Genomic DNA, 119,800 nt, shown 5'->3' with positions numbered 1-119,800 from the left:
AAACCACATTGTTACAACTGGCCAGGGCAAACAGGACCAAGTCTATATCTGAATTAGTGCTCAAACCTGGACCAAACAAGCACAAGTGTGAACGCACAGGCACATCCAGGGGGAGGCAACTACATTAGCCCTCCACAGTCCTGTAATATGTGTAATGTATTTTCAAATCTGTGAAGTTTTATAGTTTTTTGTTTTTAGTATTGTTATGCACACAGGCTACTAAAAGTTTAGCTCTGGCTTTCTGGAAAGTTTTATAATATGTCTATAATAAAAATGTTTAAAGCCCATATGAATTGTTTTCCTTCCTTCTATTGCCATTACTGTGTATCTGAGTTATTGTTGGTGTTAATGTGATGATGGTTTCGACCCTGGACTGGCGCAGTTGGAATTGTAGTTGTAGTGGTTTGTCCCTGGTGGAGCGCCGTACTTCCTCCACTTGAGGAGTGTTTGGCGGAGCAGGAGCCTCTCGTCATTACAGGCTGCAGACGACAGCAGGAACACAGAGCACAGAGCACGGGCAGCTGGGAGCAGAAGTTTACTGCAGCGTGTATTTGGCCTTTTGTGCTCACATTTGTGTTTAACCGCGTCCGTTCGAGCGCAGCGCCGAAGTTGAAACGTCGGGAGTTTACAGCTTTATTACGGTGTTGGCCAAAGGAGGCGAGCCTCGTTGCCCGTGTTTTCCGCAGAAGGTTTGACAGTGCGACTGTCAACAGAGAAAATGGATGAACCAGGAAACTTTTATTCTGGAAGATACAGTTTAGCTTGTTAGCCATCATCATTTTTGCTTAACCCGTTAATTGTGCGCAACCGACTCAAAATTAAATTTCGATTACTTTCATCTCTCTTCTCCATCTACCGCGATAGATCTAAGTCGTGTTTAAGTTTGACAGCTGCCGTTAAGGTACCGTGTGTATGTTGGTACTGTGTGTACGTTGATAATGTGTGTATGTTGGTTATGTGTGTATGTTGGCTACAGCTGAAAGCCGTGTGGTCGGGTGTAGTCTGGATGTTTGGGTAATGCTTAAACCTCGCAGGCGGTTCTGGTGCGGACGGGTCCAGGCGCCATCACACAGACATTGCGTTGTTCTTGAGGGCAGCCTTTGCGCCACTTAACCATAGTTATCATTTTGCCACCGTAAACGGGGATGGCACGGTGGTAGATGCAGCATTTGGTAGTTTTGTCATTTCGTTTTCGGTGAAAATGTCTTGTGACGTTACAAAGCAGCGGAGACGCGACGACTTGTCAAAATGATCCAACGCAGCAAAGCAGGGCTCCATTGAATAGTGTTCAGACTGGGGCTAATGTGCTATTGGTGACGCACATATAGACAGTTACTTAAAGTTAAATGCATTTGAAATTGCAGGTATTTGCTGGTGATAAGCTTGAAAGGTTGGTCCAGACTTTAGGTGATCTAAGCAGCTGGGTGCGCCTGTGCCACTTGATTCTGCAATGTGTGTTTGCTAATCTAAGCGCCTGTGGTCGTGTCTCACATATTCCCACGGCCTTTAGTGGAATTTTATCTCTAAAGGAGGCTTTTCTTTTCGCGTCTGATAAAGTGACCAAACGCTGATCTGCTAGTTGCAAATAAGTAGGTTACTTCGCAAACGCATTAAGTTTTGCCAGAATGTCTGAAAACGCCCCCACACGAAGCCTGGATGACATAGACCTCACTGCTCTCAGGGTGAGTATTATTATTATTACACAGTTACACCAGAGGAAAGACAGTGCTGTTAGCAAATGTAAACCTTTGTGTTGGACACACACTATCCAATATGAAATGAATGGAATATCTCACTACCTACACAAAATCATATTGTAAAATATGATGTGATACCCTTCAAGGCTACTCTATAGCATATAGTGTAACTGTGTACACAGGCTAAAGATGATAACATCAGGTAATACAAGAATCCACGCAATGGCACACAACCTACTTAAACCTGCTGCATTATTGCTACATTCAATCCTTGCTCAATGCATAAGAAATGAAAACACTTTCATTGTTGTAAGAGATTTATGTTACGTTAAATCCTCTGATCGTTACCCCTTGACCTAAATTGCTTGAATATTACTTTTATTGAATGTAAAAACAGCAATACTATTAATTAATGCGCTATCATACAGATCCAGATAAATTCCACAAGCAACAAATTCAACACAGATTTGCAGATTATCAGCTTTCTCTGGAACTTGTGAGAAAGTCTTGTCTTGTGACTTTATTTCTGTACAGATTGGTTGGGAGCATTATGTAACTGAAAGAATTACAAAGCCTCTTTCATACAATACATTTGTCTTATTGTGAAACCATTAGTTATATTGTTATATCTATTAGTAGTGGTATTTGCTACAACAGTTTTACTCTGGTAGCGATTCCACTGGCAGCTGGTTAGCCACAGAGAGCACAGATGTTGGATGAGCTTCCTGTGTCCACCATGACATGACACCAGAGCAGGAAACGTATGGTCCACTTCCTCTCACTTTGGCTAGGTGTCTTTAGGATTTGAGCCTGGGCTATGTTGTTCTTCAGTGGACAATAATTTGGAGGAATTCCTGCCCCGTATTCCTGTGGTTTAAACGGTTACTTATTAACAAAACAAAAGGTTGGGATCTCCTGCTACATCTTACTGCCCTGTTTTTCTCAGTTTACCTGGTTGCTGTTTCATATGTGTTTAGTTAAGCTGGTGGTGCTAGTTCTCCAAGCAGCTGTACCCTTCCTCTTGACTTCAGTCTTTTCAACCCACACCTTTTGCTTTGGACGTGGGTGAATTTGCCGCCTCTGCCTCAACACCCACTCTCACTGTATATTATTGTTCCTTATACTACTCTGCCACTCTGTTTCACGTCATAGCTCCCTTCGTTGTTCTAAAGCCTAGTTTATGTTATCCTACATTTGTTTTATTTGCGTACATCTGCTAAATCTTAAACTACAATGAATCTGGTTTCCCTGTTGAAGGCTAAAACCCATCATTGGAAGCAGATGAAAGCCGGATAAGTCATGCTGTACATTTTAAACCAAAGCAGCAGTCTCACCGCCCACACATCTTCTTAAAGCCATATTGAAATGGCGTGGAAGTGGAATGGCTTGTCGTTTTCCCTTTTTCTCTGGGGAGGAAATTTCATACTTAAAGGGACAATTAAAGGTTAATTGACATCCTGTTCAAAACTGCAGAACTGATAGTGACATTTCACTGAAGAGGATTGTCATTTAAATGTTTTTTATTTTTGAAACATTGCTACATGACATTTTAGAACCTAACATGCATTTCTCTGAGTCTTAATCGCTCAAATATTTACAATTGAGTACAGTGATGTGGGCGGGAATAAGGGGTAGGTGAAAGCACAGCACTCAAGCCTCAGTTGCAGGACAACACAGGATCACTGAAACATGCAGGAGTCAATCAAAATACAACATTGAGTAAGTTAATTAATTATGACACGATCTGGTGCCACAAGAAAAACAAATATCCCTTGTGCTATGTGGAAAATGATCTCCTAAGAAGAAAATGTATTGAGAAGCTGTAGTTTTTATTTTAAAGTAAAAAATAAATAGTAATAAATGTAAGGCCAAAATGTATTACCGTATGTAAAAATCTCATCTTGTCTCATTCTCGTGGAACCATCTCGTGTCTCGTCTTGTGGGAATTCTGTCCGCCCCACCCCAACATCAACCCTAACCCTTTTGTTATTATCCGTGAATTTCTTAATTCAACATAAATTTCTTCTTAAGAACTGATGCAATGATGATTTGAGATGAGTTTTTGGGGTTATTTTATTCTTATTTAGATTTTTGATTTGACCAAGGTCATTGTCATCATTGGTGGCTCCTCTTGGATGGTCGCTCCATATAGCCTTGTTTCCATTGTTTTGCTATGGAGTGGATTGGTACCTGAAAGTGTTACCTTTTGTGAACTATACCAGGCCATTTGAGGGGTCTTGAGCATAGGTACTACCTCTCAAAAGCTTTCCACTCAGGGTCCCTTAAGCCAAGGAGGACCTACACACCGCAGCAAGTTGTTTGGATAAGAGGGAGAATGTGTTAATCTGATGTGTTGCTTTGATTCCATTGAGCATTTATTTTAGCCAAAATATAAACATTGATTGTGCTTCCTTTCAAAAGCCCAAAAGGGGAATACGACCAATAGTCGGACCTCTGATTCAGGAGGAGCAGAGTGGTGTTCGTCCTGGTCGTGGAACACTGGACCAGCTCTATACCCTCCATCGGGTGCTCGAGGGTTCATGAGAGTTTGCCCAACCAGTCCACATGTGCTTGTGGATCTGGAAAAGGCTCGCTTTTGACTGTGTCCCTCAGGGTGTCCTTTGGTGGGTTCTGCGGGAGTACGGGGTCCGGGGCCCTTTGCTCAGGGCTGTCCGGTCCCTGTATGACCGGAGCAAGAGCTGTGTTTGCATTCCCAGCAGTAAGTGAAACCTGTTCTAAGTGCGTGTTGGACTCCGCCAGGGCTGCCCTTTGTCACCATAGTTTTTATGGACAGAATTTCTAGGTGCAGCCTAGTCTTGGAGGGTGTCCAGTTCGAGGACCACAGGATCTCATCTCTGCTGCTTGCAGACGATGTTGTCCTGATGGCTCCATCAAACCCGGACCTACAACATGCACTGGGACAGTTTGCGGCCGAGTGTGAAGCGGCTGGGATGAGAATCGGCACCTCCAAATTCGAGGCCATGGTTCTCAACTGGAAAAAGGTGGTTTGCCCTCTCCAGGTGGGTGGGGAGTCCTGGTTGACCCTCTCGTTCACTGGGATGAACTCCCAACACGTGGCGGCTAAGCTGTGGGGCTATAAGCAAGCCCACACCAGTCCACTGCCTCTCCCCGTGGGCAACACCAGAGATGTGGAGCGTCCAGCCCCTCTCGAGGAGACCAACTATATCTAGTCGGAACCACTCAACCTCCCGCACAAGCTCAGGCTCTGGGGGGGAACCCCCGCGAGGTGACATTTTCATGTCCCCACAGTTAGTTTCTGTGTCCGGAGATCTGGTCGTCGATGTCCCTGCCGTCAACTGCCGCCCAGAACACTCTGCACCCGCCCCTTAGGGATCCTCCTGCAGGTGGTGGGTCCACGTGAGGACGGCCCCAAGTCGCTCATTCGGTAACGCAAATCCGGGCGATGTAACTGGCCTTGGTTTTTCTCGATTCATAAAGGGCTTCTGAACCGCTCTTGGTCTGACTCGTCACCTAGGACCTGTTTGCCTTGGGAGATCCTACCAGGGGCTTAAAGCCCCCGACAACATAGCTCCCGGGATCATTCGGGCGCTCAAACCCCTCCACCACGTTAAGGTGTCGGTTCAAGGAGGGGTGGTCAGATAACATTGCTCATAAATTTGAGAGTATACAGCACTCAAGTTTTGTGCAGAAATCTGTTTCTTTTAATGTGTTATTTTGATCTTTGGTTGTTTAGCATGAACGTTTTTGCTTTCATATTTCACCTAATCTCAATTCAATTCAATGTATTTTTGTAACGCCCAAAATCATCAATCTCGGAGGGCTAGACAACCGCTAATCTGTCTGTGTTTGTCACAGTTTACACTTTACTAACGCAAGCTCTTTATATCATAACCATTGCCCTTTATGTAGCTTGGCTTAGCTCGACAATATCTCTCGAAGTTTGTTTATTCACACATACAGACAAAACATAATTTCTTGGTTTATCTGCAAGTCACATTCTGTAACTGATGAATCTTCCTGTTGTTTTTCTCAGGATCCAGCTGGAATCTTTGAGCTAGTCGAGGTCGTTGGCAATGGGACCTACGGACAGGTGTACAAGGTCAGTTACCGGTACTGTGCATATATGTGTTTGTAGTCCTTCAAGGTTTGTCTAGCTAACGTTACAGTACAAGTCATGTTAAAAGATGTACATATGTACATAAGACAAAACATGTGCTGCTGATTTTAAAGCTAAATCCAAGATTGTGCTGCAGACGGATACTCTTGTGTTTTGTGCACTTTGTTTTTCGCGTCAGCTCGAACTGTCTTGCTCAGTCTTCATTTTGCCCCGTACACTGAGGGAACTATATTATGATAGATCCATGCGCTTAGGCACGCGGAAACGTGGGCACAAACCGCATGCGGCTGCAGGTGAGTGATAGGTGCGTTTTATGATTGATACGTGGCAGGACAAATGATTTATCCACGCCACGAGGAAATATGATTAAAAAAATTGCTGAAAAAAAAAACGTCCATACCACCTTTAAGGGCAATGGGGCAAAGGCGGGGGGGTTGAACCTAAATTTCGTCTTTTTGTTGCTTTGAAGCTTCAATACATCGTTGTGGCAGTAATTGTTTTGAAATGCTAAAAAACTCTCTCGGCAACGAGCATTAGGCCAACATTAGTGCGGGCACGGGAGTGCGTACGGGGGAGCACGACGCGCCATGTTCGCCCATGCTGGGATCACAGCGCGCCGTGGCCCGTGCGGGGATCACAGCGCGCCGTGGCCCGTGCGGGGATCACAGCGCGCCGTGGCCCGTGCGGGGATCACAGCGCGCCGTGGCCCGTGCGGGGATCACAGCGCGCCGTGGCCCGTGCGGGGATCACAGCGCGCCGTGGCCCGTGCGGGGATCACAGCGCGCCGCGGCCCGTGCGGGGCTCACAGCGCGCCGCGGCCCGTGCGGGGATCACAGCGCGCCGCGGCCCGTGCGGGGATCACAGCGCGCCGCGGCCCGTGCGGGGATCACAGCGCGCCGCGGCCCGTGCGGGGATCACAGCGCGCCGCGGCCCGTGCGGGGATCACAGCGCGCCGCGGCCCGTGCGGGGATCACAGCGCGCCGCGGCCCGTGCGGGGATCACAGCGCGCCGTGGCCCGTGCGGGGATCACAGCGCGCCGTTGCCCGTGTGGGGATCACAGCGCGCCGCGGCCCGTGCGGGGCTCACAGCGCGCCGTTGCCCGTGTTACCTCGTGTGAGAGGCCCGTGTGAGAGAGCACCCGCCCCGCTCACTGCGCTGGCCACGGCGCGCCGTGGACCATGTGGATTGAGTAAACAAACATGTGCGACAGGTGACATTATTTGGAGAGTTCATAACTTCTACTGATAAACATACCAAAGGATGTTAAGGGATGTTCACTAGAGGTGAGCAGGGTCTATCAAGCTACTATCGTTAATCAACACGTAAAATTTTATGTGAAGCCAGTCTTAAGTCTTTTGAGGGGGGGGGAAGTCTTTTTCAGCTTCAAACCATTTTGAGAAGATCCTTTAGTTTAAATGTGTAAAAGATGTTTTTTTTAAAAATATAGGGTTCTTCTGATTTCTTATCCGGCCAAACCGATCGGACATCTGATGTGCTGAACCAGTGTAGCACTTGTGCTCTGTTAACTTGACTGCAAACACACCAAATAGGAGCCTTTTTTTAGTTTATTACACTGGATAATACAAACGCTAAGCATCGCTTAGCTTCTATTTATAAATTGATAAATTTGTTATCAGAAAACCCATGAAAGAATGCCATTCATGACATGCCTTTAATGACAACATTTTACATTGACCATATAAACACATATTTTAAATGCACATTTACAACCAAATTAAGTAAACACGCTTTATTTCCTTTTTTTGGTAATGGTAATACTATGAGTTAGAAGAGAAAATCAAAAACGCAAAGACTTGTTGGTGCCTGTTTCAGAAAACGGTACAGAAAACAAAACAAAAAGATCAGCTTTTAAGAGGCATTAGTTAACCTGAACTACATGTTCATTCATTAATTTTCTACGACTTCGCGGTTGACTGGAGTCTATCCCAGTGACTTTGAGCCTTTGGCGGGGTACACCCTGGACAGGGGCCAGCTTGTTGCAGGGTTAACATCATGTGTATAACATTTGAAATTTTTATATTGAATCATCACAGCCAAAATTGCTATATGGAAAATTCCCTTTTTGACATAAAAAAAAATAAACAAAAACTCAGTAATGTCAAATAGCCGCCCCTATATTTTGCATCACCAGCCATCACTGTTTTACACCCATGAAGAGCTCTTAAACATCAGAACAACAACAACTCCTACGAATCTTGTCCCAGTTTCTTTAGCATCTGCTGCAGATTTAGCACTTTTTTGGCCAAAAGAGTGAGATGCTGCGGACGAGGAATGTGAGCCAGTCCTCAGATCGTCTTGCCCCACCTCAAGTCCTTCACCTCCCCCTGCTGGACCCCCTGTAGTTCGCCTACAGAGCCAGCAGGTCTGTGGACGACGCCATCAACCTGGCACTCCACCTCATCTTGCAGCATCTGGACTCTCCAGGAACCTATGCCAGGATCCTGTTTGTGGACTTCAGCTCTGCATTCAACCTCATCCATCCTCCCTGCTCTGCTCTAGGACAAGCTCTCCCAGCTCAACGTGCCTGACTCCACCTGCAGGTGGATCACTGACTTCCTGACGGATCGGAAGCAGTGCGTGCGGCTGGAGAAGAATGTCTCAGCTGTGTACTTTCTCCTCTGCTCTCTGTACACAAACATTGTTAACAGCCTGGAGCTCCACGCCCAGAGGACAGTGGAGATTAGGGCTTTGTTCAAAATATCGATACAGCGATATATTGTCACGGACTCCATATCGATATGCGTATCGATACTGAGTCACAGTATCGATATTTTTTTATTTGAATTTTTTAATTTATTTTTTTTAAATCAGATTTTTGTGGCCCGTAGGCTTTAAACGAGGTGAAATAGTACTTTTGATCTGCTGTTTGTGCTGCGCTCCTCTCTCGAGAAGGAGCTGTGGACCTGATCAGAAGCTGATCTGTGCAGAAGATGCTGCTGCAGCATGTTCAGACCATCATTTACTAGAATGTGTTCCTAATATTTCTATTTGGATCAGTTGGTTGGATGTATGAAGTTATTAGAGCAGAATGGATTTATAAATAAGTGCTTTGTGGATAAACATGACATTTCATACATTTTCTTATTCAGAGTAAAAACATTAACCATTTGGTACATTTTTAATAATAATAATAATAATAATAACTTTTATTTATATAGCGCTTTTCAGTGACCCAAAGACGCTGAACATAATAAAAAAAAGGGGGGGTATTTACAGACAGGGGGGGACAACACGTACAGTACACATTAATATACAGATAAAATGAACAAGACAGAAGAAGTAGAGAGAAAAAGATGGGGATGTAACAGGGGGTAGAAGAGTAGGCAATGGGGTAGAGGAGGCTAGGGGTAGGGGAGGTCAAAGAAAGGTCATATGTTTTTAGGCGGGATTTGAATGTTGTGAGTGAGGGAGAGTGGCGGACAGGTTGGGGGAGGGAGGGTGCTGTTCGGGAGAATGCTCTGTCGCCAAAAGTTTTGAGTCGGGATGTTGGTGCAGTCAGGGTGAGAGAGGAGGAGGATCAGAGAGCTCGGGAGGGGCGGTGGGGGATGAGGAGGTCAGACAGGTAGGGGGGGGCAAGGTGGTGAAGAGCTTTGAAGGTGAGGAGGAGTATATTTAAGACTCTTTTTTTCAAAAATGTATCGGGATACGTATCGTAATGAGGGAATTGTATCGGAATATACAAGTATTGGGATACGTATCGTATCGTGACCCCTGTATCGGGATACGTATCGTATCGCAAGGGTTTTGGCAATACCAAGCCCTAGTGGAGATGATTGTGGACTTTAGGAAAGTCACTGCCTAACAGACTCCCCCAGAGCCGCCGTGGATTCCTTCCGCTTCCTCTGCACCACCATCACCCTGGATCTGAAGTAGGAACCCACCATCAGCTCCCTCATCAAGAAGGCCCAGCAGAGGATGTACTTCCTGCGGCAGCTGAGGAAAGCCAAGCTGCCAGCGCAGATGATTGTACAGTTCTATCATTGAGTCCATCCTCGCCTCCTCCATCACCGTGTGGTACGCTGGAGCCACAGCCAGGGACAAACAGAGACTAGAGCGCATTTTGCGCTCTGCTGAGAAGGTGATCGGCTGCAGACTTCCATCTCTGCAGGACCTGCACGTCTCCAGGGCACGGATCACAGCAAACCCCTTTCACCCTGGATATGGACTATTTGAGCCACTCCCTTCAGGCAGGAGGTTTTCGTCTGGATGGAACATAACCTCCCGCCACAAGAACAGTTTCTTTCCCTCTGCTGTGTTGAACACTTAACACCTGCCACTTTAACAATTATTCAAACCAATAATCATTCATTGCATTGCTTATATTTTGCACTATTATGACCAACTGTAAATTGTGTATATATTCAGACCAAGGCTATTTTATTTTATCTGTGAATTTGGAATTTATGCTTGATATATTTTTATGCACAATATATTTTGCTACTATTATTATTAATTGTTGTATGTTGCACTTTAAACTTTAATGCCAAAGGAAATTCCTGGTCATGATTCCTGTTCATTGACAATGGCAATAAAACCCCTTTCTGATTCTGATTCTAAAATTGAAATCAATGTTTGTTTGTTTCAGGGACGTCACGTGAAAACTGGGCAGCTGGCAGCCATCAAGGTGATGGATGTTACAGAGGAGGAGGAAGAAGAGATTAAAGCAGAAATCAACATGCTAAAGAAGTACAGCCACCATCGCAACATAGCCACTTATTATGGCGCTTTTGTCAAGAAAAGTCCACCTGGCCACGATGATCAACTCTGGGTGTGCCAGATTATTTTCAATACTATATGATTGTATTGCTTTGGTTATTCAATTTATTGTACTTGCATTATGGCTTTATTTCAGTTGGTGATGGAGTTTTGTGGAGCAGGATCGGTGACGGATCTTGTAAAAAATACAAAAGGAAGCACCTTAAAGGAGGACTGGATTGCTTATATCTGTAGAGAAATCTTAAGGGTACATAGTTGTCTTCTGAAATTGACATTTTATATCTATTAGTCAAGATGGACCACCTAAAGTCTCCCTTTTCTGAGCAGGGCCTCTCCCACCTCCATGCTCATAAAGTGATCCATAGGGATATCAAAGGGCAGAACGTGCTGCTGACGGAAAACGCAGAAGTCAAACTTGGTAAAAACAGTTTGTTTTTTGTGTGTTTGAAGCATCCATTACTGGTGTTTTACTACCATCTAATTTCTCCCCTTTTTGTTTGATCTGTTTAGTTGATTTTGGAGTAAGTGCTCAATTAGACAGGACGGTTGGTCGAAGGAACACTTTTATTGGGACTCCTTATTGGATGGCACCAGAGGTCATAGCCTGTGATGAGAACCCAGACTCCACCTATGACTACAGGGTAACCTGCTTTACGTTGTTTCTGTAGATATGACTGCATAATGATGTAGAGATGTCCTTATTGTAGAGTACTGGAGTAAATCTCATTGTGTATGCTATATTGTATGTTTTTCAGAGTGACATTTGGTCCTTGGGAATCACAGCCATTGAGATGGCAGAGGGAGCACCACGTAAGTAGTTTTACTTTGTGACAAATACAAATGTGCTTATAGAATCTCCAAATACATTTGAGAAATAGCATGAATGGATGTGTCTGTCATGTGCAGCCCGCTTGTCTGTGTTGTCAGATGGTGCTGACTCACTGTAATCAAGGTGTAGTCGTGAGATGGCAGCCAGCCTGTGGAGGCTGTTCTGTCTGGTCCTAAATGCACTGTCAAACCTTAGTAAGACGTAATGATTTGAGTTTGTATATTGAGTTGTATATTTTAAATTATATTATTATGCGTTTTACGCCTGGTTTAGTTGGGAAACCCTTGTTCCAGTCTTCAACTGAAACTATGTTTTGTTTCAATTGACAATGTGTTGAACAGAGAGTTTTAAGTTGTAAATTAGTCATTCACAGTCCTCAAGACCAGGCTGCGTTGTGACTGCAGCCTGGACTACTCTGTTTTGATGTGCTAACAGTGCTGTAATAAATTATGCAGCATGTACACTTACTCTCCATCAGCATTATTGCTTTCCACTTGAGACAAAGTGAAATACTATAAAAAGGTGATACTAAATTATAGGTTTTTGTGCTTTCAAACTTTTTTCTTGTTTTACACAATCTGAGTTGTGGCATGACGCATTGACCCTCTTGTAAACTTGTCTCAGCGAAACTTGCTGCTGATTCAGTCAGCTGATTGCTTACTGCACATTCCCCCCAAGCGGATAATTTTTACTTCATATTAACTCTCATTAATCCTTTTTCCATGCACCCACACTAAGGCCGTTTTCACACTGCCCCGGTGATCTCTTAATTTAGTTTTGTTTCTCTTGGGTCGGTTGTGTTCACATGCACCGCTCGTCATTCACAAACGCACAATGTGCCATGTGAAACATAATCAGCTGTCCGCCACACTTATTTCCATGACAATGAAAACGGCTGCGTGGATGCACACTCGCTCACTCTCCCCAGTGCTGTAGGTGGTGGTCATTTGATAAATGCACTGTAAGAGTGATGTGCGATAGTTGAGAAGAGACAAAGCTATCTGAGGGGGGTAGAGGCTTTACTTGCTGTGCAGAGGCAGAAATGATAAAAAGTGAATCCAATTTACCTTGTCAGGTGCAGGTTGCAAACCGCAGCTCTTCAGCGTCCATTCCTGCCAATATACAAGGTCAAAGTGCTTTTTGAGAAAATTCTAAGGGATTTTGCTCATGTTTAGGTCGGCCCAGGTTTGGCCGCTTTCACACCACACGCACCAGAATGCGAGAGAAGCTGCTCCGAGACACTTAGTTTTAATGTGAGTGTGTTCACACTGGGACAATTGCACCGTTTTCGGAACAAACGTTCCTTTACGTCGACCTAACTTGCAGTGTGAAAACGACCTAAGATGCACAATGTAGGCTAATGTCAAAACACTTATACAGAAGCCACAAATGGAGTAAGGAGAAGGGAAACTGTCAATTGAATTGAACTGGCCATAAGGCGATATTTAATATTTTCAAGGGTCAATTGTGAGTGGCATCAGGAAGGGTAATTTACAGATTGACGTTCTGTCATGATGAAATCATGGTTGCTGCTTATCCAAAACTATTGTTTTGTTGGACTTTTTATGTGAAACTGTAGCTAACCGGTCAGGTTTAGCTACCTACGCTGGGAAAGCGGTGACTCACTGTCCTTGTTCTTGTATTCACTTCAACAGTAAGCCCCAGGCTCCAGGAGAGATTGGATAACAGCAGCTGTAGACATGTTTGAGAATACACTGTTTGTAACTGTGGCTTGTATTATTTACTGGCCATTATATGAACACACATTCATGTTACTCACATTCATGTCACTGGCTTATGGCTTTATGCTAGCATTCTTTGCACCCCCCTCATACCACAATTTCCTTTTATTTCTTCAGCTTTGTGTGACATGCACCCAATGAGAGCTCTCTTCTTGATTCCCCGGAACCCCCCTCCTAAACTTAAGTCAAAGAAGTGGTAAGTTATTTGTTGTTGCATTGTCTGCCGAACAAGTATGTGTGTAATCCTATCTGTTGGTATAATTCTCAGTCTAAATATGGAAAAAAAAACTTTTCAAGGCCACAATGTTTGCACAGAAAAAACCCACATAGCTATATTGTTATACACTAGGAATCAATAACCTTTTTGAATTAATTGTTTTATGTTGCCAATGCAAGTTCCTAGTTTTTGAATCCTATTCATTGACAATGGCAATAAACTCCTTTCTGTTTCTTATTCTGAAAAGTAGTTGATCTGATGTACATTTGTATGTCATTTCCGACACTGTGTACGGTACTTCATTTTAAATGTGTTGTATTTGGAATGAAAAGTTTGTTTTTAGGGTAATGTTTTTGTAACTTTTGTACACTGCCATTTTCTGTTTTCACCCTGTTTTTTGCTCCCTGTGCCTTCCCCTATCCAGTGATCTAAAATTAAATAGTATATTCCTTAGTGTTCAGAATTTATTATTTTAATTCCAGTCTGGAACTGAATCCTAACTCTACCATTTCCGAAGGGTGTTATTGATAAAATAACAGAGAGTACTGAGAAATAGAGGGTAATTCTGTAGAATCAACGAGCCAAGCACTAAACCCTATAAGTCTCAAGTAAGTATTTTGAGCATTTCTGAGAGATGTCTTCCGCATTTGTGCAACATTAAAGCAGCTGTGACTGCTATCTGTATCCGTATGTGCTGTATGGTCCAGACCCACATTTAAACTCAAATGATGTGGAACTGGTTTGCCAGACAAACTAAGGGGTGCGTACCGGCTGAATACTAAACACAGAACTTGATGACTATTACCGAAATAAAATCATCTTTTGATTATTTAGTTTTTCTTCAAAACATTGTTACATCTTCTCTTTTCCCAACACCATTCACATGCACAGGTCAAAGAAATTCATTGACTTCATTGAAGGCTGTTTGGTGAAGACTTATCCCAGCCGACCATCCACGGAGCAGCTGCTTAAACACTCTTTTATCAGGGACCAGCCCACTGAGCGGCAAGTCCGAATTCAACTCAAAGACCACATTGACCGGACACGGAAGAAAAGGGGGGAAAAAGGTAAGCTTGGATTAAAAGTGTTTGACAATATTTGGTGATATTAAAACTTTTATGTTTATTGTGTTGCAAAGAGGAGACAGAGTACGAGTATAGCGGTAGTGATGAAGAGGATGAAAATCGAGGAGATGACAGAGAATCCAGGTAATTACTGTACTTAATTGTCTAGGATGAGCAATATTGGATTTATATACAATTTTGTTTTTGTTTTCAGTTCAATACTGAATGTGCCTGGGGAGTCGACACTGAGGCGAGACTTCCAGCGTCTGCAGCAGGAGAATAAGGAGCGGTCCGAGGCCCTGAAGAGGCAACAGGCCCAACTTGCAGCTCAGCGCAGGGACCCAGAGGAGCACAAACGACAGCTACTGCACGACCGACAGAAGCGCATCGAGGAGCAGAAAGAGCAGCGTCGCCGTCTCGAAGAGGTAACCACAATGTTTTTATCTGGACCAATTAATCAATTAAAATAAAATAATAAACATGCTACGAACAACGTTTGACGCTAAACTCCGCTTGCTAGATCAAAGTGCATTTTTAAAGTTTGTTACAGCTTGTGGGAAGAAGATTTTGGCTACTTAGTTTGCTGGTCTAATATTGAGAGTGTCTTTTATTTCCTAGTTTGGTTTATGAAAGAAAAGAACATCTTAAATGGTTTTGTTAAAATACTTGAAATCAGTGGTGCAGAGCAAAGATATCTGTCACTCTGGAACAGTTACATCATCAGAAAAGCAGGTCAGATAATTTACCTAAACCAGAGGCACATCTTAACTTCAGGGTTTAAACTAATGCCCTGAGGTTGGCATTATCAGATGCCCCCCCCTAACCCTTGCACAAATAAGTGTTTCTTACAATGCTTCAAGTACCAGTTGACACAGCAATCAACATATTCCTTACTTGAATTAGGGTTTTATCCCTTTCTGGTTGCTGTAATAATTTAGTTTTTGCTGTGGGAAATTCACTTATTTATTTTCATTTATTTTTTCAATGTAATTGCTCAAAATGTACGTTGGTACTGTGGTTTTGTGATTTGCAGACATTTGCAAGACTGTTAATATTCATATTGTGATATGTATATTTCCATTGTGTAATGTTTTTTTCGTGTCACCCATTTGCACACACAGCAACAGAGAAAGGAACGAGAAATGGTGAGGCAGCAAGATAAAGGTGCCCATCGAAGAATTGACGATATGAGACGGGAGGAAGACAGGAGGATGGCAGAGAGAGAGCAGGTAACCAATCACAACTGTGCTAGCACTCCCACTAACGAATCAGAGCAGAGAGTGGCCGTGTCATTCAGCAGCACATTCTGCTGGTGAAATTCCATGAGTGGGTTGCCATAGCAGCAAGGGTCTAAATTAGTATTTATTCAGTTTTTTTGTGGGTGAGCTTGTGTCTCTCCTGCTTGTATCCCTTCTACTCTGAGCAAAGGTCTACCAGCAGATTATAAATAATAAAGTAATGCTCTGTCTACTATTCTATTCTTAGTTTACATTTGAAAAGTTGTTAGTGGGAACAACGTATTTCAAACAATACGGATGAGTTGCAGCAGCTGAAAGCTACAGGCAGAGAACAAGGCTGCGAAGAACAAGATTTTGGATTTGGAGTCCAGATCCCGCAGAAACAATATAAGGCTCCTGGGAGTCCCATAGAGTGATTGAATGGGAAGGCTGTAAAAGTTAAAGGAGGCCTCCAGTACAAAGACAAGAAGGTGTTTCTCGCAAGAATTACCATACAAAATCCATTTGAAACGGGTTAAGTTTCATCACGTCTGAGGAATTAAAGAAGAGACAATTAAGGGATGGCTTTTCATTTCCAGCAATCTTGGTCACGTTTGAAGCTAGAAAACACAGGCTCAAAACACCAGCAGCCTCAGAAAAAACACAGAAAACGGCAACAAGAGATGGATCCATCAACATGGGGTATGTGAGGTCAAGTAATGGTCACATTATAAGACATGTACGTTGTTTTGAAGGGACTATAAATTAGGTATTATTATAACCAATAAATGTATCAAAACAACGTCCACTTCAACCCTCTGACTGAAATATTTAAGGCTTACAAATCTGAACTTTCAAGTGGAACAATGTCTAAATTATATAAAAGTATTAACAATTAGGATAGACACTCTACTAATTACATTAAAAACAAATGGGAATGAGGTCATTTTATTTTGACTGAAGAAGAATGGGAAAATATATGTACATCTCAATGGAGAACCACAAAATAAACATGTTTGGAAGGAATTTGGTTGGAAAAATGTCACGTTTCTTCATAACACCATATCAAAGGGCTTTAACTGTTGGAGAAACTGGCAGCCTGGAAGCAAACTATTATTTAATTTTTCTGACTGAAATCATTAACGTGGGGTTTTTGACATCACCATCCCACTCGACTTCAGAATGATGTACTTGCCCTTTGAAATCCTGCCATGGACACAAATTACACCAACTATCAAGAACTGACTATATTGGACATCCGCAGAATGGATCAAATTACTTTTAAACTTGATTTTGAAGATGGACTAATGTGTTAGACTGTGGACTAAATGGGACATTTGCTTTAATTTATATGTGCCATAATTTCTTTTTTTTATGGATATCTAATGGTTTTGATTTTTGTTAACTGTTCACTCTCTTGTTTTGTTTGTTTGTTTTTATGCACGTTCATATTTTATTTTAAAAAAAGAACATTTGTTGGCGATGGCACTAAAAAGTTATCGTTATGTGTTTCGTTTGATCTATTGTTATAAAGATTATGATTTACTGTGTTTCTCACAGATTTCAGTTGTATTTAGAATATTTTTTTAATGGAAATAGCAGCACATTCTTTTTGTGGGGAAAACATGGCGATTTATTATTTTAAAATATTTATTTTAGTAGTTTATTGCTTTGTAACACGGTTAATGCACATGCTCCTAATACTGTACTATTCATGGCTTGTTTTGTACCTAATGGCCCCCGTTTCCTTTGCAGGAATTTATCAGACACAAGTTAGAGGAGGAGCAGCGGCAGTTAGAAATCCTCCAGCAGCAGTTACTTCAGGAGCAGGCACTACTTATGGTAACTGCCCTATCTCCATATTTTGTGTCTCCAGTTTTAAGCCAAGATTCCTTTAGTTTGTTCACATGACTACTGGAACTGATTGAAACATCTGGACTCTGGGCTACCTTTTAAATCCGGGGTCTGAGAGTGGTGGGTGTGTTTCAAGCCCTAAAATGCTCCTTGTGACGTATGAATGCAGGTAGACCAAACTATAGGGCATAGGGACTAAAACAGTTTGGGAATGCTGTACTAGACAAAAACATGTGTGCATCTAACACGAACATATGAGGAAAAAATATACTATACAGTATAGTAGTGTCTCAAGACCGGTCTTGGAATATACTGTGTAGATTTACTGCAGATAAATGTGTGACCACTACGTAAACCTCTTTTCTCAAGTTTAACTTTGAATAGAGTTTTATTAGGCTTTTAACTTAAAACTTAAACCTCTTTAAAGAGTAACCTGGTTTACTTGAAATATTTCAGACTACTTCATTTTAGATGGTTCCTGTGAAATATGAGTGCTTATGTTTTTGTAATAGTCCAATGAGTAAAATCGAAATATATTAAGTGTTAAATAATCACTTAAAATGGAAGGAAATTAACCCTAAGCTGCAATCTGACACATTCACATGGTGTGAAAACCCATCAAATCACTTGTTTGAGCAAATTCATACCTAGTTTTAAAGTTGTTGACTGTTTTTACCTGTAGGAGTACAAGCGTAAGCAGCTGGAGGAGCAGCGTCAGTCAGAGCGGCTGCAGAGGCAGCTGCAGCAGGAGCATGCCTATCTTGTGTCTCTTCAGCAACAGCAACAGGAGAAGAAGCCCCAGCTCTATCACTACAACAAAAATCTAGAGCCAAATAACAAGCCATCATGGGCACGCGAGGTACTCATTGTACTCTATGCTGAACAATGTAAATACACTGATGCCACCATCTCATGAATGACTGTTTTACACTAGGTTGAGGAGCGAAGTAAACTCAACAGACAAGGCTCACCTAAGATCTGCACCACTGTCTCTGACACTGCCATCCAGTCTCGCTCTGACTCCATTAGCCAATCAGGGGTCCAGTCTGCTCAGACCCCCCCCATGCAGAGGCCTGTTGAACCCCAAGGGGGGCAGGGCAAGGTTAGTGCTATTAAGTCTGTAAACCTTTTGCTGCTTAAGCCTAAAGTCTCAATCAGCTTTGATTGGTATTTTCTGGCTATATTCTGTACTTACAGTTTTGTCTTTTTTTTTCTTCTTTCTCCAACATTTGTGACGGCGTTCTTGGCTTTTGCTTGATTTCCCCACCATCCTTCACTCTGTTGCTTACATATGGCTGCTGGTTTTTCTTGGTGCTGCTGCAGTTCCAGATGGCTCATTTGGTGCCTTTAAAACCCTATGCTGCTCCTGTACCTCGCTCCCAGTCCCTCTGTGACCAGCCCACTAAGAACATGTCTGCCTTCCCCACCCAGGACCCCTCCCTCACCCCCACACCCCGCCCCACTCACTCTAGAGAATTGGTGCGACAAAACTCAGACCCCACTTCTGAGATCCCTGCACCACAGGTGCACCAAATAAGAGAAGAGAGGGGCCCCTGGATCCGCTTACCCGACGTGGAGCTGCCTCCCAAAGTATGTTCTTTCATCAAAACAAAACTGTGTTACAAATTAATCTCTAGTTATTAATTCTTCATACTCTAGATACAGTTTTAAATATTACCTTGAACAAGGCAGTTAAATTTCAGATGTTTGTATTGCCTCATTCAGATTCCCCAAAGAACCGCATCAATTGCCACAGCTCTCAACACTAACTTGACATCTGGCATTAGACATCCAATAAGAGCCAGGTATATATATATATATATATATTTATATCTATATTTACATTTTTTTTCTTGTATTTGATCACTTAAATGGATAGAAAACTGGAAATAAAATAATAATTGGACTTGTTTATGTTAGCAACCCTGATCTCAGTCGCAATGACCGCTGGGAGAGAGGCGACAGTATGAGTGTCATTTCCAATTTGCCCCAAACTGGTTCCCTGGAGAGGCACCGCATCCTGAGTACGTCTCCTTGCACTTATTTTTCTGTCTCAAAACAGAAAACACATTTAACAACTAACTCCTGTTTTTTCCAGGTTCCTCAAAAATTGATTCACCAATTCTGTCGCATGACAGTCGCCATAAACCTGGAGAGTCCCGCACATCCTCGCGCCCTGGACGGCCTGCTGTAAGTGGTCACCTTATCCCCTTATGTATGTACTGGTATGTATGATACAGTACACTCTACTGGGGTGCTCATTAAAATGTGTTTATGAAAAATATAATCTAACTTTATTTTAACAGCAATTTTAACTTAATATATTCTTTGCACTTGTTAATTTTTTGACCATACAGAGTTACAAGAGGGCTATAGGAGAGGTTAGTATTGCTCATTGCTGTGTAATCATGTGTTCAGTCTTAATGCATGGTCATGTCCACTGTAATGGCATACACATGATCAAACGCATGCGATACCCAACTTTGTATTCAGTAAAAAACACTAGTTGTATTGATGTCTCCTTTAACACACTCAGATTTGTGTGTCATGTGTTTGCGTTTTTATTTTAACTAACTTTTTTATTTAAAGTTCCTTTTTATATAATTGCCAAAATGTGTTCTGTGATTGTACATTTGTACTCTCAGGATCATGGCCTCTATGCCAAGGAGCGAGCTGAGGAGCCGCCTAGACCTCCAGTAAAGGCCAATGTTTATCCGTCATCCTCAGAGAGCAGTGAGAGCAGTGAGGAGAGCGAGGGTGGGGAGGGACCAGAGGAGGAGGAGAGCCCCACAGATCGGTATCAACACATCACACGTTTAGTTTTATCCAATATACATAATCAATTAATTAACATATTGTTATTTTATTGTAGTCACAGAGATGCAGACACAGATTCAGTCAACACCATGGTGGTCCATGAAGATGAAGGTGAAGAGGGAGAGCAGGCTCGAGGCTTCGGGGATCAGACCATGCTGGTGCAGAGGGTGAGTCATCTCGAAGCACAAAGGAGCGCCTAACTTTTCAATTCTCTTTTTTCATTCACATTAGTCGTCTTCAGCTCTGCAATTGCCTATGATTAGGTCAGTGGTTCCCAAACTTAGGGTCGCCGTATAAGATATAAAAGCATATTCAAATTAATAAACAAAGTACAAACAAGGTTTCTGGTTAAAATAACACATTTTATTCTTAATTTCCCCCCTTAATGTCTCCAAAACAGCAACATTTCACTTCACCAGTCCAAGTTGTTCTGTTAGAATATATAAAGGACTAATTAACTTGTCATCAGACTGTGTTTGTAAACAGTCACAGTAACTACGATTTAATGTGTGTTTTATTTCACATAACTTAAAATAAGAAACTGTAGTCATTTTACAGCATTTGCTCCATGTGCCATTCACTTCTGCCTCAGTGTCTTCGACCCGTGATTGCAGACTTTGTTTCATAATCATGGCCCTCTCGCACTAAATAAAACTACGCTCGTAAGTTTAAAATACGACGCTCTCTCCTATTGCTTTAGTTGCTGCAGGTCCGCACAGAAACATGTATGAAACATGTGTATAACGTGTATGTGTGAAACATGTGTGAAGCATGTGTATGTGTGAAGCATGTGTGAAACATGTGTGAAGCATGTGTGAAGCATGTGTGAAACATGTGTGAAACATGTGTATGTGTGAAACATGTTAAACACCATAAGTCATTCCATGTGCTCCACACACCTCAGATTAATAATTTCAGCCCTAATAGCTGATTGACCTTTTACTATTTTGTGTCTTGAAGACCCCAGAGAAGCGAAGCCATAATGGTTACACTAACTTACCAGACGTGGTGCAGCCCTCCCATTCCCCCACCGACTCTGCCTCCCACTCCTCCCCTGGGAAGGATTCCGTCTATGATGTAAGTTAAATACAAGATATGTTAGGATACCACAGTGGCGTCCGGTGACTTTTATGGATGGGGAAGCAGACTTTGGGTGTTCATTCATATTTAGTGGATAAAATCTTTACGCAAAAATGGAAAAAACAGGCTAATTACACCAATCAATTCATTACACAAATTAGCGCTCTATGTGTATTTATAACTAACGTCTGGTCATTATAAACGTGAACAGAGCCTGAGCTACAAACACAAACTTGCCTCTAAAAGATATTCAAGTCAAGAAACTTGGCGCTGCTGTTGCTTGACGTCTCCGCTGCACATGCTCAGTTTGGCACAACCTGCAAACATCCAAGATTCCCACACAGGTTTATTCAGCGTAATTTTGAGGCTGCGTTTTCCTCGTAGCGCATGTGCCAGCCTCTAAAAGAAGATGCTGTTCACTCAGGTTGTAAAAGCTCATGTTAAAGAGCGGAGCATTAACAGGCCTCTGAACACAGTCATAGAATGAATAGGGGTGGGAGAAGAACCAACCGCACGCCACTGGGATACCATTATATCTTTACCAACTCGCTTGCTCAAACACATTTTTTCATGGCTAACCATATTTTCTACTTTCAGTACCAGTCTAGAGGATTGGTGAAGGCTACTGGAAAGTCCTCCTTCACAACATTTGTAGATCTTGGCATGTACCAGTCCCCGGGCCAAGGAGACAACATATCACTAAGTGGTTTGTATTAAGATCCACACCTCTGTGGCCTTTTGCTGGAATCAGGTTGAACTTACTTAGAGTTTTGGAGTCACTTCTAAGAAAACCAAACCAACGCAAACTGAGTAACTTAAGGTTCTATTTAATGCCTTCTGACCACCAGAGGCGTTCACGGCCTGACCTGATTTTCTAAAAGGCACACACCTGGTTGGCGGCGCCAGGTGCTACAGTGGGTATTCGTATTCAAAATGCTCGAGACACTGGTCTGCAGGGCCTGTATGGCGCCAATGCTGCTGGACGATGGGCATGATTTATGCCCCTTGTGCTTGGGCGTGGAGCATTTGAGGCAAGGCCTCACTACGGATGCTTGGCCCAGTTGTGTCATGATGCCTCATTCGACCTTGAGAGCTTGTCTTGAGTCGAGGTCAGATCGTTTACCCGCCACTCAAACCTCTAGTTTAAAGCGCCCTGCCTCCTCGGTTCCACCCTCCACAGAGGGGAAGCATCGGGACAACACAAAGTTGTCTGCCCGTATGGTCCACCTCACATCTGAGTTGGCCAGATTAAAGCATTTTCCATTTTAAAGCATTGATCCAAGATGGCGCCTGTGTTCGGCCACGCCACTGCTCGACTCCTGTTGTGCCGCTTATTTGTGACGATCGTTACATCGTATGCAGTTTTATCAGCCCAGACATTAGTCTGTTGTGTGTCTGCTGTGCGTTTTTATGACCGTGGCGCACTTTTCCGCATCAAAGCGACGATGGAGTCGCTTTTCGACACATGGGACAGGTACAAACAAGCCTTTCCGCCACCCCTTGTTTGTCCACCCAACTCACCTGACGTTTTGCTGCTGTCCCGAGGCCCGGGGAAGAGGAGGAAGCAGAGGAGACGAGGCACAAGGTCTGGTGTGCAAGTCAAGCGCAGACGAGCCTTGTGTTCGGAGCACACGAGCCTGGGCTTTGGGAGACGTGCTCGGTGCTTGCGCCTGGTCCCGCTCCTCGATGTTTGCGGCTGTTCGCCGCCTGCCCGTGTCATCGCGGCTGCTTTCCTGGAGCCTGCCCGTGTCATCGCGGCTGCTTTCCCGCTGCCTGCACGGGCCGTCGCGGCTGCTTTCCCGGAGCCTGCACGGGTCATTGCGGCTGTTTTCCCGCTGCCTGCACGGGCCATCGGGGCCGCACCGGTCCTGGAGCCTGCGCGGGATGTGGCGGCTGTTTTCCTGGAGCCCGCGCACCGCTGGAATTATGAGCGCTGGGGTCCACCGTCCGCTTCCTTGTTTTCGTCAGCTTACCGGCGAAACAGATGGGAATCACGTGACCGTAAGGCGTGCCTTCGACAGGTCCCGCTGCGCTCAGCTGAACCGATGGACGTGACGTCATCCACGGTCCGGCTCGGCTTGTTGAATGCCTGTTCAATTGCCAACAAAGCGTTTTCCTTGAATGAACTTTTTACAAGACAAAACCTTGATTTCATGTGTCTTACGGAGACATGGCAGAGAGAGGGTGAGTTTATTCATCTAAATGAACTCTGCCCACCTGGCTGCTCCGTTTCTGCGATGCCTCGCCCTGGTCGACGTGGAGGAGGTCTGGCAGTTGTGTCCCAGAACCGTTACATGTGTAAAGTCATCGACTCGCACACTTTCACTTCCTTTGAATCACAGATGATTAAGGTTGGTTCTTCAAGTCCTTTTTACTGTGTTTTAGTCTACCGGCCCCCTGGTCCTGCTGCTGTCTTTTTAAAGGACTTTAGTGACAATTTATCTTCTATTATAAAGCTGGAAAATGTTTTAATTCTTGGGGATTTTAACATTTGGGTCGATGGCTCATCATGCCCTGCAAAGGATCTTTTAACCTTGACCGAAACATTTAACTTTGAGCAGCATGTTTCAGGTCCCACTCACCAAAAGGGACACACTTTAGACCTGGTGTTTTCACTTGGCCAGAGTGTTGCTAACCTCTGTGTGGAGGATGTCCATATGAGTGATCATAGCTGTGTTTTATTTGAATTGAACTTTTCTCCTGAGCCGGTGCCCTCAAACATCAGGTCTCAGAGGCACATTATCACTGCAAATACAGCCGTCCAATTTTCCGCTATGTTTGATCCTCATTTGTTTATGAATTGTCTTGATGTGGGCAGTTTAATTAATTCATTTAACAGCCAATGTTTATCCAATTTAGATCAGGTGGCACCTGTAAAATCCACTCTGTCAACACAGAAAAAAGCTTGTCCTTGGATAAATGAAGATATCCTAAACCTAAAGAGACTATGTCGGAAAACTGAGCGTCTGTGGAAAACCTCTAGTCTTGAGGTCCATAGGTTACACCTCAGAGATCTTGTGTCATCTTACAATGAAATGATGGAAAGTTCCAGAGCTGATTTCTTCCGCCAGCTAATAACATCCAACAAGAAAACCCCCAAAGTGTTGTTTGACACTATAAATTCTATTGTTTGTCCTACCGCTGCAGTGACTCCTGTTTCCTGCAAAGCTGACAGCAATGAATTCCTCAGGTTCTTTATCGATAAGATCAACATGATCAAAGACCAAATCCCACTTCTTTTGTGTGATAAACCTGTTTCTGTGGAGCCTGTTTCCCAAATCTGGTCTTCTTTTAAGCCTGTCACTCTAGAAGACATCTCAGCTCTGGTGACCAAGATGAAACCCTCCTCTTGTACATCAGATGCCCTTCCCTGCAGGCTCTTCCTCAAAGTGTTTGATGTTATTGGCCCCTGGGTTACCAAAATGGTAAATCTCTCTCTTTCTACTGGTGCGTTTCCTGGTCTATTTAAACATGCCATAGTTGAGCCTTTACTGAAAAAAGCAAACTTGGACTCGACAGACCCCAAAGGTTTCAGACCCATAATCAAAGCTACCGTTCATGTCCAAGATCCTTGAGAAGGTGGTCTCTGAACAATTGTCCGATTTCCTTGATCAGTCAAACCTTCACGACTCTTTTCAATCTGGTTTCCGCAAACATCATTCTACGGAAACCGCATTGTTGAAAGTGTCCAGTGACATTATGATGTCTGCTGATTCTGGAAAATGCACGGTTTTAGTTCTGTTGGATCTGTCTGCAGCCTTTGACACTGTCGACCATCATATCCTGTTGAACAGACTGAGTGACCTGATTGGACTATCGGGGTCAGTTCTTCATTGGTTTTCCTCATATTTATCCGGTCGGAGCTTTAGTGTTGCTGCAAACCAAATAATGTCCGACTCAGCTGATCTGTTGTGTGGAGTTCCTCAGGGCTCCGTCTTGGGTCCCGTCTTATTTCTGCTTTATATAATTCCCCTGGGAATGATCATTAAAGAGTTTAGTGATGTGTCCTATCACCTGTTCGCTGACGATATTCAGCTATATTGCTCTTTTAAACCTTCTGAGATCCAGAAGCTGAACTCCTTGGTCAGTTGTTTAGTGCAAATAAAACAATGGCTGAGTCAAAACTCTGCAGCTAAATGCTGACAAAACAGAAACTCTGATTATTGCCCCTGATGATGCCATTCCAGGGATAAACCAGTACTTGGGTGTTTTAGGCCAGACTGCTAAACCAAGTCTTAGAAACTTGGGTGTTGTCTTTGACAAAGACATGTCTTTAGAGCACCACTCCAAGCTGTTGACGAGGAACTGTTTCTTTCAGTTGAGGAAAATCTCTAAGCTCAGGAAAATGGTGTCTCAAAATGACCTGGAACTTATAATTCATGCATTTGTGTCTTCACGTTTAGACTATTGTAATAGCTTGTTTTCCTGTCTTAACAAGAAGGAACTCTCTCGTCTGCAGCTGGTCCAGAACTCTGCAGCGAGGATCTTGACCCGCACAAATAGAAGGGCCCACATTTCACCCATTCTTAAAGCCCTTCACTGGCTGCCGGTCTCGTACCGGATACAGTTAACAATTTAACTTTTTAGAGATTTAAATGGTCAGGTCCCATCGTACATCAGCGATCTGATTAAACCGTACGCTCCCTCTCGCTCACTAAGGTCCTTGGACCAGAAACTGTTGCTGGTGCCTCGCACCCGTTTTCGGACCAGAGGAGACAGATCCTTCCAGGCTGTTGCCCCCAGACTCTGGAACGATCTTCCGTTCTCCCTACGGTCACTGGACTCAGTTACTGCTTTTAAGGTGTCAGCTTAAAACCTTTTTATTTAGTCAAGCCTTTTAAATGCACTTGTTTTACAGACTGATTTTACTGTATATTGTTGTATATGTATTGTTCACTGTAAGTTTTTTGTGTTTTTATTGTTTTATTCTGTGTTTTGTGAAGCACTTTGTGACCTCTGTCTGTGAAAGGTGCTATATAAATAAAATTGACTTACTTACTTACTTACTTATTTTCCTGCATGGGATGCAGCATCCATGCATGAGGATGACATATCGGTGGCTTCATCCGATATGCATTTTCAGAATAATGCCCTGGATTTGGAGTCCCGAGCCTCCGATGCAGGCTCCCATTCATCCACAGTCTGGACAGGGATGACGACGTGGCCCTCTTGGCCCTCTCTGTTGTTCGTTTTGCACTTAGCAACTTGCAATTGGACATACCACAAGTGACTGAGGCTACTACTAGGGCCTTTTAAAGTGCCAACGGACTGTCCCCTCCTCCCCTCACAGGAGTACGTCAGGGAGCTGTACGCTTGCTGGACTGATAAGAGAGCATTATTGCGCTTGACGTCAGATGGGAGGGCCTTGGCATCCATGCAAGATGGACGCTAAGCTCAGCCTACGCAGCACCCTCCCAGGCCCCCCAAGGGCAAGGGGCGCCTCCATCGGTCGGACACTTTACTCAGGGGAGTTGAAATACTGGGCTGGGTTTTGTGCTCTCTCTTCCGGGGTTACCACCTTCAATTCCTCCATCAGTGGCTTTGGGTTTCACTGGGGCCTGAACCAGGCCAAGTCAAGTGGGCCGTAATCCACAACCTGGCCATGGCCCTGGCACTTACTTACACTTAGGAGATCACTATTTTGCTGGACAACGGTGTGATAGTGCCTGTGTACCCCTTGCAGAACACAGGGGGGCTATCACTCCCGGTATTTCCTGGTGCCAAAGAAGACGATTTAGGCAATTTACGCCCTGTGCTGGACCTTCAAGGTCTCTAAAACCCTGTTATTTCACATGTTGAAAGCCACGGAGATGTTGCAGGCAATACGAGTGGTTCACTTCCATAGACTTCAAGGATGCCCATTTTCATGTCCCAATTTCATCGGGCCACCAACCGAGGGATTTCACCAGATGCGTTGCTGCAGTTCTGGAGGCACGTGGTTTAAACATTCTGCCTGACCTGGAAGACTGGCTGGTCCGTGCTCCCACTTACAGCCAGGCTTTTCAAGACACCCAAACTGTCCTTGATCACATCAGACGGTTGGGTATGCGGGTCAAACTGGCAAAGAGAAACTTTGACCCTTCCCAGGAGACTGTTTTTAGTCCCTCAACTCTGCGAGTTGGCAGCATTATGGACATACTTCCCAGTTTTTGGGAAGGTCAGGTTCACGTGACTGTCATTAGATTCTCGACCTGCGCATGCGCAAGAGATGATCATTCAGTCCTTAAGGCACTGCCTCTGGCGGTCATCCGGGATTCATAGAACCCTAGTTACATTCGTAACGTTCATTCTCGTGTTGCTTGAGGCTGGATGTAAACTTTCCCAGTGAAACCCAAAGCCACTGATGAAGCAGCCGCTGAAGCCCAGATCAGGCAGAAACTGGCACAGCTCAGCCAATAGGGGTCAGTCTAGAGGGAAGGGGGCGGGGCTATCTCAGAGGCACAGGTGCAAGTGATTTAAGCAGCAAAAAAAGTGTTAAATTAGTTCACACAAATGCATGAATTTAAACTAAATTGAAATACCTGAAACATCTGGTTTTGCCCCAGGTTAGAAATAAAAAAGTTAACTTGTTTAATTTGCAATATGTAAGATAATTGGAACTTAATGAGTTCTTTCAATCGAATGAATGTTAGGAACCTGTTACTATGGTGATTTACACTAAACTAAACTAAACTTCTTTTCAATGACGCAAGACTCTTGAGTTTGCTCAAACTAAACCTGACTTGCTTCTAGCAACGGGCCTCTGATGTTGAACTGTGTTTGGATACAAACTATTGGCTGTGTTTAGGCTCTAGGTTTGAACAGCTGAAGATGGAAGTGAGGAAAGGATCCATGGTCAATGTAAATCCCACCAACACTCGCCCACCTACTGACACTCCAGAGATCCGGAAATACAAGAAAAGATTCAACTCTGAGATTTTGTGTGCTGCTCTTTGGGGTGAGAGTCATGTATTTACAAAAAATTTCTGCCTGTATTTTTAAGTACCTCTATCCCTCCAAATGTAAGTGTTATGGTTGTGTAGTGATATAGATACTATTCATGTGTTGTTTCAGGGGTGAACCTGCTGGTTGGCACAGAAAATGGACTGAAGTTGTTGGACCGTAGTGGACAGGGCAAGGTTTATCCTTTAATCAACTCCCGCAGGTTCCAGCAGATGGACGTCTTGGAGGGCCTCAACCTGCTCATCACTATATCAGGTCTTTTACAATTGGCCATGGCTCTACAAATATTTAAATAGTTTATTCTTGAAGTAGATTATATTTGGTTTTGTTGGCTGGACAATGTGTTATGCTGTGCTAATAATATCATCCAATATTAAAGACTTTTCAAATAAAGGTATTAGTCCAATATGGAAATAAATCTTGAATATATCTAGTACTGTACTGTACCGTTTTCCCCTAAACTGTACAAGTCTATTTCCATCTGTAATCGCCAGTTTTTCTTCAGTATATTACATGTTTCTTTTTAAACAGACCAGTGAGTTGAAATGGAAATGGAAAATGCAACAAATTATAACGTACTAGATAGGTGGTCACCAACCCATCGATCTTAATCTACTGGTTGATCTCCGAGGCAGTGGGAGTCGATCTCGAAGCCCTATTTATGTGAAGTTTAGTTTATTTATGTGAAGTTTAGTTTATTTATGTGAAGTTTATTGTCTGGTGTAAAAGTGACTGGCTAAATTTGCTGAACGCGACCCCATTGAGGAGCCACAAAATGCACAAGCTCGAAGGAAAGAGGAGGAAGGAGAGAATGAGGAGTGAGGGGAGGAGACCGGTACTGCCATACTGTAATCCTACCTGTTCATACTGTTTTTGTTGTCCTTAGCAATTTGGAGAGGGGCTTGAGATTTTGTAACCGAGCGTTACCATGGGTATCCCCAATAACCAATATAATAATTAGAAGAGCTATATGTGTTGATAAATACTAATCAACTAAATGGCTAACTGTATAATAGGGACACATTTTCATATCCCCATTTATTTTACTATAAAGGGCCTACTGTATGCTTGAATTGAATTTTATATAGAAACACAAATTATTTTAAAAGTATATATGATAGAAAGCTACACAATTGGAAAAATATCTAATTGCAATTTTTCTAACAATATGATTATAATTAGATTTGCGATTTATGTTTTAATAATGGGATTCTTTTAAAAGTTGCACACATTTAAATGCAAATTGTCAGTTCATAGGTCAATTTCAGTCTTTTTGTCAAACTACTAAGAATTAGACAGGATATTTTGTCGTTTGTGGAATAAATTTGACACTTCAAAAATAGCTGCCTTTGCGATTTGTTAATTGTGTCCATTCAAATATCGATTTGATTGTGATTAATCTTGCAGCCCTAATGGGTAGATCATTGGCCTTTGCTCAGTCTAACTTTGCTCAAAATTGATTTTAGGAATATTGACATCTGCAAAATATTATCGGTATGGCCTGAAATAAAACCGTATTGAACAATCTCTTACCTTGGGTTTCTAAATACAGATGAAACACTATTTCATCTGTACTATGTTTTTTAAGGCAAGAAAAACAAAGTCCGTGTGTACTACCTGGCCTGGCTGAGAAATAAGATCCTACACAATGATCCCGAGGTGGAGAAGAAACAAGGCTGGACTACCGTGGGCGAGATGGAGGGTTGTGTGCACTACAAAGTTGGTGAGTCCTAGTCACTTCTTCATTTTATAGTATCTCTTTAAGTGTGTGTGATTTTAAATGTCTGATTTCATGGTGATTCTTTCTAGTGAAATATGAGAGAATAAAATTCCTGGTCATTGCTTTGAAGAATGCTGTAGAGGTATACGCTTGGGCTCCAAAGCCTTATCACAAATTTATGGCCTTTAAGGTAAGCATCTCTGTATGGGCTCAATTAGTAGTAGTAAGTTTTGGTCACTCTAATTCAGATTTCTTGTGTGAACCAGTCTTTTTCTGACTTGCCACACCGACCGGTCCTGGTGGATCTGACTGTGGAGGAGGGCCAGAGGCTCAAAGTCATTTATGGCTCTTGTGCCGGTTTCCATGCCATTGATGTAGACTCTGGAAACAACTATGACATTTACATACCTGTTCACGTGGGTTTAAAAACAACAATTTCATTATCCAACTCGTTTCACATATAGAATAGAATGCATCTTAATGTAAATTGATGTACATTTTTGTCACAGATTCAGAGCCAAGTTACCCCACATGCAATTGTGTTCCTGCCCAGCTCTGACGGGATGGAGATGTTGCTCTGTTATGAGGATGAAGGGGTTTATGTGAACACATATGGGCGCATCATCAAGGACGTGGTCCTGCAATGGGGTGAAATGCCCACCTCTGTTGGTACGAAGAAACTATGTTGTGCAACAGAATAGACCAAATCTACTGGGGCCATTTTTCAAATTATTAACGTTGGCCTTTATTGCAGCCCACATCTGCTCAAATCAGATCATGGGTTGGGGAGAGAAGGCTATTGAGATCCGGTCTGTGGAGACTGGCCACCTGGATGGTGTGTTCATGCACAAAAGGGCTCAGAGACTCAAGTTTCTTTGTGAGAGGAATGATAAGGTATGTGAACAACAGTCTCTTTGTTTATAACTTTCACAACCCAGTATCTCAAACCAAACACTGGGGATATCAGACATTACTGCTTCAGTGTAGTAGAAAATATACTACTGTTTGATTCAGTACTGTGCTTCACCATAATGGACATCTCTTGGTAATATACTGATACATGTCCCTCATCTGTTTTAGGTGTTCTTTGCGTCAGTGCGGTCTGGAGGCAGCAGTCAGGTGTACTTCATGACATTGAACAGAAACTGCATCATGAACTGGTGAAGCCACAGCTGGTGGTCAGTGAACACAGCAGGTTTTTGGAAAGGCCCCTAAACCTTCTGCTTGCGCATGCACACAAATCCTAATTTTCTCCAACTCGTTTTATCTACAGATGATTACTTTCACAGCAGACGCTACAATCTGTAAATCCATTCCAGGCTACAGTCCTAAATACTGTTTATACCAACATGCTGACAACAACATTGTGAAAACTTACCAATGTTCTACAAATGTTAAAACCTACTTTTACTGTGTATATTCTTGTCTTTACTTTAAATGGTAAAAATGTGTTCAGTCGTAACTTACGATCCTGTGAATTTGTTAAATCATTCCTGGTGATTGTGTACTTTTGAAGGCATTAATATCCAAACATCTGTAAATACAAAGCAGCTCTTAACATTGTAACATTGTCGTTTGCCTTCAGTGCCACACGATGTGGATGTGGTGTAATGACCCTGTCCTCAGTTTAACTCAGCAGATACTTTTAATTAGGACATACCAAGGTTTTCAGTCCAAATATTTAGTTCTAAAATATGTTTTTCTTTTCTTTTCAATCTCAAGGGCTTACTCTTAATTACCACAAGTAAAGCCTATAGTAAATAAATACAACACTAGTTCAGTACTGTAGTGAGTACTGTGAATCCTTGAATTGCCTTGATTGAAAATAATCTATGATGTGACAGCAGATTGTTTCCTAAGATTATTGTTTTCTACATAGAAACATATCCATGTGGTGGTTCTTTTAATAATGTAAGCCTACTGGCATTGCATTGCTATTGCTTTGCAATACATTCTTGCTGCGTTTTAGTTTGAGAGGGGGCACATTACTAACAATGCAGTGTTTGAGGGATTGATGTAGAGACTGCAGAGTGACGAGAACCTAGAGAATATTATTGAAACAACAGATTCACAAACGTCTTCACTGTAATATATATGATATTGTTTATCTTTGCCTTGATCAAACACTACATATAGCCCTGCATTGTGACTTCAAACCCATAGACTCATGAAGGACTACAGGATTTAAAGAAGAGAATTTACTTTCTGCCAAAGTTCAGTTTTAATCTGGTGGAGCTTTCAATGTCTTAAATATTGTGTTATTTTAACATAGTCATCTCTATTATGGCATTTGACAAAATTCATGTTTTGCAACAGGCTTGGATATATATACTAATGTCATTAATTTGGACAATCAAAGTCATATTTTTTTTTTGCGTGCACCTTGGGTCCTTCTTTGCTGTTAACGAGTTGATTCAATGACGGCTGAATTTATAGTTTATGTGTCACCATGGATAAGTGACCATATATTCAAGCCTAAAATAACACATTTTGGGGAGAAGCTATTATATTTTATGAAGTGTAAGTAAATGTAACTGAGGAAGATGCATACTTTATTTTAAGATTAGTCAGAAATATTATATGGAGATTGATAGCACTTTGACATCTACAAAGACATTAGACTGGAGCAGATGCTTTGTTTTTGAACCTATACCTGTGCCACGGCCTACATTTACATCTTAAATCTCACCACAATTCACCTGGAGCTCTGGTAGTCTTGCTTTTCTGGTCCTTCTATCAATCAGCCATGTTTACAGTCAAAGCAGTGCCTTGAGTAGATGGTTTGAAGATTAGCAAAATGCCCCACCTACTGTTGTCTGTTAAAACACTATTCGCATGAAGAGCGGTGTTTAAAATTTCTCTTATAAAAAAAAAAGAAGAAAACATGTGCCAGTTAAGTACACTTAATCAAACCTCCAGAAACAATTGGCAGCCCTTATAAATTTTAATGTAAACTTGTAAAAAGAAAAAATGCAATAAAAATCATTCATTTTTGTGTCTTACATAGAAGGGTCTCATGGTGACGGCTGAAGCCAGCACAAGGAAAAGCCATATAGATCAATCATGCCTATCAATTCAGTCTTAGTACATGCACAGGTTAAAGTTAAAGATGTTAGTAGTTGGAAAAGTAGCTTGATATATTTTATAAACTACCGTATGTAAAACTCTATATTAATATTGTAAGTGAATGTACCTGTGTTTTATTTGTATTGGCATATACCTACTCTGTTGATTAAAGCACAATGTATTTTGATGCAGCAAGATCAAAGTCAAGATGTGAAGCTTTTTGTTCCCCTAAATGTCAAATGGACTGTACGTGAGGAAGACTAATATCGGACTGTGCTGTTTCTTGATGAAGTTGTAATTTACACAGTGACCATTCAACCGCACAGTGTGTGTGATATGATTCAGATGCTGTTACTTACTCTTTCATGAGGCTGATGAGTAGAAAAGGGGCCCGATGACAGCTGGTCACCTAAAAATAATAAAAGGGCAACTCCCTTTTCATTTACACTATTTTATTTGTGGATGCATGGTTTCTCAAAATCTTCAGTAATTTTTACTTTTACTTCAAAACACATATACTTAAATTTCACTTCAGATATTCAGGGCCAAATGCAGTACCAAATGATGTCTCATGTGAACATCTTCTAAAGAGCAGTATCTCTGTTAGTTGCAGAGTATTATGCTACATCTCTGAACCAAATGAGTCGTATTTTATTTTGTAGGTGACACATTCACTATTTAATTACATTAAAATAGAGAGAGTTCTAGCAGTTGATGTGCATTTGATACATTTAACACCATGGCATTGATCTGTGAACAATAAACAGGAAGAGCGTATCAAGGTTTGACGTTGTCAGGAGAACTTTTTAAAAGCAATACATTATTTGAAATCTAATGAAACCACGGCTGCCCATTTTAGTGACTTGTACAGTTACAGTTTAGTGTTTTTTGGCAGAATGAATGTTGGCTGGTTTGTCTATTGCTGCTTTCCCTGTAAGCAGCCAATCTCAAATACTACTTTGACTTACAAGTACTTTGCAGTGGTCTGCAGACATTTGCAGAAAATACATAGAAATAGATCTAGAACAAAATTGATTAGATGCTTTGAAAAGTGCACAGTTCAGTTACGTCAATTACTTTTAGGAGTGTACTATATTCTTTATTGTTGTAAATCACGACATCAAATTCCATATCTTACACTGGGTCAAACCTCTAATGTACAGAAATTATTTGACACCAAATATTTGGCAAAAAACAAACTCGTAAAACCCTGTCATACACACTTCAATAATCATTTTAATCACAAAATGAAGACATCGGCCTGTGGCTGTTGCTTGCAAATGCGTATCTCCAGACATTTAAGTTATTCAATTATCTTGTTAGGCATATACATTTTTAAAGATGTCCTTGCAATGTTTTAGTGTGTGTGGGGGTGTCTGTTAATTGTGAGAGGTTAAATCCAGATTGTATTTCATAGACTTAATAAACTTTTAAAAGCCTCTATTGAATGAATAATACTTTGAAAAAAAATAAAAAGAATATTGATCATGTTTCCATTTGTAATGTGTTTCTTTGAATTTAGTATCAGATTAAATACTAAGGAACTTTTAGAGCCATAAAGGTAAGTTGTCCTTTCTCTCCGAGTTAAGTTGGTTTTAATCCTTTATTGTTTCCCCACCAGATGTGGAGTATAAGCACTTCATGAACAAATCCAAAATGAATCTTGTTCAAAAAATCCCAAAATCTGAACCTGTATTTTAAGCAGGCTATATATAAATGTATTACTATTCCTATCATTCTCATGATTCATGTTGCTACTTGCCTCATATTACAATCAAGTTAAACCAATCATCAAACGTGTGAAATTGTCATTTTTGAACTTTTAAGTTGAAATCAAATTAAAATGAATACATATTCTGTAATTTCGGTAAACTTGTTCAATGGTATCAATGGCCCTCCATCTGAAAAATGTTCTACACTGCGTAATCTAATTTGTGGCCATATCTGCTCTTTACTATTTGTAAAAAGGATTTTTTTTGGCCCGTAGGCTTTATTAGACAGGACACTTAAGCGTGAAATGGGGATGAGAGAGAAGGACATGCAGTAAACCACCAGAGCCAGGATCTACACAGCAGCCGTCTGCACCTGGGGCCTTGACCTCCACCATATCTGCTTTTCAGTAAGTCGGGCCTGGTTAGCACTAACACCAGGTGCCACAATGGGACAGCAGTGGCTCGTTTGCAAACTTATGTTATGTGTTTGGACAAGATAGTTTAGCCATATGGCCTAGTATGAATCTGGAGAGAGAGTATTTGCACCGATGGTGCGGATTGGCAGTCTCGCCCCAGGGCAGATGTGCCTACTGAAGTATCTTAGCACTGGAGTATGGAGTGAATGAATAATGCACTTAAAAGTGCATTAACAATGTATTTATGTTTACATTTTGGCTCATGTAACCCTTCCTCACATTTGGTTCAATTACATTTAAAAAATAGTGTCATGTGCAGTGGAGCAATGTATTATAATTTATAATTTAAATGGATATACCTGCTGTCTCCAGGTGATCGGGTGCTCGAAAACAACTCCTGATAATTTTCTTCTCTCCTTGGTCAGGTGTCTTGCAGGGAGCACAGATCATTTCTATGGTCATTTCTGTTATGATGCTCACTGTAACATTCTGAAGTTTAGAAATCTCTCTGTAGCTATGTAGACGATTTCAGCTGTTGTCTTTGAGTTCCATGCCTTTTGGATCCTCCCTTTCTTCAAGCTTTCAATGTTTTTTCCACATGTCATTTCACATTTCTGCTCATAACATAATTTATGAAAATCTGTGGGTTGATATCTATTCATCTTAGTTTTTTTTTTTTTATTGTTACCTAGCACCTAACCCCAAAATATAACTTGTCAACAGCAAGAAAAGGAAGCACCAAACTGGCAGGACAGTCTGTATTTTATTAATAGTATGTACAATTTTACCATCATAACATCCAGATATCACATACTGACTTGTAGGCCTACTCTTTTCACTTTCAATCATGTCTTGTGATCAAATCTTTGACTTGTGTCTGAGGCACAAAGGGATAAAATGAAGAAAGAAAAAACAAACATCCCAAAGAGACGTACCTGGGTGTTTTGGATATTCATAAAAACATGACCCAAATGAACATAAAAGTTTATATTTGTCCTAAACTCGATACAGTTGCTTTAGCCTGCCTGTCGGTGATTATCCTCAAAGATTCACATGATCAAATTTTTTTCTTACGAGACAAAAAGAGAACAGAAAAAATGACTGATGTGCATTTTAGACTTCACTGTAAACAAATAAAAAATTGTCCCAAAAAGTCTTCCCTAAATTTAGGGAAGACTGTAGGGTTTATGTGTTTGAAGGCTTTGCGCAAACGTGGGACAGTTTTTGGTTGCTTTTTTAGACATTTAAAAATCTGAAATATTTGCTTTTGAGGTGCACATAGCGGGAAGTAGTGTGGGCTGTGTACTGCCTAGTTGTTTCTCTTTTTTAATATATTTTATGTACAGTACAACCCTGGACACTGCCTGTTAGGCTGGACCAATGGCAATTAGAGGTGCAATTTGTGTCCCAGTGTGAACAGTGTGTTTTAGGGTGTGTGTTTTTGTAATTGTTTCAGTTCCAAATCTTTAGGAAGCTATCCCAAGAGCCGGTGCTCACTGCCATCCCGTCGTCCGTCACGCCTAGACAGCTCACTCGATTGTCATGGCCCGCCAGGACTCCTGTGGGATAGGACCAATCAATGGTTATCATTTAATATCCAAAGTATTGTCCAATACGCATAGACAAGTGCAAATCTTTTCTGATGAATTCAAACATAATACTCATGTAATACTTCAATATACTATGGATAATTATGACAATAATACCTGGGAAATAATTAATTGTATTTACATAACATAAATGAATGAATGTGGGAAAAGTGGTAATTGACATCATATGTTCCACTTCATTTTGCACCTAGAGCAAAGCGTAATAAGAATACAAAAAATATTTTTCATCATTAGATGACAGACGTCATATCACCTCGTCTTTGTTCAGGCTCACCTGTCACTCAAAACACCCCTCACTCCCCCCTCCAAAATTTAGGAGAAATAATTTGCAGAATATCCATGTAGTTGCTTATACTTCTACACTCTATAATATACTGTACACAGACAGCAGCAGTAGTGTTAGTAGCAGCTATTTATGTTATGTGAGAACAGGGTCTGACAAGGGTTTGTAATTTTACAAACTGACTTTATCTTTTAAGTCTTTTATCTGAATGATTGCTATATATTTTGTCATTTCTGAGCTTGTGATGAAATCATCTCTCCTCTTGAGCAGTTATCCTTATGTTTCATCTCCAAACTCCCTGCTCTCCCACACAAAGGTAAATGACTGACTTTGAAGCAGCAGCACTCACCTGCTCTGTCCCCCTTCATGGCATCCCAGATGTTGCAGTTGAAGTCGTCATATCCGGCTAGAAGCAGGCGTCCCGAGCGGGAGAAAGCCACTGAGGTGATGCCACAGATGATGTTGTCATGGCAATACAGGCCTAGCTCCTGGTCTGCGCGAAGGTCAAACAGCCTGCAGGTGGCGTCGTCCGACCCTGTGGCCACTGCACTGCCATTGGGAAAGAACTGAGAAACAAAATTGAGAAGACTTTACTCCATATGAAGGATAAAATGATCTTTCATAAAGCCTAAACTAGACAAATGTGTAATCCATCCACGGTGTGTGAACCCTGCACTCACACAAATAGCATTGATGTCAGATTCATGTCCAGTGAAGGTCTGACGGCACATGCTGTCCCTGATGTCCCAGAGTTTAACTGACGCGTCGCAGGCTCCTGATACAAAGGTACGCAGGTCTGGAGACAGGGACAGGCTCATGACATCCCCCGTGTGTCCCGAGAACACTGTGGTCTGCTGACTTGTCTCTATGTCCCACAGTGCACTGTAGACACGCTCAATTAGACGGGGTTGGATCAAACACATTGTATAACATTTCATTGTCGAGTTTAAACTAACCATGTGGTGTCTCCTGAACTTGTAATAATTTGATTGTCATCAATGAAACGGCAACATGAAAGGTAACCTGAAAGAGAAAAACAGAAATTATTTTTGGTTTATCTTCTATTCAATCAGGGTTGCCACGGCAAATCAATTGTATTGTGATCTGGCGGGTTTATTTGAGGAGCTTCTTGTCACTGCAGAAAACGCTTGGATTAGGTGAGTGATGGCCTCTACACTGACAAGAGCGAGGAGTGAAGCATGTTGGATATTTGTAAATTAAAATACACACAAAGCCTAAAATGGGAGCTTTAATGCGCAGTTCAGGACTCCTCACCTGTGTGCCCCGGCAGCTCCCGGCTCACCCGGACGTTGCCCTCTCGTGTTTTCAGGCAGTAGATGGAGCAGATGTTGTCGAGGCCTCCACATGCCACATAATTACCAGAGGGGGCATATGAACACGTCATGACCCACGAGGAGCGCAGAGGGATGGCATGGATCTTTTAACATAGGGAACATTTGTTATGTATAATTATGTAATATTGCAGAAAACGTGGCATGTGTTATAATCACCTTGTTAGTGGTGTAACTGTCCCAAACGATGAGCTTTCCATCTTGAGAGGCACTAACCAGCAGCCTGCCAAGAAAGAAGTAGATTACCTGTAAGTCTGTTTATAGGACCAAAGGCAAACTATTGAAATATGGCAGTGTCATGGCCGTGCGCGTTCTTGTTATCCTTTCCATTTCAAGCAGACATAATATATTTCTCTTCAGTTTGAGAATGTTTTAGTCCTTTTAATCCAGACTTTTTTTTCCCACAATTGTTGATTTATTTTCTGCCTCGTGGAAACAATTTATCTGTGAATCCCTCATCAGCTACATCAGCCCTAAAACGAACCAATAATGTATATTGTGCTATTGATGTCGTTACCTGGAGTCGGAGCCCCAGTGCATGGCGTAAATTTTAGCAAGGTGACCACGAAGAGTGCGTCTTGTTCTCATCTGGATTCGGCCAACGGGATCCAGGCTCGCGGTGATCTGACAAAAGTAATTGTTTATTCATGTGTACGTGAATATATATTTTCTCACAATATCAGTAAGTGATTTCAACGAAAGCTCACCTGTGTCAGAGTTGAATCGCCGCATGCTTTCCTGGCGTCCTGAAGCAAATACAAGTGAGGTGAACATGAGGTTGTGCAGAGTGTCGTTCTGATGAAAGATGAACTTACTCTTATCTGGTTGCGTAGCTGCTCTGCCTCCTGACGAAGTTGCTCCAACTCACTCATTTTGATTGATTCTAACAGTCACCTGTGAGGTGCAAAATGAAATAAAGTTAAGGGACTACTGTGTACACACAAAATACAGTGGATTACAATAGCATCCTGTGAATGGAGCGCACACTTTATAATCCCTTAATCCAGAGACTTCATCAAAAAATGGAAGTCAGTCAAGCAAAATAACAGTCTTAAAATAGTGTTTGGCCCTGTTTAATAAAAAATATGAAGAAAAAAAAAAAAAAACGACACATTTTAATCTCAATAAATTACTAAATCCACTCAGTGGCAAAAGCCATGTAATCTGTTTATGGCCTTGCCTTGTTAAAGTGAGGTGCATAATCTGCTATGACTAAGCTGCTCCAGAGTCGGAGAACAGTAGTTTTTACCTGCTACATTCACAAATCTGCCTGTTATTTGCTCAGATGTAGAATATTGTGCTAATTGGAATCAGAGATTGCACACATTAGGCTTTCAGAAGGAAGCATCACTTCCTGTTTTCAAATGGGAGTACAGTAACATATGCAAACCACATCCCAAACCGTGAGCTGGTTATTTGCATCCGAGTGGTTATTTAAATTCACAGTAAGACTTCACAATATACAGTTCACAGTGTGTGAAGAGCAATTAGCTACAGTAGGTCAGTGTTCCCTGGGGGAGCTGCGACCAGATGGATCACAGCGCGCTAATGGAGCCAAAAGGACTGAGCTGGGTCTTGGTCTCCGGGCTCAGCTGCTCATTTACCCAGAGAAGAGCTTCCTCATCCAGGCACAACTCACATGTGTGTCACCTGTGAACGTGGAGGAGGAGGAGAGGAGGTCTGACTCTTCAAACACAGTCACACTCACCTGGTATCCACTGACCACATGAGCATTAGCATGGACACAAATCTAAAATGAACAGTTTAATGGCATAATTTAGTGGGGACTTCGTACAGTGCAATGCATAGGCCCAAAGCACGTCAAATGAGCACGTTACTAACCAAATCCTGTAGGCCCTGCAGATTGGTACAGGTCAAATGACAAAGTGAAACTGCCCAGGCTGGAGCACACAGGCATCAGACCTGTGGGTTTTCCCTACCTCAACTGACCCAGGCCACACAGCAAATCCAAGACAAACCCAAGCCCAACATTTCAGTGACAACAACAACAACAACAACAACCACCACCACAACAACAAAAACAACAACAACAACAACAACAACAACAACAGAGTGCTGCTATCAAGAATGACCCCGCCCCATTAGAAGCCCATCTTATCTGTGACTTAATGAACATGGCACGGCTCCATCTGCGGCCGGAGGAGAGAGCGCAGCAGCAGCACAGCCCTCTCCGGCAGTGGAGATGCAAATGTCACAGACTATGTGGCACTTCAACACACACACACACACACACACACACACACAAAAGGCCTGGGAAAAGGGGCTGCTGCCTCTGCGCTGCAACACAGGCCAGAAGCAGAAGGCCATGACACGGGGGAAAGAATAAACGCGGTCGTGTGCGGTGCCTCCCCCGGTGCGCGCAAAGGGAGGACAAGTCCCACAACGCATGTACATCGATCTGCTCCGAGAGGCGGACCGAGGCCTTCCTGTGGATGCTGAGCCTGGAGACTGATGCGGGGCTCCTCGAAAGCACACGACGTACATGAGGCATCTTAGTGGCATCCGTAATAAGGGAGGCTATACCTGTTAATTGTGCCGCCGACGGATCCTTCCTTCTCTTTCCCTTTCTGTTTCTGACCGAGCACTTGATATCTTCCTCACTCATCCAAAAGGGTCTGTTTTTGGGATATAAAGGTCGCTCCTTGTGTCACGACGAGGCTCCTTCAGCAAACAGGCAGTGGTAGGGGGGCCGCGCACATTCCCATTGCTTTACGCCGCTTTTCTGAGCCGCCGCTGCTTCTGCCGCTGCTGCTGCTGCTGCTGAGAAAAGCAAGACTCCGGCCTTTGCTGTAACCGTCTCGTCGCTCCTCGTTCTGCCTCGGATCGTCCCGTTTCTTTCACATACGACCATTCAAACATGAAACCGTCTTCTTAGCCAGCGCGACAACAAAAAAGAAAAGAACTCCGCGGCGGCCGTCGTTCATCAAGGATCGTCCGTCTTGTACCAGCGCCCGTTTTTTTTTTTTTTTTTTTTACTCCGATTCTGCTTATCGTGACGTTATCCTCGCTTCCTTCCTCTCTTTGGTTTCCTCCTCCCTTCACCGACACTTCTTCAGCTCAAACAACAACAACGCGACATATGTACAGCGCGTAACACTTCCACCCCACAGGACGCGCACCGGGTTCGATTCACGTTTAGTTGTGGGTTGTAGGGTGTTGTTTTGTTTTGTTTTTTGGGTCACGATTTTGAAGAAAGAGAGCGGTCGGTCACGCGGTGGCTCAATGCGCTCCCCCCCCTGAAGGCTCCTTTAAAGCAGTGCGCGTCTGGAGCGCAGTTTACAACCACACCCAGCAGCGGCTCCGCGGCTGACGCGCGTGTGGAGCGACCCCCTCTGATCCCCCCGCTACACGGCCGGGATCAGGGCTCCAAGACACGGATCAGGCGTCTTAATCCGGGCACAAGGAGCGGCTGTCTGATGCAGGGGGACAGGGGGGGACAGGGGGGCGTCCGATGCGTGGAAGTTGGTTCGAGCTAATTTATGTTTTCATAATTGGCTGTTAAGTGGGTTGTAATTCAACTGTGACTGAGGAAATATGAAGTATTTTCTCTGACTGTTTGAGGTCCTGTTCTCATTTAATCCAATGGAGGAAATATTTTTTTAAGATACATGCAATATATTGTTTTTTCGTGTATTTCATTCATCGTAACAATGTGGGGTGATTTTAAAAACATGCATACAAAGTAATACATTATTATTTTATTGCTTTTATTCAGGCTCTGGTTGATCCATAGAAAAATCTAGATTTCATGAATATGCAAACATATTTTCCTATCAAGTAAAAAAGAGGAATTTGTGATCAAATGGGAATTTTTAGGTGTTTTTTTTTTTTCATTCCCCCAACAATATAAGACTGAGTCCTTGGCATTTCCGTGTTCTCCTACTTTCCCTTTCCACTTCTCAGCCATTTTTGACCTTTTATTGTGAATAAGCCCTAAAAAGCTAACTGAAGCTAACTTGCTCATTAGCGATTCTGACTGATTTTTCTGTTGAATAAAATCTCAAGTTGTTGTTGTTGTTGTTGTTGTTGTTTTATGGCGGTTGGCATCCAATTGTTGCATTACCGCCAGACTGAGGGTTTGTGTTCTTTATGATTCTAGAGTTTTATGTTTAGACATAAAACTCTAGAATCATAAACTCCAGGCACTATAAGCGTCACAAAGGGGAAGCTGAGCACATTTACCTCATTTACATGAAGGTGGTACGTTTACACTTCATTTGGACATGATTGTAGAAATGTGTTTGTCTATTTTTGCTGTTGGGCTCTTTTGGCTACATTTGTGCTCAATTTCATAATTATTGTACAAAAATATTATAATCTGCACAATTTGAATGTAGTTGTCCCAGAGCTCTGAAAGTCCACAGTTATTGCTGTTTACGACCATTGGGGAAAATAAGGGCAATAACTGTAGAGAATTTAGACTGTCTACTATGAAGTGTGTCTTTTCTAGAGCCATTATTTTCTATAACAAATAAATCCATATTTTATTTTATAAGAGCTTTGCCTGTGCACCACTTATATTGCTATATGTACATCACCAGAAACTAGAATAAGTTGTCCTTAACGGGTGAGTCAGTCTCAAATGGGGCTAAAAGTTGTAAAAAAAAAATAAAAAAAAAACCGAGGCCTACATAATAACATATGCCACTGGCTGCTAAAAGTGTACTGTACAAGTACACATACTGTACAAGTCCAAGTCTAATTTAATCAGTCAACAGAGAAAAGTAAAAGCCAATTCCTAGTGGTTCAGAATACTACAGTTAGGGGCATTATGTGCTGGACCAGTGGGAAACTGCGCAGGTAAATATGAAGTTAGAATATCCTGTAAACAAAACAGGTTCGACTGCATGTGGACTTGACAATCACGCCCCCTGGTGGTTGGAGAGGCACACAGCCAGACAGTGAAAGTGAGGCTCCTTAGAACTTAAACTGTGCATTTATCAGATTGCTGTTCGTTAGATCGATTGCGCACTTCCTGGTACGTGCGCTCATTCTGCGCCATCAATCCCATAAATCACTGCGGGTTTGTGTTCTTAGCAGAAGGGGCGGGGCGAGTGTAATAGTTTGTGACGTTTTTCCCGCCCCTTTTCCAGTCACATGGGCAGTGTCTCTCGTGACATGGGCGTCCTGTGTTTATTGGGTAGAACTCTTCTTTTCCTTCCAGCATCCAACTTCTTCTTCCGCGGCAGACGGTCCGCGCGCATCCGGAGCTTTGCGCACAAACTGTCCGATCACGTTGGAACACGCGCCGCTCCAACATCAGGAAGTGCGCACAGCTGTCCTGTCCTCAGGGTCCACAGAGTCCACAGAGGTAAAGCACCGCTCTCACGTCACGTCTTGTCCACTTTACTCTGTTGTTGTCTCACTGAGGGCTCTTTAGTCCTCGGTGTGCGGGATGTGGCGGCCGGTGTGTCAAGTACAATAAGTTGCGGGTTGTTTTGCGCCGCGCGGTTGTTGTCCTCCTCATCTTCTTCTTCTTCTTCTTCCTGGCTTCTGCGACGTATTTGTGACGAATACAGTGTATTTTTGTAAACATGCTCTTGCGCTCACTTTAGTCATATTCCGCCTGGACGCGCGAGAGGATGCTACGAAAAAATACAGGAAGTGGAACGTCCCCAAAATAGGTTAAACTTACATTTTCCCATTTGACCCGTAACGTCAGGGTTATTTATAATCACACGATCGAGATGAGAGGAGTGTTAGTCAAAGACATGTGTGCACTTGTCAGGCTATTTACTTTGTACCTAAATTACCATCTCAATAATGTCACTGTTGAAACTGTCTGTCACCAAACAAACACTTGGCTCAGGGTCAAATAAAGTCAGTTGGTTTAGCTCAAGTGTGATTCATTCCTTTAACATAAGTGAGTTTCTGGTGGGGTCTGTTTTCATCTCCTAAATTATACAATGAAATGATCTTCTGTGAGGTATTATCCAGTGAGAGAGGTTTTATTGTGAACAGATTGTATCAGACCAAAAGTAGTCTGTTGTTGTTGTATGTTTGCTCTGACTCTTCACAGTACACATGACCGGAAGTAGTGCGTAGCACTTCAGCTCACAGGAATGTGCAGTATGTGGATGTGAGAGAAGGAGCTCTGGCGCTTGTGTGGACACTTGCCACGCACTTAATGCCAACACAAGTCCATAATGGGTGGATTATCCCTGTGGCAACATTCAAACAATGTTATGGCCAAGGCAATCGGTCAGAAGAATGCTTAAACATGTTTGTAAATGTCATAGTCGTGGTTGGTATTGCATAACGCATGAATGGACTGTAAAATGATTCAAACAAAAATGAAGAGAACACTTATTTCTCAAATTGTCCTCCAAGTTTCTGCTGTATTGATTTTTCTTCACCCTTTTCCATAATGTATTTATTATAGACCATAGACCTGATATTTTGCATATCCTCAAAACAAAGAATTATCTATTTCTAATATTGCCCATGTCTATTTTAATTCTTGACAGAAAGTACGTTTAATGCCTGCTAAAACGCACTTATATATTTGTGAGTGTCATTCCAGAGTAATATTTGAGATCTAAATGGTTTTTCTGTACCTTATTAATAAATGTGAATTAGGAAGTGTCAGTCTATTTTGGATTTCAAACCTTTTTATTGTCTATCTACAGAGGAGCTTGGAGTTCAGTCTTAAAGATCTTGGAGCTGCAGTATGTCCCGGCAGACCACTTTACTTCAAGACATTTCTTTTCAATTCCAATTAATGTTCTTGTAGAGCTCAAAGCAACAGCAGTCCATTTGCAGGGCATCACAAAATAGATTTTTAAACTTTCTGAATTGACCAATAAAAGACGAGCAGTTTAAACAAACAGAAGTAGAACCTGAGTTCTTACTGTTTTCAAAAAGGAAGTGGTGCTGCCCGGTCGAGTGGGCAAAAAAAAAAAAAAAAAGAAGTACAATCACAACTGAACAGGCCGTGTTTATGAAATATAAAATCATACAGTTCCTTTAACTAGCATCATTTGTGTTTTGTGTATGTTTTTTTGTAACTCGCGTGCCTTTTTGAGACCGACCTGCCACTGGACTGACACCAACACGTACAAATGTATCTGTTTTTTTCACAGACTGGTGCTAACATCCTTCACCATGTCTAATGAGCACACGCCGCTGCTCACCTCGGCGATATGTGGCCTGACCAGCTGTGGCGTGGCCCCCGAGACCTCCCCCGAGTCCAGTCCCAGCTCCAGCCCCTCCCAGCCCAGCAGTGACCCACGGAGACTCAACACTTTCTTCGGAGTCATGGTGCCAACTATCCTGTCCATGTTCAGCATTGTGCTCTTCCTCCGAACTGGTAAATGGAGAATGTAGATTGTACTCACACAGTGTTGGGCTGTTTCTGGGATGGGATCAAATCTCATTGTGAATGGTTGGAATTTGGCAAATCGCTATTGTTTGGACCTAGTTTAACAGAAAACTGCATTTACCGGTACATGTTTCTGCAAAATTGTTCAACCCCCCTTACCCCTCTTTGATGTTGGATGAATGACTCAGAATAGCATGCTTGCTGTCTGACAGGGTTCGTGGTGGGTCACGCGGGGCTGCTGCAAGGTCTTCTGATGGTGGGAGTGGCCTACACCATCATTTCTCTCACAATCCTGTCCATCTGCGCCATCTCTACCAATGGAGCCATACAAGGCGGAGGAGCATACTGTATCTTTTCACACGCGTTTGACCAAATACACCTGTACTACCACGTGAACACTCCCTGACCGACTGTGAACAGACATGATCAGCCGGTCGCTGGGCCCAGAGTTCGGAGGCAGCATCGGTCTGATGTTTTTCCTCGCCAAAGTTTGTGCGTGTGGAGAGTACGTGCTCGGTCTCGTAGAAGCCATTTTGGACGTGTTTGGATCGGACCCAGGTATGTTTTGGTGGTTTAATGCCTGCCCTGACCACTGCGTTCGGTCGGTGTGTTCTTGAGCAAGCTTTCTCATACTGTTAAACCTGCATTCCCTGAAAAAAAACAAACTTAAATGCATAAATACACTGGTCTTTGTTTCACACTTTGTTCTCCCTCTTGCAGACTCTCCAGTGTCGGGCGTGCGGGTGCTCCCTCAGGGGTACTGGTATACCATCCTGTACTCCTCGGTGATTCTGCTGCTCTGCCTGCTTGTGTGTCTTGTGGGTGCACACATCTACTCGCGCACGGCCTTTGTCATCCTCATAGTGGTCACTGTATCTTTATTGTCCGTGTTCATCAGCTCTGTGGCTGTCAAACCCTTCAGCTTCAACATCACACACCTGGGCCCAGGCAACCTGACCCGGCACTTCAATGTCAGTTATACAGGTTACAGTGCCAAGACCCTCCAGGACAACCTCTACTGTGAGTCTGCAGTTTAAATCTCACATTTAAGTACATTGATTTATGACGTTATTGTTATTTTTCCTCTGCAGCTGGATATTCATTGGATTACAGCACCAACTCTATCATGTCCTTTGCAACAGTTTTTGCAGTTATGTTCACAAGTTGTACAGGAATCATGGCTGGTGCCAACATGTCTGGTGAGAGCTTCAAATACATACAAAATATATATGTATTTTGTTATTTAATCCCCTTAATTCTGTTAGAATGCTCAATTGAAATGCTTGTATTTTTAGTTGAAAGAAAAATAGCTTTGCTTCGTTTGAATTGTAAATGGTTGTATAATATACAATGCACATTTGGATATACTGTAGTTGTAGTGTCAAGAAATGTTTTAAAACATATTTTTTTTAACATTTTGTGTTTATTCCATCTGTATTTGAAGGCGAGCTGAAGACTCCAAGTGTTTCGATTCCCAGAGGCACCATCGTAGCAGTTGTGTACACATGTACGGTCTATGTTCTCCTCTTTATGCTGGTTGCCTCCACGTGTGACAGGTACATTGCACTGATTAGTCCAGGCTGAACCGTCGCTATATCTTCACATCTGTAGTAAATGTAACTGAGCACTGCGCACCACTGCTGATTACATATTGATTTGATTGAACTTGAAATACTGTTTTTCTTTTTTCAAACATCCAGGACTATGTTGATTCAAGACTATGGGTTCCTACAGAAGATAAACCTCTGGTCACCGTTGGTGACAATTGGCATTTACTGCGCTTCTCTGTCGGCTGCCATGTGCGCTATGATCGGAGCATCACGTATACTCCACGCTCTCGCCTTGGATCATCTCTTTGGTAAGAAGTGAATTAAGAGGCATGAATGTAGTCACTCAACATCAAGGCGTCACACTTGTTTTTGCTGTAGGTTTACCTTTAGCCCCGGCTGCTGTCACGTCCAGCTCGGGGAACCCATGGGTGGCAGTGCTGTACACCTGGGCCCTGGCACAGGTCTGTGCTTTTGTTTGTGTTACCGCATTTTGCACATTGGGTCGTGAGCTGAATTTGTGTTTGTGTATTTTTAGAGTGTGGTGTTCGCAGGTCAGCTGAATGCCGTGGCCAGTCTGGTGACCGTTTTCTATCTACTGGCCTTTGCAGCAGTGGATCTGGCTTGTTTGGCTCTTGAGTGGGCATCGGCTCCAAACTTTAGGTTAAAAGTGAAAGCTATTTCTATTTTTGTCAAATATTAATTATAATTTATAATTTATTTTGCAACATACAATGCAAGATATTTGAATTGTATGTTGTATTCGAAAACAAGTCTAATGCTAATATGTTCTTTGCTCTCTATTTTCTTATTAAAAGAGTTATTTTTGACTCTTCTCTTTTTTACAGACCCACATTTCAGTACTTTTCGTGGCACACTTGTTTACTGGGCATCCTGAGCTGCCTCGTCATGATGTTTGTCATAAATCCCGTCTACTCATCGGGCAGCATCGTTCTACTGTTGATCTTGCTGCTCTTCCTGCACTACAGATCCCCCACCAGCAGCTGGGGCTACATCAGCCAAGCCCTCATCTTCCACCAGGTACAGACACCAAATGTAATGTTTTTGTTTTAAAAATGCAAGCAATCATTTAGCTAACTGATTAAATAAAGGGCTTCTCCAGTGATAATACTGTGTTTTTGTAATACTGCCAGAAGCAAATCACAAGCTAATCCCATGCCTGGATAAATGTTATGGGTTGCCTGTCTTATTCTTTCATATTCAAATTATTACAAACTACAAGCCTAGGGTGGAAGAAGATAAGAAAACAAGGTCCATTATTCAGAATCTAAAGGACACAGATTACATGTAGAGTACTTGACTTTTACTTCCACTTGAAAGTATACAAACACCACATTGTATGATTTTAAATTGTAACCCATAAAACACATTAGTCTGTTCACATTGCTCTCTTTTTCAGGTCCGTAAGTACCTGTTGATGCTGGATGTGAGGAAGGACCATGTGAAGTTCTGGAGGCCCCAGGTTCTGCTGATGGTGGCCAACCCGCGCTCGTCCTGTCAGCTCATCCTGTTCGTGAACCAGCTGAAGAAGGGAGGCCTGTATGTGCTGGGCCATGTGCAGCTGGGAGATCTGGGTAATAATCTGACATGATGGACGTCTGCCGCTAGATGTATCCAATTATATTTGTATTACACCGCCACTTATCTCTGTGCCTAAAACCAGCCCTATAGCAACACAAAATGGCACAATATTTGTGCCATATTGTGTGACATCTATCCTATGTCAATACTACTGCATTAAAGTAGTTCATAATGAGTGTTTCCAAGTAAAAAGCAACCAACTCACTGTATTTCTTACTGCCCCCTAGTGGCCTATCAAAGATATTAGCCCAATGGGTGAAAATTGCCTTGAATAATCATAACAGACACGTTCTAATGCTTCTGTTTTCTCATCAAGTTTCTCATTCTCATTAACTCAGACACATTGATTTACTCCCTCCCTATCTGTATTATTTCAGACTCGCTGCCATCAGATCCGGTGCAGCAGCAGTACAACTTCTGGCTCAGTCTTGTGGATAAACTTGGCGTTAAAGCGTTTGTGGACCTGACTCTATCTCAGTCTGTTCGGCAAGGAACGCAGCACCTCCTGCGCATCACTGGACTGGGTGAGCAGCCACTCCCTGTGTGTTCTCGTATTTACACTGAGACATAGCTTCAGGAGGTGTTGTAACAAGTGACGTGAGAATAATAAGTAGGGCCGCTTCAAATGAACAACTGTTATTTCAAAAATAACTCTTTATTTAGTGCAGTTGTACTGTGTTTCTCACTCAGGTGGGATGAAGCCCAACACCCTGATCCTGGGTTTCTATGACAGCTGTATTCCAGAAGACTTCTTCCTGCAGGACTCTGCATTCTGCACCACCTCTCTGGGACAGAGCACTGAGGAGGAGGAGTATAACTTTGGGGTGGACTTACCCTCGCTGCAGGCTCATTTTCCTCCAGTGCGACACGTGGAGAGCCCCCGCTGGCTTTCCCCCGAGGAGTATGTAGGCATTATTTCAGATGCTTTAAAGATGAACAAGAATGTGTGTCTGGGACGATATTTCTTCCAGTTGGAGGGCGAGGAGAAGGACAGTAAAGTGGACGGCTCTAACCGCACCATTGATGTGTGGCCCTTGAATCTGTTTCAGCCCGACAACTGTGACTATGAGGATGTGTGCAGCCTGTTTCTTCTACAGATGGCCTGTGTTTTAAACATGTCCAATAGGTGGCGCCATGCTCGCATGAGGATCTTCCTGAATGTTGAGACTAAGTCTGGCAGTCAGGGCTGGGTGATGAACGAGGAGACTTTTCGGGAGCTGCTGAAAAAACTAAGAATCAGGGCTTCTATTAAGATTGTCCCATGGGACTCGGTAGTGCATCATGCTCTGCCTCGGGGGGAGCAGAATCATCCCCTGTCTGAGGACTTTCTGACTGCTGTCAATAACCTGCTCCTAGAGCACAGCTCACAGGCTGCAGTCCGCTTCCTGTACCTGCCCAGCCCCCCGGCCCTCCCCAGCCAGGCCCAGCAATATATCACTCAGCTGGAGACTGTTACCAACAGCTTAGGACCGACGCTGCTGATCCATGGTGTTACTCCAGTCACATACACAGACCTTTGAGAACTGTCTTACAGGTACATGGTATCTGTATTCACTGCATAAACTGGCCAACGAGGCACATTTAATCATGTTACAATGATGTGGACTTTGACATTCAACCACTTCAAACAAATAGGACATGTCCTAATACTCAAAATTTGTTGGTTTTTATGCATGCAAAATAACAGGCATATTGTATAGACTAATTCAGGGGCGCGCTCAAGTCTTTTTTAAGATGAGACGACAGGTAGGCTACTGATTCTTTTTTAAAGTGATGTAACTAAAGTGTTGTTAAACATTTAAACTGTGTTTGATTAAAATGAGAACACTGGATAAATGATCACATTGTTAGACAAATAACAACAAATATGTTCTGTGAAAATATATTTACTATTTAACATCTGTATAAAACCAATGTTTTTTTTATTGAGCACTAAAATCATTGTTAGCATTTATTCCTCCTTTGCCATAATCCTGTGTTTTTCATTTTCACATGGGCTCACGTCAGAGGTTTTTCTTAACTGTTGGATGAAGAAGGACGACATTCTCAACCAGTCAGGCAACAGAACAGTGAGAGCCTCACTCTGCAAAACATAAATATTACAATATCCATACTTTGACAGGGCTATAAGTAATGACTTAGTTACACTGTACCTGTAGTGCATGAGTCAGACAGCCACTGGTATAGGTGGAATAACCCACAGTGTTCAAAGCCCCATAAACAAACGCTTGAGCGCTTTTTATGATGCCGTTGACTGGCCAGTGTCTTGTCATGTTAGTTGAAACCAGAAAAGGGGTAACGCACTGAAGGAAAGAAATGATTGATACAAATTGTGTATGTATTTTCCTGTAGCCTTCTTACTGGATCTTCTGGACAATATGTAACCAGTACCTGAACAATGATGCCTTTTGATTTATACTCTGCATGCAGACATTGAGAAAAATATGTGACAAAAAGCTGAAAGGACAGTGGCGAGTAAGTGACGGTTTAAAGGTTCTGTTACATGGTTATTGACATGTTGAATACCTTTGTTGCAGAATAAAGAGAGAGCAAAGGGTGCGGGCGGACACCAGTTTCAGATGAGATGTTGATAATCAGACCTCTTCCTCTGAAAAGACAAGGCACAGGTCAGAGTGACGGCACGATTTATTACCGGTTGTATATTATTACCTTGTAACCATATATGGCAGAACAAGCTTGCTCATCTGCAAACCAGTCAATATCAAATCAAATGTTGAGCATTGTGATTGTGAATGAATTTATGAGAGCAGCTTTACCTGAGGGACAGACAGCATGTTACAGTTGACAATGTTGGTGATGTTCTGAAGAAAAGAGATGGGTTAGTTTCATGTGAACGAGTCTTTGTTCTTGCCATGGTTCTTATTCTTATTATTATTCATGGTCATTTTGCCACAACTCGGGCATTTTTGACCCCCTGAACTTTGATGAATGTCACACATGGGACATAGACGCGATCGGCCCGAACTAGGTTGCGAGAATGCCCGTCGCAACACTGCCTTAATCTTTGGCCTAGGCACATGAGACTTGGGACAGTGATAGAGCTACCTTTGACCTCTGACCTTTTGAGGAGTAAAACGCACCTGGCAGCATCGCTCTATGATAAACAGGAAGTCAGCCATGTTGAATCAAAGTGGCACCGCCACGATTTTTCAAAATCGTACTTGTCCTAGGTTTTTTATCGAGCTCAAAACAACACTTTTTGAATCTAAAGACATTGAAATTTAATAATTATTCAAAAGAATGTTGATATTCTTTACGGTCTTTGCGTAACACACCCTCAAAAAAGGCTTAATTTCCTGTTTTTTCAAGGACAAGTCACGCCTAATGGAATTGATCTACGGAGCTCATATTTCACTCACTAATGCGTTTTTATGGAGTGGAAATAATTAATACCATGTAATGAATGTACTCTAAATGTATTACATGCCCCCTAATACATTGTGTGAAAAACTCAACATTGTCTGATTTGTTTGACACTCATGGATTATATTCTCGAGACTCCATGAAAAAAGGTTTATTGCAGATATTGTGTATTTTCACAATTGGCCAGCAGGGGTGCAATTAATGCCTTCACTTCCTCTAGTCTAAAGTCTAAAGAATAAAGTCTAAGAGAATGCAGTGTCGGGGCAATCGCAATCAAAAGGCGGTCGCGCAGGTGGCGAGAGCCATCATCGCCGCTAACGCGGCTTTAATTGTATTTGTGTTCAGGCCTAATTTTAGCTAACTTACCTTGTGGGCATCGGGCGTCTCCAGGAAATAGGCAAAGTTTTCTGAATAGGTAATTCCAACATTATTAACTATAAATGACACAAATGCAAAACGCCATTTAAAAAAAAAGATCTATTTATACATTTTATTCCATAAAAAATATACACACCAAGAATGCCTATCTCCAGATCTTGCAGTGCCTTCGCAATTTTAGGGTAGATGTTGTGTCCATCAGTAAAGTCCACCCTGATGGTGCAAGTCTTTCGGCCATAAATCTCCTCTAGGTGAGACATTGCACATTTATTTTAAATAAATATGAGATTAATAAGATTATAAACATTTGCATTTCAAATGCATTTACCAATCTCTTTAACCATTAGTTGAAGTTTATCTTTGGACCGACTCACTAGTACAATATCCAGACCTCTGCGCGCCAGCTTCAAATGGACATGTGGACAGAATGGTTTAGTCCCACTTTCATTTATTAGTGACTTCCTTTTAAAATGTAAGCAATGTATTTTTACCTCAATGGCGTAAGCTCTGCCGATGCCAGATGTGGCACCGGTCACCACTGGCAAAAGCGAAACAAAATCAAGGAATTAAAAACACAATAAAAAGCACACAACAGCAAACATGTGCAAGCATGACTTACCTGCCCATTGACCATATCTTCTTAAGTCTACTTGGCAAAATTGTGATAAAATATATTGTCTGAACCCACTCCAGCATCTCCAGAGCAGATGGAGCAGGTGCCACACCACTGACAGCACTCCGATCGTGGCCAAAGTGTCAAACAGCTGCATGGTACACAAACAACTGAAGTACTAGAGGTCATAAACTGACTTTAAAGGAAATGTTTTGAAGGGACCGGATGGCAACCCTCCTCCTGATTGTCGTGCTCTTGCTGCTCCGCCCATAAGTGACATCAGACACTCACTGAAGAGATGCTTCTGAAATCCACACAGCACAAAAACTTAGTTTCATTCATTGGTTCACCTGAGCCTTATAGTAAAAGTAAAACATTTTGAAAAGAATACACAGCAACTTCTTAAAAACATGGCCAGTTATTTGTGTCATGACATAACCTGTTTTCATTGCATAGACACGTAATCATCCAACACAATGCTGCAGATAAAAGCGTTACAGTAGATAAGGCTGCGTATTTGAGACAGTGTGTCACGTTTCATGTGAGCAGAAACTGTCCTGATGGAAATAAATGAAGTCAACTCTTGTACATGGATAAGCTTTAAATGCACTGATAAATTAGATTTTGTTTTTTCATGATAAAAGCAATAGAGAAAATGATCCTCGCTGCAAGTTTCAAGATTTTATTAAAAACTCCCCTGTATTTGTATTTAGAGCCACCAGAGGGCGCTGTAGTGGCCTGTGATGTCACATATGGCACAAGCCATAGGCCTGTATTGTTTAACATATATTACCAAGGCTTTTGGGTTATAAGATAGTTCATCATTTTTAATGAATGCATCAAAATAGGTTTACTTACTTATTCTCGATTTGTTCCAACAAAACAGTATTAAATTCATCCCTAAATTGCAAGGTTAAACTTTACAATTGTATGAGTTGTTTTAAATGATTTTCAGAGGCACTAAATTTAAACTACTCAAGTTTCAAAAATACATAAAATCCACAAATCTCAAAGTTTCCTTGGCGTGAACAGTAGACTTGGCCTTTATGCTTTTGAAGAAAATTAATTGAAATAAATAAATGTTTTAACAAAGCTTTGTCTACTCATGATATAAAACATGAATTATGCTTTAGTCTTGTATAGGGCTTTTTCTTTTCTGCTTTATAATTTCATGCAAATGTTTTCCCTCCACATGACGGTAAGACATGTTCCAGCTGAGGTCGACTGACGAAACTAATTCAAAGACTAAAAGACGGTTATTATGTTTTTTGGTTTTGTTTGTGGCGACATCTAACATATGTTTCTTCAGTTCTATTCAAAACCAACTAAACGTCGTTTGAAAGGGGATAAGCAGCAGATTTAACTTTATGTGCTACAGGAAACTCATGGGACGTGCTACTTTATTTACCACAATCAGCGAGAGATAAAAGATTCAGTTCACGGTTTAACAATGACATGACGTGGGTACATTAAATTATCAATCGAGTCGTATCTTTGTGCAACGGTCTAACACACAGAACATCACCATCGCCTGTGAATGAAAATGCATCCAATAACACAAGAGACATTGTATGAAGACAGGAGCTCTATTTCAAATGTCTTTGCTTTTCAGATTCTTTCAGATTCTTTCCATCCAAGAAAAAGACCGAAGGAAATGAAACAACTCAATTTGACTGTAAGTATTAGTGTGGCAACTGCTCAAAATAAACTTGTAATGGATATTGTGGACACCCTGCTAGTGTTTTTGTCCTCAAATAAGATGTCTTGCAATGAATTAACCACGATACTCTTTTCAGATTATAAAATGATTTTTTCAAAACAAAAATAAGTTTCTTTGATATTATTGTTGGTTTATACTTTTTTTTTTTTTTACTTTACTGTTTTATTTGATACTTGTTTCAGTATCACATTATTGACTTTTTGGACCAGACCTGGTTCTAATTAAGGATGTGCCTTTTCTCTAAAGACAGCGGGACATTTTTAAACAAAAGCTCTTTTCTTGGAAGGCTTCTTTTTTCAAGTGCTGCTGAATCCGTCTGTGCTTCTTACCCGGCGACGTCATTGGCGCAGACTAGTTTTATATCAGCCGATCAATTAGGTCGGGTCATCAAGGAGTCAAGCGTCTACGCGCCTCAACTTCAACTGACCTCACGTCGCATTTGCCTAATTGAATGCAACAAACTGATTCACCGTAGAAAGCGGGTGAATCCTGAAATCACATGAGAGAGAGCAAAGTTTACAATAATGACAAAGCATTCTGAAAACTCCATCTCCACCGTCCTGGTCATACATAAATATACCAGCACAGTATACCCTGTACGATTCGATATACACAAGTGGTTAGTGAGACAAATTACTTTTTCGAGCTGCGGTGTAAATTTGATTGAGTGAATATTATAATGAGGAGTTTGTGTGCAGCGGTGGAGTGCAGTGATGTGACCTTGTGTTGCACTGATCTGTCAGTCTTTGTCAGAGATGTTGTTAAGAGGCTTGAGGCACAGATCAGTTTAGCACTGCTTCACCTAACTAATCTGATTACAAGGTTGCTATAAAGACAAGAGCAACTGCATAACTTTTACTAGACTCTTATTCTATCACTCACTCTCATTCTACTAAAATCCTTTGGTGATTCTAACCTAATACTGTGCTTATTATACGTTACAAAAAATATGAAAGGATTGTAGGGTAATCCAATTGTAGGAATGCAGTAAATCACATTCTAGGTCAAATGAGTGAAGCTCACTACAAGATATTTTGGGCTTTGGCTTCAGTCAAGTCTTATTATTATGACGTAATAATCATGTATTCATTTTATGTATATATTTTTTACGAAAAGGTCTGGATGTTACGGCTTATATCATATGTTCGTGCAACTTTTTTTTAGCATACATGTACTTTTTAATAATGATTCATATTTATTATATGCAAACTATGGAATATACAATTTAATACTAGCACATTATTTTGTGTATGCTGCCATTTCTGACCGACGTGGAATGAGAGTGAGAAGGTCTTAGGTAAATTTTTCTTGTGTTTGTGTACACTGTTATAGTACCGTAAAAAGTTACAAAATATATATTCAATTCAAGTTTATTCATACAGCCCACTGTCATGGAATGAGACATACACCGATGCTATTCCGTAACACATCGAGAACACAATTCAACTTAGAATATGAAACGACACAGAAATATCAGACATTTGTGTGGCATGCATGGGAGAAAACGCCGGGCTGTGTCAGCCAGGCCGTTGTAAGGACCCTGGCTGACCCTCCTGCGTCTCACCCTGTTTTTTCCCATGCTGGTTGGTTTTATTAGATATTCTGGAATAGGCGGGTCACATTTCTCATTGGTCAGCTTCACATCAAGGCACTTGGTATTTTTCCATAGAGATAAAGCCTGCAAGGGGGGGTGCAACTCCACCCCTGGGGCAACATTCTTTGGCCCATCTTTATGATACCTTCACAAACAAATGCAGTTTGTCACACACCCGTTCTTCTCTTAGACTGATGATGCAGATAAAATATCACTATTATGCAGATAAAATACATCACAGAAATATACTCATATATTCACATTTTATCACATTTCCCTCCTGTTTATCAAAGCATTAGTCTACTGTCTCATATGCCAAACATATTATTCTTTTCAGTTTTCAACATGTCTTTCATATAGGTGTTAAAATGACACTTTTACACACAAAAAGTTAAGCACAGTTTTCATTGAACATTGAACACACTTCTTTTCTCTCAGCCCACAACATGTCTATATGACTCAAAATTTAGGACAGTAATATAGACAGATTGGTCAATCTCTGTAATTTGACAAACAGACAATTTATCTTGTCTATAATTTTGTGCGGTGTGATGGGAAATATAGAAGTACAAGCGGAAAGCCCTTAAACCCGCTGCTCTCTGGTCAGTCAGTTTGTACTTGTCAGGGACTTCTCTGGACACCCCAATAGAATCAAATACGTAGTATCAGGTGCTACTGGGACCAGATTGTCCACTAACTTCTCGACCTTGACCCTGCGGTATGGTTCTGGGTGATGCTGATCTTTGTTATGATCATGGCTGGCCACAAAAGGGATACATAGGCACAACGTCCCACACCCTTTGCCTCCAAGTGCCTTCTCAGCACTGTGTCCCCACACCACCATACGTCCTCGCTTGGTTTCTTAAGAGACCTTCTTCCGCTGCTCGCTTCGGTCACACCTATGACATATATGAACTGGTACATTTCCCATCTCAATTCATAATCTCATTAACATTACATGTAGTTATGTTGTAGCAGATAAAAAAACTCTCTTAGGTAGTGCAAACAACAGTGGCTGTATAATATGCCATTGTGTTTCCTCAGCTACTGTCATGTCAATTATACATTGTACATTATTACATATCATGCATTTCATAACCTTTCAAGTTGATCACTTATTTTCTTCCCTCTATTTTCCCATTACCGGTATACACAGTTGTGTATGTTGATCGATTGTCCCGATTGTCCCGTGCATAATACAGGTGTTCAGCACCCATATTACCGTCATCGCTGTGATGACGATAACTCGTTGATTCTTATGAGTATGGTACTCTGCGCACCGTAGCCTCTGGCTCTCGTTCATTGTAGCAGAGTATAGTACTTTGCGTACTGTAGAATCTGTCTCCTCATCCATTGTAGCAGAGTATCATACTCTACCGTAGGCTCTGGACAAAACTCATACAAACAAAGTCCTGCGTCTGCGATGTTATGGATCTGCCGCTGTGTTGTCCAGACATTTCTCTCACTTTCCCATGAGAGCACCCATGTTCTCGTCCCTCCAATGGTCGGTGTGAGGACGACACGGTGTGGCTCCGTCCACTTTGCTCGTCCACTTGGCTCGTCTCTGTAAACACCACATCTCCAACACGTTCTCTGCTGCGGTGATAAACAAAATCTTTTCGACAATTCAGTGTATTTCAAACAGTTTTCTTGTTTACAATTTTTTTTTTTTGTAAGTATTGATTCGGAATATTTGTTTACACGTAATTATTGATTCGGAATATTTGTTTAAACGTACATATCCCTCCTTTTTGAGATATGGCCTTGCCCATTTCTCAAACTTCTATATTTAACCAAAATTAAATAATCCAGATAGTTTACAACATTCACTAATCCAGGATGTAATCAAGGAAGAGATGGAATTGCGTCTGTCACTCCAACTCCGCAATGTCACCTCTTGACCTTTCACAGTTCAGTGGTCACATCCCTGGCTGAGCCCCCCCTTCCACGGCGCTGGGCCCATGTGTCTGTGTCTGTAATCCGACACTGCCAAACCTATCTGTTTTACCACCATTTGTTTCAAACTCCAAATGTTTCAAACTCTAAAAGTTTCAAACTCCAAAAGTCTCAAACTCTAAAAGTCTGGTGTCCACATGTGCGCGCGTGTGTGTGTGTGTGTGTGTGTGTGTGTGTGTGTGATTCAAATACATCAAACAATAATAATTATCTCAATAATTCCCTGTTGAGCTGGCCATAAGGGTCAGTTCACAACTTACAATTTTTCACAAAATTAACATAACATTTCACATCTCCTCTGTGGGTGTGGCCTGAATAAAGTCACACATCTAATGTAATATGTGCTAATCTTCTATATGTGCTTCAGGTGAGTTTCAAACTCAATCTCTCACACCTGCTCATGTGGCGCTTTACAAACATTGTGTATTAGTTTGTTCTAACAAGTCTTTATGTGTATAACAATTAAAATGATCCTAAACCTTCCCCTTGGTTATAAGGCACATCTCTTGTATCAACCTGTTTTCCCCTTGTTGCCTACTTTCTTTGTCTTTCCTTTGTAACGCTTCATCTTCCTCTCTGTCTCCCTCTCTGTTTTCCTCTGTCTTCCTCTCTGTCTTCCTCTTGTAACGGAGAAAACACCCATTTCCAAATTTCTAAACCTGCTCTTTCTTTCTCTCTTTCACTTACTCTTACCCTCACTTGTAACCTGTTTTTACTTTCTCTCTTTCTTGTAGTCTAACCATCTCTTGTCTCCGTCCTGAGTCCTATAATGTTTAAGTCCTGTTATCACTGGTTTCATAACTTCTATAGCGTCTAAATTTAGATGATATTGTCTAATTTAAATCTATTCAATTCTTGATTGAATCTCCACAATCCTTCAGGTATTCACTTTAGAATGTCAAATTATTTCCCTGTTAATGTTAACTTTTCCTATTACTCATCAGTCAACCCCCCCTAAGGTGTTGCCGTTGATACTCAAAGATAACGACATCTGCTCCATCCTGAGTCCTCTCCAGATTCTTTCACAGTCAATAGCCCTTATCTCTGACTATCTTTTATGACTTGGTGTCCTGTTGTCACCCTGTTAGTTAATAAACACAATGTATGTCCCATGTTTCCCCACTTCTGCATCAATTGCCCTAGTTAATGACCCATTCATGTCTTTCCTGGGAGGGCATTGGACGTCACTATTTAACTTATTCCCTCACTTAGTCTACATCGTAATACGAGGTTTCCTCATGATAATACAAATAAATAAGTTACTGATATACTTTTACTATCACTTTACTTACTGCCCGTTCTACTCCTATGTCCAAAAACATCAGTCATCACTCATTTACCCATATTATCACTTCCAGGCCCATGCCTGTATTTGATCCTAAATTTAAAAACACTTCTGTCTTTTCGTCCTGTACTTTCATCTAGTCATGCATTAAGTCCAAAAAGATCATTTTCGTCAAGTCCAAAAATAAAACAAAACAAAACGTAGGTTTGTTCTGTGCACTCAAAAAACATGATACCGTAAAAACACAACTTTTGTATTCTATGTCGGGGACAGGAAGTGTCCTGTCTTGTCTGTGATCACATTCCCCAAAATATTGGCCATCTATAAAAATCTGAATTCATCTTCATCTCAAGTTTAATACAATCTTTATAATTGATTGTTGTCAATCAAACAAAACCCTTAAAATTTGTTGAAATACTAAAATTTAAACCAGCTGGGTTTAGTTTTGCTTAATTTGTCAGTTCAGAGCGTCCTCTGAACTGCTTTCTCCCCATTCTGTTGCGTTGTTGACCCCCCTTATCTCCCCCTCTCTGCCACGTCATCTGAGCATACTGGAAGTCTCCCTCCAAAATCCTCTTATGACTTTTCCTTTATCTTTTTACAGTTTCGTCTCGGTCCTCTGAGAGAAATGCTACTTGCTTTACAGTCACGGTCAATGTCAAGCTTCTAGAGAAAATTCCATATTAGATTCCTCCGGACATAAACGTGGTGTTTAAGATTCACCCGTGACTGCAAATTTTAGATCTCTCAGAATAACGCCTTGTGACCCTTGTATGATTAATTGTGATTCACACTTGTTAGTTAATCACTTATTAATCCTCATTCACACATTCACACTTCTCTCTTACTTCGCTCGTGCACAGCGCTTACATTCACACATATTTCCTCAGTAATATCAAACTGGGCATTTCCTCAGTAATACCTAACTGGGCATTTCCTCAGTAATACCTAACTGGGCATAAGAGCCTATAATATTTTTCCAGTAAATATCAAACTAATGCATAAAACGTTTTATGGCTAACTCTTTTTCACACACAAAGTTTTGTCTGACCTTCTTTGTCGCCTGTGTTCTCCTGCTGCTTCGAAACGACGCGCTCTCCTCGCGGAGAATAAGGTGCGATGGGCGGCCACGGGGAAAAGTGGACTTCTTTTAGCTGTGCACAGACTTCACCGATTCATCCGTCAATCTCCGCGAAGGGGCAGCTTGTCATCCGGCTCGATAGGACCAGAAAATGTCATGGAATGAGACATACACCGATGCTATTCCGTAACACATCGAGAACACAATTCAACTTAGAATATGAAACGACACAGAAATATCAGACATTTGTATGGCAAGCTTGGCTGTGTCAGCCAAGCCGTTGTAAGGAGCCTGGCTGACCCTCCTGCGTCTCACCCCGTTTTTTTCCCATGCTGGTTGGTTTTATTAGATATTCTGGAATAGGCGGGTCACGTTTCTCATTGGTCAGCTTCACATCAAGGCACTTTTTTTTTTGTATTTTTCCGTAGAGATAAAGCCTGCAAGGGGGGGTGCAACTCCACCCCTGGGGCAACATTCTTTGGCCCATCTTTATGATACCTTCACAAACAAATGCAGTTTGTCACACACCCGTTCTTCTCTTAGACTGATGATGCAGATAAAATATCACTATTATGCAGATAAAATACATGACAGAAATATACTCATATATTCACATTTTATCACACCCACTCAACCCGCTTCAGCTTCAGAACAATACAAAGCACAAATAACGTCATAGATGGGATTGAGCACAAAAGACCAATAAAATAAATGCCAAGATATCCTGATTAGCTCACATTAAATGCCAGGTAGTGGAGTTGTGTTTATGGGGCTCTATTGTTCATGTTTTTAATCAGCTCAAATCTGAACTAGATATAAATATAATTCCACGTACTGACAAACATTTTCTTAAACTTTTTTTCCCCAGTTATTATTCTGAACAGGTAGTTTGGTTTTGGCCGGGACAATGTACATTCATAATTACGGACCACATTCATGTAAATGCACCAGATTTGGCCTCAAAGCCAATTTCCATCCCCAGTCCCCGGGCAGATGTTACATTGTCACCCTCATAAAGTATTAACAAAACTTTCTATTCACTACCATCAGCCAGAGAACAGAGGCAAACGTGTTAACAAACATTCAGAACACACAGTTTAGTAAGACAAACTGAAGTGGTGGCCACAGTTGCACTTTCTCGGCCTCCGCCCCCTCACAGTGGTGTGGATTAAGAGCTAAGGCTGACAAGTCAAAGCTTCCATGTCCTCCACTCTTTCTTCTTTTTACCTGGCCTCCTCCACCAACCATCTGCAAGTCATTTTGGGCCAATGTGAGGAGCAGAGGAAGTCAAACAGGTCATTTCTAGCAGAGCACAGCTGGTGGCTCTTCACTGATCTGAACCTGGATTTCACAATTGGAGATGTTTTTTTTTTTCTAATTGGATGATCTATGTTTTATCTATGATACTTCTTTTTGATAAAAGACCAGATTGGATCTCGGCGGAATTCTTCACATGCTAGGGAAGTTAAATGGTGCTACTCAGACAAAACCTTGAAGGTAAGAACTTTGCATAACTTTCGTCAATGTGAGAGAAAAGACAAACATTTACGTCTGTATTTGCTCATGTTAATATCAAATGGATGCCTATGTACATCTGCCACTTTTTGACCTGATCTTTTGATGTTCTTTGAGTGTTTAGAAAATATAGCTGGGCTCCTCTTAACCTACTAGTGAAAGATAAGCCATTAGCCACATTAAGAGCTTGTCAGACCGTGGTCCTTTGAGAATGTGAGGTAACCTATATTAATGTTACTGATGGTACAGGTTACACCATAGAAAATGAGACTTCATATTCAAGGATATGTTGGGGCCAATCAATGTTATTCAACATAAGTAACATAAACTTACATTTGAAATTAAATAATATTCATCAGTCACAGCTATCCTCATAGCACATTAGCCACTTCTTATTTCTGACTTTTTTTTAAAACAGTGCATTCAAATACTATGTAATGTTTGTGTATTTGTTTACAAAATATTGAGTTATGAAACAACAAATATGAAATATAAAAATATTACAGAGTGTGCTGCTCGGTAGTCGAGTGGAGATCACCTGTGCGCTCCATGTGAGCAACTCACCCAAATACGGCTCTCCCTTGTGCTGCATGTGTAATGCAGTGATTAATCAATTAATTAACTATTAAGACCGACTGAGTTGTCTTTGGTAACACCTACTACAGCTAAATATAGACACCAAGAACAGATTTAAATCCACATTACTTGGCTCTAAATTTCAAACTTTTTGTCCTCGACAAACTTAATCAGCTTAAGGAATTCGCACAATTAACACTGGATTCAAAGAACACTGTCCTCAGTTCATCCAAGAGCATGTGCAGATTAAATCATTATTGTCTTATTTGTCAATTGCAGTGATGGCTTGGGGACAAGAGACTCACTAAGTGCCAAAGGAGACCTCCCCCTCCTTCCCCTGCTGCCACAGCAAATCATCCTCCAACATTAGAGTGAGAAGATGGACAGTCACTCGGACCCTCGCCTTCTCCACAACCTCTCCTTCCACCCACGATGGCAGCATCAGCTAGCCAAGGCCCCAAAACATAAAAGACTTTTGTCTTTGCACTACAAAAGGAACTATTGTCAGAAAAGTGTATTCAAATCACTGTCAATATTATCATCTCTAACACCACAGCTGCCATCAACCCGAGTGCAACAGTCTATAAACTCCCAAAAAATGTTTGTATTCATATTTATATTATTATCATTTCTACCATGTCAAGCATGGGCCACAACCTTCAAAATGGCCTTGGTTGGACCCTGGACATGTGATATCTTGTACTCAAATGCCCTTCCTGATTTAGCAGCACGCCTTGCCATTGCACGCATCAATAAAGACCCCTATCTGAACAAAGGTTACTGGTACGACTACTCTCTGATCGCAGAGGACTGTAAATCATCTCGTGCCCTGGCCCGCTTTGGGGAATTGGAGGGCTATGGCTCAGCTTTCCTGGGACCAGCCAACCCAGCATACTGCTCCTCTGCAGCGCTGTATGCAAAACAGTGGGATGCAGGGTTACTCTCATGGGCCTGTCTGAAGCCCAAAATGGAACTCCAGCATCCAAACTTTCTGCGGCCATTGCCATTGTCATCTCAAATTCTTTTCAACGTGTTAAGATACTTCAAGTGGGCACATGTGGCCATCATATCAGAGAATAGTGATATTTGGGAGGCCACAGGGTATGAGTTGGCATCGTCTCTCAGAGCTCTTGGTCTACCTGTTAAACCTGTCGTTGTGATGGAGAATGACATAGATGGACCCCGGCGAGCCCTGACCAGAGTGAGAGAGACAGATCGTGTACGAGGTGAGTGTCAACGCACCACTAGCATCTGCTGATCGATCTAGCAATAAGCACAGTGTAATTGCAGGCTTGTATCGCTCTTTCTTTGCAGTGGTTGTCATGTGCATGCCCTCTGTGCTGATTGGAGGCCAGGCTCAATACCAGCTCCTGACCACAGCTCTACACATGCGTTTGGTTGACCGTGGATATGTTTTCATCCCCTATGACACCCTTCTCTACTCACTCCCCTACAAGGACGTGTCTTACCCTATGTTTGCCAATGACACCAAGCTGCGGAAAGCGTACGACAGCGTCCTCACCATCACAATGGACTCTGGAAAACTTGACTTCTTTGATGCCTTCAGAGACGCACAGGAAAAATATGAGATTCGCAGCAACTCGGAGCCAGAACAGGTCAGTTATCAATGAAGATTTGACCAAAAAGCTCATTGTTTACAGCTTTGTCTGTGCTTTCCAGGTATCTCCTTTCTTTGGGACTATTTACAACATGATGTACTTCACCGCCATGGCAGTAGAGCAAGCTCGTGCCAGCAGTGGTCGCTGGGTGAATGGAGAAATCCTTGGTTACAACCAAGGAAGCTTTGAATTTCAAGGTTTCAACCAACATATCAGTGCTGGTAGAAATGGTCAGGGCATGCAAGCCAGATTTGTAGTTTTGGACTACAGTGGCATGGGCACAACCCTCTACTCCACTCATGCCTTGGAGGCCATACATAATGATGGGAAGACGGGCAACTTAAAGTATCTTGGACGCTCTATTCATTTTGCCGGGAGCACTCCTTACAAAGATTCCAGTTGTTGGTTCAGTCCATACTTTGCCTGTTCAGGTGATTGGTCATTTCAAATAGTGCTCTTACTGCATGTTTTATGTGTGAGAGTAAACCTCTTTTTTCCATCACAGGAATGGATCCAGTCACGCAATTATTTATGTTCTTCATCTTCTTTGCGTTGGCCGGAGGAGCAGCACTTAATCTGTTTTTGCGATATAAGTAAGTATAGCAAGGTGTATCTCATTAAGCTTCACAACTAGTCATAACATGCCATTTTGGGGTATTTTTAGGCAATCTGGTCGGATTGGGCTCAGTTTTGGAAATAGTGGTGGATCTACCAAAGTGGTACTCTCACTGGATGACCTGGTTTTTATCAACACTCAGATCAGCCATAGAGTAAATATTTGTTATATATATATATATACAGTATAATATATGTGTGTGTGTGTGTGTGTTGTAAACTCTGCTTTTCTTTGACTTGTGCAGAAACTCACAGATGAAAGCATTATGAGAAGCCATGTTGATTTAAAGACGCCTCACCACTCTGTATCAGGCAGGAGTTACATGGCATCAACTCCGGACAGCTCAAATGTTGCTGTTTTTGAGGTAAGGAATTGATGTATCTGGTTTTGTCCTTGACTTTTACAATTCATTATTTTAACTGAAAATATTTTTTCATAGGGTGATTGGGTTTGGTTGAAAAAATGTCCCTGTGGAGTCAAAGGGGTCAATGGCGCAACAGAAGATATCTTTGTTACGGTATGTAATATAAAATGTTACTATAATCTATCTACTACATGCTAAAAGTACAACATAAGTATGATATTTCTCTCTTCCTAGCTCAGAGACATGCGGCATGAGAACCTTAACCTATTTTTGGGACTGTTTTTGGACTCTGGAATTTTTGGTGTTGTTACTGAACACTGCTCTCGGGGCAGCCTGGAAGATCTACTCGTCAACGAGGAAGTGAGGTTGGACTGGATGTTTAAATCCTCTCTGTTGATGGATCTGATTCGGGTACAAGACTTGATCAATGTTCATCTTCATGTTTGGATTAATTAGTTAGATAACCAATGAGTACATTTGTTTTGGATTTCACCAGGGGATGAAGTACTTGCACCACCGGAGCATTGTTCATGGGCGGCTTAAGTCCAGAAACTGTGTTGTCGATGGCCGCTTTGTGCTGAAAGTCACGGACTATGGATATAATGAAATACTACTAACCCAGAACATTTACACCGAAGAAGACAAACCAGAAGGTGCACCATCTATCAATAATTATTATAACCCTTTACAGGTGCCTCAAATGTACAAATGCTTTGTTCTGCATTTTGCCTTTATTTTTAGATTTGTTTTGGACTGCTCCTGAGTTTCTTCGTAATTCAACAGCAAGAAAAAAGGGTTCCTTTCATGGAGATGTGTATAGTTTTTCAATAATTGTCCAGGAAGTTATTAGTCGTTCTGCTCCTTTCGGTACGCTTGACATGCCAGCAAAAGGTAAATTTGTATTGTATTGTATCAGCATTTATTTTAAGAATGTGCAGGGTTATTTGTACTAATGATTTACTTTCCACGTTTGATGATTTTGTACCTTGTGATGACAGAAATTATCAGCAAAGTCCGAGAGCCACCTCCGTTATGCCGACCAACAGTGTCTGTGGATGAGGCTCCGCTAGACGTGATTCAGGTGATGAAACAAGCCTGGAGCGAGGAGCCAGAGAAAAGACCTAACTTTGAGGAAATATTCAAGCAGGTAAAAAACATAACATTTGGCCAGTTGAACTGACCATGGTTTTGAGAATGTCAATCATTGCATTCTTTTTCTTATTTTAGTTTAAGAACATCACAAAGGGAAAGAAGACGAATATAATTGACTCTATGCTCCGCATGCTGGAGCAATACTCCTCAAATCTTGAGGATTTGATACGAGAGAGGACAGAGGAGCTGGAAGTAGAAAGGCAGAAGACTGATAAGCTGCTTGCTCAGATGTTGCCCAAGTGAGTCTCTAACCTCTGTCCAATGTGTCATATAAAATACAAAAGTATTTAAACATTTATACATTCAGTATGGATAGATTCCTGATGGCTGATTGTTTATTGCCATGGGTGTGTCTCTTAGGTCTGTGGCCCAGGCTCTGAAGCTGGGAAAACCCGTAAAGCCAGAGCATTTTGACGAGGTTACATTATACTTCAGTGATATTGTGGGATTCACCACTATCTCAGCTCTGAGTGAGCCCATTGAGGTGGTCGACCTTCTGAACGACCTCTATACTTGTTTTGATGCAATCATTGGATTACATGATGTCTATAAAGTAAGTAGAATCATCTGTTGTCCTTGATCTCTATTATCAATCATCACCATTTTGTGTGTGTGATTTTCAGGTAGAAACTATCGGAGATGCTTACATGGTAGCGTCAGGAGTCCCAAACAGGAATGGAACTCGTCATGCTGCAGAAATGGCCAATATGTCTCTGGATATCTTGCACTGCATCGGGACATTCAAGATGAGGCACATGCCTGAACTCAAAGTCAGGATTCGAATTGGCCTCCACTCTGGTACTTTGAATTTGTTTTGTTTATTTTTTGTTGAATGGAGCCTCGTGTTCCAGGCCTAAGCATTTAGAACACTACACCAGTCAGTCTGTAAACTCTATTTTATTTTCATAAGTGGCCCATGTCTGAGGTATCAGATCAAATATAAAAGTGAGTTGACCGTGTTTTACAGGCTAATGCAGCTTCTCAAGCTGTTGAGGCAGAGAAGTATTTTTACTTCCTTTATCCACGTCTGGAAACTATTCCTGGGACACTGAACGTTATCCACTTAGTGGTGCTGGCATCCAATTAACACACTATGTACTCCATTTCATATTCTGAAATCAGAGGCCCGTTATAACAAGGTTTTTGCAAAACATATATATCTATGGCCCTTATTGCTTACTTTTCAGCAAAAAGGAAAAATTTACTAAGAAATATACAGAATATTAGGAAGGTGTACGTGCTGTTTCAGGCCCTGTGGTGGCTGGAGTGGTGGGCCTCACCATGCCTCGATACTGCCTGTTTGGGGACACGGTTAACACTGCATCAAGAATGGAGTCCACAGGGTTGCGTGAGTATCTGGATGGCACATAATCGATCATTATGTTTGTAATAGTCTGTTATTTCCAAAGGTTAGAAGCCTGCGCACGCTGCCGGAAAGCAGCAGTTATAGGGTTGTGCGTATGCTTGAGGCTTAACTGATTGTGCATGTCGTTCTAATCCTTTAAGGCTATCAGTAGAATTAAAGCTCAATGTGAAGTTTCTTTGAACTGTTTGGCAATTTAACATAAATTACAGGACTTTGCCAATCAACTCTCATATGATAAATATATTTTATTTATATGTAGTTTATTTGATCGCAGCGTTCTCAGGTGAATATTGCTGATGTGTTCTTGGGCCACACACACTGTGTGTGTGTGGGTGGGTGCGTGTTTGCGTGTGCGCGTGTGGTTCCTTGATGCAAAGCATTTGAGTTCCTTGAAGGTAGAAAGGCGTGACCATTTACTTTATCATTTACAGTAATTTAGCTGAGTGTGAAGCATTGCCTCCTAGTGAATTATTGTGAATGTGTACCAAGGAATAGCTACAGATTTTAAATCATAATAGTAGTAATAATAACTTTTGTTTGTAAAAAATAAAAACATATTTATGTATTTTTGGCAGCTTATCGAATTCATGTAAATCAGAGCACAGTTGATGTTTTGAACAGCTTGAAGCTGGGATACAAGATTGACACAAGAGGCATGACGGAGCTAAAGGTAAAATCAATAAACATGCTTCAACATTATATTTATCATATACACAGTGTCCTTGTGCAGCACCTCTGAAATGCAAATGTGTTTGTTCAGGGGAAAGGCATTGAAAACACATTCTGGTTAGTGGGGCGAGAGGACTTCAAGAAACCACTGCCTATTCCCCCCGACCTTCAAGGGTATGTCTTCTTTCTATCTGATGTATGCAATATGTTGCATATGATTGAATCATTCCATTTACGTCTTAATTATGTGTTATAGGGGAAGTAACCACGGCATTAATCTAGAAGAAATTCCAGTAGACAGACGACAGAAATTTTTGGATCGACAAAAGAAGATGGGGTAATCTGACTCTTTGTAAACGAGTACCCTCACAAACTCGTGCTGAAAACCAAGACAAACGTGTGACTGTGGAGTGCATCATGAAGAGGTCTATTGACAAGAGTATGCAAGAAACACCTGATTTTGACTTCCGCCATCAAGGTTACAGGCTGAAAATCTAAACTGACAACATTCTTTGTACTATTTTTGTCATAGCTAACTGTATGATCAATCAGTAGTTAGCACAAGTACACAATGATGTGTATTTTACCAAAACAACAGCAACCATCTTTATTTCATCAAGTTTTCTGACAGAAAATATTTGCTTTCAAGCCATAATCACTGTGTTAAACAGTCCATACATTATTTTTGGATGCAAAGTGTTCTGTAAAAAAATATAATTTGAACATTTGTCAAAACGTTGGTGCTGTCACGCATATAGAGACATCTTCTGTTCAATACAGCTCCAAGGTAAAGACATGGAGTTATTTTCTGTTCTTCCGAATCCAAGGTGTTTGTGAAATGAATTCAGACGGACAGAGAAGGCCCTCCTCATTCATCCTCTAGGCCGTGGGGAAGTCTATACTTTTGTGCATAGCTAGTTGGTTTTGTGCCCTGCAGAGTTTGGGGCTCCTACAGGAGTATTTTCTGCAAGGTTTTCCATCACCGGAAGGTCTTTTTCAGACAACTTATTTGTGTTCCTATTTTTACAAATACTTTTGTTCTTCTTGACCATGGCCACCACAGTTCTCTTTCATAAATGACCACAAGACTTAGCAAACAACACATAAAAAGGCACAATCTTGAACAGACTGCATCAGGTTGTATTTGAAATGATTATTGTATATACTTCTCTCTAGGGTCTGATTAAATTTGCCAAAGAGGTAACGCTTTTGTATATAAATGGACTGATATGGATATTATTCTGCAAATAAAAATTGTTATAGTGGACATTCTCTGTTACTGTTTATGTACACAATACACTAAATAAAATACCAAAATGTGTCTCAGTTCTCCTTCAAAGGGTCTTATGTTCAAAGATGATTTGAAGCTCAGTTGCAGAAGATTACCTGTGACAATAATGGAGAAATCACAGAGACGCAATAGTTATTTTTGTGATGGAGACATCTGGATACTGGAAGGGTTGCTGAATAAGATTAAATGTAATTTCAATAGAGGCTACATTCATAATATTAACCAATCTCACAAACTTAATGTAGCCCACTCACATCACCTGTTGATTGGGCTCAGACGTGTTGTTTTAGTGTAACCTTTTTTCCCTTCTTGAATCACATGAAGGAAAAAAAGAAGTGACAACCACGTTTGGACTAAATTACGTATTGTGATATGAAAGGATTATTTTAGAAGTTGCCATTGACAATCATCACTGAATGCAATCCCATGATGTGAATCCCTAAAGCCAAACGCTTTGCTTTTGCTCTCCTCGTGTCTTTACGCACGCGGCGTAAGGAGCAGCGCGTGAGCGTCCACACACAACACGGACCCCGTGTATGCGGCGAACATGATGTTCCCCTGCGCAACCCCTCATCTGACTGGCACCGGCACCAAGGTGCCAGTCTCTCAGTGGCGTCAAGTCAGCCGCACGCAACAGCAGCGAGAGCGGAAGTCTGCCTCAGGATATTGACCGACGCAACCAAGGACACATAGCTGTGCAGTAGCCTGTTTGGTAAGCTTATATAGTATAAGTTTAGTTTGTGATTTAGTTAATAAAACTGGTGGGTTTGATTAACACGCACACACACACGCACGCGCGCGCAACGCCCAGAAGACAGTGGAGATGATAGTGGACTTCAGGAAAATCACAGTAAATGTCTGTGTACATACTGAGACTGAGCATCACAGCCAAGTTTAATTAGTACATTCTTAATTTATTCATGCCATATTTGATTATATAGACGTTGCTATTATTATTATTATTATTATTATTATTATTATTGTATTATTAATTGTTCCATGTTGCACCTTCACGACAAAACTGTTCCTATTTTTGCGATCAATGACAATGGCGATAAACCTTTTCTGATTCTGATTCTTCATATGTATTATACATATAAATACACAAAACACACACAGGCACACTTAAGGCCTGCTACCACTCTTGATTTAAGTTATTCGTCACTTACCTACAATGAGTTATACTGTTGTGATCTCATTATATTTCCAATCTCGTAGTTCTCCGAGCATTTAGGATTGCATCGGTTTCATTGCCACAGGTAAACGCATGGAAACAAGCTTTATTGTGAAAGGATGTCCGGAAGCCTGTGCGTGCCTGCTGCGTGTTGCTGGCGCTCGCACAGACTGGGCATCCTCAGAGTCAGACAGGTACGTGGAGGAGACCGCACCGTGCAGGACTGGGCTGGGCTGCAAGACGAGCACCGTGGACGCGGCGTGCACGGTCCGGTGGCGGTGCACGGATTCCTTCTCATCACAATGAATCCCTCAAATATGTTCTGGTCCGTTTTCCCCTCGTGTGGACTCTTGGATGTGGGCATGATAAGGGCGAGGGATGTAGCCGATTCCTGAGGGCACCGCGTGGACTCCCCGCGTTCTTGGGTGATTTTTATCGGCTTGTGAAAGTCTCGTTTCGCCTTGGCTATGGAGAACCAGGCGGCCGAGCAGCACAGCTTTGAAGACGTCCAGAAAAGCGGCTATCTCCGCAAACATAAATCAATGCACCGGCGCTTCTTCGTGCTGAGGGCGGCCTCGGAGCATGGTCCCGCGCGCTTGGAGTACTATGAAAACGAGAAGAAATTCCGCAGTAAATCACCAGTACCAAAAAAAGTGCTCAGTCTGGAGACTTGCTTTAACATCAACAAGCGAGCAGATTCCAAAAACAAGCACATGATAGTGCTTTACACCCGCAGTGAGAGCTTTGCCATAGCGGCGGACAACGAGGAGATCCAAAACGAGTGGTACCAAGCGATGCTGGACCTTCAGTGCAACTGTAAGCATCACAACTGGAGCTGGGTGGACTGGCTGCTATTGCACCAGGCCTGACCTGCTCCAGTCTGTGCTCATAATGTGTCAGGCATTGCCTTTATCTCACCACCATTTACAAACTGGCTCCATTTTATGTGAAGCATTCTCTGTTTAAAACAGTGACATTTGGAGAGTGTGGTCCAGTTCAGGGCACTGAGTTCATTAACACTCCACGTCTGTGCACAATATTCACCATTTGCATCCATCCATACATTTCATTTAATTTATCTGCTATATGTTGTTTTCAGTCGGTGCCTTAAATGGCATTGCTACATGTTGAAGAATAGCTTGTTTTTCAGTGAGGCACATCCCATTCGCTGTGACGGTGTATTTTGCATGGCGCAGTGAGCATATAGCAACCATGCACGGGACGCATCATATAGTAGTAGCCTATCGCGGTGCACAGAGCTGGAGCTGTGTTGTTGTTGTTCTGCACATCTCTCTCTCTCTCTGTCTCTCTCTCTCTCTCTCTCTCTCTCTCTCTCTGCCTCTCTCTCCCACTCCCTCTCTCCATCTTTCTTTTCCTCTCTCTCTAACCTACATTGCTATACGTCGCTGCGAGGGAGGAGTGCGCCTTTTCAGTAGAATGCATATTATTTGGATGTCCCTGTTTGAAATGGTTGTCCTGATGCCGTAGTAAGCACCAGCGCGCTCCCTGTTCTGACGCGCGCGCTTCTGTCAAACAGATAGGGCTTGCCCAGCTCACGCGCGCCACAGTGTGATATTTGTGCTCTAAACGCGCTGGAGGGAGACCCCCATTTTAACATTTTATTCACGAAGAGCAGAAATAGATCAACTATATTGTTGTGCAAAACACATGTATTGTTTCTATTCCCTTTTTTATACCAAATTGTGATTGCAGCTGGTCATAACTTTATCAGAACTATTGTTTATGTTTTGGACTGGAGGCTTTATTAGACAGGACAGCTCAGTGTGAAATGGGCATGAGAGAGAAGGGAGGACATGCAGTAAACTGTCAGAGCCAGTCAGCTGCACAAAGAGCCTGGCAGCACATAACAGGCCTGTTTTTATAAAGTGAGGCATGAATGGTGGTTTACTTGATTTGTTATTGTCTTATCATTATTACTAATTTTCTTGGAACATTCCTGTATAACTGAATTAATATATTTATTTTCTCTCAGGCAAAACTCCAGATGACTATGGAAGTAGTGGTGAATGCAGTTCACCATCTCCAATTCCGACCTTTAAAGAAGTATGGCAGGTTAAGGTGTGGCCCAAAGGTCTTGGACATGCCAGAAACCTGGTCGGCATCTACCGGCTGTGCCTCACTGACAAGACGGTCAACTTTGTCAAACTCAATTCAGATGTGGCATCTGTGGTGTTGCAGCTGATGAACGTGCGCCGATGTGGTCACTCTGAGAACTTTTTCTTTATAGAAGTGGGCCGTTCAGCCATCACTGGTCCAGGAGAGTTCTGGATGCAGGTGGATGACTCTGTGGTGGCTCAGAATATGCATGAGACATTGCTGGAAGCCATGAAGGCCTTAAGTGAAGAATTTCGACAGCGCAGTAAGTCACAGTCAGTGGGGACCTCATGTGGGACCGCCTCAAACCCCATCAGTGTTCCGAGCCGCCGTCATCACCCAAACCTCCCCCCCAGCCAGGTGGGCTTTTCGAGGCGTGCTCGCACTGAGACACCAGGCAGTAGCACTAGCACTTCACCCACCTCTCGCTATGGTTTTCCTAGAGCCAGAACAGCCAGCATCGGTGCACGTTCAGAAGAGAGTGGAACAAGTGGCAAAGGAACATGGGCCAGCTCCAGCCCAAGCCTTAATGGATCTTGTTCAACTACACCTACTTTGAGGCCCAAACCCACCCGGGCACCCACCCCTGCAAAAATCACCCTTAGCCTTGCGAGGTACACCCCTAACCCCGCGCCCTCCCCTGCCCCCAGCTTGTCGTCCAGCTCTGGCCATGGTTCTGAATGCGGACTGGTGGGTGCAGCGGTGGGAGGCATGACAATCTGTTCTTACCCTCGGGTCTCTCAGAGAGTGTCAATATCAGGCTCCCCCAGTGATTATGGTTCATCTGATGAGTATGGCTCTAGTCCTGGGGAGCACTCTTTGCTTGTTCCAAGTTTGTCTGGGCATCACGGAGAAGGCTTGTCCAGCTATATTGTTATGGGGCACTCACATCATCGCCCCAAAGGCCGTAGGATCCTACGGCGATCTTCGAGTAGGGAGTGTGAGGCAGAACACAGACTGCTAAGTAAAAGATCTTCTTTACCTTTAGCATCTCATGAACGACTCACTCTGCACCGGAAAGAGGAGGAAGATGAGGATGAGGAGTACACGTTCATGTCCCAGTGTGCAGAAAGGGGGGCTACAGTAGAGGGTAAAAAGAGGGGAGAGAAAAGCTGTGGAGCTGTGGCTGGAGCACTGGATAGCGGCTACATGTCAATGCTGCCTGGTGGTGTCACAACTCCTCCAGTTTCTTTGTCTCTTGCTATGGGCATGTCTGATAAAGGAGGTGATGAATACATGGCAATGACCCCCAACAACAGTGTGTCCCCCCCTCGCCACATGCGACAGCCAAGCACAGAGGGCTACATGCTCATGTCTCCTAACAGCAGCAGCTCCACAGACCTGAGCATGTGGGAGGGCAGGGGCCGCATGGAGAGCCGTGCTCAGACCAACTACATGAACGTGTCTCCTGTCAGCAGCCGCTCAGCCTGCAGCACACCTCCCTCTCACCCCGAACAGAACCAAATACAGCCAAAAATGTTCAATTCTTATTTCTCTCTTCCAAGAGCATATCAACACACTCTTTGTACTCGCTTCGAGGACGACTTGAGCAAAGGGGAAGAGAAAAAGGACAGCAGTGTTGATCACAGTAGTAGAAAAGGTGTCACGGTGTTTAGTAAAAGGAACAAAATGACACTGGGCCCAGCAGGAGGATGCCAACTCTCTATGTCTTCCTCTTCTTTCTCCTCCAGTTCAGCCAGCAGTGAGAGCCTAGAGGAAAAGTCCCTATCAACAGGACGAGGGCTGAGTCTATTAAGGACAGGTGTAGAGTACAAAAGTGCTGGAACAAGCACTAAGGATGGACATCATCCAAAATGTGGGTCCAGTAAGAGTCTAAAGCAGCAGAGAAGGAGTAGGCCACTGAGTGGATCAGACATGTTAAAAGCAAATACCCTGCCTCGGGTCAAAGAAAACCTCCCTCCAAAAGTGTCCCAGAGCGTGGGGGAGTATGTGAGCATTGTGTTTACAGAAGACAGGTACAATGTACATCATGAAGGCTCACATCATGGACATTGTACTCTGCGTCCTGTGAACCAGCCCCTACTCTGTCATAATAACATTGCCAATCTCCCCCGCAGTTTCTCTGCACCTCTTTCAATTCCTGCAGAATATGTCAGCATGGACTTGGGGAAATCTTCCACACCCGCAACTCCTGTCAGGACCACTTTCAACACACCCCAGGGATCACCATCTACCACCCCAAAAGTCAAACACACTGCGCCTTCTCCTCTGGCCGCCGAGACCAACATTGGCTACAGAACTAAAGTATCCACAGAGTCCTCCTCACACTTCACAGACAAAAACTCCAGTAGACCAGGGATGCCCTTAGTGGAACAGTCCAGTTTCGGGTTTTCTCCTATAAAGTCTCCAGAACGAAGCGGCCGGTTGGTCCGAGGAGACACACAGGGACGTTGTAGCCACACAGACAATTTTAGCTCTTCTCCATCACACCCTCCATCTTCTGCCACTCACTTTCCAGAGAGCAGTCAGCCTCCCAGCCATCGACACCTGGACTGCTCACAGTGGGATGGCGGACAAGCACCTGCTGCAGCACCCCAAGCCTCCAGCTCATCTGCACAGCAAGGCCTTAACTACATAGACCTTGACTTGGCCGTTAAGGAGAGCCCTCAGGCTGGACCCTACAACACAGGAGGGAGCAGCAGTGGTCCCGGCCTCAATGCTTATGCCAGTATTGATTTCTACAAGTCCGAAGAACTGAGAGCACACCAGAGCAGTAAAAAGGAAGGTCAAGGTAAGTGCCACAGGGATAGAATCTGCCCATAGTATATACACTACTCTTTGAATGATCCGTTTGTCCTGTTCACAGGTTTATAGCCTCTCTGTGTTTGTATAGTATCTCATTTTTTATTTTGACACTTTGATTGCAAGTGACACAGTTACAGTGACAGTAATATATAAAATATATATAAGAGTGAAGGCTGACTGTGATTCTTATTTATCGAAACATAAACAATGTATGTCATGGGAGGGATGCTTCTGTAGTTTTAGTTCACGCTTTTGTTCCACCACATTTTACAGTTACATAGAAAGTAAAGAGGAACCATCTTTTAATCAATTTGATGATAGATTTTTTGGTTCAGTTTCTTTACATGCTTTTTGCAGAGCTGTGCTTGTAGCTGGTGGGTTGAACTGTTTCCAGGCAGTGGGCTGTAGTTTGTAGAGGCCCTTATTATCACAAGTGGGTGTGGGAGAGCAAAGCCAATTGATTTGTCTGCAAGTAATGAGCTGCACAGAATGAACATGTGCATTGTGCCACCATGCTTATGTCAGTGTGTGTCATGAATTGCATTTACAGCTTTCTTAATCATTTCCGTTCATACGTGTCTGCAAGCTAGTTAGTATCAATGTAGTGATTTTAACAACCCACTCATTGACACATTTGAATTAATTATTTAGCATGGTATGCAAAGGAAGCTTACTATAACCACAATATAAATGTTTTCAAATGCACAACTTAAAAGACACTTCACACTCTGAAACCCTGTTTATTTTATTTCCTTTTCAGATTATTAACCTGCGCCTTTTTTTGGATCTGAGGATGAAAACATGACAGCGCCGAGCATCACAGCCAAGTTTGTTCTGCTCTACACTGGACTTACCTGTTCAACCGAATGTGTGCCAAACATGCATACATAAAGACTTGTATAAGGTCAGGGTTGCTATTTGAACTAACTTGATTTTTGATGACAACTGGTAACACTGAAATATTAAAAAAGATAACGGCACGGTAGGCTCTCTCAATCAGACCCATCCGGACGCAATCAACCAACCAACCGGGTTTCAGGGAATATCTAAAGTCGTTCACCTCTGCAGTGTTAAAAAAGGGATGGTAAAACAAATGTGTTTTCTTTTTTATTCTACAATAATATGTGATAATCCTCATCAACAGGTCATTTGATTTGAAGTTAAAAAGGGAATGCAGTCACGATGCCACTGTACTTTTTTATTATGCTTGACAGCCTTTGATTACTGAAAGGTTTCTGTCGGTTACGCAATGGATTTGAATACAAATTGTAGCTATTTTAAACAAATACCAATTGGCCAGTTAGATTTTATAATGAAAACGCAAGTGCATTGTTACAATACATTTGACATAATTTCCTGTCCAACATTCAAATAAGGCAAAGCAACGGGATTCATTTTCATAAAATAAATCTATTGCTTAGCACAGAAAACTGAAGAACAAGCTCTGGCTTTAGTTTTTTCCCCTCTGCAGTATGGACTAGAGAAGTATTAGTGTAATGATCACAACTATTGCTCATACTGTAGGTTGCTTTCCTCATTTACTCTTAATTCTACTATAAAAAGACACAATACAACAGTACAATATATTAGATTTACAATATACAAACCGTAATATAAATATATACACACACACACACACACACACTTTTATAAAGTGCCTAATTTTGATTGTAGCTGTTTTCACAAGTAATTTTCAAGTGAGAGAAAAAAGAAAAAAAAAAGTTCTCACCTGAGTCTAAATTGTGAACCTTACAATAAACATAATCCTTATTCTACCATTAGTAAACTGTAATCAAATTGCCTTACTATAAAATCTAGATTTGTGGAGTTGCCGTGCCTACTACTTCAGCCACAATGTACGCACTCTGTAGTTTTATTGTGTATGAGTTTTGGTCACAAAGTGAAGCAAAAAAGAACAAAAATCATAAATGACCAAAGTTTTGAACTGAAGTTGTCATTTTCTTCCATTAGAACATTTTCCTGCCGTCCTGTCCCAGAAATTGCCAAAAACTTCTAACATCAATTCAGAGAAGACAATTAAGTCAGCAAAAGAAAAGATGCTGCACCAAATTATAGGTTGTAAACAGCAAAGTGATTTTGTTGAGTGTTATGTACCTAATGGTTTATGTGGGGTAATGTAACCTTTACAGATCAATGATCTGGGACTCAACAAAAAGTGAGCCACTGGCTGTGTATCTACAGGGTACAGAAGAAAAAGCTTTCTTTAGTATTGTTTATTTACTTAAGCTTTTCCCACATTTAGATTGATTTTATCATATAAGCTTAGAACACTGTTGCAGATGTGTTAATTGTCCGACCGAAGGTATTTATTCAATAAATTACAGTACTTAAGAAATACTGTTAGGCAACATTATGTAAAATGCTTCTCTAAGAGTCTTTGTAAAAGGGAGACACTCAAGTGCCTGACTGTTATTATTGGTATTTTTATTTGTATTTCTGCTCATTATTTAGTGTCATTCCTTGTGAATAATTTAAACCAGCTTTGGAAAACTATCAGTCTTCCACTCAAAGCATTTTTGTTGGGGCTCTACACAACGCCAGTTCTTATCTGGTGCCAAAGTATGATGTGTGACTTTCTGTGCATACACAAGAAGTGTCAAACAAATGTAATCAGTCTGATTAAAATACATAAAATAAAAAAAAGACTTACTGCCAGCAGTTCATGCTCAAACTTCATTGCCAAACCCAAACATATACATTTGTATTATACTTTTATAACCATTAGTGTAAACATTACTATTTATGATATTTTGTATAATCTCTTTGTTATTCCTTAGGTGTGACTATCTAATTGGGGATTACCAAAATTTGGTGACTGTACCCATAATCTGTAATCTCATGTCCAGGCAGACATAACAGTTGGTCGTAAAGCCCCTTGAAGCGTCTGAGAAGGTTTTTAAAGATTAAATATAGTCAAGGTCTTGACACAGCAGCACTCTACGTATTTTTCTTTCATAAAAAAATTGAGGTTTTCTGCTTTGTTATAACATCTTGATGTGTCATGTGGGTGCTGAGGTCAAAACCAGACACATTTTGTTTACTGTCTGATTCTGAATTGATACTGTAAGTACAATCAAGATGGTGTCTATAATTACAATGGAAAGAGTATTGTATGTATTTTAAATGTATTGATAAAACTTTGATAATAATGCAACATGTACAGGCGGTATGGGAACCATGGCTGTGTAAACTGTGTATAGTGGAGTTTGCTCCTGGGTGAGGGATGGGCATGGGGTCAATCTGAATATTGATGAATCTTGTCTGTGATGTAGACAACGTCAATGTTTTTGATAAAAGGATAAATGGTATGAAAAAGCCCATGTCAAAGTCTTATTCCTTCTCTTTGTTTAAAGATCTGCATTGATGGTGTGTCGCAGTAAAGTCCAGACTGTGTTAAAATAATCAGTTTTAAAACCAGGGATTGAGGGAACATTAATCAGACACTACTTCTTTATCAAAACAGACTTTAGACAGAAATTTAAATGTGCAACTAAATATTTGATTTTACTGTGTATTTGCTATGTTGGTACAGTTTAGGCTAAGATGTATTCTGCAGGGCAAGGCTTATAATGGCATAAAATAAACTGTAATAGACCCACAGGATATTGATTTTAAGCACTCCTGAACTTATAGGCTGTCCCCATACTTTGGGGTTTAAATACAAAAACACAGGTACACAAATATATTATATATACGTTTTGATCAAATGTTTATGATACATCACTAGCAAAACAAAATGTTGAATGGTTTATAGTTTGACATTGACAAGTTTTGATGAAGCGAGAATAAATAAATTGTTGTAGTGATAAATGCATCGCAATTATATTGCAAAATACATTTTGTATACGGTATTTTTATAAACTCAAACATTTCAGAGTAAATAACAAGTTTGCAATTTTACCACAAGATGGGGCTAAAGAATAATTTCAAAGACAATGAACCGGAAGCTTTACCTATAGACGGCCTCTATGTTCAAAGATCTTTTAATGAACAGACGTCCCACTTTTAAACCACAGCCTCTCATAAATTGTAACATGTACATATACATGTTATATATACATGTAACATGTGTTGAAATAAAATGTATTCTACAACATTATTACTATCGTATAACTTACGAGAATAAGCTTTGACAAGTTCTGGAGAAAATGCAATTGACTATGACCAGCTTTTCAAATGTGTCCTCATTGGCTCGAGTCCGAGCTCTGTCTCAACTTTCCTGTTGAAAGTGACATGCCACAAGCTGTGCAGAGGCTGCGCCTCATCTTCATCAGAGCCGCTCATCGAAGGAGCGAAGATGACATGTTATTAACGCACAGTAAAGCACGTTTCTATTGTGATCGGAAGGGCCAGCCTAGTATGCGGCCTACAGGTGACAGAGAATACTCACTTTGCAAAGTGTGTGTAAAAAAACATCACATTGTGCTCCCAGTGGTTTAACGACATTAAACTCAGAAGGTCAGTATGATTACATTATTACTTTTATTTATGTTACTGTAGTGTGTACTGTATTACCAATAGATCCACGTGTGGGGCATGTGAAGGTGGGTTGGTCAATCTGAAAGAAAAAGTAATATCGATAAAATAATATAGAGTCAAAGGCAAAGAATGATAACGCATCACGTTTTTCTTTTTAAAATACGCATTATTTTTATTCCTCACTTTGTCTAACAATTGTGTCCTTGGAAGATAATACATTTGTCGCCCTCTAGCTGTGGGTGACTGCGAAGTTGCATTTGAATTTGAGTGACAATACTAAAACGGTATACATTTTAATTTACACTTTTCAATTGTAACAGAAACATTTAATAGATAACAGAAAGGGAACTACATCTCAAACCAACACACACAAAGACATTCACACAGTGCCCACTAAATGTCTCCTACAGTCTGTATGCTTGTTGAAGCTATGGCTTTTAACACACTTTTCTGTCCTAAATCTATAGCTGACAGAGAACGTCTTTGAGGACAACATGGCCCCACATCCAGTGGTTCAGGCCATCATCGACCTCTCTGCAGGAGCCATTGGTAAGGTCGTTTGCATAAGATAATATTGCACATATACATGTTTGGGTGAGCGAGACCGGCCGGCTGGTGGCACTTTTTGTGATGACACTGTCTTTTTCCTCTGTTTGTACTGCTCAGTGGAGTGCAGCTCAGCACAAGCTCTTTCATTCACAGTGCCCTTTCTCCACAGCGTTATTTGGATTGCTCTTGTTTTGCTGTTGTTTAGGTTTTTAAAGAAAACTTTACATGCGTATCTTGCTTTTCTTAGGGGGTGCTGCGTGTGTCTTTAGTGGTCAACCTTTGGATACTGCCAAAGTCAAGATGCAGACCTTTCCTACAATGTACCGAGGCTTTGTCCACTGTATCGTTTCCACCTACAAACAAGTGGGTATGCGTGGTCTGTACCAGGGCACCACTCCAGCACTTATGGCCAACATTGCTGAGAACTCTGTGCTCTTTATGAGCTACGGTTTCTGCCAGCAAGTCATACGCTTTGCTGCTGGACTGTCCAATGATACAGTCCTGAGGTAACTGTCTTTAAAGCAGCACTGCACACATCTCTGAGCTTCAGACTAATCTGTGTTTGTTCCTCCGTCAGTGACATGCAGAAGGCCTGTGCAGGCTCTGTGGCTTCCATTTTCTCTTCCATGGTGCTCTGTCCCACTGAACTTGTCAAGTGTCGCCTGCAGGCCATGTATGAGATGGAAGCCTCAGGGAAGATCGCCAAAAGCCAAAAGTGAGGCTCTTAAATATTGTCATTTATTATAAGTATATAATTTTTTATGTATTTGGTAATGCGTAAATAAAAACACATATTTTGTTTAATCTGAAAAGCACAGTGTGGTCTGTAGTGAAGACAATAATGAAGAATGAGGGGTTTGTGGGCTTCTTCAATGGTCTAACAACAACTATTGCCAGAGAGGTGCCTGGTTACTTCTGCTTTTTCGGAGCCTATGAGCTTTGCCGTACAACCTTTGCTGAGCACATGAAATGCGACAAAGATGACATAGGTATAATAACATCCATAATTTCACTTTTAAATCTTTTGGATAAAAAGTACTCCGCCAACCGCAGATTCTGTGTGATTTTGTTTCAGGCGTGTTGCCAATCGTCTTCAGTGGGGGCGTCGGGGGCGGCTGCCTGTGGCTGGTGGTCTATCCAATGGACTGTGTCAAATCCAGGATTCAAGTCATGTCTATGACGAGCAAACAAGACGGCTTTTTTAAAACATTAATGACCATTGCACGTACAGAAGGTAACTGTTTAAGTTATTCATTTCAAATGCTGTATTTTACATTCATTCATGCTTGCCATTTTTTTTTTCCAATTAGGAGTAAGGGCACTTTACTCTGGTCTCACTCCCACTATGGTCCGAACCTTTCCTGCCAATGGAGCCCTGTTCTTGGGATATGAAGCCAGCCGGAAATTCATGATGAAACAATTTGACAACTAATTTTTACTCAAGATTTTACTTGTGATAGTGTGTTTTTGGATTGGGTTTGTGAAAATAACTTTCACACTTTTTGTACCTTTTTATAAGTTGTGTTCTAAACATTCTTCTTTAGGTTTTAGCGTGTTAAAGTTCTTATTTTATAACAGAAAGTTTTCTCTAACCCTAACCTTCTTTAAGTCATAAACACTCCAGTATTGTTTTTTTATGGCTACCTCAAGTTCTTTCCACAAATTTTTGACCTATGCACATGCTTATTAATATAGATTTGCACACCAGTTCAGTTTTTATATCTTTTAACGAGACACTTGCTTATGGGTGAATTTATTTAAAATGGTAGAAAATCCACTCACAAGCACATCATTATCTATTCTGAAACCACTCCTTAGTTTTATTACCCAAGTAAAATGCAAAAGCTGCCTTTCTGACTTGCCTCTATTTCCTATTGTTGATAGCCTGACTTTTAAAACAAGTTTCAGTGAATGTACTGTACAAATTGTAATTTGAGCCTCATTAACTGTAGTGCAATCCATGTGTATCTTGTACAAAATGACTTTTTGTTCATGTCTATAGTAAAAAAAAACATTGTAAACAGTAATCTAATTTGAGTACGCTCAATTTATTGTACAAAGATAAAAGTGTAGTAAAATAAAATACTTAGTAATAGTTATAACAGGCGCTTATTCAAGTCCGAAGAGCAATTTCTCTAGTCCGCCTGCAGAGGTCGCCATTTCACTTGAGATAATTTACAGTGGCTGTTCAGAGAAGAGAATAATTAGACTCGGCTGTTAATTGAAAGTGTGAATGTAACAAAGTTGGTGGACATCACGCTCACCCCTTTCTCTACGCAGGCCCCACACAGACAACCGAAGAGGCCGTTGATCATTTGAACGGCACAGAGGATCAGCTGCAGCCCGCTCGTGGCCAGCAGAGTACCGAATAAGCCCATGTGAAACTGGACTATGTCTTTTGGCTCCGTGCACACGCCCCACCACGTGTTGTCTGACAGGTAACTTCTGTCCCTGTCAAAAGTACACAAAACAATGCTCATGACTTGGGACTGGATTGTCACTAGGATGTTCCCCGGCCCTGGTGTTTATTACCCGTCTTTAAAAGGGGTGTTCCAAACCAGAATAACGCGACAGAGAGGGCCATTCTGCAAAGCCAGTGCAGCCACAATAAAACTATACAGAGCACCAGCCACGCCCACTGCAGCCAGCAGAATGGACAAAAGCATCTGCAAGGATGAAGATAGCAAAAGTTAGAAACATGCATCTCGTAGTAGCAGGCATAATAATAGCTGGTCATTATGTAGCTTTAGTTATTTTCTCCTCCTCGCTGTCCTTAAGTTGCCTCTACGTCAAGGGTGTCCAAACTTGTTTCACTGAGGGCCGCATTTTGAAACTTCTATGGAGCAAAGGGCCACAAACAACCTGACAATGTCAAATTTGAAAAGTGATTCATTTGAAGTTTTACATTTGACATAGTTTTGATGAGCCTCCACACCTTTCATAAGACTTGGAACATTATTATTAGGTTGGTATAACATCAAAATGCTTGAATTTTTCCAATTTTACAGTAAAAGTACTTCTATTTGTTGTTTGGGCCAACTTAGCAGGAAGCCGGAGGGCCAACAAAAATTGGTCTAAGGGCCGCATTTGGCCCCCGGACCGTAGTTTGGACATGCCTGCTCTACGTTATTGGTCCTGTGAGATTATAGTGAACAGGATGACTTCTGTGCTGTGGCCTGACATTCTTAACAAACTGAGCAACAACATGACAAACAGATTATTCAGGAATGTGAACAACCATTAAAATGAGATGCTTCTCAAAATGGAGAAAACACTTCTGCTTTAGAAACGCATGCTCACCCCACAGCGGTTTCCACAGCAGCCCTGTTTCCCAGTCAAGTGGATGTACAGTGCCGGGAGCAACACCTGGACAAGGTAAAAACGTTTACACTCCAATCAGGACAATATGTACTCCAAAACCAACAAACGGTGACATTTTACACAGCATAGAGTGAATGCTTACCATCACACCACCTCCTACAAGTCCTCCCATGTATTTAACCTCCTCAGTTATATGTCCATCTTTTGCATATTTGGTTTCACCTCCAGGAAAGAACAGCACTATGTTACAGATGATAGAAATAAGTGCCAGTGGATACAAAGCCACAGCAATGAAGCGGGAGCACCTTCCAGTGCACATTCTGCCAGGTAAACAAGCTGAGCTATAATCCTTGCTCCTTTCAGAGAGAAGTTCAACTGAGAACTGAGAGGAATGTGTTTGCAGTTGCAAATCAAGATACAATGACTGTTAAGGCGTGGGTGGAGAGATGGCAAAGATAACCTGAGCAAATACAACCTGGGATAGGCCATAGCAAGAGTGTGACTCAGGCTCCAGAGACAAAAACATCTGTTCTGTAGGAAAAGGCCCAGTGTACAATGTATGGTGCTTATTTTTAATAGTAAACATTGTTAAAAATTCAGTATGAGATATATATATATATATATATATATATATATATATATATATATATATATATATATATATATATATATTTTTTTTTTTTTTTTTTTAAACAAGCTGGATGGGTGGTCAAACGTGAACTTGGGCTCAAGGTCTGTAGCAAATGAAGCGCAATGATTCACCCACATTTTGGGAAATGATGTAATGCGAGTGTGGAAAGTAAAATAACATGTATGTTCTTGTATGGATATATGCGTATTTCATAATTGTAGTGCAATGTCTGCTTTATTTATATGTGGTCACTTTTAAATCCGTGTATTTACACAAACACAGGGACTACAGGTGTAAATGAGCAGATACAACATTTTATCTAGGTTACACTCACTCTCACACGCACACAACACACACACACATTTAAAAAGTGGTTACCATGGTAACAAAACAAAAACACATGATGTGCTGAATTGAGTTTAGTAACAGTGAGTGACAAATGCAATACTATTTTAAGGCGATAAACAGGTGGCAGATCCTTCATTATAAAAATGGACATAATGCACCTTAAAAAAAACATCACAAAGTGTCATGTCCTTGCACACCATTCTTTACCCCACTCAAAGGTAGAGTTACAAATCCAGAGGCGGAAAGGTGTGGCAGCATTGAGATGTGGTCACGTGACTGTTGGGGAATGCTGATGGGAGACTCTGGAGGCCTCTGGCAAGTATAAAATGAATAATGATGTTATGAACATGTTTTTGAGCAAAGTGGTGGGGTTTTGAATCATCTTCGACGTGTTTCTGGATAAAGAATGGTTTAGTGTAGCCTACATTGTCCAAAACATTCTTATCTGTTTATGGAAAAGATCAAGACATATTCTTTAGTGTATAATACTAGTGTAACTTGCCTGATAAGATAAGATAACCTTCTTTATTTGTTGCAGCACAGATTAGGCACAGAAGTATAATATAAACAAAAAAAAACAGATCACTTAGAAATAACTCTTATAATCTTACTGATAATAACACTCTTATTTACAGCTGTTAAATGGGCAGATAATATTGCACCAGGATGATGGACATTATGTCACAGTATTGCACATGATTATGGAGATGAATGACACATGTTCAGGGCTAACAGTGTTTGTTGTAGAGTCTGACAGCAGCAGGAAGGAAAGGCCTGTGAAACGTCTCCTTCAGAGGGTGAGACTCATGGTCCAGCATAGATGTGAGTTGAGCCAGGACCCTTCTGTCCCCCACCTCCTGCACCGAGTCCAGATCACAGCCCAGGACGGAGCTGGACTTCTTGATGACTTTGTCCAGCCTCCTCCTCTCCCTCTCTGTGATGCTGCTGCTCCAGCAGGCCACACCGTACAGGAGCTGATGTCATCACATAGTCATAGAAGGTCTTCAGAAGTGGCCCTGTCACTCCAAAAGACCTGAGTCTCCTCAGGAGGTAGAGCCGACTCTGGCTCTTCCTGTCTGTGTTGTGAGTCCAGTCCAGTTTGTGGTTCAGATGAACACCCAGGTACTTGTATGAGTCCACTCTCTCAATGTCCCTTCCCTGGATGTTCACTGGTGAGGGGGCAGTGGGGTGGCGTCTGCGGAAGTCCACCACCATCTCCTTAGTCTTCCAGACCTGTGGTACCACCCTCAGCTTTAGGAGGTGACAGTGTGCAGGGGGAGGGGTGGGTGATTGATCAAATCTCAGGAAGTGAGAGTTTAGATCATTTACCCACTGTAAGTCCCCCTTCGTCTGGACAGGGGGGACTTTGAAGCTTGAGATGGTTTTCAGGGTCCTCCACACTCCCTGAGTTGTTGATGTTCTGCTGCTGCAGTTGCTCCTCCATCTTCTTCCTGTAGCTGACTTCAGCCTGCCTGATCTTCCTCCTCATCTTCTGCACAGTCCTCAGCTCCTCCTTGTTCCCTGACCTGAAAGCTCTCTTCTTCTTCCTCAGCCAAGCTTTCAATTCACGGTTAATCCATGGCTTGTTGTTTGGAAAATTCTGCACTCCGGGAGGGAACAGTGTTCTCAAAACAGAAGTTTATGTTGTCTGTGATGCACTCTGTGGTGGTGCTGATGTCCCCCCATGTGGCTCAGAGAGTTCAGTCCAGACAGTGGTGCTGAAGCTGATATGCCCTTGGGTTCATTTAATGTAGTTTCAATTTCTTTATTCAAGTAAAATGACATGTACTATTATTTATTTGAATTCCACACCAATGTTTTCAGTATTTTATTGAAAGAAAAGATGGAGTGAATTCTGATCCTGCCTGGGTTTGGCAGAGCTTATCAGGCTTAGCAGTGATTCACTGTCGGTTTACTTTCTCATGTTGGGCACAAGGAATCTAAATGTAGTTGAGCCTGCGAATATGGGCCTAATTCTTTTTACTCTCTTGCACATATTATCAGAAGACCACTTGACAGGTCCGGACTAACCCTCCTTGTACTGTCTGAAAATGAAAGTCGTTAGAAAATGGCATTCATTCGAGCTACAGCACAGCTACTGCAGTTGTTGACCATTCTGTGGAGGGGCCGTTCTGTGGAGGGGCCGTTCTGTGGAGGGGCCGTTCTGTGGAGGGGCCGTGCTGTGGAGGGGCCGTGCTGTGGAGGGGCCGTGCTGTGGAGGGGCCGTGCGGTTCTGTGGAGGGGCCGTGCTGTTGGTCTGAGCAGGGCCGGCCCAAGCCTTCAGGGGGCCCTAAGCGAAAACATTTTTGGGGGCCCCTCACCACGTCATCAGAATCAGTTTTATTGCCATTGTCAGTGAACAATTCACATATGGGAACTTTCTTCAACGCAAACAAAGCACCAAAACTCTGTTTGTCAGTTAGTTTATTCTCAGCACCTCACAAGCTCAAATATTGATAACTTAAATCCCACAATGCAACTTGGTATTCCGCTGACATCACCTCTACTCCCTGTACAAATAACACACGTCCCAGATATGTTTTTGGGTGTATTTGTGGGCGTTAAGGGTCGACAGCCACATTAGCACATTAGTTTAAATTAATGAACAGGGGGGGTCTGGGGGCTTTACCCCAGAAATTTTCAGACCTTTTTTGGGTCTTCTGCTGCATTTTAATGTGGTCCAGCCGGCTAAAGTAAGAGTAAAATGTTGAGGTTGTAATGCTATAAAATGATGATGTGATGAAACTGTGCCAGGAGAAAATTATTAAAGCCAATTATTAATATAGTGTACTAAATTGCTCAATACAATATTGGCTATGAAAAATAATTATGATCAAATTGATTCATTTTAACTGAAAATGTAAAAGTAATAGTTATCCTTAATAATTTATCTTTTACAGCTCCCAACTGTTCCTTCTTGCTAAAGTGACAAAACAAGTTATATTAAATTAAACAAATGGCATAAGCATTGCTTGATTAACAATTAACACTGATAAAACAAACATATTATTCCCAGAGAATGAACAGAACGAGAAGTGAAGGTCCAAACCTCGCTATAGTGAAGCGACTGCGTTTCTGCAACTTTGCCACTTTTATATAAAAATATATAGTATTATTCTATAACAGACATAATCATAATATGTCTGGTTATTTTTCACTATCAATTTATTATAATTTATAACAAATAGTCTAGTGATGTTTTTTAAATAAATTGAAATGTTTTATTGCTCTATTAAAAGTGAATTACAATATAAATGTTTGTTCTGATCAGAACATCACACACTGGACATGAAATAATGCTGCGATGTGATTGGCTGATGGACCTTACGTGCATAAACCTTTACGTTCCTCTCATTGCACTTTAAGAAGTAAAACAGACATCACGAGTCACGATTGATCTCACACATGGTGATGTGAGAGAGAGGGACGCAAACTCAAACCCGCTCATCTCTGACTGAGGCTGCACAGGGGCCCTGCACAGGGGCCCGGGACAGGGGCCCGGCACAGGGGCCCGGGACAGGGCCGCACACTGTTCACTCCAAAGTTTCACATCAGAGGTTCTGGACGAGACGACGCTCGTCCGGACCGGATCTCCGCCTCTTAGTGACCCGGGCCATAGAGGCCCCTCACCGGCCTCACCTGCAGCTGACACTACGGGGCTGGTGTAAATGTGAAGCTCATTATCTTTCATTCAGACACATATTATGCGCGGGGCAGAGCTCTCGTCGCCTCCAGCCTGAGCGAACTTGACAGACTCGTGTTGTTTCAAACAGCAGCATTAACCGTCTCTTTGTAAGAGAAGTTCAATACCTGGAGAGTGTTGTTGAGTTTGCAGTTTCTTTACATCGTCAAGAAGTTTCTTCTTTCGTTTTTTGGCACCAGGAGATATATTCCTCTGGACATGAGGACCACGTTGTGTTGTGTTTATGTTTTGCTCTCGATCTCCTCGCGCACAATGAAGTTGCCCAATCAGCGCAGGTTTGGTGTCTTGGTTGCCAGATCGTCATTACAAATAAATGTGGTTTGTGCCTTATATGTTACCGCTGTGTGCGCTGCCGCGCCAGCAGCGCTACTACACTAGTGGCGCACGCTGCGCTTGCACTTCGCATAAGACGGGTTGCCAGATTGGGGGCCCTCTTAACGCCTCGGGGCCCTACGCGGCTGCTTAGTTCGCTTATAGGCTGGGCCGGCCCAGGGTCTGAGTCTGACATCTGTCCTGCTGCAGCTTTATGCCTCTTCCTGTCCTATTGTGTTTGCAATAAGACACAACTTCCTCATTAGTTTTTACTATTTTGTAATAATCTAGACAGACTTTTGTAATATTTTTAATTATATATAATTCATTTGGTAATATTTTTTTGGTATTAGTACGATGGAGTATAAGAAAAAAAAGAGGCGGGGCACTACGAGAATAAAGTCATTAATGACTTTTTTCTCGTTAAATAACGAGAAAAATCTCATAATTTAAAGAGAATAAAGGCAGATACTCAGTTCACTTTCAGCCCCATGTTACGGCCCCCACCCCCCTCAGTGTTACATAATGGTACAGTCCAGTAACAGCTCTGTTTTGTATGAACTGTGTTTAAAGCTATGAAGCTGATCTGCTCTGAGTCAGCTGTAATGTGTGGAGTCTTCAGTACACAAACACCACCACCAGGACGCAAATGGCGCTTGGTTAAAAGTGAATACAAAAGCCCACAATAGAAGTCGATCTTTATAATGCGGGTCTTTTAGACATCACAAACAATAATGTACCCGGTGCAGTGCCCCCATGTCAGGTCCCGGACCTGTAAAATGATGTACTCGGGTGTTGGTGCTCGCGTGTGTTGGAGCTCATGCCATGATGTATGGATGATGTATGGATGATGTATGGATGATGTATGGATGATGTATGTGTGGCCATATCGCATTTTGGGCCGCCCTTAGATCTGAGCCCGCGTTCTCATTGGCCATTCATGCCGGTCGCCATTCATAAAAATGCCCCCCCCCCCTGATTGTTACGCTCCCTCTGGCCTCTCGCCTTGTGTCACACTTCCGCGTTCCTCCAGCGCCTCACGGCAGGTAAGCGGAGCTCTGTCTCCCTCCTAAATTTTGTGGACTGTCTTCTAATCTTAGACTCCTTTTTGTTAGCACGGACAGTCACCTGTAACTACAGATGCGGGTCACTCACTAAGCGCCCCTCATGTTAAGATCCGCGATGGTCTGACGCGCTTAGGCTCTCGTGTGTTATAGGCTTTGACGCAGCTGTTCGCTCTCGCCTCTCCCTCTTCGGAGCTCTAAGTCGCGCTCCGAAGTGTAAGTATGCCTGGGTCAGTGGCAAACTAGTGTTAACCAAATTTAGTGTTTGATTCCTCCTGTGTATGTAGGCGCTGCCGCTTGGCCGCTGCCGCTGTGCTCGGAGTAACCCGCTTTGCGCGGACTAACATCCTCCTGGTCGGACTGACGGCGCAGGCCGGCGCTTGATTGTGCCCCCACGCTGCCCGATTGTGCTCTCCCGTGGTCTGTACCAGCTCTGCGCTGGGTGTGTCGCGCATGGGCGCGATATAGACATTTTTCTGCTGCTCTACCTGCATATCCCTTTGCCGTGCCTACACTGGACTCAAATTATGTACCGTTTTTAATACATGTTTCTGTGTTATAGGGGCTGATGGTCTGACACCGTGGTGGATTCCCCTGGTGGTGGTTCCCGCGTTTTGGTTTGTGGTGCACTGTTTTGTTGTTTTGTTGTTTTCTTATTAGGTTACTGCCCCATTTGTTTTACCTCCACGGCTAAGCCTCAGCCCCCCCTCCAACGGTCTTATTGAGTTTATTCATGTGTATGTGTGTGTGCGTGTGAGTGGGTTAGATTAAATTGTTTTAAAAATATTATTGTCTTGCTTAAAAATGTGTTTTAGATTGTTAGCATTATCTATTTAAATAATAAACATGTTGTAATTTATGGAACTGTCTCTGTCTCATCAGTAATCCTTATCTGCGTGCCTTACTAATTTTCCCCAGTTTAAATTGGGGTGGCGTTGTTGGACAACTTACCATTCAAACAATATCAAAACACTCGTACTGCCACATATGGATGATGTATGGATGATGCGTGTGCGTAAAACATATCGCTTTTTGGCTGTGCCAAACACGATCCGGGCATCAGGAGGAGCTGAGGAAGCGCAGACGGATGTTTGTGTTCTGTGTGTTTCACTGAGTTTGTCCAAAGAATGACAAAAGGTTAGCATCTGGGCATAAAACTTAAGTGCACACAATGAGCTTGTGAGAATAGTAGGTTTCTTGGTTGGCCCTTATATTGTAAACAACAAAATACTCTGTTATTGAATTTTTAAAATACTGCTAACCCTTTCGTTTTCAGACATCCAAAACATGCATTGAGTTCTTGAATTAGTTTAACAGCTCATTTTTTCATTTTCTCTCTTACGTGGGTGACTTTAACCATGTCTCCCTCAAGAAGACAGTCCCCAACATCCATCAATATGTCACCTGTCCCACCAGACAGGATAAGACTATTGACCTTTGCTATGGGTCAGTAAAGGATGCATACAGGTCACTTCCATTACCTCCCTTGGGCCACGGAGACCACAACTGTGTGTATCTCATGCCCACTTACAGGACTGTTCTGAAGAGGGAAAAGGTCGCTACAAAGGACATTAAAAATTGGACAGAAGAGTCTGTGCAGTGTCTACAGGCCTGTTTCGACTGTACTAACTGGGATATGTTCATAGAGGCATGTGGGGAAGATTTAGATCAGTTAGCCGATGTAACCTGTTCTTATGCCGCATTCTGTAGAGACATGATTATACCGAAGTATACCGTGTAAAAGAGTAAAAATCTATTCTAATAACAAGCCATGGGTCACAAAATCTGTCAAATCTAGCATCCAAGCTAAGAAACATGCCTTCAAACATGGGACTGCCTCTGAATTGTATAGCACCACTAGAGATATGAAAATTGAAATTCTAAGGGCTAAACAGGATTATAAAACAACTCTGGAAATTAAAATGGCTGCGAATAACTTGGGCTCAGCCTGGTAAAGTATGAAGACCATCGCAGGCACGAGTAACTCAAAGAAAACAAGCACCGTCACTTTAGAGGGTTTTGATACAGATTTTAACCTTGCAAACAATCTAAATTTCTTTTCAAGATTTGACCCTTATGATTTCAGTAAAGGATCTTAGTAATAAATTAGCTGACCGGAATCACTTAATAGAAGAGGAAAATATTAAAAAGGTATTCTCAGCAACGAATTCAAATAAAAGCTATGGGCCTGATAATATTTGTGGTAAACTGCTTAGGCTCTGTTCTAAAGAACTCTGCCCAATTTTCCACAACATTTTCAATACCTCCTTACAAAAGCAGTATGTCCCAAAATGCTGGAAGGATGCAGTAGTTGTCCCAGTTCCCAAAACCAGCCGCCCCCAAGTACTGAATGATTATAGGCCTATTGCACTGACATCTATTGTCATGAAAACTTTTGAAAAACTAGTGAGGAATGATATCCTAAAAAAGACTGAGTCTGATATTGACCAATTCCAGTTTGCCTACAGGCCACACAGAGGTGTTGAGGATGCCACGGTCACTTTGATGAACATGCTTTTTAAGGAAAGGGAACTCATGCTAGGCTTTTATTTATAGATTTCTCTTCAGCTTTTAACACAATCCAACCCCACATTTTAACAGAAAGACTCCTAGAGCAATTTGATTTGAGTCACAATCTTGTTGGCTGGGTTTTAGATTTTTTAACTAATAGGACACAAAGAGTGCGAGTCAATGGAGTACTGTCTGACCAGATGTGTTCCTCCACTGGCTTTCCTCAGGACTGTGTTCTGTCCCCTCTCCTGTTCATTCTCTACACCAACATGTGCCGCAGCAGCAGGGAAGACAGATTTATACTAAAGTATGCAGATGACTCTGTCATTGTGAGCCTGCTACAAGGGAACCAAACGAGTCATGGTCCAGTTGTCCAGGATTTCGTAGATTGGTGTGACACGTCCTTTTTACAGATGAACATCTTCAAAACCAAAGACATGAATATAGATTTTAGGAAACTCCAGAGGACTAAGGAACTTACCTGCATAAAAGGTCAGACAGTGGAGTGTGTAAATCATTATAAATATCTTGGGACTATCATCGAGAACAAACTAAACTTTGAGGCAAACTGTGAAGCCGTGTACAAAAAGGGGAACCAGCGTTTGCACTGCCTGAGGAAACTGTCCTCCTTCCACATAGACAGAACAATGCTCACAATGTTCTACCGCTGCTTCATTGAATCGGTCATCTCCTTCAGCCTGGTGTCAGCCAAAAAAAAATAAGAACTCCCTTAACCAAATTGTGAGGTGGGCTAGTAGGCTGATTGGAGAGCCACAGCTGAACCCAGAATCCCTCCTCACTAGACAGCTACAGAGGCTCGTTGGGTCCATCTTAGAAGACGGATCCCATCCACTAAATGCTGAATTTCAGCTTCTTCCATCAGGCCGCAGGTACATAATGCCTCTGTGCAAAACGAAGAGATACAGGGGAAGTTTTGTTCCCTCAGCTATTAAAATACTAAATAGCCAGACTGCACAGCCCTCTTAACCTATTTATCTATTTATTCTTTTTTGTATCTATGATGGCTTTTACTCTGTACTTTATCCGCTGTATTCTGACACTATTAACTGTTTGTATACTTTTTATCCACGTCTCTATGTCTGGAGTACTAGTCGTCTCTGTTGTGTCACTGCCCGTTTTCTGTCAATGTCATTAATGTTGTCTATGTGTGTGTGAGCAGCCCACTCTTTTTACCTGCAACCAAATCTACCCTCGGGTACAAATAAAGTTACCTTACCTTACCTTACGTGCTCTTTGACGTGTTTGAAATGGGCACTAACCAGAATCCTACTTTTTTTTATAGTTATTCTGATCATCATCATCATGCAACCTTATTTATGTAATGGACTGATGTGTTTAATACTTTTATGATGCATATAGTAGAGCACTTAATTGAATATACAATGATGCAATCCTACTTATTTCTTATTTTCTAATGGCCTGGGCTGAGAGACTCTCCCTTCTGGCACAGACTGCTGCCATTGTACAGCTCATCCTGCCTTATCAGGTGAGTAAAAACATCCTTACTGTCTGGTTAATCTGTAACGACTACATAACTACTTCCTTGTTAACAGCACAGTAAAATTGTGTGTAGGCAAACTGATATTATACCAGTGTTGACTCAGGAAATGGAGCTTTCAGAAACATGTCCTTTTTACGCCATAAACTGTAGCCATTTTTGAGATAATACTGTAGTAATATGTTCCATTTCAATCCCACGTCTCCACGTAATACATCTTTTTCATGTAGTTGTAAAACCTCAAAAGCAGGCAAGTTGATATGGACAGATACTGGGGAGAAGAGAAATGTTCTAAATACTCAAGCCTCATATACCGGACACAGGATTACTCAGAATATACAACTCAGAGGGCTAATGATGAAGGAAGGGGACTCTCAAGCCAATTGGTTAAGGCCTGGGGACCCATCTCCAGATCTTGTGCTAGATCAGACCAATCAGAAAGCCAGTATTAGGATTTTATTCTTACAATTTTTTTTATGTATTTACATTTAATTCCTTTAAGGCAATTCCACTGATAATTTTGAAACATTTTTTGGGGCCAATGAAGCTATGTTCAAGGTCAACAACTAATCTTGATGTGTTTAACATTGCACTTGTAGCGCCATCTTGTGGTATAGATTAGCATCCCATCAGGTGTGTTCTGCGTAAGTATTTCAATAAATGGAAGATTGATTGTTGAAGGCTAATATCACTTAGTACAGCAAAGAACCGAGACACTCAAAAAGACATGAAATCCACAGGTTGATGTCTAATTTAGACACGGACTGATTGGCCAAATCAAGAGTGCTGTTACTTTTGACCCTGCTCTGGTCTTCCTGTTGGTAACATGCTGCTTGAGATGTGTGAGGACGTTTTTTTACCTTTTTAAATGAAGATATTTTAAATACAAACTGAAGCTTTATTTATCTGTGACCTTGCAGCTCAAACAGGCCAGGGCTAATTATTGTAATGATCTCCTGGCAGTGCACTAGGAAAAACTTTAAATTATCGGGTAGGTTTAAAGGGGGGGAACAATTTCTGATCAATTTTGCCCTTTCTTTTTAGGATTCTTACATGATTGTTGAAAGCTGCTGAACACAATGGCTTTCCTCATCTTAGTTCTGGTTGTCCAGATGTTTTACTATGAGTGGCACAGCAGGAGCAAAAAAGATAAGGTTTTCTGACTTGTTGTGATGCTGTGACAAGTTTACCAAAAAAAAAAATACTGTATTGTATCTTTGCCAAATGTTACACCCAAAATAAAGTTGTGACTATTTTTTGTACAGAGATTTATCATTTTTGAGTATATATCATTAAAGGCCGTAGCTGCAGAGCCGCGGTGCGGTCAAATGGCCCAGCAGTTTCAGGAACCTCGGCACTGCCATATAGCCTCATGGCTAACCTTAACCTTAACCTTAACCCTAACCCTAACCCTAACCCTAACCCTAACCCTAACCCTAACCCTGACCCTAACTTTAACCTTAACCCTAGCCCTAACCTTAATCCTAACCCTGACCTTAACCCTAACCCTAACCCTGACCCTAACTTTAACCTTAACCCTAACCCTGACCTTAATCCTAACCCTGACCTTAACCCTGACCTTAACCCTAACCCTGACCCAAACCCTAACCTTAATCCTAACCCCGACCTTAACCCTAACCCTAACCCTGACCCTAACCTTAACCCAGTGCGGTCTAAAACGGCGCGGTCAAATAGCGCAGCAGTTTCAGGAGCCGCGGCACAAAATAACATGGCAGTTTCGGCCGCGCGGCTCTGTAGACACTCCCATCATGGACACTGGAGGAGAAATCCCTGCATATTTGTTGCGCTAGCTCCTTTTGCTGGTTTTGTGGGATGCACCAGACGCCAAGATGTAATATTAGAACGATTTAAAAAATAAAATAAATGTAAAAACATGTTGATTTGCCAATGCAATAATAATGGCTCTTCTAACGGAGAACAAAAGAACTTACTTTTTGACAAATAAGTAATGCATATAATAAGTAATGCATAAAATCTATTGGGGAAAAAAAGCATTAAATGAGAAATGGCCTCTTACCAGACCCAAAGTTTGGAAGATAAAGAATTGTGCGAGTTACCCTAATGAAGTCAAGTAAAACGTAATAATGATTTAATAAAACCATGCGTGTATGAAGACATACAACAATCCTATTTTCCCCGTGCATTCCTGCCATATCACTTCAGTCTTCAGTTAAAAGAGCTTTGGAAAAGCACTTTATATGATATGTTATTGGTACAGAATGTGTACTGAAAGCATAAGCCTACAGTGACATGGTCAAGTACCAGGGGTGGATTATGCCGCCTTCGGTCCTTCAAACCCTTTGATGCATGTTGTGTAAAATATCACCACTTATGGTTTGTAGTTCCAACATCAGATCTTATCTTTGAAAAAAAAAAAAGGAAAGCGATACAAAATGCGATGAGTATTTTATTTTGTACAAAGCATGTTGTAACTGCCAATAAAAATTAACCTAAGCATAATTATCAAACATTATGCAAACATGATAAATAAATGTACATTTGTGATATTAAAAATTTTGAAAAAACACTTTAAAAACAAATTTCTGTTATCAGTTGTGCAATAAACCAATGTTTTGGAGCTAAAGCCTGATACTATAGAACAGGTTAGTAACAGTAAAACATGGCACAAAATATACCGAGGTTACATTTAAAAAATGTATTAGCAAATCTTAGACTTTTCAATAATAAAACGTACAGTTCAATCTCACTAATTGTCAAAACAGTTCTGCAATTCCTAAAGAACAGAGGCATTTTCCGTTTTAGTCTGATACTTATATTTGAAAAATATATGTATACAATTCTGGAGTGCTAGCAAATGAAGATTCAGTAAGTCTCTTCAAGGTATAAATAATACAAACGGATATAAATTTAATTTCAGAATACAAACTTTTAAATGAAGACACCGTATTCAAAAGGAAAAAAGTTAAAACAAATATATTGCTGTATTGTGAGCATTATCAACATTTGTTAAAAGGAATTCAAACATATCTAAATCACTCCCTATACTTTAGCTTTCACCTAAAGCCTTCTCTTTTGGTTAATGAATTCATTTCATTGTGTCTTCAAGAAGAATCTTCTGCTCTCACTTTACAAGGAATGGAAGATTATTCCCCTTTTCCTTCAAAAACATATCATCTTTATGTTCAGCATAGGCATACAGACATTTGCCTTGTCATTAGATTTGCAACTAACATTTACAAATCTATACGCTTGACTGTGTTACATTATTGGCCTTCTGGATTTCTTTTTGCCTCACCAAGTTGCCATGAAAAGAAACCTTTGAACTCTGAGCTTATGAGTTATACTTTTTGAATGTCCCTGTCCCCGAGTTATCTGCCGCCCCAGTAAGACTTGCGTAGTTCATCCCAGAAGAACAAAGACAGAATGGTGTGTGGACCGAGTCGGAAGTACGACGCTCCCAGGCCCTTGTACAGTCCCACCACACCTTCCTTCTTTAACGCCTTAGAAAAGCAGTCTGCAAATCCTTTATAAAGCTTCCCCTGGGTGACATACAAAGGTTATTGTTTTTTTTTGTTTCGTGTTTTCTGTAAGTTTCTGTAATTAAATAGTCTTTTGCAATGTTTTTTTGTAAACTCGCTAGAACTAAATATTTGAAATAATAATTCAGAACAAGCCTTACCTTGCCCAAATGGTCCACTGGTTGGTTGTAAAGTCGGGTGCTCACAACATCAAAGGGAGTCATTGCCATAACCACCACCACACTGCTAATCATACCAGCACTCAGGGCAACCAGCCAGCTGTTTTTGGGAAATGCCTGAATAAAACAGAAGGGATTTTATAGAAGTCGACCCTGGCAATGTACTGTATATAAATATTGAATTGTTACTATTGGTTAAAATTACACAATCGCAAATAGAGCTTACAATGGATTAGACCTGGGTTTGTTTTGTACTATACTTTTGACAAGTAGGTCAAAGCATATGTACAGAAAGTACTTTATAAAAGAGTAGACTGAGGTTTACAGGATGTTAACATTGATACATTTGTAATTACGAGGCTATGAATTGCTGAATAAGATGAGAAGTGTTTCTGAAATAATTGGAAGCTGCAGTAACAACTCGCGTGTCCTGTTTGCCACAGTAAACAGATTAACAAACCCTCCAGCTCAGCTGCCGTTAGAACTCACTTCCACATCCACGTGTAATGAGTTTGCATTATTCTTTAATGACAAAGTTCAGGGCATTAAAAATGCTATAAATCCCACAATGCAAAAAATTCCCCTAAAACCACCAAGACACTCAGAGCTAACTCACTTTGCACCAGTAACTGACAAAACTGTTCATGAGATCATCACCAGTCTGAGTTCATCTACATGCTGCCTCGATGTGTTACCCACCAGATTTCTAAAGTCTGTCCTGAACAGTTTGTTAGCACTATTCATTCACATAGTTAACATGTCGCTTCAATCTGGAACATTCCCAATGTCTTTGAAAACTGCGGTCATAAAGCCTCTCCTAAAGAAGAGCAGTCTTGATGCCGCAGTACTGAGTCATTACCGGCCCATCTCTAATCTGCCATTTTGGGGCAAAGTCCTTGAAAAGGTTGTTTACCAACAGCTCACAGATTTCCTCTTAACAACTCATTTGATGTTTTTCAGTCAGGTTTTAGACCTCATCACAGCACTGAGACTGCTCTTGTCAAGGTGACAAATGACATCCGCCTGAACACTGACACGGGCAAAGCCTCAGTCTTAATTCTGTTAGATCTGAGTGCTGCTTTTGACACTGTCGATCATGGGATCCTCTTACAGAGACTAGAGGACTGGGTGGGCATCACTGGCACTGCCCTAAACTGGTTAAGGTCCTATCTGGAAGACAGGAAGTACTTTGTTGAAATTGGTAGCTGTGTCTCAGACCACATGACCCTGACCTGTGGAGTGCCCCAAGGGTCAGTCCTGGGTCCCCTTCTGTTCAACCTCTACATGCTGCCGTTAGGTCAGTTGATACGCAGTGAAAATGTGTCCTATCACAATTATGCAGACGACACTCAGATCTATGTTTCACTATCGGCAGGTGACTATGGACCAGTAGATTCACTCTGTCACTGCATCCAACAGATCAGTTTGTGGATGCAAAACAACTTTCTCCAGCTGAACTCAGACAAGACTGAAATAATCGTTTTTGGCCCACAGAAACAAAGAGAAAGTGTTAGCGGTCACCTCCAGAGTCTCGCTCTAAAACCCACAAACCAAATTAGAAATCTGGGGGTAATAATGGACTCAGACTTGAACTTTAATAGCCACGTCAAATCAATAACATCAGCAGCTTTTTACCATCTAAAAAACATTGCCAAAATCAAAAATATAGTGTCCTGACTAGAACCAGGAAGTATGATCACATTAGTCCTGTTCTCAGGTCTCTGCACTGGCTCCCTGTGGCTCAGAGAATAGACTTTAAAGCAGCTCTGCTTGTGTACAAGTCTCTCCATGGCCTAGCACCAAAGTACATCTTGGATATGTTAGTGCCATATGAACCATCTCGGACTCTGAGGACCTCAGGGACCGGCCTCCTGCTGGTGCCCAGAGTCAGGACAAAACATGGGGAATCTGCGTTTCAGTTTTATGCAGCTAAAATCTGGAACAGTCTTCCTGAAGATGTGAGACAGGCTTCTACTCTGACAATGTTCAAATCTAAGCTAAAAACAGTTTTGTTTAGCTGTGCATATGACTGAAAGGATTTTTTCTTTGCACTCTTCTCTTTTGTTTGTGATTTTATTAGTTTAGACAATCAGTTGGATTGATCATTTTTAATTTAGTTAATTTTATTGTATTTCTGTTTCTGTAATTTCTTTGTGATTTGAATGCATTTTCCCTGCTGTGTGAAGCACTTTGAATTGCCTTGTGTATGAAATGTGCTCTACAAATAAACTTGCCTTGCCTTAAGGACTTCTGGTTATGGCAGCGCGTTGAGTAGACACATCGTCTGACCTACCTACTATAGATATATATCTATATACTCTCAATATATATATACGAGTACAGCAGTCGTGAAGATATGTCAAGGTGTGAGTTATGTAACTAGTGTTCTTTGCAGAGGCCCTGTTAAACATGGCTTAGGGTTTCAGCCCTTCAGTAGTTCAGCCCAGCACTTTTGTCAACGCTACAATGACGGTTTTGGAGACAAAAACGCAGCTACTGACTACAAAGTAGAGTAACTATCGGTCTTCTTCTCAAGTATCCACTCAATCACAGACAACATCAGTATTGCTCCAAGCATTCTGTGCATTCCCATAAGTTTTGAATTGGGCTCTGAACTCTTTGGGATCTGCCTAATCCAAGGAGCACTAGATCTACTGAAATGTGACATTTCCCCACCTGCAGTTCAAGCACCAGTTCTTTAGAGGAGGAGAAGGTGGAGAGTTGAGCTGCAGAGCCCACACTGACCCTGGGCACAGCTGCACTGGAGCCCCTCCACAGCCCCAGGACTCCGTGCTCCTTGTAGATTAATTTGAGCGCGTGTACCATGCCCTGGAAAAGACCACAAGGAGTTAAGCATAACCTTTTGTAATTAGACATATACTCTGTTAGATGGGGGCTACCTGGTGTTTGTGCTGGTGGCCCACTGCAATGGACACGGTAGACTGACTTTGCAAATGCGTCTTGACCTGTGAAAAGTCGTGATTTGTTAGAGTTGACTAACTCCTAACTCCTATAATATGCAGTGACAAAGCCTTGACACTTACTAAATACACGGGGCTGCCCATGACAGCGCCCACCACTCCGGACACAGCTCCTGCCAACGTGGTCCTGACCGCGCTGACCTTTCCATGGCTGTTGTGGATATAACCAGATGACTCAATGACCGAGTACGAGCCCAGTCTAACTCCATTCATAAAAAACTGGTAAACAAGGCCCGGCGCGAGTCCTTTCTGCAAACCAGACAAACCGTCCACTTTTCCAATGGTGTAGAAAGCATGAAACACGTTCCTATAATGCACTTGGTATGTGCCCCGTCTTCGCAGCTCTCCCTGGAGCTGCATGCGTGTTTTCACCACTTCCAGCGGGTTGGTGAAGAGGCACGCTCCGCAGGCAGCCGTTCCGCTCAGGAGGAAATCCATGAGCCTCTGAGTGCGGGGCAGAGCCTCTAAGTGCGGGGCAGAGCCTCTGAGTGCGGGGCAGAGCCTCCGGGTGCGGGGCAGAGCCTCTAAGTGCGGGGCAGAGCCTCTGAGTGCGGGGCAGAGCCTCCGGGTGCGGGGCAGAGCCTCTAAGTGCGGGGCAGAGCCTCTGAGTGCGGGGCAGAGCCTCCGGGTGCGGGGCAGAGCCTCCGGGTGCGGGGCAGAGCCTCTGAGTGCGGGGCAGAGCCTCTGAGTGCGGGGCAGAGCCTCCGGGTGCGGGGCAGAGCCTCTAAGTGCGGGGCAGAGTCTCTGAGTGCGGGGCAGAGCCTCCGGGTGCGGGGCAGAGCCGATATTATAATAGATCCCTGTTAAATCTGTCAAATCTGTGCAGGGCGCACTATGAGACAAGCATGGGACCGGGGGTGTGGGACTTCTTCTTTGGATTAAATGGCAGGCTACAAACCATGTCGCCACCTACTGTCTTGAAATGAGCTACTTACTCTCAACATAATGTAGCGCGCAAACTACAGAGGAAGACTGATGATGCTCTTTTGCGAAATAAACCCAGTTGTATGTTTGGTGTTATTTCTTTATGGGAGTATCTACAGAGCCGCGAAACTGCCATGTTATTTTTTGCCGCGGCCTCGTGAAACTGCCGGGCTATTTGACCGCGCCGCGGATCTGCAGCCACGGCCTTTATTTATACCATAAAAACGTTTATAATTGTTTCAGTCTTTCTCAACCCACTTCTGGTGCGCCCCTCATAGGAGATATTAACACAAATCGGGAAAATTTGTTTGATCCTTGGTCAAATTAAAATCTATGACACAACAACTTACACTTCACTTTGCAGAAATACTCCATCAAATATTAAAGTACTGGGTGGCATTTATGAATAAAAAAACAGCACAAATTCTTATTGTTTATTTTACTATAAAAAGTTTAACCACTGTCCCACAAAAGTGTGAGGGTGAGACAGTGTGTATTTAGTCAAATTTAACCGGCTGGAGTTTCCTTGTGGCATATCATTCAAATTATGATAACATTTTACTTATAAAAAAGTATCAAATCAAATAATACATGTTTTGACATTTTGACAGTGCACTAATCGTCTTCCCATTTAAGCTACTCACATAACAGTTGTCCTGGCCCAAACCACAAACATCTATGTACATAATATCTATGTACATAATATGTACATAGATGTTATGTGCAGGGTGGTCTCAGTGGTGTTATACGGGAACAGGTGACATACTGCTTCCCCTCCAGTCCAGCACAAAACTCACAAAGAACAGATGGATACACAAAAGTGCCCATCACAGAGCCATGACACAGACCCATCATGGCTCTGTTCCATACTGTAATGGTTGAAATTATATGATTGTTGTTGTTTGTTAAGTTGGACGGGGCTGTGCATGTTTTTTGTTGTGTTACTTTTAATGATGATTGGCAGTTAACTGAAAAAGTGCATTTACCGCCACCATACGTCTTCAAAGTATGCGTACGCTATACCGGAAAAATAAATCAATTTTAACATTTTAAAAAGGAGAGAAAGAGAAAGAAAGAGAGAGAAGAGGGAGAAAGAGAGAAAGAAAGGTGAACATACATACAAACATGCTGTAAACACACCAGATTCTGGCCATGGACAAATTCCCTTCCATTTTTGTTTTCACTACATACATTGAACTTGTCTGTCCCACTTTACCAAGAACACCTCCAAAAATCTGACTTGGGACCAACATGAGTTTGAGATGGAATACTTCCGTATGTGTGTATTCACTAGCAAGGACCACGCCACAACAATGGAATATGAGAGAATGTTTATTGTTGATAATATGATGAAGATGAAAGATCAGCCCAGCCGATTCAGAACCTGCCCTTTCTTTAGATGGTGATGTGTTAAGGTAAAGACGATGGAGACATGGGGTCAGAAGGTGGGGTCGGAGGGTGGGGTCAAGAGAACAGAGACAACCAGAGATGCTGGGATAGGCCTGTATAAATAGGACTTCTGGATAATTAGATAATTAGAGGTGTGGTTAAAGAGTGGAGGAGTAGTTGCAGGAGGAGTGGATATATATATATATATATATATATATATATATCTATAAAATTGCCCAAAATGTACCAGAAATAACAGCAATGATGAGAGTTCAATGCTATTAGTGCTATTTATTTCCATCCATCCATCCATCTTCTGCCGCTTTATCCGGGGCCGGGTCGCGGGGGGCTATTTATTTAAATTTTTCAATTCAATTAATTTTTTTAACGCTCCAAATCACAACAACGGTCGTGAGGGCCACAGTGAAAAACGAATTAAGCAATGTCTGTAGTGGCGGGGGACGATGTTCCACAGTCCTCTGTCCTTAGACCCTCCTTCTCGACCAGGAAAAACAACAAAAAACAACCTTCGGAAAAAGTAGAAACCTGGAGGAGTTCCACAGTGAAGGGAGGATCTGACTCCTACAGACGGACGCGAGGGAGACAGTGGAGCTGGAGCCACTCTTCAGGCGGCCATTCATAGACTAGGACTGTCTTTAATAGGTCTGTGAACTGGCACAAAACTGAGCCTTCTACTGAGTGCTACTTTCTCCTCAGCTTTGTCTGCACCTCTCCTTCCGTCCTCTCAGCTGCATGGACAGTGGACGGTCAGTCTATGTTGCTGAGCAGGATTATAAGGCGAGGGTCAAATCTGAACCTCTTCAAATAGGATTTGTGTTTAGGGTCGTCTACCCAGCGTTAGCCTCAAACAGGAAATGAAACAGGCTTAACTTTGTGAAAATAGGATGGTTTGTCAAGTAGTGACAGGCTCTGACATGGTCATGTGCAACTCGTACACATATTTGAAGTGTATTTTGAATACAGAAATTCGCCATGATCTGAGCAGAATATAAAACACATTCAGAAATATACAATGTATAAATCTGCTTATGGACAAGCCACAATGAGTAAAAGTGCAAGTCCTGAACAGGTGTGAATCTCAATATCTTGGATACTAATTGTGTTTCCTGTCACATGACACACAATATATATGATACACAATAATGTAGGTACAGGTACAACACTTTATGTACCTGAATGTAAGATACAATTACAGAGCATAAACATATAAACACTACTTTTTGAATCAATGTTCAAACATAATGAAGGTTGACAATAATGATACCAACATGAATCACAGGTGTTCAGTCCTGTGATTAAGTTTCTTTCTTCTTTAGCTGCATGATTTAAATCCCTCTTCTCAGTTTCTTGAACCTGTCTCTAAATCCTCTCAGCTGAAACAAAGCCACTTCATTTACCTGCCTTTCTCTGGCAGTCTGTTTTATCCATGAATGAATACGATTGTGTGACATGATGTGAGATACTGACTCTTATTTAAAGATGATATACATGGGTGACCCAGGCCAGCACTGTGCTATTATCTGAGACACCTACATCTCCTAATCCAATTTAACATGCAAGTTGCTCCACAATTAGTTTGCTCTTGCATTTGCTCTTACTTCTTTCTTTCTTTAAGCTTTCTGCAAATGTAATGCTTTGATATTTTTTGGCTTTTTCTAAGATCTGCACTTTTTTAAAATACAGAGACCTAACTTAGTGTTAACGCAATTCAGCAGTAAACATGGCGACTGCTGAATTGCATTAACACCTTGTCACCAAGAGCCCCCCTCCACTAATGTCAAGATGTAATCCTCCCCAGCTAATGAACTATCAAGTCGGATTTCAAGTGCAGAGTAAACCTCAACCCGATGCCCCAACCTTTCCAACTCACCGTGCAAGGGGCATAGCAGCCACACGGCGGGGAGACAGTGCAGGCAAAGGTGTCCTGGTCCTTGCACACATTTTGCCATCTCCATTTGATGGAAAAACAAAAGGGAAAAGGATATTCATTTGCATTGATTCCATCTGGAGTGTACATTTTTGATAGCTGACTTGGGCAAAAAAGAAGGTAAGGCAATAAATGACATGCTTAACAGTAGGAAAAACATTATATTTAATTAAAACATTTGATAAATGACTTGCATACTGTTAACCTGCTGTTACTTTGTCTCAGCCCAGGGAGTACAGATGACTAATGTATTGTACTATCTCTGTTCAATATATGTAGCGTGCAATGTCCCTGTCTAATCAATAGATGCACATTCATATGCTGGATTTTGTGAATGATCCAGAATATCTATAACTTCAGAGTAATGAGTTCAATAATGTTACACTTGTTACTCAAATGCACTTAAATAAATAAACATTATGTCTTTGGTCAATAGTATTATGTTGATACACATAAACATATTTAAACAAGAGCAGATCAAGGTTTAGCCAAGCAGGTCAATCATCAATAAGCAGGTCTCTGGTATGAAGAGTTAATTGGATTATGTCAATTTGGGAAAGAACTAATTTGCCAGACAGTATTTATACTAGATGTTCCAGGTCAAAACAGACTGAGCAGCTTATTTACATGAAATTTACACACCCAAGTGGTTTAAGCCTGAGATTACTGATCCACTTTGCATTTCTCTGCACAAAATCATGTATTTATCAGTGTGATATAAATGCTTATCAGTGGTTAATTACAATGCAAGTTTAAGGAAAGTTTTTATTGCCAATGAAAAATAAGGAACATCAGGGATTTAGAAACACAGGATTTTGAGCGCGTGGACAATTATTTGTCCAATTAATCATAATCATCAATTAATCATAATGATAATACTTTTTTCATACTATCGTTTTTTTATGAATTTACCATCTTATGTAGTTATACTCCAGTTTGAACAGCAGGGCGCAGCACATTGTAAGATTTTATTTGATCTCCTTGACATGTATTTTGTTTTGTCCAGATTGAACCATGGATATAGGAGGCTTGGAGACAGTGGTGGCCAATTCAGCTTATGTATCAGCCCGTGGCAGTGTGGATGGCACTGCTGCAGCCAACATGAGAGACAAGAAAATACGTGCCAAGCTCAAACTCCCTCACATCAGAGAATGTGAACAAATGAAAACCACAGTAGACAGCACTTTTGACAGCATGTGTGTCAAACAACCCATAGGCAAACGCCTCTTCCAGCTGTACCTGGACAGCGACGCCACCCACAAGAACGCTGGGCAGTTGTGGAAAGACATCGAAGACTACACTGTCAGTCAGGAAAAGGAGAGACTGCAGAAGGCACAAAAAATTGTTAATAAGTACTATGAGTCCAAGTCCAAGACCTTTTGCAGTTTCTTGGAGGAGAAGGCTGTGACTCGAGTGAAAGAAGATCACAAGAACCTACATGGAGACCTGTTTAAGGAGAGCCAGCAGCAGCTGATCAAACATCTGGACAAGAGTGCTCTGGCAGGGTTCAAGAACAGCATGTATTTCCTACGTTATGTTCAATTCAGATGGCTAGAAAGCCAGCCCGTCAACGAGGAGTGGTTCATGGACTTCAGGGTGCTGGGGAAAGGTGGTTTTGGAGAGGTGTTTGCCTGTCAAGCAAAAGGAACAGGCAAGATGTATGCAAACAAAAAGCTGGACAAAAAGCGTCTGAAGAAGCGCAAAGGTTATGATGTAAGACATGGCCTGAACTGACATCTTTTACACAATCGTTACTAATGGTTACTTGTCACACACATCAAAGATTCTGAACAATACTGCTTGGAAAGAGCAAAGATGGTGAACCAGTAGGCCTGTTATATGAGCTCAACAGCTCAATCCAAAGAGGCTTGTGGCCGTCTTAAAGACCTCCCCAAGCTTCTCGTCCCTGTTCAAAGACACAGAGCATATACCTCTGATATGGAGGCTAAAGGCTAAAGCTATATCTCTTGTATGCACACAACTATCAGTAAACACATTTCTTTTGTTTAGCATGTCTCCAAATACTTTTCCAGATATATGTTTTTGTTAAAAATGTAATCTAATATCAACAAATATGTGTCTAAATAACAAAAGGAAAGGTACAAAGAGTACGCTTTCCAAATCTATGGTTGTTGCACTAATTTTGTTCTCATATTTGCATTAAATTCAGGGTGCGATGGTGGAAAAGAGGATTCTTGCCAAAGTCCACAGTCGCTTCATTGTGACTCTGGCCTATGCCTTCCAGACCAAGACTGAGCTCTGCTTAGTCATGACCATCATGAATGGAGGTGACCTCAGGTAGTTCATTTGTATACTGTAAATTTATTGGCTTAAGCAAATTAATTACATTATTTACCATCAGCAGCATGTTGTACGGACTCACCTTCACTAATCAGCCTACGAGAGATAAAGCTCACAATCCATGTACATTACATTACAGTGCAACAATATAGATCAGTGGTTCCAAAGCGGGGGCCGGGGCGGTGCTCTTTATTACGGGCAAAAAGTGACATGAATTAATACTTATTAAATCCCACCCCCACAGTGTCGTGTGAATATCTATCCATCTATATCTATCTATATATATCTATCTAGATGGATAGATATAGATAAATATATGTATTTCACATTCAGAGTTGGAAAAATATGAAAAATACGTATTCAGAATAAAAAAATTGACAGTTCCTCTGATTTCTCTGAGGAATTCATTAGTATTTGATCATGACATTTAGCTTTCAAACTGCACTGAATTAGTGAGAATTAGAAAATAACAACATTAAAAAGATGTTTTAATCTTAAATCCATGGGTCTATTGACTCAATAAGGGGGCGACGCCGCACACAGTAGAGATCGCTGATATAGATCAAGATCTTGGAACGTCTTCATCATAATGTTGCATCAGTGCATCATTGTAATGTCCCCCACAGATATCACATGTACAACGTTGATGAGAAAAACCCTGGCTTCAATGAGAAGAGGGCCTGTTTCTACACCTGTCAGATCATCTGTGGACTGGAGCACCTGCACCAGCACCGGATCATCTATAGAGACCTCAAGCCCGAAAACGTGTTGCTCGATGATGCAGGTCAGCCTCATCGAGCTAAATCAGCAGTATTCATACAAGAAAATGCATGGAATAAAGTGGCAACAATACAAGGAAGAAAAATAATGTAAATTCACTGGAATAATCTTTATTTTTTACTTTTAGGACATGTACGTCTGTCTGATCTGGGCCTGGCTGTTGAACTTCCCCCAGGAAAAGACAAGACCAGTGGCTATGCAGGGACCCCAGGTAACATGGTTAAACGCAAATGTATTTTCACAGAGAACAATTGTCATCTGTGCTCCTTTGTTTTCTGTTTTTCTTGGAACAGGCTTTATGGCTCCAGAGCTACTCCAGAAGAAGGAGTATGACTACTGCGTGGACTACTTTACTCTGGGAGTCACTCTGTTTGAAATGATCGCTGCCAAAGGGCCCTTCAGAATAAGAGGAGAGAAGGTCCTACATTAAATACAATAAACCTCAAGGTTATTGACAGTATTGGACCAAAAAACATGTATTTTCTTCTCAGGTTGAAAATGAGGAAGTGGCTAGCAGAATCATAAATGACCCTGTCGCTTACACTCCTGCATTCAGCAAAGAGTGTAAAGACTTTTGTGAAGGTTTGATGATGAAAGATGCAACAAACAGACTAGGGTTCAAAAATAATGAGTGTGCTGAGCTCAAGAGTCAGCCCTTCTTTAAGGACATCAACTGGGGTCGTCTGGAAGCAGGCATGTGTCAATACCACTTGTGTTTGTAAATGTATAACCCATATTAATGATTGTTCATCTTTCTAAACAGGCATGCTTCCTCCGCCATTTGTTCCTGATCCAAGAATGGTCTATGCCAAAGATATTGATGATGTGGGGGCCTTCAGCTCCATCAGAGGCATAGTTATGGATAACAAGGATACTGAGTTCTTTACTGAGTTTTCATCAGGGAACATCCCCATCCCCTGGCAGGACGAGATGATTGAGACTGGTGTGTTTGGAGAGTTGAACATCTGGGGAGAGAATGGTAAACTGCCAAACGACCTTGACCCAAATTACGTAGAAGCGAAAGGTGGTGGGTGTGTAATGTTCTGAGAAATAACAGCAGACTAATTGATTTGTTATAAGGTAAATGCTAAAAGGTAAAATAAAGCTATTGAAGGTAGAACACATGTTGTTTTCCTATTTTGAAGACATTATTCAAAAACAACACATAATATGGATAACTAATCCAGCTAAGGTATACCATTATGTTATGATACTCACATTATTTATATTGTATAAAATGTGTTGCACATTTGGTGGATCAATTTGAAATATTATGTACAATAAGTTAAAAAAAAAGATTCAAAGAACAAATGATGATGTAAATATGACTGCCCTTAAAGTGAAAGGTTTTTTTACCATTTTCAAATGTTTTCTTTATTTGATGTATTTATACCTGTTGTAAATATAAATTGTAGTTTTACACTAATCGAGTAGGTATTTGTTGAGAAAATGACAGGAAGTGACATCACATTAGTATTAGAAAAAGCTTCAGTTGTAGTCATCTGGACTCAGTTAGAAAAAATAGACGTTTCGACTCTCATCCAAGAGTCATTGTCAATAAAAGAATTTAGGTCGAGAACTCGGATATTTATCCTATTCTGTGGTAAGTCCAGCCCATTGGGCGGAGCCTTCCTGAAGTAGAAAGAGTTGTTTGTTTCAACAGAAACTCCCCCCTTGTATCTACCGAGCTAGCCTATTCAGAATTTTAATGGGCTATTAGAATCCTCTTTGTCTTTGTGAGACCCTGGCTCAACCACCCTGAGTACCTGATTAGCATCTACATGTCCTGGTCCTGGTCCTCTACCTTTCCAGGGGTTCAGTATACCATTATAAATAACAGGAAGATTAAATCTTAGCCCTCCATTCCTGTTTAAAGAAGGTCTTTCTTTTTTAACAAAAATAGCTTCCTTAACTCCTCTTTCAAACCATCTTTTCTCCCTGCTTAAAACCCTCACCTCACCGTCTTCAAACGAGTGATTAGAGGCTTCAAGATGGAGATGCACGGCACTCTGAGGTCCTGAACTTGTATTTCTTCTGTGCTGATAAAGCCTCTTGTGTAGAGGCTGTTTAGTCTCACCTATGTAACGTTCTTTACAGCTTTCTTCACTGCATTGGATCGAATAAACTACATTGCTCTGTTTTTGAGTCTGCAACTTGTCCTTAGGGTGAACCAGTTTTTGTCTTAAAGTGTTTCCTGGTTTAAAATAAACAGGGACTTCGTGTTGTCTAAAAATTCTCTGCAGTTTTTCCAACAGGCCAGACACATAAGGGATAGAAACACCCTTCCTTCTCTGTTCAGTTTCCCTTTTGTCCTGCTTCTTGGTTCTCTTCACTCTGTTGAGGGCCCAAGCGGGGTAACCACAGGCTGAGAGGGCATTACGGACATGTTTTTCCTCTTTCTTCTTGCCCTCTGGTGGGCACACCTTGAGCTCTGTGTTGTAAGGTTCTGATCACACCCAGCTTGTGCTGTAGTGGGTGGTTGGAACCAAAGAGCAGATACTGGTCCGTGTGTGTAGGTTTCCTATATACTTCTATTTGGAGTTTCCCGTCCTCTCCTCTGATCGTGGAACAATCAAGAAAGGCCAAGCGATTCTCCTTAACGTCTTCTCTTGTAAACCTGATATGTGGATCCACAGCATTGATGTGCTCAGAGAAGGTTTCCAACTTGATTCTTGATTGTTCCACGATCAGAGGAGAGGACCAGGACCAGGACATTTAGATGCTAATCAGGTACTCAGGGTGGTTGAGCCAGGGTCTCACAAAGACAAAGAGGATTCTAATAGCCCATTAAAATTCTGAATAGGCTAGCTCGGTAGATACAAGGGGGGAGTTTCTGTTGAAACAAACAACTCTTTCTACTTCAGGAAGGCTCCGCCCAATGGGCTGGACTTACCACAGAATAGGATAAATATCCGAGTTCTCGACCTAAATTCTTTTATTGACAATGACTCTTGGATGAGAGTCGAAACGTCTATTTTTTCTAACTGAGTCCAGATGACTACAACTGAAGCATTTTCTACTATGGAACACGCCTGGACGAATGAGGGATTACACCGACATCACATTAGTATAATCATCCAGTCAAAGTGTATGCATAATTTACACAAATAACCTACTTTTTTGACTCTCTAATGTAACCCATGTCTCAAATTCGGTTCTAAATGATTGATATTGCCCCTTCATACATTTTCATTGGCCCAACCACAAGGGGCGCTAGTATAAAAATGGCCGAACCACCAAGCCATTTCCGCTTCCTGCTCCGGCTGTGGACTGAAACGTCTGGTTATGAACTGTTGAAAACGTCTCGCAACTAACTGAAGCGGTTACAGATCATTCCAAGACTCAATGGTCAGGTTTTTTTTCCCCCCTGACACCCCCTGATTTTTATCCTCTGCAAGAGGTGGCGAGCGACCCATGTGAACTGAGAATCTGGTAGGATCACTCTTTGTTTTTTCCCCGGATACGGACACCCTAAGTTGGAATATTTTTTTCGTTTCACTCGGAATATATTCACCTTTTTTTTTGAGATCCTACAAACTGAACTTAAGAACCCAAAGGAACAGAACTTTGCTGGGAACCTTTTTGTTGTTTTGAATATTTGTTTATATTTATTTATATTAATACAATTTATACAATTTATACTGCAACGTCCTCCTGTGTTACTTTTTTTCCCCACAAGCTCCTGTGGCCGAACTTAGTCACTTCTGACAGTCACATGCGTATTATTTTAAGTTAGTGTTACACGTGGCGAGCTAGCCAGGAGCCTGTGTTGGTGAATGAAAGTGTTAATACACAGTGAATCAGTATATATATTTTGTTTTGTCCAATTTATATTATGAATTTCTTTGAAAAATCTGGGTTGAACATGATGAATTGTGTTACTGTTTCTGGTGTTACTCACACAGCTAAAGACAATGAAATATTAGATGTACTGAAACAGTATGGTCAATTTAAAGTAGTATTTGTTGACGATGCAGATTCTCTGTTTTATAACAACCTGATCATTGAGTATAAAAATGACTTAGCTTTGTTAGAGCTAAAGAAAATATTGCCGTATACGCATGTTTCTGAGACGGAACCTAATCTCAAATTTTGCGTTACGTTAATTGAAGACACAGTCCCAGTCGGAGCAGAGGCTTTTCCCCCTAATTACATAAATGAACTAAGACATCTTGCAAGACGGAGCGGACACAGATTTGAAAAAGTGCTTCAAACAGTGATGTCGCAAATAAGTGAACATTTGGAGAGTGTGGAGGCATCAGGCGGAGGAGATGACTCAGTGCAAATTGTGGAAACAGTTCCTCTCATGCCTGGCCAGCAGGGAGCGCCAACTGCAATAACATCGCAACCACAAGTACCGTCACAACATTCAAGCCGTTCCTTACCTGAGCACCAAATTCCGCACCGAATACTCTCCCCATCTGAACTAAATCCACCCCAAATTCAAAAAATGGTTGTGGAGCACATCGTGAGAGCCGAAGAGATCACATCACACTCGATACCCACCTTAAGACTTCGTCCCTTTTCCGGCAGGGTGCCTAAACCATCAAATGAAACGGATTATGAAAGCTGGCGATCTCACATTGAACTGTTGTTAGCTGATGTGAATTTACCGCCGCTACATGTGACCAGAAAAATGTGCGAAAGCCTCTTGTCGCCCGCTGCTGATGTAATAAAGGGCCTGAAACCTGACACATTGCCATCCATCTATCTACAAGTGTTGGACTCTGCTTACTCCACTGTGCAGGATGGAGAAGAATTATTTGTACAATTTCTAAACACATTTCAAGATCACGGTGAAAAACCTTCAAGTTATCTTCAACGTCTGCTGCTGACCCTGAACACGGTTGTCAAACAAGGTGGAGTTGCTGCAACTGACATCGACAAACAATTGCTGAAACAATTCTGCAGAGGGTGCTGGGACAATGTAATTATTAGCAAGTTGCAACTTGAACAAAAGAGGGAGAATCCTCAATCTTTTGCGGAACTGCTCCTCCTTCTAAGAACTGAAGAGGACAGGCAACAAGTAAAGGAGAGCTTGATGAGGAAACACATAAGTTCCATCAAGCAGCGAGCAACTCTTCATGCTCAAAGCACATGTCCCTGTAACCATGCGGATACAGACTCTGCTTCAATCAATGAGTTAAAACAGCAAATGAAGAAACTGCAGCAACAAATGTCAGCACTCCTCGCTCAAACCACCCCGACTTCGAAAAACACCAATCGCAGCAAAGCACATTCTTTCCAATCACCAGGCGGAAGCCAAGGCCAGAATACAAGACCAAGACCCGGATTTTGTTTCAAGTGTGGAGAAGATGGCCACATTGCTAGTACATGCAACCAACCAGCTAATCCTACACTGGTACAGCAAAAGAAATTACGATTACAACAAAAACAGGCACAATGGGAGCAGAACAACAATCAAAGCCATTTAAACTAGGATCAGTCTCTCCTGCGGGACAAGCGGAGGCTGCCTCATCTTGGTGTCCCAAACATGAACTTCGACAACCTTTCAACACATTACCAAGGGGATTAATCAGTACCAAATGTACTACTCAAGTTATCATCCAAAATGCACCAATCAATTGTCTGCTGGATACTGGTTCACAAGTTACCACCATTCCTGAATCAGTTTACAACGCTCATCTATCAGACCATCAACTCAGACCTCTGGACGACCTTCTTGAAGTTGAAGGAGCAAACGGACAAGCAGTACCTTATCTGGGCTACATCAGTCTCAACATCACTTTTCCTCCCGACTTCCTGGGTACTCTAATAGACGTTGCCACGTTGGCTCTGGTAGTGCCTGACTTTAAAACCCATCAGCCATTTGTCTTGATTGGAACCAATACGCTGGACATTGTCTACACAGTCCACCATGAGCAAAGTCCTGACTTCAACCCAGTTCCGTATGGTTATCGTGCTGTCCTGAAAATACTTGAAAACAGACATAAATTAAAAAGAGAAGAGCATCATGGAATTGTGAAACACCACAGCACAACTCAAAAAACTATTCCGGCTGGACAGACCATGCTTCTAGATGGCATCGTGATCTCACATTCGTTACAAGCAGAAAAATCCGTCATGATTGAACATCCTACCTCATTTCAATTGCCTGGCGGGTTGATGATCCAGTCCTGTCTTGTTGATTTCTCAAGCCAGAATCCAATTTTCCTGCCAGTCCCAGTCACTAACGAATCTGACCACGATGTAACTCTACCTCCTCGTGCCATGCTTGCAGAGATCAGTGCATTTCAATCAATTTCCTGTGCTGCACAGACCGGTTCAGAATCCATGTGTAACTCTTTGCCAAAGCCACAGTTTGACTACAACTTTGAAAACTCTCCTCTCACTCCTGAGTGGAAGAACAGAATAATCAAAAAACTTAATAGTATCCCGGATGTTTTTGCAAGACATGATTTAGACTTTGGTAGACCCAACAGAGTAAAACATCAAATAAAGCTGCTTGATTCAACGCCATTCAAACAGAGACCTCGACCCATACATCCTCAAGATATTGATGCTGTGAGAAAGCATCTTCAAGAATTGTCAGAATCAGGAGTAATAAGAGAATCAGAGTCACCTTTTGCCTCACCGATAGTAGTCGTGAGAAAGAAGAATGGCAGTGTCCGACTCTGCATTGACTACAGAAAACTTAACCTACAAACGATAAAGGATGCCTACGCTCTTCCCAAGCTTGAAGACACATTCACAGCACTCACAGGATCTCAATGGTTTTCTGTTTTGGACCTAAAGTCCGGATATTATCAAATCGAAATGGATGAAAAGGACAAGGATAAAACTGCTTTTGTCTGCCCACTAGGATTTTGGGAATTCAATCGGATGCCTCAAGGGGTCACCAATGCTCCATCTACATTTCAACGCTTAATGGAAAAATGCGTTGGGGAGATGAATCTCAAAGAGGTACTGGTGTTTATTGATGACCTCATCGTTTTTGCACCAACCTTGGAGCAACATGAGGAACGACTTATGAAAGTCCTAAACCGGCTGAAAGACTTTGGACTTAAACTCTCTGTCGAAAAATGCATCTTTTTCCAAACCTCTGTCCGTTACCTCGGCCATGTTGTGTCCCGAAACGGTGTTGAAACTGATCCGCAGAAAACTGAAGCCTTGAGATCATGGCCAATTCCTAAGAACTTAAAAGAACTCCGATCATTTCTGGGATTTTCTGGTTATTACAGAAGATTTGTGCAAGGCTACTCAAACATTGTGAAGCCACTTCATGAACTTACCTCTGGATATCCACCGTCCCAAAAGAAACTGAAGGCCTTGATCAAGCCAGATAACTACCTTAATCCGAAAGAGCCATTTGGAGGCCGTTGGACATCTGCGTGCCAAGAAGCATTTGAAAAAATTAAGGAAAAATTAACCTCTGCCCCAGTTCTTGCTTTCGCTGACCCAAGGAAGCCCTACCTGTTACACACTGACGCCAGTTCCATTGGGCTCGGTGCTGTACTGTACCAAGAGCAGAAAGGAGAAAAAAGGGTGATTGCCTACGCCAGTAGGGGGTTGTCCCGGAGTGAGTCAAGATACCCAGCCCACAAGCTGGAGTTTCTGGCTCTCAAATGGGCTGTCACTGAAAAATTCAGTGATTACCTGTATGGTACCTCTTAACACTTAAAAACTGGATGCCACAAGCTACCGCTGGTTATCTGCTCTATCAACATATTCCTTCAAGATCACCTACCGGGCTGGAAAGCAAAATGCTGATGCAGACGGACTTTCACGCAGACCCCATGGAAAACTCTCAAATGACCTAATGTCACAAAAAGAACAGGACAGAATTCTCAGATTTGCTGAGCAACATTTCGAATGCCCCAACGTCATAACAATTGATCAACATACTGTACAAGCTCTTTCTGACAGACAACTAATCTGTAGTGCTCCTGATTATGCTCTCGTTCATTCCTTGTCTATGTCCACTGACAGCCTTCCAGATAGTTTCACTGCTGACGAGCAGTTTACTTCCTCTTTGGATCCTCACTTGAGCACATCTGACATAGCTGACAAGCAACGCGCGGATCCTATTCTCAGACACGTGATAGCACAATTGGAGACTGGCGAATCACCACCACCTTCCTTGAGGGAACAACTGCCAGAGCTGCCGCTCCTATTACGGGACCTAAATCGTTTGGAGCTCCATAACAACGTCCTCGTACGGAGAAGGCAACTTGGCAACCAGCTCCAACGTCAGGTTGTGCTTCCCCATGAATGCCGTGCGTATGTTTTGTTCAGTCTACATGATCAGATGGGCCACATGGGCATTGAACGTACCTTGGATCTGGTCCGGAACCGTTTCTATTGGCCACGGATGGCCAACGATGTACAGACCAAGGTGAAGACATGTGAGAGATGCATAAAACGCAAAACACTACCAGAAAAGGCTGCATCACTGGTGAATATCAGAACTTCCCAACCACTTGAACTTGTTTGTATTGATTTTCTGACATTGGAACCTGATAAAAGCAAAATCAAAGACATTCTGGTCATAACGGATAATTTTACTAAATACGCCCTTGCCATACCAACTCCGAATCAGAAGGCGAGAACTGTAGCCAAAAGTCTCTGGGAAAATTTCTTTGTGCACTATGGGATTCCACAGAAAATTCACAGCGAGCAAGGACCAGATTTTGAATCACGAACAATAAAAGAACTCTGTTCACTGGCTGGCATTCACAAAATAAGAACTACACCCTATCACCCAAGAGGAAACCCCGTCGAAAGATTCAACAGAACATTACTGGACATGCTTGGTACGCTGGCAGAACAGGAAAAAACCCATTGGAAAGACTTTGTAAAACCACTTGTTCATGCTTACAATTGCACTAAAAACGACACTACTGGATTCACCCCATATGAACTAATGTTTGGTCGCCAACCACGACTCCCAATAGATCTAATATTTGGCCTGCCTGTGTCCAAATCCAGTCTGAATCACTCTGAATATGTTCAGAAGCTAAAATTACATCTGGAAAAAAGTTACCAATTGGCTTCAGAGAATGCAAGTAAAAGTATGCTGAAGAATAAGAGACGCTTCGACCAAAAAGTCATTGCATCTGAACTTGAAGTGGGAAATCGAGTTCTCGTCCGGAACGTCAGACTTAGAGGAAAACACAAAATTGCAGACAAATGGGAATCGGAACCATATGTGGTGGTGAAGAAGGCTACAAACTTACCTGTATACACCGTACAATTTGAACACGCAGACAAACCATTAAGAACACTCCATCGAGACCTACTTTTGCCTTGTGGATACCTACCTGTCACATCTCAAGTCCAGCCATCACATGCCAAAAGAACAGTAAAACCGCCAGCACATCTAACGACAGACACTGAAATTACTGAAGATGAACCACTATCCGATGAAGAAATACTGCCAACCAATTGGTACAACTTACCTTACTCAGAGCCTACACGATTTATAACTACCTTGAACATTCCTACCGAAAAAATTGTTCCTGAAATTCAAGACACAATATCAGAACTGCCAGAACATTCATCAGACACTGAAACAGAAATTCTTGCCCAAGTTGAACACTGCACTGATATTCAGCAAGAACCAATATATCCTGAAACAAACCCTCCAGATCCTGAAAGTGATGACTCAATTGCTGACTCTGTCTCTGAACCTGACTCACCACATTCAGTGCAGACCCTACCTTCTGGTCCTGAGTCTGAAACATTCACCCCGGAACAACCAAAAAGAAGCTCAACAAGAGCACAACGCCCACCAGACAGACTACACTACAGCCATCTGGGCCATCCAATCCTGAAAAGCATACAATCACTATTTGATGGACTTGGAAAAGTGTTTTCAATTGCCGTGCCTGAGGAGGATATTGGTTATCGACACTCTCCTGGCCATCCATCTGACAGCTGTCAGTCCAGCCCATGTACGGGGACGTACATGAGGTCAGGGGGGGACCCTGTAACCCATGTCTCAAATTCGGTTCTAAATGATTGATATTGCCCCCTCATACATTTTCATTGGCCCAACCACAAGGGACGCTAGTATAAAAATGGCCGAACCACCAAGCCATTTCCGCTTCCTGCTCCGGCTGTGGACTGAAACGTCTGGTTATGAACTGTTGAAAACGTCTCGCAACTAACTGAAGCGGTTACAGATCATTCCAAGACTCAATGGTCAGGTTTTTTTTCCCCCCTGACACCCCCTGATTTTTATCCTCTGCAAGAGGTGGCGAGCGACCCATGTGAACTGAGAATCTGGTAGGATCACTCTTTGTTTTTTCCCCGGATACGGACACCCTAAGTTGGAATATTTTTTTCGTTTCACTCGGAATATATTCACCTTTTTTTTTGAGATCCTACAAACTGAACTTAAGAACCCAAAGGAACAGAACTTTGCTGGGAACCTTTTTGTTGTTTTGAATATTTGTTTATATTTATTTATATTAATACAATTTATACAATTTATACTGCAACGTCCTCCTGTGTTACTTTTTTCCCCCACAAGCTCCTGTGGCCGAACTTAGTCACTTCTGACAGTCACATGCGTATTATTTTAAGTTAGTGTTACACTAAACATCAATTCAACTAAAAAAAGATGCTCTTCTATACTTTTATTTGTCAAACATTTTAACAATTGTTACATTAGATGGGTTTTGTCCAGTATTTGCTGGGTAACTTCCTAGTATGATGTCATCAATTACAAACAGGAAGTAAAATTATAAACTTAAAAAGTGTGCTATTCTGTGATAACATTTTTATCATTTTAAGCAAAATTGAAAGTATGTTTATCTTAACTGCATTTTAGATCAATGACAAGTCAATCTGTCATAGGCACTTATGATATTCTCATTTAATTTGTAAAGAAAGCGATTGTCTCTGTGAAATGTACAGTGTTTGTGACTCAAATTTGTTTTTATTGTCACTAGTGAATGTTTAATAAATGTTGAAAAGTGTTTTTCATAATTTAGAATTAAAAAAAACATCTAAATGACACAAAAGTAAAGTATGAGAATATATTTCAATAATGGTATCACAATAATAATAATAATAAATATAGCCGCAAGCGGCAATGATCGGCCCTCGCTACGCCGCCGCCACGCCGCAAGAGGAGGGGACGTTAACGCGCCCCAATTGTCCTTTTATTACGCCTACTGCTGAATCTGTGACGCTG

At 41.8% G+C, this 119,800-nt stretch overlaps 10 protein-coding genes and 1 long non-coding RNA gene across 18 annotated transcripts; 6 read left to right on the top strand and 5 right to left on the bottom strand.

Moving 5' to 3' along the window:
- The first annotated feature begins 938 nt into the window (after positions 1-938).
- On the top strand, positions 939-34,524 carry mink1 (misshapen-like kinase 1). 3 transcript variants are annotated; one of them, XM_072446342.1, is made up of 32 exons: positions 939-1,682; positions 5,713-5,778; positions 10,403-10,585; positions 10,670-10,780; positions 10,861-10,951; positions 11,044-11,174; positions 11,289-11,343; positions 13,222-13,300; positions 14,213-14,388; positions 14,460-14,529; positions 14,600-14,810; positions 15,507-15,614; positions 17,358-17,444; positions 18,139-18,315; positions 18,391-18,558; positions 18,888-19,046; positions 19,182-19,261; positions 19,377-19,480; positions 19,555-19,646; positions 19,814-19,837; positions 20,102-20,253; positions 20,329-20,440; positions 21,234-21,350; positions 21,951-22,059; positions 28,141-28,290; positions 28,407-28,550; positions 29,884-30,018; positions 30,105-30,205; positions 30,282-30,431; positions 30,525-30,684; positions 30,770-30,909; positions 31,096-34,524. In XM_072446342.1, the coding sequence occupies exons 1-32, from the start codon at positions 1,626-1,628 to the stop codon at positions 31,177-31,179; spliced, it is 3,783 nt and encodes a 1,260-aa protein (XP_072302443.1). In that variant the 5' UTR covers positions 939-1,625; the 3' UTR covers positions 31,180-34,524. The 3 variants fall into 3 exon arrangements, with proteins under 3 accessions (XP_072302443.1, XP_072302441.1, XP_072302442.1); XM_072446340.1 differs by having other exon boundaries at positions 18,780-19,046; XM_072446341.1 differs by lacking the exon at positions 19,814-19,837 and having other exon boundaries at positions 18,780-19,046.
- Positions 34,525-35,953: 1,429 nt separating this feature from the next.
- On the bottom strand, positions 35,954-41,363 carry gnb2 (guanine nucleotide binding protein (G protein), beta polypeptide 2). Its single transcript, XM_072446339.1, has 10 exons — positions 40,999-41,363; positions 39,270-39,348; positions 39,162-39,200; positions 38,972-39,078; positions 38,614-38,677; positions 38,378-38,540; positions 38,059-38,125; positions 37,783-37,984; positions 37,452-37,668; positions 35,954-36,768 (listed from the first exon to the last, which is right to left on the bottom strand). Exons 2-10 carry the CDS (start codon positions 39,324-39,326, stop codon positions 36,662-36,664), a joined length of 1,023 nt encoding a protein of 340 aa, XP_072302440.1. The 5' UTR covers positions 39,327-39,348; positions 40,999-41,363; the 3' UTR covers positions 35,954-36,661.
- A 2,244-nt stretch (positions 41,364-43,607) lies between these two features.
- LOC140360885 (uncharacterized) lies at positions 43,608-45,611 on the bottom strand. The gene is made up of 2 exons (XR_011926940.1): positions 45,560-45,611; positions 43,608-43,797 (listed from the first exon to the last, which is right to left on the bottom strand). It is a non-coding gene; the product is annotated as an uncharacterized lncRNA (long non-coding RNA).
- slc12a9 (solute carrier family 12 member 9) lies at positions 43,651-51,039 on the top strand. Of its 2 annotated transcripts, XM_072446333.1 has the most exons (15): positions 43,651-43,786; positions 45,558-45,784; positions 46,009-46,143; positions 46,217-46,354; positions 46,517-46,816; positions 46,888-46,995; positions 47,241-47,352; positions 47,497-47,654; positions 47,725-47,807; positions 47,882-48,006; positions 48,192-48,384; positions 48,764-48,938; positions 49,323-49,469; positions 49,636-50,479; positions 50,953-51,039. In XM_072446333.1, exons 2-14 carry the CDS (start codon positions 45,580-45,582, stop codon positions 50,463-50,465), a joined length of 2,709 nt encoding a protein of 902 aa, XP_072302434.1. In that variant the 5' UTR covers positions 43,651-43,786; positions 45,558-45,579; the 3' UTR covers positions 50,466-50,479; positions 50,953-51,039. The 2 variants fall into 2 exon arrangements, with proteins under 2 accessions (XP_072302434.1, XP_072302433.1); XM_072446332.1 differs by lacking the exon at positions 50,953-51,039 and having other exon boundaries at positions 49,636-50,874.
- Positions 50,816-53,537, bottom strand: hsd20b2 (hydroxysteroid (20-beta) dehydrogenase 2). Of its 4 annotated transcripts, none has more exons than XM_072446336.1 (11): positions 53,327-53,537; positions 53,199-53,245; positions 53,036-53,111; positions 52,844-52,954; positions 52,696-52,763; positions 51,723-51,767; positions 51,616-51,650; positions 51,472-51,553; positions 51,337-51,402; positions 51,099-51,248; positions 50,816-51,028 (listed from the first exon to the last, which is right to left on the bottom strand). In XM_072446336.1, the coding sequence occupies exons 1-11, from the start codon at positions 53,475-53,477 to the stop codon at positions 50,897-50,899; spliced, it is 963 nt and encodes a 320-aa protein (XP_072302437.1). In that variant the 5' UTR covers positions 53,478-53,537; the 3' UTR covers positions 50,816-50,896. The 4 variants fall into 4 exon arrangements, with proteins under 4 accessions (XP_072302437.1, XP_072302438.1, XP_072302435.1 ...); XM_072446337.1 differs by having other exon boundaries at positions 52,696-52,736; XM_072446334.1 differs by having other exon boundaries at positions 53,036-53,245.
- An 8,609-nt stretch (positions 53,538-62,146) lies between these two features.
- Positions 62,147-69,186, top strand: gucy2d (guanylate cyclase 2D, retinal). Its single transcript, XM_072446331.1, has 19 exons — positions 62,147-62,453; positions 63,327-64,273; positions 64,362-64,663; positions 64,728-65,097; positions 65,172-65,259; positions 65,331-65,436; positions 65,527-65,646; positions 65,722-65,799; positions 65,881-66,057; positions 66,143-66,299; positions 66,388-66,537; positions 66,645-66,793; positions 66,874-67,037; positions 67,159-67,351; positions 67,422-67,596; positions 68,048-68,146; positions 68,740-68,834; positions 68,925-69,007; positions 69,090-69,186. The coding sequence occupies exons 2-19, from the start codon at positions 63,427-63,429 to the stop codon at positions 69,172-69,174; spliced, it is 3,438 nt and encodes a 1,145-aa protein (XP_072302432.1). The 5' UTR covers positions 62,147-62,453; positions 63,327-63,426; the 3' UTR covers positions 69,175-69,186.
- A 2,287-nt stretch (positions 69,187-71,473) lies between these two features.
- LOC140360461 (insulin receptor substrate 1-B) lies at positions 71,474-76,197 on the top strand. The gene is made up of 2 exons (XM_072445663.1): positions 71,474-72,114; positions 73,292-76,197. Exons 1-2 carry the CDS (start codon positions 71,766-71,768, stop codon positions 76,195-76,197), a joined length of 3,255 nt encoding a protein of 1,084 aa, XP_072301764.1. The 5' UTR covers positions 71,474-71,765.
- Positions 76,198-81,150: 4,953 nt separating this feature from the next.
- Positions 81,151-82,706, top strand: slc25a15b (solute carrier family 25 member 15b). The gene is made up of 6 exons (XM_072446330.1): positions 81,151-81,228; positions 81,476-81,734; positions 81,806-81,943; positions 82,042-82,217; positions 82,304-82,462; positions 82,539-82,706. Exons 1-6 carry the CDS (start codon positions 81,174-81,176, stop codon positions 82,658-82,660), a joined length of 909 nt encoding a protein of 302 aa, XP_072302431.1. The 5' UTR covers positions 81,151-81,173; the 3' UTR covers positions 82,661-82,706.
- Positions 82,707-83,309: 603 nt separating this feature from the next.
- On the bottom strand, positions 83,310-84,924 carry tm4sf21a (transmembrane 4 L six family member 21a). Its single transcript, XM_072445572.1, has 5 exons — positions 84,692-84,924; positions 84,529-84,594; positions 83,761-83,894; positions 83,493-83,679; positions 83,310-83,412 (listed from the first exon to the last, which is right to left on the bottom strand). The coding sequence occupies exons 1-5, from the start codon at positions 84,866-84,868 to the stop codon at positions 83,404-83,406; spliced, it is 573 nt and encodes a 190-aa protein (XP_072301673.1). The 5' UTR covers positions 84,869-84,924; the 3' UTR covers positions 83,310-83,403.
- A 12,609-nt stretch (positions 84,925-97,533) lies between these two features.
- slc25a35 (solute carrier family 25 member 35) lies at positions 97,534-101,756 on the bottom strand. Its single transcript, XM_072446329.1, has 5 exons — positions 101,361-101,756; positions 101,217-101,282; positions 100,993-101,145; positions 98,299-98,433; positions 97,534-98,158 (listed from the first exon to the last, which is right to left on the bottom strand). The coding sequence occupies exons 1-5, from the start codon at positions 101,733-101,735 to the stop codon at positions 97,988-97,990; spliced, it is 900 nt and encodes a 299-aa protein (XP_072302430.1). The 5' UTR covers positions 101,736-101,756; the 3' UTR covers positions 97,534-97,987.
- Positions 101,757-105,472: 3,716 nt separating this feature from the next.
- Positions 105,473-109,880, top strand: grk1b (G protein-coupled receptor kinase 1 b). 2 transcript variants are annotated; one of them, XM_072446328.1, is made up of 9 exons: positions 105,473-105,678; positions 106,565-107,271; positions 107,729-107,856; positions 108,486-108,643; positions 108,767-108,850; positions 108,933-109,057; positions 109,131-109,332; positions 109,403-109,464; positions 109,541-109,880. In XM_072446328.1, the coding sequence occupies exons 2-9, from the start codon at positions 106,573-106,575 to the stop codon at positions 109,571-109,573; spliced, it is 1,491 nt and encodes a 496-aa protein (XP_072302429.1). In that variant the 5' UTR covers positions 105,473-105,678; positions 106,565-106,572; the 3' UTR covers positions 109,574-109,880. The 2 variants fall into 2 exon arrangements, with proteins under 2 accessions (XP_072302429.1, XP_072302428.1); XM_072446327.1 differs by having other exon boundaries at positions 109,403-109,878.
- The last annotated feature ends 9,920 nt before the right edge of the window (positions 109,881-119,800 follow it).

This window comes from Eucyclogobius newberryi, unplaced genomic scaffold (genome assembly GCF_026437365.1).
Source record: "Eucyclogobius newberryi isolate DKJ021-1_F unplaced genomic scaffold, fEucNew1.0.hap1 SCAF_15, whole genome shotgun sequence".
Lineage (NCBI taxonomy): Eukaryota > Metazoa > Chordata > Actinopteri > Gobiiformes > Gobiidae > Eucyclogobius > Eucyclogobius newberryi.
Note: the sequence above shows the minus strand (reverse complement) of the source record. Positions and strands in the feature narration are given on the sequence as shown.

What these genes read in the sequence shown, in the direction of transcription:
- hsd20b2 (XM_072446334.1), bottom strand. Translation starts at nt 53,477, where the DNA reads ATGCAGCTGTTTGACACTTTGGCCACGATCGGAGTGCTGTCAGTGGTG. An exon ending in ACATGCTGTCTGTCCCTCAG is followed by an intron (nt 51,651 to 51,722) that starts GTAAAGCTGCTC and finishes ACTGGTTTGCAG; the next exon opens with ATGAGCAAGCTTGTTCTGCC. An exon ending in CAAAAGGCATCATTGTTCAG is followed by an intron (nt 51,249 to 51,336) that starts GTACTGGTTACA and finishes TCTTTCCTTCAG; the next exon opens with TGCGTTACCCCTTTTCTGGT.
- mink1 (XM_072446340.1), top strand. Translation starts at nt 1,626, where the DNA reads ATGTCTGAAAACGCCCCCACACGAAGCCTGGATGACATAGACCTCACT. An exon ending in AGCGTCGCCGTCTCGAAGAG is followed by an intron (nt 14,811 to 15,506) that starts GTAACCACAATG and finishes TTGCACACACAG; the next exon opens with CAACAGAGAAAGGAACGAGA. An exon ending in CGCGCCCTGGACGGCCTGCT is followed by an intron (nt 19,647 to 19,813) that starts GTAAGTGGTCAC and finishes TTGACCATACAG; the next exon opens with AGTTACAAGAGGGCTATAGG.
- slc25a35 (XM_072446329.1), bottom strand. Translation starts at nt 101,735, where the DNA reads ATGGATTTCCTCCTGAGCGGAACGGCTGCCTGCGGAGCGTGCCTCTTC. An exon ending in TGGGCAGCCCCGTGTATTTA is followed by an intron (nt 101,283 to 101,360) that starts GTAAGTGTCAAG and finishes GACTTTTCACAG; the next exon opens with GTCAAGACGCATTTGCAAAG. An exon ending in AACTGGTGCTTGAACTGCAG is followed by an intron (nt 98,434 to 100,992) that starts GTGGGGAAATGT and finishes TGTTTTATTCAG; the next exon opens with GCATTTCCCAAAAACAGCTG.
- gnb2 (XM_072446339.1), bottom strand. Translation starts at nt 39,326, where the DNA reads ATGAGTGAGTTGGAGCAACTTCGTCAGGAGGCAGAGCAGCTACGCAAC. An exon ending in CACTGGGGCTCCGACTCCAG is followed by an intron (nt 38,678 to 38,971) that starts GTAACGACATCA and finishes CTTTCTTGGCAG; the next exon opens with GCTGCTGGTTAGTGCCTCTC. An exon ending in GGAGCTGCCGGGGCACACAG is followed by an intron (nt 38,126 to 38,377) that starts GTGAGGAGTCCT and finishes TTTCTCTTTCAG; the next exon opens with GTTACCTTTCATGTTGCCGT.
- slc12a9 (XM_072446333.1), top strand. Translation starts at nt 45,580, where the DNA reads ATGTCTAATGAGCACACGCCGCTGCTCACCTCGGCGATATGTGGCCTG. An exon ending in ACAAGGCGGAGGAGCATACT is followed by an intron (nt 46,144 to 46,216) that starts GTATCTTTTCAC and finishes GACTGTGAACAG; the next exon opens with ACATGATCAGCCGGTCGCTG. An exon ending in GCATCGGCTCCAAACTTTAG is followed by an intron (nt 48,007 to 48,191) that starts GTTAAAAGTGAA and finishes TCTTTTTTACAG; the next exon opens with ACCCACATTTCAGTACTTTT.
- tm4sf21a (XM_072445572.1), bottom strand. Translation starts at nt 84,868, where the DNA reads ATGTGCACTGGAAGGTGCTCCCGCTTCATTGCTGTGGCTTTGTATCCA. An exon ending in GCTGTGGAAACCGCTGTGGG is followed by an intron (nt 83,895 to 84,528) that starts GTGAGCATGCGT and finishes TCATCCTTGCAG; the next exon opens with ATGCTTTTGTCCATTCTGCT. An exon ending in AACACCCCTTTTAAAGACGG is followed by an intron (nt 83,680 to 83,760) that starts GTAATAAACACC and finishes TACTTTTGACAG; the next exon opens with GGACAGAAGTTACCTGTCAG.
- grk1b (XM_072446327.1), top strand. Translation starts at nt 106,573, where the DNA reads ATGGATATAGGAGGCTTGGAGACAGTGGTGGCCAATTCAGCTTATGTA. An exon ending in CGTGTTGCTCGATGATGCAG is followed by an intron (nt 108,644 to 108,766) that starts GTCAGCCTCATC and finishes TTTTACTTTTAG; the next exon opens with GACATGTACGTCTGTCTGAT. An exon ending in CTGGGGTCGTCTGGAAGCAG is followed by an intron (nt 109,333 to 109,402) that starts GCATGTGTCAAT and finishes CTTTCTAAACAG; the next exon opens with GCATGCTTCCTCCGCCATTT.
- LOC140360461 (XM_072445663.1), top strand. Translation starts at nt 71,766, where the DNA reads ATGGAGAACCAGGCGGCCGAGCAGCACAGCTTTGAAGACGTCCAGAAA. An exon ending in GCTGGACCTTCAGTGCAACT is followed by an intron (nt 72,115 to 73,291) that starts GTAAGCATCACA and finishes ATTTTCTCTCAG; the next exon opens with GCAAAACTCCAGATGACTAT.
- slc25a15b (XM_072446330.1), top strand. Translation starts at nt 81,174, where the DNA reads ATGGCCCCACATCCAGTGGTTCAGGCCATCATCGACCTCTCTGCAGGA. An exon ending in CCTCTCTGCAGGAGCCATTG is followed by an intron (nt 81,229 to 81,475) that starts GTAAGGTCGTTT and finishes TGCTTTTCTTAG; the next exon opens with GGGGTGCTGCGTGTGTCTTT. An exon ending in TCCAATGATACAGTCCTGAG is followed by an intron (nt 81,735 to 81,805) that starts GTAACTGTCTTT and finishes TTCCTCCGTCAG; the next exon opens with TGACATGCAGAAGGCCTGTG.
- gucy2d (XM_072446331.1), top strand. Translation starts at nt 63,427, where the DNA reads ATGGACAGTCACTCGGACCCTCGCCTTCTCCACAACCTCTCCTTCCAC. An exon ending in ACACTCAGATCAGCCATAGA is followed by an intron (nt 65,437 to 65,526) that starts GTAAATATTTGT and finishes TGACTTGTGCAG; the next exon opens with AAACTCACAGATGAAAGCAT. An exon ending in TCGAATTGGCCTCCACTCTG is followed by an intron (nt 67,597 to 68,047) that starts GTACTTTGAATT and finishes GTGCTGTTTCAG; the next exon opens with GCCCTGTGGTGGCTGGAGTG.